The sequence below is a fragment of the Urocitellus parryii genome, assembly GCF_045843805.1.
Source record: "Urocitellus parryii isolate mUroPar1 chromosome 3 unlocalized genomic scaffold, mUroPar1.hap1 SUPER_3_unloc_2, whole genome shotgun sequence".
Classification (NCBI taxonomy): Eukaryota; Metazoa; Chordata; class Mammalia; order Rodentia; family Sciuridae; genus Urocitellus; species Urocitellus parryii.
Window position 1 is genome coordinate 188,531 of NW_027551783.1, and position 144,179 is coordinate 332,709.

At 54.5% G+C, this 144,179-nt stretch overlaps 1 pseudogene; it reads left to right on the top strand.

The window, feature by feature from the left end:
• Positions 1–18,732: 18,732 nt before the first annotated feature.
• Positions 18,733–83,330, top strand: LOC113176365 (DNA repair-scaffolding protein-like; annotated as a pseudogene).
• Positions 83,331–144,179: the final 60,849 nt, after the last annotated feature.

The window sequence follows — 144,179 nt, forward strand, 5'->3', positions numbered from 1 at the left end:
TGGTGGAGGAGGGGTGAGATGGACGTGTCCCATGAAACTCATTTGCTGACGGGCACAGGCACACAGTGCTGCGGACGCACCAGGGCCTGGGAAAGGCCGCTCCCAGCTGAAGGCGGTCCTCGTTCCTCTAAAAGCCACTCTTCTGGAAAGCCACGAGTCATCGATCGCGTTGCCCAGGCCACCAGCGGCCTGCCCCTCGAAGGCCCTTCTCCTGTAGCAGGAACACTGTGTCGGCTCCTCCCAGCTTTGTGGGAAAGTGCTACGGGCCTCCTGGGGTCTTCCTGTGGGTGGTGACGGCCCCACTGTTGCCTGACCCTCCTTGGTAGTCCACATGCACTCCTGCCCGGCCCAGGCCAGCTTCAAGATCATCTCCTCTTGTCTATAGATTTGCCCTCAGTTAGGTGAGGCCTGCCTTGCAGGTGGCCCTGGTGGCCAACACAGGAGGCATATCTAAAGGGTGGGCACACACATGGCTTCTGCAGAGCGCTGGGGGTGTTCCTTGTGGGAGGCTCCTGAGGTCTGGGCCTCCCAGGCTTCTGTGGTCCTGTAGGGCAGGGGGCAGAAAGGCTCAGCCGATGCCCCCGATGTCACAGGAAGCGTGGCAGGGTTGTGTCTGAATCATGTCTGGGTCTGAGTCCCCATAAGAACTGGAATCCACGCTTCCTTAGAGGTGATTTTGTCCCAGGAGACTGGGTAACCCTGGTCTGCAGGTGGGGAAACCGGGCACCGGCTCCCGAGTCAGCGGGGGTCTCACAGCTGAGCGTCAGCGCCAGGACTCTAACCCTCACACTAGACAGTGGCGCTTCACCGCTGCTGTGGAACCCCGGGCTACAGAGCACACACCCTTGCCCTAGGCCAAGGTGTCAGTAGGATCAAGAGGTTGCCGGGCAGGCCACCATGGCCATTCTGTCTCTTTAGGCTTGGCATCTCCCCTGGACCTGATAGTGCTGGGCTGGGCACTACCCTCTGCTGAGACTTTCTGCTGCCCCCTTCCCTGCCAGGGCCTGAGGGGGTCAGCAGGACCTTCTGGGAGACTACAGGGGCCTCTGGGTGTCCTGCTGGGTGTCCTGCTGGGGACCTGCTGAGGAACCGGCTGGGGGCCTGCAGGGTCTTGTGGGACTTGCTTTCTGTCTGTTCTGCCTCCAGGACAGCCGTCCAGGTCACAGGCCCATCAGGCACCAATGGACCTCCCCATACAGCATCCGTGTACCTCCACAAACCTGAACGGTGGTGAGGAGAAAGGGGAAATGAGGTGATAAAAGTGAAACTAAGTTATTATCTCAAAATGTTCCGGAAACCAAAATAGAAAAAATCCTGGAGGTATTTTGAAGCCAGATGAAAACTTTGTAGGTAGATTCTCGGGCTTCACGCCTCCTTCTCACCACAGTTAAACCCAGATTTTGCATGGAGAGGGTCTGGTGGGACTGCCCACACTCCCGCCTCCAGGGGAGAGTGGAGGGTCCCCCGTGGGGGCAACCCCCATCGTCCTCATCTGGTTCCTTGTCTGCCGCTCTAACAGAACAGCAGACTCGGGAATTCATAAGGAACAGATTGACTTCTCCTTGCTCGGAAGGCTAGAAAGTGCAAGGTTGAGGGCTGCGTCTGGTGGGGCCTTTGGTGGTGTCACCCCATGGCGGAAGGCGGAAAGGGGATGAAGGCACGAGGACAGGCTTGCCTTTATAATAAACCCACTTTCAATATGGGGGGGGCCACTCCTGTGATAACAGCAGCAATCCCCCTGTGAGGACAGCGGCACTGAGTCTGGAGTCTCCAGGATGGTCTCTCCCATGCGCTGGACACACTGGGCTGGCCCCACAGCTCCGGGCAGCCCTGCTCCTGTGGCTTGCTGGCTCAGCCCAAGGTGGCTCCCCCAGTGAGACCCACCTGCAGCTCTCTAGAGCTTGATGGCTCTGGTCTCACTGGTCCTGCCCCTGCACCCATGGCTCAAGCACTTTAGTCAGTTTTTGCATGACTGTGACAAAAAGTACCCACAAGAATGACCTGGACGAGTGAGAGTTCATTGGGGCTCACGGTTCTGACGTCTCAGTGCACACACTGCTGACTGCATTGCTCTAGGCCCAGGTTGGGGAAGGGGCCGCAGGGAAGATGCCCCCTTTCGGGGCAGCCCTCAGTGACCGTCTCCTCTAGCCACGCCCACCTGCCTACAGCTCCACCCAGCGCATCCACACACTCTAGATGGACTGATCGGCTCACAGCCCTCACAGTCTAGCCATCCCACGTCTGAACATTGCTTCACTAATAGGAGGCTTGGGGAACCTCAGATCCAAACAGGACAAGGAGGGAGTGCCCTGGGGGCACTCTCTGCCACACCGTGCTGTAGGTCTCTCTCTGGGTCCCAGGCTGTCCATGACATCCTCTGAAACCAGGTTGGTGCTGCCAGGCCCCTCAGCTCCCAGACTCTGCCTCTACAGAACGGGTGACACACAGGTGCCCCCGAGGCGTCATGCCCGTGTCTCCAGATCAGCCACCTGAGCTGTGCCTGGGTCCCCTTGGGCCGTGGCTGGGCAGCTGCGGAGCACAGCACCAGGCTGTGGAGAGTGGACCTTTAAGGACCACGGGGCAGTGAATGCTGAGGTCCTAGAGGGGCCTCGCTGCCACCCTGGCCCTGTGGTCCTGCTCTGGCCTGCGGTGGAGGGTCCGGCTCCTCCTGATGTCCTGGTAGCTAGCACTTGGCCCTTCTCCCCAGTGAGCCCTGTAGCCCAGGTCGCTCTGGCCCACCCGGGCGCTCTCTCCTGAGCACACCTTTCCTTCCTTGACGTGGGGTGTTAGGAGGTTTCCGTGGCTGTGACACCTGAATGGATCGGGTTTTCAAGGAGGAAAGATTTACCTTAAGCTCATGGGGGCCGAGGTTCTGGGGCACGGCCACTGGGTCTCCTGAGCGAGGTAGTAGCCATGGTGGGAGGGTGTGGGGGCACAGCTACTCTTCTCCTCTGGACCCGCTCCAGAATGGTCCCTGTGCCCTGCTCACAGCCACGGGGACTCCTCAGGACTCCTCCAGCCTCCACCCAGGGACAGAACCACAGTGCCTGCTCCTCAGGACGCACCTGTCACCAAGAACTGCCCGAGGGCAGCCCTCACAGCAGCAGCCCCACGCCTCGTCCTGGTCTCCTGTCTCAGTCTTCCTCCTGCTGCTGTCACAGATGGATGACTTGTAAAGACAGGGAACCTATTTCTGAGGGTTCTGGAGGCCAAGATCAAGGTGCCGGTCTCTGGAGAGGGCCTTCTGCTACAGCGGCCATGGGGGATGGGAGACCAGGTCATTCTCATGAGACACATGAGGGCAACACCCTGTGACCTCTGGCCTGTTCCAGGTCCCACCTGTCAGCACTGCGGCTTGAGGATTTGCCCCGCCCAGGACACGTTCCAACCACAGCCCCTTCCCTGGGACAGTCAACGCAGGAGGAGAGTGAGAGCTAGGGGCGGCCTCCGGGGCTCCTGGGGAGGGTCCCTGGTGCTGCAAGAGAGCCCAGAGGCTGCTCTCTGCGCTCTAAGTGTCCAGGCTGGGACAGCAGTGGCCCTCTTGCTCCTGAATAGGGTGCTGTGAGCCTGGCGGGCCTCAGCGTGGCGCCTGTAGAAGCCACATGGCACAGAGCCTCGCAGAGCTGGTGCAGCCAGGCCCAGCCTGGTGGGAGGCAGGAGGACACGCTTCTTGGTGACTGGTGACATGGTGGCACACTGCCTCTGCCAGGGCTGCCTCGGGCGGGCACCAGCCACAGGGCAGGGCCCAGGGTCTGGCTCCAGGGGGACTCGTAAGTGCCGTGGCCCTGGCCCTGCAGCCCGACTCCAGGGATGCTCCTGCCAGCCTGGGGGCTGCTCTTCCGGGGCCTCGTGTTCTGTCATGTGACTTGGGGACTCTCTTTCTGCCAGAGCTAGGGCTTGGGTTTGGTCGTCCACTTCTGAGCTCAGGGGAGGGGCTGGATGTGGGTTGTCACAGACTCCATCTGTCTGTGAAGTCGGCGTGCCACAAGTCACAGAGCTGGGACGGCCAGACGCCAGCCTCAGTGAGCCCGAGAGCACCCTGCACGTGAGCGGAACCCGCGTGGCCCACCTTCCCCCTGGAAGACGAGAAGCTTTAATCAGCCCGCTCCTGGTTATCAGCCACACCTCTCGGTCTGCGTGGGGCTTTCCTGCACGTTCGTTCCATCTGCCTGTTTCCTGGGAGTGTTTCTACATGGTGCTGGGGTTATCACCTGGAGCATCCTGGTGATCAGACACGGGAGCCCCCTGGGCACCCCCGTTTCTTCTTCATCCTGGACTAGGAGGAAGTCCCTGTGACGTTCTCAGGCACTGCATCGGGTGTGGGGACCGTCCCTTCCTCCTCACCTGAGCCATCTGTCACTCTTCCTAAGGAGCAAGACTTGCCTGCCTTCGACCTTTCCACCCTGACCCTCCCTGCTGTGGGTGGTCACTTCATCAGGAGGCCAGCATGGCTCTGAGATTGAGCACAGAGGTGGCCCCTGCCAGGCCTCCTGCTTCAGACATGAGCTTCCTGTCCTGGCTCCCTGGGGGTCTGCCGTGTCCCCGGGGTCTGCTTGGAGTCAGGGCTGCAGTCACTGTGCAGGGCCACCAGCTCCCTCGTCCCCTCTGACTTCTCCACCGTTCCCATGAGGGTGAGCAGGGAACCAAGTCCTCACCTGGTGCCGTGGGCCTGGTGACAGGTTCTCGGGAGCCGTGGGGGTGGGGGTGGAAGCAGTGGAGAGTTCAGCAATGATTGCTTTTATTTAAAATTCGTGCCCCACGTGACCCTTCTTTATTTAACACCCCAACACACATCAGAGCTATTGACAATTATGTGGAACTTAGACTCATCTAATTATTCCTTGGGATCTCTCAGTTTTAAGGTGAACTGAATGACCCTTTCAGAGACATATTATTTCCCTGCTTTTCTACATTCTCAGCCCTAATTGGCTAAATGAAGGGATTGCTAAGTGTAAACCAGGTTCCGTGGCTTGTGCAATCAGCAACAGTTTTCTTTCAAATGAATTCAAGTCGAACTTGGCAAAAGGTGAAAGGAAGCGTCAATAATTCAAGCTAGTTATGTTTTTCTTTCCTTATTAAAGCAGTTAGATGATCTTTGTTCTTCCAAGACAGCTCCGAGGCCCATTAGGCCATCTGCAGCTTTGCTCCCTCACCTGTGTGCGCGGGCGGCAGTCATCCCTGGCTGGGATCTCACCCTGTCCTAGAGCGAGGAGGGGACCTTACAGGACTTGCAGAATCTGGCTCAGCCTTCTGAAGTCAGAGACCCCAAATCAGGGTCCTGTGGGTATCAGAGGCCACAGGGCTGGTGTCGGGGCCGGAAGGAGGTCCAGGGCCAGCAGCTGTGCCCAGCAGCCCTGCCGGGCAGGTTCCCACGCGCTCTCGTGGTGCAGCCGCCGCGCTGGGTGGAGGAGGTGCTGGAATTCCCCTGCTGGAATCTCCCAATCCCGTCCATCCTCCAGGCCATCACCACACTCCTCCTTTCTGGTCATCCCAGAGGCTGGACACCCAACGTGGAGCCCCAGCTCTCCTGGCCCCTCAGCAACCTGAGTCTCCCCAGGCCCCAGAGGCAGCGGGTGCCACGCCAACTTCATAGACAAGGAAACTTCATAGACAAGGAGGTGAGATGAGCCACGCGACACCACTTGGGGACAGGGGTGAAGCCACGGTCAGGGCCCTGCCTGCAGGACCTCAGGGGGATGCTGACACCACCCGACACTCCCACGGGCTCACATTGTGCAGCTGTGGGTGGAGTCTTCGATCCAGTTCTCCAACGGGGAGCCCGCGAGTGCCCTGTACCTATCCCCATATCCTTGGCCTAGAGCACTGGCAGATTCTGGAGTCCCTGTGAGTGTGGGCACTGAGGGCACACAGTGAAGCTGAGGGCACTGTGCCCGATAAGGATGGTATGTGGAGCCACTGACAAGCCCACAGTGGGGTGCTGCCCGAGGGGTGGGTGTGCGCTCTTCTGGCCCTGGTGTGTTCCCCCGCCCAGGCCATCGCTGCCTGCTGGGCTTTCCTGCACTGCACATGTGCTCTCCGTGTCTTCTGAGATCCGACTTCTCCGATCTTCAGGCACAGCCAGAGGTTAAATCTGCTTCTAGGAAGAACTAGCACCAGGGGCAGCACCACCGTGAAAACAACGTGTGTGTGCACCTGTGTGTGCATCTGTGTGTGACAGCATGTGTGTCTGCCTGTGTGTGCATGCACTTGTGTCTGATGTACATATTTATGGGGTGTGTGTTGGTGTGTGTGTGTGTGTGTGTGTGTGTGTTTGCTTGAATGTGTGTGTCTGGGCCACCATGAGCGTGGGAGGTGGGCAGGAGGCCTGGAAGGGCCTGCTGGCGGTGGCCCTGGTGTTACTTGGGCTGGCTCTGTGCCTGAGCAGGTAGACCTGTGCCACCCCACCAGGTGAGGACATCCCAGCAGCAACGCTGGCTTAGGGACTGCGGGGGTAGTGGGTGGGCCCTGGCCTCTGAGCCGGAACGTGGCTGGCCTTGGCTGCAGGAATAGCAAGATCTGAGGAGGCCAGGGCCTGTTCAGCATCCAGCCAGAAGCTTGGGTCTGACAAGCCTGGCTCTCCCTGCCCTCCTCTGAAGCCACGTGAGATGTCACCTCCCACCTAGACACCTGTCCTCTGCCTGTAGGCATCTCTTCTAGAACCCACGTTCACCTGGACCCACCTGCACATGCTCCTTTCCTGACCAGCTGCCTGGCCTGCCTTGTCCTCATGTGACCCTCCAGAGGCCATCTGTGAGGCTGTCCTCCTGGCCTCCCTCCTCCCCTGACACCAGAGTGCCATCAACTCTGTGACACAGCTTCAACAGGCTCTGGACACAGGGGGTCCCTAGGTTCGGCCAAGATGCTGGCCCTCCCACAGTGGCCAGTCCCAGCTCTGGGTGACCACTCCAGGAGAGGACCCTGGAGTCTGCAGTGCTCTGCACAGGTGAGTGGGCCGTGGCCTCGGCTCAGAACTTCCACCTCCGTGGTTTGAACACCTGCTCAGGAGGCACCTCGAGGTCTGCAGGAGAGAGGAGCTCACGTGTGCAGCACTGAGCCTCTTCTGCCACATCCCCTCCCCTGATCCCTCCTTGCTGAATTCAAATCCCAAATTCCCCACAACGGCGACCCAGTTTCAGGGCTGACATTCTGTGCTATTTTCCCCCACTTAGAGATGGATTATTTCTTTGCCCCTTGGAATTGATGATAATAGGGTTTTGCTGTACATATTCATAATTCTCTGGGCAAGTCATTTGGCCATATGGATTTTATAGAGCAGCATTTCTCAGACTTTAATGTGCACAGGTATCACCTGGGAGTTCTGTTCAAATGAGCGTTCGGTGGGTAGGTCTGCAGTGAGGTCCAACAGAGGCATGAGGGACAAGCTCCCAGGCCCTTGGGTCCCACCTGCCAAGGGAAGTCTGTTGGGGGACCTGGAGCCCCACAGCTCCCTCACTTTGAGCTCTGGATAATTCTTCTCAATTGCAGAGCACCATCTCTCTCCAAAAGTGACAAAGGGACTCACTTGCAGACCAGAGGTCTGTGGAAGGCCATTTCTCTCTGGCCACTCCTCACGCTCATTTATGCCTGTATCCAGCTGTACCAGGTTCCTCACCCTGTGTGCGGCCACCTTGTGCGGATGGTGTCCAATCCCCTGTCACTGTGTGAGTGTGAGGGGCCCCCCACCAGCTGCTGAGAGGACAGCAGCCCTTCACCAGATCCAGGTGCTCCGATGGCGTCTCCCGAGCTCCGTGAGCTGGCTCAGCCTCTGCTGCTGAGCCTGGCTCTGTCCTCAGGTAGTGTTGTGTACTGTGGTGGGAACTCACGGTCAGACCTGGACAGTCCTTACAGAGGAGAGACAGATGGGCCTCACCAAGTCACCACATTAGTCTCTGAAATGACTAGCCACTTCTCTGCCCCAAGCCCACCTCTTGGCCCATCCACCCCTGCATCCAGGAGGCTGAGCCCCATCTACGGCCCTCCTGGGTCACAGGTCCACCTCTTGGCCCTACCAGAACATGAGAAGCTATTGCCACTTGGGATGGATTCCAGAAGTCAGGGTTCCACTCAGCCATGACCCCCTGCCCTGCCATGGTGGACCTTCGTGGGTCCCTGCTGGCCACCCAGGTGAGGCTGATGGCTTCGTGCACCCGAGTTTCACCAACTTAGTGACAACAGCTCTCTACTTCTCAGCCCACGGTTCTGTCTGGGCTGCACAGTGAAATCACCTGTGCCGACTCCCAAATGCCCAGGCCCCGCCCAGAGTCAGTGCTGGCAGCCCGGGCATAGAATTCCCTTAAGCTCCCCAGCTTGGAAAGTGTAGCCAAGATTAAAATCTCAGTGGAGACAAGGCTTGACGTGCCGGGGAATAAAGACTTCTGAAACCTGGGCTCCACGGGATCTCAGAGCCCTTCCGACTTTCACCCCTTCCTTTCATGGGTGAAGGAACTTGCCCAGAGCCATGTGGAAAGTGGTAAGTCTAGAACACCAGGCACCTAGTTTGCAGCTCTGTGTTCTTTTTATAACACCTGATTTCATACATGTCGAAAGGGAAGCTAAACATCACAAAGCCACACAGCCCAGGGCACAGAAAGCTCCCTGGCAATTCTGGAAAGGAAGAAAAAAATACTTTGAAAATATCAAGGTTATTACCAGATGTCAAATGAATGTCATGAAAGCGCTTCAAGTGTTTTCAACACACTGAGACTAATTTAATTTATTTAAATGTCTTTGTTAGTGTGAGGAAGTCTTAGCACTGTGCCTTGTTGTTTCACCCACCACTAGTCACCTAAAAGCGACCTCAGACTGAAGTCCCTGCAGGATCTGTTCTACTGCAGCTGACCAGGGTTCAAGACACTTGGTCCTTCACAGTGTGGGGGTCAGAGTTGTGGCTGCCCTCCAGGGAGGCGCTTCAGAGTCGGGGGTCCTGTTCACCGCGACTCTCAGATTGAAGTTCTCGCTGAAGACTTCCAAGCAGAGCAGCACGTGTGTGTGTAAGTGACCATGAGAGTGCACATGTGTGGGTGTGTGCATGTGAGCATGAGTGTGCACAAGTGTGCATGTATGTGGGTGTGTGAATGTGCATGTGAGCATGAGCAACTCTGTGCACATGGCGTATGAGTGCAGATGTGTGCCAGTGGGTGTGTGAGTAGGTGTGGGGTGAAGTCGGTGTGGGCTTTGGCCTGCTGTCTTAACCCAGACCCTGGCCTCCCTCGGCCAGCTGGCTGATGCCTTTGACGTCAGTGCTGCTGTCCTGCTGGTCTCCTGGCCCCAGCTGTGGCTCTTGGTGGAAATGCCAGAGCCCTCTGCTTTGTGGTCAGCTCACCTCCCCCTCTTCCTAAGGTGCCGCTGGACCCTGGGTGGACTTTGCTGGCCCTGCACTCCTCTGCGCCCCTGCCCCTGCACAGAGGTCTGGCCGGGGCGGGGGCAGAGGCACGGTACTGGTTCCAGGGGCGGGGTGCCCGGCTGCTTGTTAGGTGGAGTTTAAAACAACAGCAGTCCGGGAGGACAGCCCTGTCCTGAGAGGGCCCAGCTCTGAGTTCCAGTTGTGACGGTAACCCTGTGTCCCCAGCAGTGACAGGACTCAAGTGCTTTAAAGGAAGTGTCTAAAGTCCTCCTGCTCGTACGACACCAGTCAGGAACCCTTTCATGTCTGACTCACTTAAGCTGGAGCCGTGACTTAACATCACTGTGTGCCTTTATATTATTGAAGTTTAAAGGAATGCCTTTCAAAACCAATGTTTGGCTCGCGATGAAAGGGAGCGAGCAGCTTATTCTAAGATACATTCAATAATTACATAAGTAACCCTTTAAATACTAGATATGCAAATACTGCTCTATTCTTCCTATAATTACTCTGTGTACACGGTTTGATAAAATCCCAAGATTGTAATACATGTTTATGGAGAAGATTAGCAAATATGATTTCATTCTGAATGGAAGAAGTGAGCTAGGAATTTGAGGCTTCGCAGCTGCGGTGCGTGGCTGTGTGGGGACGTTCGCTGGGAAGGGATGGCAGAGCCGGTGGGGGCTCTGGGCCTGACCCTGGTGGAGGGGACCGTGGCCTCTGAGGATCCCAGGTCCCCGATGACACATGCTCCCATGGAGGGAACAGTTCTATCCATCCACTGGGTGGGAAGTAACTGTGGGGTTCAGAGACCTCGTCCCCACCTCACTTGGTGCAGGGTGGGGGATCTGTCACATGCCCCCTTCCTCACATTGTCCCCTAACCCTGTGAGGAGGAGGAGTACAAGTGACATGGGCTCAGATCAGCAGGCTTCCCTTCTCCTCCCCAGAACACTTTTAGAAAGAAGCATTTTTCAGCGTGATTCATGCTCACTGTAAAGATAACCAAGGAATGCTGAGGGTGATTGCCGTTCACCTTTCCTGACCCCATAGACCAGAGAGGACACTGTTGGCAGCTCTGCAGGTATCCACCCGCACACTCCACCTGCGTGTAGAGGCACGCGTGTGTGAGCCCCGCTGTGCCTTTGAACTTGGGAGTCACGTGAGGGGCTCTGCTTTGTAACTTGCTTCATTCATTCCTGTGGACTTTCTGGCTTTCAGCTTGTCACTTGGACTATCTCCTGTAACTATGACAAAATGCCCAACACTGAGTACTTCATAAAAACAAAAGGTTCATTTATCTCACGGTCCTGGAGATTGAAATGCACAGCACAGCGTCCTCCGGGCTCTGGCGGGGCTCTTCTGGCTACGTCACCTGTGATAGGCCGCATCTTGGTGGGGCCTGTGGGAGAGGGAGAGGCCAGGTGGAAAGCCAGGCAGGCTGTGGGACCCAGAGGCTGTGTCCCTCTTTAAAGCAACTCACTCCCTTGGGAGCTAAGTCCCACGAGAGCTACACCGGTGCCTCGAGTGGCCCACCCCGATGGCCCACCCACTTGCAGCAGCCCCACCCCACAAAGGTGCACCACCTCAGCATGGCACACGGGGCCTGAGCTTCCCACACACCAGCTTTGAGGACCCAGTCGAGCCACACCCCAGCCACAGCGCAGCTCACGCAGGCCTGGCTCATGCCCCGACTGGTGAGGGCGGCCCGTCAGGGTGGGACCCGGGGGACCCTCCCATCTTCACCTTCACCCACACACTTGGGGCCAACCGGCAGCCCCTGGAGCTCCAGCTCCAGGCCACGGGAGACCCCTGGCCAGCCACGTGTGCGACGGACCCCTGGGCGCTCACTCACCCCCACGAGGACTTATCAGTCCACTTATCAGTGTGTACCAGCTATGCCCCAGGACAGGCACTGCGGGCACAGGCTCACGCTCCTGGGGGCTGACACTGGGGCACGCCACGGGTGATGAGCCAACGCACGTGGAAAGCGAGCAATTACGTGGCGCCTGGTGGAAAGTGCGATGAGGGAAACGAGCAGGGGGGAGACGAGGTGCTGCTGCGTGTGGAGGGGGCAGCAGTAAGGGAGGTCCTGAGCAGACAGGTAGTGTGGTCCAGGTGGAGGTCACCGAAAGCCCTGGCTGGGAGCTGGAGGTTGGCAGGAAGCCGGAGCCCTGGAGTGGAGAGAGAGGAGCAGGGACGGTGAGGGCGGGGGGCGTTGCGGGGCATCTGGGCCCAGGCCAGCCCTGGGCTTTTAGGCTGCGTGGGTGTGGAGACTGGGGCGTCTGAGCAGAGGGCAGTACCAGGAAGACCCTGGGCCTGGCTCGGAGACGGACTGTGGGAAGCCCCTGAGAAGCTGAGCGGGGGCTGTCAGGGTACCAGCCCAGGCCACAGAGCAGGGAAGGCCAGGGAAAGCCAGGGAAGGCCAGGGAAGGCCAGGGAGGCCAGGGAAGGCCAGGGAAGGCCAGGGAAGGCCAGGGAAGGCCAGGGGAAGGCCAGGGAAGGCCAGGGAAGGCCAGGGAAGCAGGGAAGGCCAGGTGCAGTCGCAGAGAGGGCAGCCGGGCTCAGAACCCTGTGAAGGCGGAGCCGGCGGGATTCCTGGGCCCATCAGGGACAAGGAAGCCACTGTGGACTTAGGGGAGGAGAGTGCGGGAGAAGAAGGTGGATGGAGGGAGGGTGACCAGGAGGGTCTCCACTGAGCAGAGTTGGCTTCCGGACACACAGTGTGAGCTTGGAAGAAGACCCACTTCGGGTCTTCAGATCTGGGGAGTGCGGCTGAGGAACCGCAGCAAGGACAGATGAGGCCGAGTCCAGCCAGGCAAGACGGGCAGAAGGAGGTGAAAGGAGCGGGCAGCCCAACACGGGGCTTCCGAGCAGGGAGGACAGAGAGCTGTGCAGACCAGCGGCCGAGACCAGCTCTCTGCTCCCTCGAGCCCAGCCTGGGGAGGCGGGCAGTGCGGGTCCAGGGTGTGGCTCACTCTGGAAAGCTAGCCTCGCCTGTCGTGGGTGGGTGTGGGCCCGTGAAGGCGCTCCAGGATGTCCTCCTGGGGGGTGGTGTCTCGGGGAGGGACAGTGCCCGAGACCTGGCTGTCTCCAGAGGGTACAGCCTGGTTTGCAGTGTGAAGGGGAAGCATCTAGTGACCGGCTGTCTGACCTCCAGGAAAGGAAAGAGGACGGAGCTTCCGTTCCCTCATCTCCAGAGTGGGGATGGAAATGGCATCTGCCAGTTATGAGGAGCAGAGGCGGGAGGCGGCTGCTGGGAGCCAGGCAGCACGACGCTGAGATGTCACGCTGCCCGGCTCTCTACCCCAGCACTTCCCTCCTCGTGTTAGTGACGTTGGCACTTCTGCTTTCCCTGCGGCGGCAGGTCAGTCACACCGAAGCCTCCAGTCCCTGACGGACAGCGCCTGGAGACTTCGGGCCACGTAGACACGTGGACACCGCTGCCTTTGGCTTCCCCACGGCCCTCTCTTCTCGGTAGGTTGCCCCACGGGGATCTCTGCCTCCTCACAGGGACTCACATGTTCACTCTCTTCTGGAAGCCTGTGGGCTGGGCTGAGATGCCTTTCATCACGCCTGGGATGGGGACCCTTATCAGGAGCAACCGTGTCACTGTGAGTCATGTTCGACGCTCTCTTTCTTTCTACTTTCTACTTCTTTCTACACCCCCCACAAACCCCTACTCTGGATCTGTTGCCCTTGTCCCCAGGTCACACCAGCAGCTCTGTCTCTCCATGTTGCCCTTTGCTGTCCGAGTCTCTCAGCCAAGCACAGCCCTGGCTGTCGGAGCCGCAGGCCAGGGCACCCCGGCCTGTTAGTGGGAGCTGGTTAAAGACGGTTCCAGAGTGGTGAGCCGCCCGGCCCAGGCAGAGCGAGGCTGGACCCAGAGACCCCGAGACCCACCCACACTGGCTGCAGACCAAACAACCTGCCTTGACAGGAGACGGCGGGAGGTGGGGTGCTCTGAGGAGCCTCCTGTGGCCTTCAGCCTGTGGGGTCAGCCGGCTGCCAGGCCCGGGTGTGTCGTCGGCACCTACCAGGCCAGGGAGGGCGGTTGTGCGGTGGCCCTGGGGTGAACCCAAGGGCAGCGGCATCCAGACAGCGATTTGGGTGGGAAGGAACCCCTGCTGGGCCACCCGGGTCCCTCCATCGCCCACACAGTGACAGGCTCCCACTTATCACTTCTCTAGAGCCGATTTTGTCCATCTGCTGTGGACTGAATGTCCATTCCCCCAGTGGGATGGTGTGGACAGGGCCTTCGGGAGTGATCGGGTGAGGTCCCGAAGGAGGGGCCACAGCAGGATCAGCATCCAGGTGAGAAGAGGAAGAGGGCCAGCACTCCCCTCAGCACGTGGGGACAGGGCACAGGACGGCAGGCCAAGCCAGGAAGGGCCCACGCCTCAAACATGACCGGCCGCCCCGACTGGGACCATGATAAGGAAACCCTGCTGTCCAGCCCCTGTCCCTGCCACCTGTCTGGGAGCCCAGGTGGAGATGTTGGTCCTGTGCTGTGAACCGTGGCCAGGGTGACCGAGAAACTGAAAGTTCTGATTTGACTCAGTTTTAATTAATCTAAATGGGAGTTTAGATCGTCTCCTGGGACTCATGGCCACTGCATTGGGCAGCACGGGGGTGAGGGACACTGACTCACCTGCCTGGCCCAGCATCGAGGAGTGGGCTGCAGGACTGACACACCGGGGGAGGCCCCTCACTGTCACCGAGCCCCACGCCTCCCACGTGCTCCTGAGAGGCCGACAGACGCGCCTCTTTAAACGCTTCTCTGTGCCGTGGGGCCTGGTTCTGCTCCCACCACGGTGTCAACCTCCCTCACGGCCATCAGAAACCCAGGCCGTGGCAGCGCCCCCTCGTTGCCAGGACTGGTGAGACCTGGCCTCGGCCCCCAGAGTGCCACCTGCGGCTCTCTGTTGGTGTGTGTCCCCAGGGGGCTGATCAGGTTTCTGCGACTTCAAGGGAACAGCTGGGGACAGCCTCGTAACCCACCCACCAGACCCGCACTGAGGCCTGTCGTGCAGTGACTCAGAGAGAAAGTAAGGTCATTCCTCCCTGAGAGGCCCAGGGACAAAGACCCTGGACGCTGCTTCCTGAGTGGCCACCAGGAAGTCCGGCAGCTGTTCTTGTCCAGCTTGAGGTTTAACTAATTGAGGAAGCCCCACAGGCTGTGGGCCACCATGTGGCCAGGGCTGCCCAGGGCACTTATTTTGAGGTCGGGGCAGGAGGTCCAGCTATCAAGGCGCTGGGAAGTGTTGCAGGATTCTGAGGGTCTGCGCATCCCAGGAGAGGCCACGGTGGGCTAGGAGTCAGGAGCCGTGACCTCAGGATAACCTCCTTCCTCCCCGACTCCCTGCTGAGCGGGCCGACACCTCTCGGGTCCCCAGGGGAGGTCTGCACAGTGCGTGTGCTGGATGGAGAGCACAGGGGGCACCCCAGAGACCCTGCTACTCTTCTTCCTGCGGATTTCCTTGGCTCTGGCCACCTGGAACTTCAGAGGGTCGTCATGGGTCAGTGGAGAGGGGGCAGCCTCTCCAAGTCCATCTCCTTGTGGAACCTCCAGAGGACAATGGAGCTCACACCCCTGTGCTAACCGCCAGGGCGTTCCAAACCTGAGGGAGCTCCAGAGAAGGACCGTTTTAAACCAGTTTGGTTTTCATGGGTTAGAAGAGCTTTCTCTGAGAGTACCCTCTGTTCGCAGCTGCCTTCCCTCGCGCAGGGGCAGAGCATGCAGGTTCTCTGCCGAAGTCTGCGGAAGGAGGTAGAATTCACCTGATTGTAGGCCAAGGTCAGGCTCCGGCAGGAGTCTAGGAGGGCAGCAAGGGAAGCCAAGGGACACTTGTGAGTCAAAACCCAGAATTCAAAGTGCATTTCAAAAAGCAAAACTAGTAGCATGTCTCACTGTGTGCTTCTGAAATTTAAGCTTGCAAACTCAGGGAATAGTTGGAAACTTGCATCTATACATTTTAGTAAAATCACAGAATTGAAAACAAAATAAATTATACTCTGTGACCTATCAAAATCATACTTGTTTAGGGAGGAAGGACAGTCAAAGTGGGGGCCACCCAGGCAACCGCAAAGCAGGAGACGGTGATCACACACACCCTCCCCTGTCCCCTCCCCTGGAGTGACCGCTGCTCACTGGGTGAACCTGGCCTCTCTCCTAGCAGCGGAGTTGCTCTGGGAAGGATTCATCCATAAGACAAAGGAACTGGTAGCGAAGATGCCCTTGAGCCATGACTCACTGCGACTGGGCTCGGCCCCTCTTCTTAGGCAAGGATGCTGCAGCCCAGCTGGCAGAGTCACCTGCCTGACACCACACATACCTGGTGGCAGCCCCAGGAGGCAGCCCCAGCCTCCACCCCTCCAGCAGGCTGCCTGTCCTCCTCCAGAGAAGTCCATGTTTTACTGTGAACCTATGAGAACAAGGGTGAGGGTCTCCAAGAGGGTCCCAGACCTATGGAGAAGAAACCGGGTGCAGACGCTGGTGCCCAAGGAGAATCAGGAGCAGTTCGCACAGCGGGAGGCTAGGCTCAGCAGAGGCTTTTCATTTCAATTTTGGAGGCACCAAGGGTAGGCTGGAGTGTAATTTTCCAGGCTTGTGGTCGACTGCATTGATCCTCTGAAGCAGATGGAAAAAGAAATGGCTTCTATTCAGGTGAATGACAGTTTTTGTGGATGCTATCGACTGGCTGGGGTTCTGAACTAGAAGTTTCTGGTTGTGATGTGAGTGGTGTGGACGTGGCCAGAGCCTCAGCTGGCTTCTCTGTGCTGCATCTCCTCTTCCAAGTAGGGCTCTCCAGGGGCTGTCTGCAGCTTGTCCATGCAGGCACAGCTTGGACCTGGAGAAGCGGCTCGTCCTCAGGCAGAGGTGAGGATCCCGCCCAGCTCCATCTCAAGCCTCAGCACCCAAGTGCATTTGCAGTTCCTGACGTTTATTTGAAACAAGAGAGACATTTTGCACCTTTTGATTTTCATGTAATATTCCAGACTATAATTACCTGTGATTGACATAGGGATCTATTTCACCCCAAGCAAAAATAGAGCATGTGGATTCTGTCCCCGTGCCTGCACCTCTTTCTCCTGCCAGTGAGGAGGCCTGACGGTGCCTGGGATGTCCCTGCCTGTCTGAAGACCTTGCTTGGGAAGGGATGGAGATGTGGCCTCAGGAGGAGCTGAGTGCTAGGGCGATCGTCCTGGGTGGCGTGCGTGCCTCCCGGTGGCCCTGTGCCCACAGCCCTGCTGTGCCGTTGTTTCTGGGGACGGTGATGTCCTTCCACATCTTCCTGGTAGTGGTGGTAAAGGCAGGTTGAGCCTGGAGCAGCATCGCAGCTCTCAGGAACAACGGAGGCTGCTGCAGAGACACCCACCCACCTGGGCTCCCGTCCTCCTCCCCAGATTGCTGGCTTCTGGGAAGGGGGACTGTCCCATATTCCGCATCTAGGGGTGGTGGCAACCAGGGTCACTCTGCAGCCTGGGTGGACTTGTGCCGTGGAGGTCGAGGGTCCAGGAGGGCTGAGGGCTGCTTTCACCTGGACTTCAGGCTTGGTTTCACCCATCAGGCTTCGATGTCTGGCTTGTTTGTTGACTTTCAAGCCGGGGGCACAGGACAGAGTGAAAGTACTGAGTGGTACTAGGTTTGACGGATGCTTACTCCACAGTTCTGAAATGCAACCGGAGTCAGGGCTGTTGAGCCACCAACAGGTGACGTCCACCCTCGGGACAACCTGGAGGTGGGTAGAAACTGATGTGGAGGCCAAGAAGTGTAGAGGTGGGGGCTTCCTTGCAGCCTGAGCCGATGCTGGCCGGGCTGGTCGGGAGCCGCTCCAGGGGAGGACTGGCTCGCTGTGTGTTCTGCTTGCAATTGGGCCTGCGCATGCGCCTGATGGGGACCAGAGATGCCCCCCACTGCTTCCTGCTTGGACAGGCTGACGGTTCCCTTCCTCCTTCTCAACCCTCACCTCATCTTCACTACCACCTTCCCCTTCTCCACTACCAGCCCAAGGTCCACTAGGCCCCCAACCCCACTCTCCAGCTCTGACACCACTGCAGCTGCCTGCCCACCGGCCCACCAAGGGGGTGGTCTTCCAGGTCTGCACTCCAGCTCCACCACCAAGAGGCCCTTCCCCCGCCCGCGGCCACCCCCCAGGCCATCCCCACTGCACACCCCATGGCACTGACCACCATCCCAGGGCTGGCCTAGGAGTCGCCTCTTCTGTTGCCCAACTCCCCTGCTGGGCCACGACTCTTCCTCAGGGTCATCTTGCTGACCAGGACAGCAGGTCTGCCGCTGGCCTCTAGACCACAGAGACCAGCACTGCTCAGCAATCAGCTGTGCACAGGACGAACCCACAACACCACCAAGAACTGCGAGAGGCCAGCAGAGCTGAGGACCAAGCCCCGCTGCCCGGACAGACTCCGAGGGCCGCCATCTCCGCCCTTGATCTCTGGCACACTGGCGCTCAGCAAGCACTGGTCCAACATCGTTGCATAAAAGTCCTTCACCCACAGCAGCCTCCGCGTCTGTCACCACAGCAGTGGGTCCCTGACCTGTGGAGCTCGCATCACCAGCGGAGAGACCCTCAAGGAGGCGTGTCTGCCTCTCAGCCCCGCAGGAGTGCCGCCTGAACAGGGCTGGCTCCACGTTCGGAGCCTAGATCAAGGGCTTAGCAGGAGGTTTGGCCTCGTGGCGTTGTTTCTGTTAGGTGAAGTGCATCTCGTCATTTCAGCCCAGGACTTGCCCCAGTGTGTAGCACTGAGCACAAGGGGCAGGGAAAGCTGCATCGTTCCTCCAGCACTGAAATGCCCCGACTCAGGAATCGCCGATGAGGAACCTCTTATCACGGCTTCCAGGGAACTGTTCTCCTGTTTGTCCACAGCGATTTCAGAAAGAAGAAAACTGACTTAATGCCAAGGAGCCTCCTGCTGCTGAGATGGGAGACTGTGAGAGGAGCCAGGCCGAGAGGAGTGCTTCCTGGGAGCAGGCCTGTGAAGAAGGTGGGTTCCTCCCGAGCCACTGAGGGCACACAACATGGAAACCTGCAGCACACTTCTCGCCAGGGGACAGCCAGCCAGAGCTGAGGCCTTCTCCACAGTGCCCGCGCCTGTGGAATCTACTGGCGGACTGCCTTGGTCTCCCGAGGAATTTTAAGTCTTTATTATTTTATTTGCAGGAATTTTTAATGATGGGTTAGTTTATTTTTTCAGCTATATTGAGGGATAATTGATCAATAAAAATTGTACCTATTCAGGACATTAAACTACGGTTGTGAGATCATGACCACACATGAACGAGCATATTCATCACCTCACATAGTTATCTGTCTTGTATGGTAAGAATACTTCAGATCGCCTCCTTTAGTCAATTTCAAGATTACGAATATGGCATCATCCACTAGAGTCACCATGCTGTGTACTGGGTCTCCAGAACTTTTTGTATCCTTCGACCAGCAGGACCCCGTGACCCACCCCCAGCTCTCGCGACCACTGCTCTGCTCTGTTTCTGTGAGTCTGATTGATTAACTGCCACTCACAAGGGAGAATGAAGCAGCATGTCCCCGTCCTGGCTTGGTCCACTTAGCGTCCTGTTTTCCGTGTTCACGTGCAGTGTTGGAAACGACGGGATTTCCTTAGGTTTTGAGCTGAACAGTATGCCATTCGCACGTGTCCTACATTTTCTCCCCATTCACTTGGGGTGATTCTGTACCTTGGCTGTAACAGCAATGCAGTGGTGACCACAGGAGTCCTCACGTCCCTTCGGCTCACTGACATCAACTCCTCTGGGTCAGTACCCAGTGGTGGTTTGCTGACTGGACGGTGGATCTATGTTTGGTTTTTGAGAAGCCTCATACCATTTTCATAATGGCTGCCCCCATCCACATTCCCACCCCAGGAGGTCAGGGATCCTATTCTCCATGTCCTGCCAACATGGACCTCTCGTCTCCCTGATAATAGCCACCCTAAGGCACGAGGCAGGGGATGGCCTATTGTGGATCTGATTGGCGTTTCCAAAATAAAAGTGACGTTGGGCACCTTTAGGCACCTGTTGGCTCCATGTGCTCCATTTTTTAATTGGGTTATGGGTGGGATTTGCTATCTCTTTGAGTGAGCTCCTCCTAGGGTTGTTGACCCTTTGTTGGTATCCGGTTTGCCAATACTCTCTGCCATTCCGTGGGTCGCCTTTACTCTTTATTTTACATCTGCATGACTAATGGAAATTAGCCCCTTTCAGAAAGGAAATTTGTGAACTCAATTATAGCTGAGCATGCTTAATAGATGTTCGCAATTTCAGTTTTGGGATGATACTAAAGCAGGATCAATTAATTAATTAAAAGCTGACTCATTTGAGAAAGGATTGGAGGCAGCTGAGATGAGAGGCACATAATGTGAAATCAGCAGAGATTAAGGGGAAGGCAAGAGAAAGCTAAAATGAAGTCGGCACTGGAATTAATGCTCAGGAAGGTGGCGCAGCGCTCTGCACAGCTGTTCAAGATGAGTCCATCAGGGCTCCTCAGGGGTTTTGCTACAAAGCATGAGAAGATAAGGCCAATTACCAGGGTTAGAGTGGTCATGAATTAAAACATAGCAGTCAAGATTGAAATAATCAATAATATCAGAAGCCTTTGTGTCAAAGATCTAAAAGGAACTATGAAAATTAATCTGGGTTAAATTCAGAAAAAAAGTCTCCATGAATCTAATTACAAAATGAATTAAATCAATTTTCAACTTATACGTGGTTCCCGTGGCCACAGGAGTGAGGAGGTTGCTGGTTGTGGCTGCCCTTCCAAACTGCACTGGCCTTTCTTCTTTTGGGAAATGTCTGTCTAGGTCTTTTGTCCATTTATCGATTGGGCTATTTGGGGTTTTTTGGTGTTGAGTTTTTGAGTTCTTTATATATTCTGGATATTAATCCCCTGTCAGAAGAGATCTCCTCCCGTTCTGTAGGATCTTTTTTTCACATTTTAAATCATTTCCTTTACTGTGTAGAAGCTTTTCAATTTGGTGGCATCCCACTTATTGACTCTCACTTTACTTCTTGAGCTTTGGGGATCTTGCTGCGGGAGTCAGTGCCTGAGCCAGCGTGATGGAGGTTGGCACTTGGTGTCTCCGTCAGGTACAGCTGGGAGTCTAGGTGTTTGATCCGTGGACTTTGTGCATCGTAATAGAGAGGGGTCCAGTTCCATTTTTTACAAATGGCCAGTCAGTTTTTCAAGTACCATTTGTTTAATCGGCTGTCTTTTTCTCCATCTTGTTTTTTTGGCAGTTTTGTCAAAGATGGGATGACCGGTTGTCTGCATGGGCTCCTCTCTGTGTCCTCTATTCAATTCCATTGGTCTTCATGAATAAAAATGGCCAACAAATAGATGAAAAAAATGCTCGATGTAATTAGCATCAGGAAAATGTCAATAAAAACTACACTGTAATTTCATCTCACCTGTTAGAATGGCAATTTTCAAGAATACAAATGATAAATGCTGGTGAGGATGTAGGGAGGAAATACACTCATGTGTTGTTTGGTGGGACTGCAAATTAGCACAACCACTATGGAAAGCAGTATGGAGATTCCTCAGACCACCAGACCTGGGGACCCCACATGACCCAGCTATCCCACTCCTTGCTATTTGTCCAAAAAAACTAAGGTCATCACACTGTAGTGATATTTATAGCAGCACAATTCGCCGTAGCCAAGTTATGGAACCAGGCTAGGTACATGTCAACAGATGAATGGCTGAAGAAACACACACACACACACACACACACACACGCGCACGCGCACGCACTATGGAGTTCATCTCAGCCATAAAGGGAAATGAAATTGTCATTTGCTCTTAAGTGAATGAAATTGGAGATAAGCCAGTAAAATAAGTGGAGGGTTGACTATTTTCTCTCATATGTGGAAGCTAGAGAGAAAAAAAGGAAAATAAGGAGGGATCTTACAAAACAGAAGCACCATCATAGAGTAGAGGTAGGGGACCAAGGGGGAGGAAGGGAGGGAGGAAGGGGGAAAACTGGGGAAGACACTGACCAGCTAGCCCAGTGCTCATGTGGATAGACCACAGGGAATCCCACGTCTATTATAATCATATCAATGACAATATATGAAGTGTATATTTCACACATTTTTCATATATTGAAATATGTGTAATTTACCAGTAAAAAACATGCATGTGCAAACAGGTAGAAGACCAGAACAGAGGAGGTAAAGGGCAGAGGAAGGGGGTGGGGGAAGAGGAAGACTGGGAGGAAACGGAGTGAGTCCACGCTGTGCGTGCATGAATGTGCTACTGTGTCTAATTGCAATGCATTAATAAAACAGGAAAAGAAAACACTACGAATAAATAAATAGCAACAATAATGTCAGGCACTAAGTATCTCTGAGACACCAGAGAGTCTAGTAGATGTGCCAACGTCTGGGACTGACCAATTTACTTCTGTTTTGACGTCTTGTGCAAATGAGCTAGGAGATGCAGGTTTTCATTTCTAAACATTTAGACACCAAGATTCCAACAAAAGGGCCTAAGGAAACATTGGCGTCCTTATTCCCACTGACTTCCAATACTAAACTGAGGCACAAAGCCGTTATTGATTACCCAAGCCATTCTCCAATCATAAGACACAGGGCAAGTGTCACCGCGTGGCTTGTGTTCTGGGGTTCAGGTGTAGTACTATAAGGTAGATTGAACCATGTGTGCACCTGTGGAGGCGCCTGAGCGGTGCTGTCCAATATGGCAGCCACTGAGCCCTGGGAAGGCAGCCAGCCCGAATGGAGGATTGCCAAGGATGAAATGAGCCTGGGAGTTCAAAGACTCACTACAAAATAAGAATGCAAAGTATCTTATTCATAATTTAAAATATTATTGCATTTGAAAGGATTGTATTTAGACACATTGGATAACTAAAATAGATTATTAAAATTAATTTTATCTGTTTCTTTTTCTAAACATGAGTGTGTCTACCAAAACCAAAAAACTTCATCTGAGGTCCTGTGTTTTCTACTGGGCAGTGCTGGTCTGGAATTGGAGACAGAGTCTGAAGCAGATCCCTTGTGCAGGTGGTGACAGCTGTCTCAGGACTTCACTGAGTGACATGCTGACAAGGGGACTTCACAAAGAACGTGCACACCAGCCCACAGCCCCATCCAGTGAAGGTGACACTCTGGCGTCATTTGGAGCCGTGTGGCTTTTGTGTCTGTTGACAGACTTTCGATAAAGACATAGGTTCGCTGAGATCACGTCATGAGTTTCCCCCTCCCCCTGGCTACGAGTTTAAAGGCCACAGTTATCACAGTTGGGCATCCCAACAGGGGACCGTCACGACTCATTTAGGCCCGTTCCCACGGCTCGACAGTTAGACCACATTGTGCCAGTCCCTCCTAGAACACACGCTCCTGGGCGCACAGTGAGGGCCTCTCCTAAGAAGAAAACACACTGAGCACCCTGGCCTGGCCCAGGAGCCTGGAGCAGGGCGACATGAGACCCCTGCCGTCCCCTCCCCACCATGGGGCTGCCCCCACCAGGAGAGAGGACCGTTCCTGAGCCGGCCCAGGGAAGAGCGGGCACCCTCATTCCCGGGGCCTGTGGAGAGCAGAGCAGGCCTCACCACCCCGAGGGGAGACAGCCCTGAGGCAGCTGGGCCAGTTGTCTGCATGGGGGTTGGTGCTCCTCCTTGGTGCAGATCCGGGCCACTGGCTCAGAGGGGACACTCTCAAGGCACATGTGGCCAAACTTACCGGCCTGTGACCCAGGAGTACTGCGGTGGTCCTACTCAGGCACCCAGAGTGGCTCCACTGGACTAGGAGAACGTGGCTCCTCCGAGCTCTGTCTCCATGTCTTTCCTTACGGGATTGAGTTGTCTGTGTCAGTATTTTCCCTTTTCCTGATAAACTTTTTCTGTTCTTTTGGTTACTTTCTAGCGTTGTTGCCCATACACATCGATAGAACAGAATCAGTCAGTTATTGACTGTGTGATCATGTATCTTCCCATTCGTTGTGTGTTTCAATGTTTTGTTTTTTTTTTTCATGTTTTTATGTATATTTCTGTGCTGATCCTCCTGAGGCTCCTCCTCGGCTTTCTATAGCTCGTCTGTGTTTCAAGCCTGTTAAAGTTTTCACTTTTTACATTTAAATTCCACTTAGTCTGAAGTTGATTTTGGTGTGTGTCCTCAGGCAGTGGTGGGGGTCGAACGCCCGTCTCTCAGGGGGAAACCACCTGATTGGAACCCTGGCCACTTCCCAGGGTGCCAGTTCTCTGGCCGGCTGACTGCAGGCCATCACTGGGGACGGCGGGGAGGGAGGCCTGCCACCGGTGCTGGCTGCAGCCCCTGGTGGGGAAGGTGCGGATTTATCCCACACTGAATTTTCTCCGCATCTTTTGAGTATGACTTTACCCTTTTGCCACAGAATGCATTTGTATTTCTTGCAGTGACTTGTTCTGCTTCTTCCCTTTATTTAGTCTTAGAAGGTCATTGGCAGCTGTTGAGCGAGGTCTAGCCTTGGGTTTGTCTTGGGATCTGGAAGATCGGCGTTTTATTTTGTTTATATCAACCAAGATCTTGGTGGGACTCATACCCAGTGGCTTCTCTCACCATCTCGACTTCTGGGAAAATTTTATTTTACCTGCTTTTCTTGAAGGTGGATGTCAGAATCATTTTCCAAATAAAACTCTTACTAGAATTTGGCTTGATATTTTTACAAAATTCTGTCTTAACAGTGTGCTTCTTCTGTCTCCTGGCCATTTGTGAACCCTCTTTGTTTTCCAGACGCCCAGTGGCACGCTCTTTCCAGTGGGAAAGGAAGGATCGAAGGAGGCACATGGCAAAGGTACCCGAGGGGGACACAGTGGGTCAGTAGGGAGGGCTGCCATTGGGGCCGGGCTGGCCTAGCAGGTGACCTGCCAGGAGGTCACAACCATGAGCCTTTCTGAGCCCTGCAATGTACACATGGCTGTAGATTTGTCATTGTCAAAAGAAAGGCGTTGAATGACAAAGTGTTTACTGCTGTCCTTCCCTCTGCCCGCGTCCCCTCCATCCCCTTCCCTGGAACTCCGGGGTGTTGGAGCTGTCGCGGGTGTTTCTGGAGTCCCGTGAAGGCAAGGTCAGCAGGAAAGACAAGGATCGAGGTGGACGGGATATATACTGTGCTCCGCAGCCATCTTGGTCTAGGGCAGGTGCTGCCAGCCATCCTGGGGCAGGACAGGATCCCGGGAAGACTTCTCCTGCCTACAACTAACGTGTGTTGTGAGATGTCAGGGCCAGAGGGTCGCTGCTCGGGGCGTACGGCCCCGAATCTGCCCCCGCAGCCCTGCAGTGTAGGAGGAGCAGGTCCAGAGCACACACAGCCAGAGCTAGGCTGCGGGGATCCTTCCAGGGAGAGGTGCGTGCCCTGCGGGAGAGCTCCTGGGCTCACGGGGTGGGGGGGTGGGGGGGTGGGGGGGAGGGGGGGCTCTCTCTTCTTCCTAATGCAGCTTGAACAAATTAAAATGCAGCATGCACTCTTCCAACTATTTTGTAAACCCTGTGAAACAGATTTATCCAAATTCCCTAGGAGCTGTGGGTGGAGCTGACGTCTCTGTCATCCAACTTGTCATATGACATCCTCATAGCCACTTGGTCTTGTCTTGACCATTCCGTCTGCTCCCAACAAAACTGCATGGAAATTGCCCCCAACACAGTGAAACAACTTGAAGAAATAAGCATTCCGATGCCAAAAATCACAGACATACCATCAATGAGCCAATGAGACTTATAGCTGCTCAGTTAAATAACTCTACAGAGCATAGCAGTGATTTTGAAGTCCAAAATGCTCTTGCGTATGCCTCAGTTTCCTATAAGCTTCACATTTTTATATGGACCATAATAAAATTAGAGTACCAGGGGAGGTAGTGAGGCAGTGGGAGAAACCCTAGCGGAAAAACAGCAGAGTGGGCCTTCAAAATGGCCCAGCCCCTTCTTGGCTCCCGCAGTAGATTCTGAAGTCACAATAAGGAAGAATCTAGACGCTCAGAAAGTGAAGACAGTATAAATAACAATGAGAAAAACGATCGTAAGAATCTTCCTCAACAAGAGACAAAAATCAGAAGGTAAAAGTGATGCAAGGAAAACAACCCTTATTCCCCCTGTGAGGAACCAGTGCTGCCAACTGTCACGTGAGGAGATAACCACCCAGTTTGTGGCAAGAAATGATAGACAAAGTTTTATAAAGTTGTGTGACAGTGCAATAAAAATTCCATGATTTAAAGTTTTAAAAGCATTTCTTAGCTGAATTTCTCAGCTTTGAAGAACTCAAAGATCTGTTGTGGTTCCTTTTGCACTTCTTCCTGGGCTCCACGCACAGGTGTAGCCTCAGGGTCCCCTCCTCAAAGCCCTGGAGCCAGCCCTCACCTTCCTCTCCCTGGTCTTCTCAGCTCCGTGTGGAGAGGAGGTCTCCGCCCACCTAGAGCTTACTTCCCACCGAGGAACCCGGTTGGCAGGCTCCACGCTCCGGCCCAGCGTGCAAACGCATCCCAGGTTCCTCAACAGATGACCAGGTGATTCAGGGGCAGGGCCTCCCTTAAGAGGGACCAGAGGGGGACAGCAAGGCCCGGGCACAGAGTACAGCCTCAGGCCCAGGGTCAGATCTACACCGGCCTTCCCCTGCATCCACTGTGGACAGCACAGCAAACATCACGACACCAGGAGAGACCTCCCTACACGGCGCATGGGCCTTTGAAATGGCCCTGCACTGCCTTTGAAGCTGCTTCATGTGCCTAAGGATGTCTTAGCCTTCAGGGCCTTCTACTGGACAGCCATCATGGCCACCACCACATCATCACCACTATTATCATTATCACCACCATCACCACCACCACCATCACCACCAACAACATCGTCAACACCACCACCATCAACATCAACACCACCATCAACATCAGTACCACTGCCATCATCACCATCATCACCACCACCACCATCACCACACCAACAACATCATCAACACAACCACCATCAACATCAACACCACTGCCATCATCACCATCATCACCACCACCATCATCACCACCAACAAAAACATCAACACAACCACCATCAACATCAATACCACCGCCATCATCACCATCATCACTACCACCACCATCACCACACCAACAACATCATCAACACCACCATCATCAACATCAACACCACCATCCACATCAACACCACTGCCATCATCACCACCAACAAAAACATCAACACAACCCCCATCAACATCAACACCACCGCCATCATCTCCACCCCCTGACCATCAACACCGCCATCATCACCACCACCACCATCACTGTCTTACAGGAGGAAAACCCGAGGCATTCATGCCACTGGTCATTAGGGCTTTGGGTCCTGAATCGATTGCTCCCTTAGAAAGCAGGCGGGTTCCTTCAGCGTGACTTCCCTGTACAGACCCTGTGCAGACTGAGCCCCACCCCACCCCCACCCGTGTGCTGTGTGGTGACTCAGGTGCCCTAACGTGTTCCTTTGAACCAGGGCTCCAGTGGGCTGCTCCTGCCAAGCCCCCCTGGCTGTTCTGATGGCTCTATGACTCTAGACTGGGTTGCAGGCAGCCCGACTGGGGCAAAACCAGACTTCCGTGTGACCTCCCGGTCCTCTGGGTGGTCCCCGCCGCCCCTCTGAGCCTGTGCTGGGGTTGTGGGTGGGGCTCGCCCACAAGGGCAGTGGGGGGTCTGGAGCCACCTACAGGAGTCAGCAGGAGTCTGGCGTAGGAGTCAGAGCTGAGAGGCTGGGTCCCAGGTGGAGTGGCAGGTGGAACAGGCCCCGGTTACCGCAGGGACTGCTGGGGTTGGGGCAGGGCAGCCCGGATTGGGGACACATGGCTAGACAGGGAAGCTGCGGGTGTGGGATGACCTGGGACATGGGGTAAGAGACCTACATTGTGTTTTACAGGTGACAGGAAGCCTACTGAGGGTCCCTGACATTCCCTTGTTTATACTGATGCTTCTAAGGGTAAAAGTCACACAGCAACCCATGCTGGTGGCAGACCCCTGTGTCAGCGTCATCCAGGCACCTTGCCCCATCACTAGACAGAGGAGGACATGCTTCCCTTGCAGCCTCCCTTAAGGACACGCAAACATGGCCCAGTGGCAGCCGACAGACCCTGCGTGGAGAGGCAGAGAGGGGCCAGGCTGTGGCGGCTCAGACCCAGCTGGGGCCGGACAGCGGCGGGGAGCAGGCGGGAGCGTGGGTGAGACCACAGGCCCCGGGGGACTGAGGACACACTGTGGGTGTCAGGGCTTGGGCTCTCGCTCTGGCTTCTTGAGAAATGTGCTTTTGACCAAAAGAGAACAGATTTGCAAGGCATCAGGAGCCCAGAGAGAACTGGCCGCGTCTGAATCCGAGGCGTCTGTGGAAAATCCCCATTTGGACCTGGAGGAGGGACGGGCAGGCCAGGGAGCTCCAGGGCATCAGCTTGGGGTTGCCAGAGGAGAGGAGGAAGGCTGAGCCTGGCCTCCACTGACTCCTTTCTCCCGACTCCAAGACCCCTCCATTCTCTGCCTCCAGCCAACCTGCTCCCAGGGAAATCGGCGTCTGCCGACAGCATCAAAGTTAAAGAAAAACTGGCCACAGACTTAAAACCCAGTGCCCACAGGTAGCCCTTCCAAAGGGTCCCCACGTCCAAGGCGATCCAACCTGGCGGGACTCTGAGATCCGAGTTTGTCATCAGAGAAGGGCTCTCTCGGTGCCATAAACGTGAATCACTCACCTGTCGCCTCCTCTGCCTGAGACTGAGGCCACCCTTGAAAGGAACAGAGACATTAAAAGACATCAGATGGCCTCTAGAATCTCTGTTCTAGAATTCACTTTTGGCAACTCTACTGAGTTTATTCCCTGGCAGATTTTTGCCGCAGTAAAAGCACACACCATGGTTATTGTCTTAGGGTGACTCATGCAATTTCCAGGTTGAGTAGTCTTCTGGTGTATGACCCCAATTTGCAGGTTAGGAAGTAGAGATCCAAGGCGGAAAAGAAGCCAGAGGATCTTAGACGTGTGAAAGGGCTGAGGCCTAGGGTTTGGGTCTCTTCCTCCCTCCCTCCCTTCCTCCCCCCCTTCTTTCCTGTACCAGGAATTGAACTCAGGGGCACTCAACCACTGAGCCACGTCCTGGCCCTATTTTGTATTTTATTAGAGACAGGTTCTCACTGAGTTGCTTATGCCCTTGATGTTGCTGAAATGGCTTTGAACTCATGACCCTCCTGTCTCAGCTTCCTTCGGCTCTGGAGGATTACAGGTGTGTGCCACCATGCCTGGCTCAGTTCTCTTTCTATTATAGTAATTTTAATTTTAAGGGGTCGTGTATTATTCTATTGGGAGGAGTGGACAATTCTCCAACTCAATACCTGTTCTGCTATTTTCACTGAGAGAATTATAAGGAACAACAGGATGTTTTAGCTCAATGAGAATTTAAGGATGGCTTAGGCTTCAGAGCCTTCTACTGGACAGCTATCATCACCACCACTATCATCACCACCACCACCAACAACATCAACACCACCGCCATCACCACCATCATCACCCCCGACAACAACAACATCATCAACACAACCACCACCATCACCACCATCATCACCCCCGACAACAACAACATCATCAACACAACCACCACCATCACCACCATCATCACCCCCGACAACAACAACATCATCAACACAACCACCACCATCACCACCATCATCACCCCCGACAACAACAACATCATCAACACAACCACCACCATCACCACCATCATCACCCCTGACAACAACATCACCACCGCCATCACCACCACCATCATCATCAACATCGTCCACACAACCCCCATCAACATCAACACCACTGCCATCATCTCCACCCCCTGACCATCAACACCGCCATCGTCACCACCACTACCATCACTGTCTTACAGAAGAAAACCCCGAGGCATTCATGCCACTGGTCATTAGAAGTGCTGAGAGTGAAACAGGCGTCCCCCGCCCGCCCACACCTCTCTAATGCAGCACGTCACTGTTCTGTGTGAGTGCTGGTTTCTTTGGGGAGGTACAGACCCAGCGCACCTCATGGAAGGTTAGAAAGTTCCATGTGGCTTGGGGGTGGCTTGTGGCCTGCTGATGTTCCCTGAGTGAATCCGGCGAGTGGATCCTGAGTAGAATGAAAGCAGACTCCAGGGCCTGGGACCTTCTCAGCGAGTGCTTGAGAGCGGCCTGTCCTAGCCAAGCCAGAGCCCCGTGGCAGTCAGCCACAGGAGAGGCCAGTGGCCGAGTGCTACCTTAATTCTGGAGCAAACACGGGGTATTTTTTTTAGGATAATGTACAGGCAGAGAATGTGACTGCTAATTTCTTTTTGGAGACAACAGAGGGAAAGAAGAATAGAACAGAACTTATTTTGCCAACACTTCTTGATCTTCTTTTGACAGAGGAAGTTAAAGCCGTAATTCCCAGGTGCCAAGCCGGAGCCCGAGACAAGCTCCCGGAAGACCCATGAGGTCAGCAGGGAGGAGCCAAGGAGAAGCCCTCTGCACTGAGTCCCAGGGCCTGGGTTTGGTCAGAAAACCACGGAGATGGTTTCAGAAAAATGCTTCTGTTTCAAAAATATGAGAATTGTGTCAGTGTGGGACTGCAAGTGACAGTTCTGGCAGACAGTGAGATAAAGGGGGAAGAATCCTGGGGGAAAGGGGAGAGGTCGAGGCCTGGACTCTGGTGTCAGTCCTGCTACTTAGCTGCCCAGTGATGGAGGGTCCTGTTAGTCAATTACCTCGGATTAGTCATGGCTTTGAGGCTCTGGGATGTGATAACTGTTCTGGTTGATACTGGGGAATGTGTAGTCCCAAAAGATGCAGGATTTAAGTTAGAGAATGCACCCCAAGTCCAGGAAAGCCCTCTGAGAGCGGGTTTTGAATCTAAACTGCTTGCAGCACGTTTACTTTCCGTCAGGTAGAAGCCATCAGTCCTGTAAATCTGACCCCACAGGATGGAAGATGGAGCCACAGCTCTGGGGGACAGAACTTCTCCTTTAACTGCCTGCCTGCGCCGGGTGCGTGAGCTGCTGCCCTTGGTGATTACAGAACTCCAGGGAGCTCAAGCAAGACCCCGGGTCCCCGAGTGTCCCCACCGCCGCCGAGCTCCGTGGTGCTGGCCAGAGCACAGGGCTTCCCACACCAGCAGGCGCTACGTCACTGCCGCCAGCCCAGGATTCTATGCCCTGGAACAAGAAAATGAGCCCATCCCCTGGTTTTATTTCCCACGTGCTTTGTTCCCAGGGCCCTGGTGGCAGTCCTTCACCTCTGGGGGTACCAGAGATGGATGTCTGCCTCTGTCTCTCTGCCTCCCCGTCGTCTCTGTCCATCCCCCACGTAGTAGTCACCCATCAGGAGGCAGAGCCGAGGCCCTCAAGGCCCGAGTCCAGAGGGAGGCAGGAGGCTGCCCAGGGTCTCCTTGGTCCTGGGGCCCACCTACTGTGTGCTGAGGGCCCGATGCCACTCCGCGCAATCCCAGGAGGCACAATCCCAGCCACCACCCCACACAGCAGCAGGAAAGGTGCTCACGGCACCCTCCGCAGAGGGCAGCGGCCTGGACAGTCCCTGACACACCGGGGTCTTCCCTGCAGCTCAGGGAGGTGTAGCACCCGAACTGCATTCTGGGCAGGACTCTACAATCCAGGGGCCTCACCTTCTCCCCCGAGACAGGAGGGTCTGTGTCCGAGTCCTGGAGAGCCCCGAGGTGGGCCCGGGAACCTCCAGAGGCTCCTGGCTGTGCTGCCCCAGGTGGAGGGGAGAAGTCCCCGCAGCCTCTGCCCTGTCCTCATTCTGACTCCACCAAGCTAGCGAGTGGACGGCCTCAGGGGGCAGGCCAGGTCCTCAGGCCAGGGACCCCATTTCTGGAGGCTGCTCTGCAATGATCCAGTGCCAAGGGCGAAGGTCCCCCGACACGAAAGGAGGAACGCACAAGCTGAGACATAACGGACATCCAGGGGCCGTCCAGGGGCCGTCCTGCGGGTGCGTCTGTCTGAGCCTGGGGCGATGGATGGCAAGGGGACTCAGGGAGATGCCGGCAAGGACAATCTTCCCGAGGACCCGGCTCTCACTGCATGTTCACTCCGAGAGAACCACTAGGGTCTTCTTTCCATCAAGGGTCTTTCTAGATCATCTCAAAAGTCCTGTAACACACTCTGTTGGCTCTAAGAGGCCTTCATCTAAAAGGTTCAAAATGTTTCAGGTGACACTAAGGAAACAGGAACCCTGCCCGGCCCGTTTGTGTACCGGTGAGATGGATCCTGGTTTCAGAAATAAGAAAATGTGAACCAATGTGCCTCAGCATCCTGAGACGCAGCCATCCACACGGGAGCTGAGCGGAGCTCCACCGGGAGGGGACGTCAGGGGGGGACGGGGCGAGGGCCCTGCCATCCGCTGTCCTTTGTCCCCCTGGGGCCTGGTGCAGTGTGTGGACTCGAGCAGTGCCCAGTCACTGGGGCTTCTCAGGGGCTTCACGCCCCATTATTTCTTGATGTGGGACTGTGCTCTCCATGGGGGGGCGCTGCTGGCCAGCGGGGGCAGGCCAAGGACAGGTGCCTGACGTGGCCGAAGAGGCCAAAGAGGCCGGCAGAGCAGAAGGAAGAGAAGTCGGCGACTGGCAGGCACAGAGGGTGACCACCTCAGCAGCCTCGCGGGGTTCTGTGGGAGCCCCTCACAGAGAAACCCGTAACCACAGGGTACCAGGGTGCAGGGCCTCAGGCCTCTCTCCTTCCAGGGCAGAGGGCAGCAATTCAGCAGAACTAGACCCCGACTCCACGAGAGAGACCCCACCGTGGGCTCTGAGGTTGGTTAGCAGCACGATTTGGAGTTTCTGGCCTCCGCCCACAGTATCAGGGGCAGGAATCACGCAGCAACGTGGCTTGGCCTCAGCTCCCCTGGACAGCGCGGCTCCTCGGGTGGCAGCAGTGGGGGTCCTCCCTGTGTGGTGCACTGGGACCCAGGCTGTGGGCAGGTGCTTCCCAGGACCAGTCTGAAGAAGTCTGTCCTTACTGCAGTTAAATGACAGCTCTCCAACTGAGGTATGAACCCAAACCCAGCAATATATCACTGGCTAGCACGAAAACATGAAATGAAAAGATGCAGGAGCTGCGTTGGGCACCACGCTCTGCATAACTCACTGAGAGAACGAGGTGGTGACTTTCTATTGTAAAGGGAGCCATTCACAACAAAAGGATATAATTGCTGTGACCTTTTAAGCAGGGAAACACATTGTCTTTATAGAGGAAAATGAACGTCAGCAACTTAAGAGACATGGGCAGAAACCAAACGAAGTTGGAGACCCTGTCCAGTAGGTCCACCTGTCGTTGACAGGTCAGTGAGAAAATTGTACACAAAGGGAGAGAAGAAATGGACAGAGGAATTAAGAATGGTCTGAGGGAGGAAGCACCTTGGGAAATGGGACTTTTTCTCCATGTCCATGGGAGATGGGATAAAATGCACCAAGTGTTAGGCTATAAATAAAACCTCCAACTGGCAAGAGCAGAATGTATGTGGATTGTATTCTCAGACCACAGCACTCAGACACAGAAGAGAACAGGAGAGGAAGGAAGGGAGGGTGGAGAGAAGCTGCTCACATTTAAAAATTTTGACCTTTGAAAATTAAAATAAGAAAAACCTCTTTATAATCCTGAGTTTAAAACAAAGGGAAGGTCATAGGAGACCCATTGAGGTGGAAGGAGGACCAGGCCCCTGGGCCTAGCGCTTGGTTCTGGCCTTCTTTGCAGAGTGACGGTGTCACTTCCCCAGCCACAGTGGGGTCGGGTCCCCTCCCCTGGCGTTTGGACTGCGCTCTGATCCACCTGCTCCGAGGGAGCCCTGCAGCCAGGCCTCTGGAGATACCTGTGCAACCTCTGCTGCTTGGGAAGGGGGAGACCTGAGCTGGCCCTGGGGGTGCTCAACCCCAGGCGAGCAGCACACATCAGACGAAGCCCTTGGGACTTCCCAGCCGGGGTGGACTCCAGCCTCACCAGAGACCTGCCCACCACCACGGGGACAGAAGAACCACCAGCTAAGCCCTGCCTGACTGCTGACACAGCCGTCCTGCCAACCCCGAGTGTTTACGTGAACTGCTCTAGTCCTGCTTCTTCAGAGAGGAGAAGGAGCACACTGGGCAGTCCAGCTGCAGAACAGGAGCCGAGGTCATGGTTTTCTGTCCTGGAGAAACACCACACCCGGCCCTGGACTGCGACCCCTCAGCTAGTCGGCTGAGTGTCTTTGGCCACTCGCATCTGGTTTTTGTAGGGGCCACAATGATTAATTAATGTGAGTCTGAAGGAGTCTGCATTTTCTAAGTGTGGAAGGTGTTGCTGCCCTGCTGTCCCCCGGGGCTGTGCTGTCCACTCGGGCTGGGCAGAGTGAGGGCAACTTCATAGGCACACACTTGGCCTTTTATGCACTGACCCCATAACCAGAGGATTCTTCCAACTCCCAAGTCTGTCCACTCCACTCACATGTATTCCAGACAGCAGATCTGGGGGCTCCCCGTGAGCTGAAGAAAGGCTGCACCCCACTCCTCTCCAGCCAGCACGGGGTCCGTGATGCACCCTCGAGAGCCTGGGCTTCAGGGTCACAGCCTGTGTCCAGCAGCCCTCCGGGGTCTGGACACCTGCTTTTCCCTGAGGTATCACCCTCTCCAGGGAGCCCTGGAGAACCCCTGTGTCGGTGACACAGCGGAGACCCGGCCTCTGCTCAGTGGGGGAGCTCTGGGTCTGGGAAACTAGGCAAAGGAGGTAGCATTCTACTGGACTTCCTACCCCCTTCCTCCAAGTCCTGCCATTGATGTCTTCTGATTGTGTAGAATAAGCAGTTCCATCCCTGGCGGTCACTTCTCCATACCTAGGAACACCGTGTTCCATGGGCCATGTCCGTAGCTCCCTGGGGAAAGCACCTGGTTGGCAGCCCTTGGTGATGCTTTCTAGTGACACACCATCCTGCTACGGGACATGCTCCCTCCCAGCCTCGGTGTGAAATGTCCCCCATCACCACTGCCATCTGTGTGTCAGTTTGCAAAGGCCTGACCTGGTACCATCCCCTCCTATCCAGGGGGGACACTCCTGGTACATCCTATCCAGGGGGGACACTCCTGGTACCATCCTATCCAGGGGGGACACTCCTGGTACCATCCTATCCAGGGGAGACACTCCTGGTACATCCTATTCAGGGGAGACACAACTGGTACCATCCTATCCAGGGGGGACACTCCTGGTACCATCCTATACAGGGGAGACACTCCTGGTACCATCCTATCCAGGGGGGACACTCCTTGTATAATCCTATCCAGGGGAGACACTCCAGGTACATCCTATCCAGGGGAGACACTCCTGGTACCATCCTATCCAGGGGAGACACTCCTGGTACCATCATATCCAGGGGAGACACTCCTGGTACCATCCTATCCAGGGGGGACACTCCTGGTACCATCCTATCCAGGGGAGACACTCCTGGTACATCCTATCAAGGGAGGACACTCCTGGTACATCCTATCCAGGGGGGACACTCCTGGTACCATCCTATCCAGGGGGGACACTCCTGGTACCATCCGATCCAGGGGGGACACTCCTGGTACCATCCTATCCAGGGAGGACACTCCTGGTACCATCCTATCCAGGGGGGACACTCCTGGTACCATCCTATCCAGGGGGGACACTCCTGGTATCATCCTATCCAGGGGAGACACTCCTGGTACCATCCTATCCAGGGGAGACACTCCTGGTACCATCCTATCCAGGGGAGACACTCCTGGTACCATCCTATTCAGGGGGGACACTCCTGGTACCATCCTATGCAGGGGAGACACTCCTGGTACATCCTATCAAGGGAGGACACTCCTGGTACCATCCTATCCAGGGGGGACACTCCTGGTACCATCCTATCCAGGGGGGACACTCCTGGTACCATCCTATCCAGGGAGGACACTCCTGGTACCATCATATCCAGGGGGGACACTCCTGGTACCATCCTATCCAGGGGGGACACTCCTGGTATCATCCTATCCAGGGGGGACACTCCTGGTACCATCCTATCCAGGGGGGACACTCCTGGTACCATCCTATCCAGGGGAGACACTCCTGGTACCATCCCCTCCTATCCAGGGGGGACACTCCTGGTACCATACTATGCAGGGGAGACACTCCTGGTACCATCCTATCCAGGGGAGACACTCCTGGTACCATCCTATCCAGGGGGGACACTCCTGGTACCATCCTATCCAGGGAGGACACTCCTGGTACATCCTATCCAGGGGAGACACTCCTGGTACCATCCTATCCAAGGGGGACACTCCTGGTATCATCCTATCAAGGGGGGACACTCCTGGTACCATCGTATCCAGGGGAGACACTCCTGGTACCGTCCTATCCAGGGGAGACACTCCTGGTACATCCTATTCAGGGGGGACACTCCTGGTACCGTCCTATCGAGGGGAGACACTGCTGGTACATCATATCCAGGGGGGACACTCCTGGTACCATCCTATCCGGTGGGGACACTCCTGGTACCATCGTATCCAGGGGAGACACTCCTGGTATCATCCTATCCAGGGGGGACACTCCTGGTACCATCCTATCCAGGGGGGACACTCCTGGTACCGTCCTATCCAGGGGGGACAATCCTGGTACCATCCTATCCAGGGGAGACACTCCTGGTACATCCTATCCAGGGGAGACACTCCTGGTACCATCCTATCCAGGGGAGACACTCCTGGTACCATACTATCCAGGGGGGACACTCCTGGTATCATCCTATCCAGGGGAGACACTCCTGGTACATCCTATCCAGGGGAGACACTCCTGGTACATCCTATCCAGGGGAGACACTCCTGGTACCATCCTATCCAGGGGAGACACTCCTGGTACATCCTATCCAGGGGAGACACTCCTGGTACCATCCTATCCAGGGGAGACACTCCTGGTACATCCTATCCAAGGGGGACACTCCTGGTACCATCCTATCCAGGGGAGACACTCCTGGTACATCCTATCCAGGGAGACACTCCTGGTACCATCCTATCCAGGGGAGACACTCCTGGTACATCCTATCCAGGGGGGACACTCCTGGTACCATCCTATCCAGGGGAGACACTCCTGGTACATCCTATCCAGGGGGGACACTCCTGGTACATCCTATCCAGGGGGGACACTCCTGGTACCATCCTATCCAGGGGGGACACTCCTGGTACCATCCTATCCAGGGGGGACACTCCTGGTACCATCCCCTCATATCCAGGGGGGACACTCCTGGTATCATCCTATCCAGGGGAGACACTCCTGGTACCCTCCTATCCAGGGGGGACACTCCTGGTACCATCCCCTCCTATCCAGGGGGGAAACTCCTGGTACCATCCTATCCAGGGGGGACACTCCTGGTACCATCCTATCCAGGGGAGACACTCCTGGTACCATCCTATCCAGGGGTACACTCCTGGTAACATCCTATCCAGGGGGGACACTCCTGGTATCATCCTATCCAGGGGGGACACTCCTGGTACCATCCTATCCAGGGGAAACACTCCTGGTACCAACCTATCCAGGGGGGACACTCCTGGTACCATCCTATCCAGGGGGGACACTCCTGGTACCATCCTATTCAGGGGGGACACTCCTGGTACCATCCTATCCAGGGGGGACACTCCTGGTACCATCCTATCGAGGGGGGACACTCCTGGTACCATCCCCTCATATCCAGGGGGGACACTCCTGGTACCATCCTATCGAGGGGAGACACTCCTGGTACCATCCTATCCAGGGGGGACACTCCTGGTACCATCCTATCCAGGGGGGACACTCCTGGTACATCCTGTTCAGGGGGGACACTCCTGGTACCATCCTATCCAGGGGGGACACTCCTGGTACCATCCTATCCAGGGGGGACACTCCTGGTACCATCCTATCCAGGGGGGACACTCCTGGTACCATCCTATCCAGGGGGGACACGCCTGGTACCATCCCCTCATATCCAGGGGGGACACTCCTGGTATCATCCTATCCAGGGGAGACACTCCTGGTACCATCCTATCCAGGGGGGACACTCCTGGTACCATCCCCTCCTATCCAGGGGGGACACTCCTGGTACCATCCTATCCAGGGGAGACACTCCTGGTACCATCCCATCCAGGGGGGACACTCCTGGTACCATCCTATCCAGGGGAGACACTCCTGGTACCATCCTATCCAGGGGGACACTCCTGGTACCATCCTATCCAGGGGAGACACTCCTGGTACCATTGTATCCAGGGGGGACACTCCTGGTACCATCCTATCCAGGGGAGACACCCCTGGTATCATCCTATCCAGGGGGAACACTCCTGGTACCATCGTATCCAGGGGAGACACTCCTGGTATCATACTATCCAGGGGGGACACTCCTGGTACCATCCTATCCAGGGGGGACACTCCTGTACCATCCTATCCAGGGGGGACACTCCTGGTACCATCCTATCCAGGGGAGACACTCCTGGTACATCCTATCCAGCGGGGACACTCCTGGTACATCCTATCCAGGGGGGACACTCCTGGTACCATCCTATCCAGGGGGGACACTCCTGGTACCATCCTATCCAGGGGGGACACTCCTGGTACCATCCTATCCAGGGGAGACACTCCTGGTACATCCTATCCAGGGGGGACACTCCTGGTACATCCTATCCAGCGGAGACACTCCTGGTACCATCGTATCCAGGGGGGACACTCCTGGTACCATCCTATCCAGGGGAGACACCCCTGGTATCATCCTATCCAGGGGGAACACTCCTGGTACCATCGTATCCAGGGGAGACACTCCTGGTATCATCCTATCCAGGGGGGACACTCCTGGTACCATCCTATCCAGGGGGGACACTCCTGGTACCATCCTATTCAGGGGGGACACTCCTGGTACCATCCTATCAAGGGGAGACACTCCTGGTACATCCTATCCAGGGGGGACACTCCTGGTACCATCCTATCCAGGGGGGACACTCCTGGTACCATCCAATCCAGGGGGGACACTCCTGGTACCATCCTATCCAGGGGGGACACTCCTGGTACCATCCTATCCAGGGGGGACACTCCTGGTACCATCCTATCCAGTGGGGACACTCCTGGTACCATCGTATCCAGTTGAGACACTCCTGGTACCATCCTATCCAGGGGGGACACTCCTGGTACCATCCTATCCAGGGGGACACTCCTGGTACCATCCTATCCAGGGGGGACACTCCTGGTACGATCGTATCCAGTTGAGACACTCCTGGTACCATCCTATACAGGGGGGACACTCCTGGTACCATCCTATCCAGGGGGGACACTACTGGTACCATGCTATTCAGGGGGGACACTCCTGGTACCATCCAATCCAGGGGGGACACTCCTGGTAACATCCTATCCAGGGGGGACACTCCTGGTACCATCCTATCCAGGGGGGACACTCCTGGTACCATCGATTCCAGTTGAGACACTCCTGGTACCATCCTATCCAGGGGGGACACTCCTGGTACCATCCTATCCAGGGGGGACACTACTGGTTCCATCCTATTCAGGGGGGACACTCCTGGTACCATCCAGTCCAGGGGGGACACTCCTGGTACCATCCTATCCAGGGGAGACACTCCTGGTATCATCCTATCCAGGGGGAACACTCCTGGTACCATCGTATCCAGGGGAGACACTCCTGGTATCATCCTATCCAGGGGGGACACTCCTGGTACCATCCTATCCAGGGGGGACACTCCTGGTACCATCCTATCCAGGGGGGACACTCCTGGTACCATCCTATCAAGGGGAGACACTCCTGGTACATCCTATCCAGGGGGGAAACTCCTGGTACATCCTATCCAGGGGGGACACTCCTGGTACCATCCTATCCAGGGGGGACACTCCTGGTACATCCTATCCAGCGGAGACACTCCTGGTACCATCGTATCCAGGGGGGACACTCCTGGTACCATCCTATCCAGGGGAGACACCCCTGGTATCATCCTATCCAGGGGGAACACTCCTGGTACCATCGTATCCAGGGGAGACACTCCTGGTATCATCCTATCCAGGGGGGACACTCCTGGTACCATCCTATTCAGGGGGGACACTCCTGGTACCATCCTATCCAGGGGGTACACTCCTGGTACCATCCTATCAAGGGGAGACACTCCTGGTACATCCTATCCAGGGGGGAAACTCCTGGTACATCCTATCCAGGGGGGACACTCCTGGTACCATCCAATCCAGGGGGGACACTCCTGGTACCATCCTATCCAGGGGGGACACTCCTGGTACCATCCTATCCAGGGGGGACACTCCTGGTACCATCCTATCCAGTGGGGACACTCCTGGTACCATCGTATCCAGTTGAGACACTCCTGGTACCATCCTATCCAGGGGGGACACTCCTGGTACCATCCTATCCAGGGGGGACACTCCTGGTACCATCCTATCCAGGGGGGACACTCCTGGTACCATCGTATCCAGTTGAGACACTCCTGGTACCATCCTATCCAGGGGGGACACTCCTGGTACCATCCTATCCAGGGGGGACACTACTGGTACCATCCTATTCAGGGGGGACACTCCTGGTACCATCCAATCCAGGGGGGACACTCCTGGTAACATCCTATCCAGGGGGGACACTCCTGGTACCATCCTATCCAGGGGGGACATTACTGGTACCATCCTATTCAGGGGGGACACTCCTGGTACCATCCAATCCAGGGGGGACACTCCTGGTACCATCCAATCCAGGGGGGACACTCCTGGTACCATCCTATCCAGTGGGGACACTCCTGGTACCATCCTATCCAGGGGGGACACTCCTGATACCATCCAATCCAGGGGGGAAACTCCTGGTACCATCCTATCCAGGGGGGACACTCCTGGTACCATCCTATACAGGGGAGACACTCCTGGTACCATCCTATCCAGGGGGGACACTCCTGGTACCATCCTATCCAGGGGGGACACTCCTGGTACCATCCTATCCAGGGGGGACACTCCTGGTACCATCGTATCCAGTTGAGACACTCCTGGTACCATCCTATCCAGGGGGGACACTCCTGGTACCATCCTATCCAGGGGGGACACTACTGGTACCATCATATTCAGGGGGGACACTCCTGGTACCATCCAATCCAGGGGGGACACTCCTGGTACCATCCCCTCATATCCAGGGGGGACACTCCTGGTACCATCCCCTCATATCCAGGGGGGACACTCCTGGTACAATCCTATCCAGGGGAGACACTCCTGGTACCATCCTATCCAGGGGGGACACTCCTGGTACCATCCTATCCAGGGGGGACACTCCTGGTACCATCCTATCAAGGGGAGACACTCCTGGTACATCCTATCCAGGGGGGAAACTCCTGGTACATCCTATCCAGGGGGGACACTCCTGGTACCATCCAATCCAGGGGGGACACTCCTGGTACCATCCTATCCAGGGGGGACACTCCTGGTACCATCCTATCCAGTGGGGACACTCCTGGTACCATCGTATCCAGTTGAGACACTCCTGGTAACATCCTATCCAGGGGGGACACTCCTGGTACCATCCTATCCAGGGGGGACACTCCTGGTACCATCCTATCCAGGGGGGACACTCCTGGTACCATCGTATCCAGTTGAGACACTCCTGGTACCATCCTATCCAGGGGGGACACTCCTGGTACCATCCTATCCAGGGGGGACACTACTGGTACCATCCAATTCAGGGGGGACACTCCTGGTACCATCCAATCCAGGGGGGACACTCCTGGTAACATCCTATCCAGGGGGGACACTCCTGGTAACATCCTATCCAGGGGGGACACTACTGGTACCATCCTATTCAGGGGGGACACTCCTGGTACCATCCAATCCAGGGGGGACACTCCTGGTACCATCCAATCCAGGGGGGACACTCCTGGTACCATCCTATCCAGTGGGGACACTCCTGGTACCATCCTATCCAGGGGGGACACTCCTGATACCATCCAATCCAGGGGGGAAACTCCTGGTACCATCCTATCCAGGGGGGACACTCCTGGTACCATCCTATCCAGGGGAGACACTCCTGGTACCATCCTATCCAGGGGGGACACTCCTGGTACCATCCTATCCAGGGGGGACACTCCTGGTACCATCCTATCCAGGGGGGACACTCCTGGTACCATCGTATCCAGTTGAGACACTCCTGGTACCATCCTATCCAGGGGGGACACTCCTGGTACCATCCTATCCAGGGGGGACACTACGGGTACCATCCTATTCAGGGGGGACACTCCTGGTACCATCCAATCCAGGGGGGACACTCCTGGTAACATCCTATCCAGGGGGGACACTCCTGGTACCATCCCCTCATATCCAGGGGGGACACTCCTGGTACAATCCTATCCAGGGGAGACACTCCTGGTACCATCCTATCCAGGGGGGACACTCCTGGTACCATCCCCTCATATCCAGGGGGGACACTCCTGGTATCATCCTATCCAGGGGAGACACTCCTGGTACCATCCTATCCATGGGGGACACTCCTGGTACCATCCTATCCAGGGGAGACACTCCTGGTACCATCCTATCCTGGGGGGACACTCCTGGTACCATCCTATCCAGGGGGGACACTCCTGTACCATCTTATCCAGGGGGGACACTCCTGGTACCATCCTATCCAGGGGAGACACTCCTGGTACATCCTATCCAGGGGGGACACTCCTGGTACATCCTATCCAGGGGGGACACTCCTGGTACCATCCTATCCAGGGGGGACACTCCGGGTACCATCCTATCCAGGGGGGACACTCCTGGTACCATCCTATCCAGGGGAGACACTCCTGGTACATCCTATCCAGGGGGGACACTCCTGGTACATCCTATCCAGCGGAGACACTCCTGGTACCATCGTATCCAGGGGGGACACTCCTGGTACCATCCTATCCAGGGGAGACACCCCTGGTATCATCCTATCCAGGGGGAACACTCCTGGTACCATCGTATCCAGGGGAGACACTCCTGGTATCATCCTATCCAGGGGGGACACTCCTGGTACCATCCTATCCAGGGGGACACTCCTGGTACCATCCTATCCAGGGGGGACACTCCTGGTACCATCCTATCAAGGGGAGACACTCCTGGTACATCCTATCCAGGGGGGAAACTCCTGGTACATCCTATCCAGGGGGGACACTCCTGGTACCATCCAATCCAGGGGGGACACTCCTGGTACCATCCTATCCAGGGGGGACACTCCTGGTACCATCCTATCCAGGGGGGACACTCCTGGTACCATCCTATCCAGTGGGGACACTCCTGGTACCATCGTATCCAGTTGAGACACTCCTGGTACCATCCTATCCAGGGGGGACACTCCTGGTACCATCCTATCCAGGGGGGACACTCCTGGTACCATCCTATCAAGGGGGGACACTCCTGGTACCATCGTATCCAGTTGAGACACTCCTGGTACCATCCTATCCAGGTGGGACACTACTGGTACCATCCTATTCAGGGGGGACACTCCTGGTACCATCCAATCCAGGGGGGACACTCCTGGTACCATCCAATCCAGGGGGGACACTCCTGGTACCATCCTATCCAGTGGGGACACTCCTGGTACCATCCTATCCAGGGGGGACACTCCTGATACCATCCAATCCAGGGGGGAAACTCCTGGTACCATCCTATCCAGGGGGGACACTCCTGGTACCATCCTATCCAGGGGAGACACTCCTGGTACCATCCTATCCAGGGGGGACACTCCTGGTACCATCCTATCCAGGGGGGACACTCCTGGTACCATCCTATCCAGGGGGGACACTCCTGGTACCATCGTATCCAGTTGAGACACTCCTGGTACCATCCTATCCAGGGGGGACACTCCTGGTACCATCCTATCCAGGGGGGACACTACTGGTACCATCCTATTCAGGGGGGACACTCCTGGTACCATCCAATCCAGGGGGGACACTCCTGGTAACATCCTATCCAGGGGGGACACTCCTGGTACCATCCCTTCATATCCAGGGGGGACACTCCTGGTACAATCCTATCCAGGGGAGACACTCCTGGTACCATCCTATCCAGGGGGGACACTCCTGGTACCATCCCCTCATATCCAGGGGGGACACTCCTGGTATCATCCTATCCAGGGGAGACACTCCTGGTACCATCCAATCCAGGGGGGACACTCCTGGTACCATCCTATCCAGGGGAGACACTCCTGGTACCATCCTATCCAGGGGGGACACTCCTGGTACCATCCAATCCAGGGGGGACACTCCTGGTAACATCCTATCCAGGGGGGACACTCCTGGTACCATCCTATCCAGGGGGGACACTCCTGGTACCATCGTATCCAATTGAGACACTCCTGGTACCATCCTATCCAGGGGGGACACTCCTGGTACCATCCTATCCAGGGGGGACACTCCTGGTACCATCCTATCCAGGGGGGACACTCCTGGTACCATCGTATCCAGTTGAGACACTCCTGGTACCATCCTATCCAGGGGGGACACTCCTGGTACCATCCTATCCAGGGGGGACACTACTGGTACCATCCTATTCAGGGGGGACACTCCTGGTACCATCCAATCCAGGGGGGACACTCCTGGTAACATCCTATCCAGGGGAGACACTCCTGGTATCATCCTATCCAGGGGGAACACTCCTGGTACCATCGTATCCAGGGGAGACACTCCTAGTATCATCCTATCCAGGGGGGACACTCCTGGTACCATCCTATCCAGGGGGGACACTCCTGGTACCATCCTATCCAGGGGGGACACTCCTGGTACCATCCTATCAAGGGGAGACACTCCTGGTACATCCTATCCAGGGGGGAAACTCCTGGTACATCCTATCCAGGGGGGACACTCCTGGTACCATCCTATCCAGGGGGGACACTCCTGGTACATCCTATCCAGCGGAGACACTCCTGGTACCATCGTATCCAGGGGGGACACTCCTGGTACCATCCTATCCAGGGGAGACACCCCTGGTATCATCCTATCCAGGGGGAACACTCCTGGTACCATCGTATCCAGGGGAGACACTCCTGGTATCATCCTATCCAGGGGGGACACTCCTGGTACCATCCTATCCAGGGGGGACACTCCTGGTACCATCCTATCCAGGGGGGACACTCTTGGTACCATCCTATCAAGGGGAGACACTCCTGGTACATCCTATCCAGGGGGGAAACTCCTGGTACATCCTATCCAGGGGGGACACTCCTGGTACCATCCAATCCAGGGGGGACACTCCTGGTACCATCCTATCCAGGGGGGACACTCCTCGTACCATCCTATCCAGGGGGGACATTCCTGGTACCATCCTATCCAGTGGGGACACTCCTGGTACCATCGTATCCAGTTGAGACACTCCTGGTACCATCCTATCCAGGGGGGACACTCCTGGTACCATCCTATCCAGGGGGGACACTCCTGGTACCATCCTATCCAGGGGGGACACTCCTGGTACCATCGTATCCAGTTGAGACACTCCTGGTACCATCCTATCCAGGGGGGACACTCCTGGTACCATCCTATCCAGGGGGGACACTACTGGTACCATCCTATTCAGGGGGGATACTCCTGGTACCATCCAATCCAGGGGGGACACTCGTGGTAACATCCTATCCAGGGGGGACACTCCTGGTACCATCCTATCCAGGGGGGACACTACTGGTACCATCCTATTCAGGGGGGACACTCCTGGTACCATCCAATCCAGGGGGGACACTCCTGGTACCATCCAATCCAGGGGGGACACTCCTGGTACCATCCTATCCAGTGGGGACACTCCTGGTACCATCCTATCCAGGGGGGACACTCCTGATACCATCCAATCCAGGGGGGAAACTCCTGGTACCATCCTATCCAGGGGGGACACTCCTGGTACCATCCTATCCAGGGGAGACTCTCCTGGTACCATCCTATCCAGGGGGGACACTCCTGGTACCATCCTATCCAGGGGGGACACTCCTGGTACCATCCTATCCAGGGGGGACACTCCTGGTACCATCGTATCCAGTTGAGACACTCCTCGTACCATCCTATCCATGGGGGACACTCCTGGTACCATCCTATCCAGGGGCGACACTACTGGTACCATCCTATTCAGGGGGGACACTCCTGGTACCATCCAATCCAGGGGGGACACTCCTGGTAACATCCTATCCAGGGGGGACACTCCTGGTACCATCCCCTCATATCCAGGGGGGACACTCCTGGTACAATCCTATCCAGGGGAGACACTCCTGGTACCATCCTATCCAGGGGGGACACTCCTGGTACAATCCTATCCAGGGGGGACACTCCTGGTACCATCCTATCAAGGGGAGACACTCCTGGTACATCCTATCCAGGGGGGAAACTCCTGGTACATCCTATCCAGGGGGGACACTCCTGGTACCATCCAATCCTGGGGGGACACTCCAGGTACCATCCTATCCAGGGCGGACACTCCTGGTACCATCCTATCCAGGGGGGACACTCCTGGTACCATCCTATCCAGTGGGGACACTCCTGGTACCATCGTATCCAGTTGAGACACTCCTGGTACCATCCTATCCAGGGGGGACACTCCTGGTACCATCCTATCCAGGGGGACACTCCTGGTACCATCCTATCCAGGGGGGACACTCCTGGTACCATCATATCCAGTTGAGACACTCCTGGTACCATCCTATCCAGGGGGGACACTCCTGGTACCATCCTATCCAGGGGGGACACTACTGGTACCATCCTATTCAGGGGGGACACTCCTGGTACCATCCAATCCAGGGGGGACACTCCTGGTAACATCCTATCCAGGGGGGACACTCCTGGTACCATCCTATCCAGGGGGGACACTACTGGTACCATCCTATTCAGGGGGGACACTCCTGGTACCATCCAATCCAGGGGGGACACTCCTGGTACCATCCAATCCAGGGGGGACACTCCTGGTACCATCCTATCCAGTGGGGACACTCCTGGTATCATCCTATCCAGGGGGGACACTCCTGATACCATCCAATCCAGGGGGGAAACTCCTGGTACCATCCTATCCAGGGGGGACACTCCTGGTACCATCCTATCCAGGGGAGACACTCCTGGTACCATCCTATCCAGGGGGGACACTCCTGGTACCATCCTATCCAGGGGGGACACTCCTGGTACCATCCTATCCAGGGGGGACACTCCTGGTACCATCGTATCCAGTTGAGACACTCCTGGTACCATCCTATCCAGGGGGGACACTCCTGGTACCATCCTATCCAGGGGGGACACTACTGGTACCATCCTATTCAGGGGGGACACTCCTGGTACCATCCAATCCAGGGGGGACACTCCTGGTAACATCCTATCCAGCGGAGACACTCCTGGTACCATCCCCTCATATCCAGGGGGGACACTCCTGGTACAATCCTATCCAGGGGAGACACTCCTGGTACCATCCTATCCAGGGGGGACACTCCTGGTACCATCCCCTCATATCCAGGGGGGACACTCCTGGTATCATCCTATCCAGCGGAGACACTCCTGGTACCATCCTATCCAGGGGGGACACTCCTGGTACCATCCTATCCAGGGGAGACACTCCTGGTACCATCCTATCCAGGGGGGACACTCCTGGTACCATCCGATCCAGGGGGGACACTCCTGTACCATCCTATCCAGGGGGGACAATCCTGGTACCATCCTATCCAGGGGAGACACTCCTGGTACATCCTATCCAGGGGGGACACTCCTGGTACATCCTATCCAGGGGGGACACTCCTGGTACCATCCTATCCAGGGGGGACACTCCTGGTACCATCCTATCCAGGGGGGACACTCCTGGTACCATCCTATCCAGGGGAGACACTCCTGGTACATCCTATCCAGGGGGGACACTCCTGGTACATCCTATCCAGCGGAGACACTCCTGGTACCATCGTATCCAGGGGGGACACTCCTGGTACCATCCTATCCAGGGGAGACACCCCTGGTATCATCCTATCCAGGGGGAACACTCCTGGTACCATCGTATCCAGGGGAGACACTCCTGGTATCATCCTATCCAGGGGGGACACTCCTGGTACCATCCTATCCAGGGGGGACACTCCTGGTACCATCCTATCCAGGGGGGACACTCCTGGTACCATCCTATCAAGGGGAGACACTCCTGGTACATCCTATCCAGGGGGGAAACTCCTGGTACATCCTATCCAGGGGGGACACTCCTGGTACCATCCAATCCAGGGGGGATACTCCTGGTACCATCCTATCCAGGGGGGACACTCCTGGTACCATCCTATCCAGGGGGGACACTCCTGGTACCATCCTACCCAGTGGGGACACTCCTGGTACCATCGTATCCAGTTGAGACACTCCTGGTACCATCCTATCCAGGGGGGACACTCCTGGTACCATCCTATCCAGGGGGGACACTCCTGGTACCATCCTATCCAGGGGGGACACTCCTGGTACCATCGTATCCAGTTGAGACACTCCTGGTACCATCCTATCCAGGGGGGACACTCCTGGTACCATCCTATCCAGGGGGGACACTACTGGTACCATCCTATCCAGGGGGGACACTCCTCGTACCATCCTATCCAGGGGGGACATTCCTGGTACCATCCTATCCAGTGGGGACACTCCTGGTACCATCGTATCCAGTTGAGACACTCCTGGTACCATCCTATCCAGGGGGGACACTCCTGGTACCATCCTATCCAGGGGGGACACTCCTGGTACCATCCTATCCAGGGGGGACACTCCTGGTACCATCGTATCCAGTTGAGACACTCCTGGTACCATCCTATCCAGGGGGGACACTCCTGGTACCATCCTATCCAGGGGGGACACTACTGGTACCATCCTATTCAGGGGGGATACTCCTGGTACCATCCAATCCAGGGGGGACACTCGTGGTAACATCCTATCCAGGGGGGACACTCCTGGTACCATCCTATCCAGGGGGGACACTACTGGTACCATCCTATTCAGGGGGGACACTCCTGGTACCATCCAATCCAGGGGGGACACTCCTGGTACCATCCAATCCAGGGGGGACACTCCTGGTACCATCCTATCCAGTGGGGACACTCCTGGTACCATCCTATCCAGGGGGGACACTCCTGATACCATCCAATCCAGGGGGGAAACTCCTGGTACCATCCTATCCAGGGGGGACACTCCTGGTACCATCCTATCCAGGGGAGACTCTCCTGGTACCATCCTATCCAGGGGGGACACTCCTGGTACCATCCTATCCAGGGGGGACACTCCTGGTACCATCCTATCCAGGGGGGACACTCCTGGTACCATCGTATCCAGTTGAGACACTCCTCGTACCATCCTATCCATGGGGGACACTCCTGGTACCATCCTATCCAGGGGCGACACTACTGGTACCATCCTATTCAGGGGGGACACTCCTGGTACCATCCAATCCAGGGGGGACACTCCTGGTAACATCCTATCCAGGGGGGACACTCCTGGTACCATCCCCTCATATCCAGGGGGGACACTCCTGGTACAATCCTATCCAGGGGAGACACTCCTGGTACCATCCTATCCAGGGGGGACACTCCTGGTACAATCCTATCCAGGGGGGACACTCCTGGTACCATCCTATCAAGGGGAGACACTCCTGGTACATCCTATCCAGGGGGGAAACTCCTGGTACATCCTATCCAGGGGGGACACTCCTGGTACCATCCAATCCTGGGGGGACACTCCAGGTACCATCCTATCCAGGGCGGACACTCCTGGTACCATCCTATCCAGGGGGGACACTCCTGGTACCATCCTATCCAGTGGGGACACTCCTGGTACCATCGTATCCAGTTGAGACACTCCTGGTACCATCCTATCCAGGGGGGACACTCCTGGTACCATCCTATCCAGGGGGACACTCCTGGTACCATCCTATCCAGGGGGGACACTCCTGGTACCATCATATCCAGTTGAGACACTCCTGGTACCATCCTATCCAGGGGGGACACTCCTGGTACCATCCTATCCAGGGGGGACACTACTGGTACCATCCTATTCAGGGGGGACACTCCTGGTACCATCCAATCCAGGGGGGACACTCCTGGTAACATCCTATCCAGGGGGGACACTCCTGGTACCATCCTATCCAGGGGGGACACTACTGGTACCATCCTATTCAGGGGGGACACTCCTGGTACCATCCAATCCAGGGGGGACACTCCTGGTACCATCCAATCCAGGGGGGACACTCCTGGTACCATCCTATCCAGTGGGGACACTCCTGGTATCATCCTATCCAGGGGGGACACTCCTGATACCATCCAATCCAGGGGGGAAACTCCTGGTACCATCCTATCCAGGGGGGACACTCCTGGTACCATCCTATCCAGGGGAGACACTCCTGGTACCATCCTATCCAGGGGGGACACTCCTGGTACCATCCTATCCAGGGGGGACACTCCTGGTACCATCCTATCCAGGGGGGACACTCCTGGTACCATCGTATCCAGTTGAGACACTCCTGGTACCATCCTATCCAGGGGGGACACTCCTGGTACCATCCTATCCAGGGGGGACACTACTGGTACCATCCTATTCAGGGGGGACACTCCTGGTACCATCCAATCCAGGGGGGACACTCCTGGTAACATCCTATCCAGCGGAGACACTCCTGGTACCATCCCCTCATATCCAGGGGGGACACTCCTGGTACAATCCTATCCAGGGGAGACACTCCTGGTACCATCCTATCCAGGGGGGACACTCCTGGTACCATCCCCTCATATCCAGGGGGGACACTCCTGGTATCATCCTATCCAGCGGAGACACTCCTGGTACCATCCTATCCAGGGGGGACACTCCTGGTACCATCCTATCCAGGGGAGACACTCCTGGTACCATCCTATCCAGGGGGGACACTCCTGGTACCATCCGATCCAGGGGGGACACTCCTGTACCATCCTATCCAGGGGGGACAATCCTGGTACCATCCTATCCAGGGGAGACACTCCTGGTACATCCTATCCAGGGGGGACACTCCTGGTACATCCTATCCAGGGGGGACACTCCTGGTACCATCCTATCCAGGGGGGACACTCCTGGTACCATCCTATCCAGGGGGGACACTCCTGGTACCATCCTATCCAGGGGAGACACTCCTGGTACATCCTATCCAGGGGGGACACTCCTGGTACATCCTATCCAGCGGAGACACTCCTGGTACCATCGTATCCAGGGGGGACACTCCTGGTACCATCCTATCCAGGGGAGACACCCCTGGTATCATCCTATCCAGGGGGAACACTCCTGGTACCATCGTATCCAGGGGAGACACTCCTGGTATCATCCTATCCAGGGGGGACACTCCTGGTACCATCCTATCCAGGGGGGACACTCCTGGTACCATCCTATCCAGGGGGGACACTCCTGGTACCATCCTATCAAGGGGAGACACTCCTGGTACATCCTATCCAGGGGGGAAACTCCTGGTACATCCTATCCAGGGGGGACACTCCTGGTACCATCCAATCCAGGGGGGATACTCCTGGTACCATCCTATCCAGGGGGGACACTCCTGGTACCATCCTATCCAGGGGGGACACTCCTGGTACCATCCTACCCAGTGGGGACACTCCTGGTACCATCGTATCCAGTTGAGACACTCCTGGTACCATCCTATCCAGGGGGGACACTCCTGGTACCATCCTATCCAGGGGGGACACTCCTGGTACCATCCTATCCAGGGGGGACACTCCTGGTACCATCGTATCCAGTTGAGACACTCCTGGTACCATCCTATCCAGGGGGGACACTCCTGGTACCATCCTATCCAGGGGGGACACTACTGGTACCATCCTATTCAGGGGGGACACTCCTGGTACCATCCAATCCAGGGGGGACACTCCTGGTAACATCCTATCCAGGGGGGACACTCATGGTACCATCCTATCCAGGGGGGACACTACTGGTACCATCCTATTCAGGGGGGACACTCCTGGTACCATCCAATCCAGGGGGGACACTCCTGGTACCATCCAATCCAGGGGGGACACTCCTGGTACCATCCTATCCAGTGGGGACACTCCTGGTACCATCCTATCCAGGGGGGACACTCCTGATACCATCCAATCCAGGGGGGAAACTCCTGGTACCATCCTATCCAGGGGGGACACTCCTGGTACCATCCTATCCAGGGGAGACACTCCTGGTACCATCCTATCCAGGGGGGACACTCCTGGTACCATCCTATCCAGGGGGGACACTCCTGGTACCATCCTATCCAGGGGGGACACTCCTGGTACCATCGTATCCAGTTGAGACACTCCTGGTACCATCCTATCCAGGGGGGACACTCCTGGTACCATCCTATCCAGGGGGGACACTACTGGTACCATCCTATTCAGGGGGGACACTCCTGGTACCATCCAATCCAGGGGGGACACTCCTGGTAACATCCTATCCAGGGGGGACACTCCTGGTACCATCCCCTCATATCCAGGGGGGACACTCCTGGTACAATCCTATCCAGGGGAGACACTCCTGGTACCATCCTATCCAGGGGGGACACTCCTGGTACCATCCCCTCATATCCAGGGGGGACACTCCTGGTATCATCCTATCCAGGGGAGACACTCCTGGTACCATCCTATCCAGGGGGGACACTCCTGGTACCATCCTATCCCTGGGAGACACTCCTGGTACCATCCTATCCAGGGGGGACACTCCTGGTACCATCCTATCCAGGGGAGACACTCCTGGTACCATCGTATCCAGGGGGGACATTCCTGGTACAATCCTATCCAGGGGAGACACCCCTGGTATCATCCTATCCAGGGGGGACACTCCTGGTACCATCGTATCCAGGGGAGACACTCCTGGTATCATAATATCCAGGGGGGACACTCCTGGTACCATCCTATCCAGGGGGGACACTCCTGTACCATCCTATCCAGGGGGGACACTCCTGGTACCATCCTATCCAGGGGAGACACTCCTGGTACATCCTATCCAGGGGGGACACTCCTGGTACATCCTATCCAGGGGGGACACTCCTGGTACCATCCTATCCAGGGGGGACACTCCTGGTACCATCCTATCCAGGGGGGACACTCCTGGTACCATCCTATCCAGGGGAGACACTCCTGGTACATCCTATCCAGGGGGGACACTCCTGGTACATCCTCTCCAGCGGAGACACTCCTGGTACCATCGTATCCAGGGGGGACACTCCTGGTACCATCCTATCCAGGGGAGACACCCCTGGTATCATCCTATCCAGGGGGAACACTCCTGGTACCATCGTATCCAGGGGAGACACTCCTGGTATCATCCTATCCAGGGGGGACCCTCCTGGTACCATCCTATCCAGGGGGGACACTCCTGGTACCATCCTATCCAGGGGGGACACTCCTGGTAGCATCCTATCAAGGGGAGACACTCCTGGTACATCCTATCCAGGGGGGAAACTCCTGGTACATCCTATCCAGGGGGGACACTCCTGGTACCATCCAATCCAGGGGGGACACTCCTGGTACCATCCTATCCAGGGGGGACACTCCTGGTACCATCCTATCCAGGGGGGACACTCCTGGTACCATCCTATCCAGGGGGGACACTCCTGGTACCATCCTATCAAGGGGAGACACTCCTGGTACATCCTATTCAGGGGGGAAACTCCTGGTACATCCTATCCAGGGGGGACACTCCTGGTACCATCCTATCCAGGGGGGACACTACTGGTATCATCCTATCCAGGGGGAACACTCCTGGTACCATCGTATCCAGGGGAGACACTCCTGGTATCATCCTATCCAGGGGGGACACTCCTGGTACCATCCTATCCAGGGGGGACACTCCTGGTACCATCCTATCCAGGGGGGACACTCCTGGTACCATCCTATCAAGGGGGGACACTCCTGGTACATCCTATCCAGGGGGGAAACTCCTGGTACATCCTATCCAGGGGGGACACTCCTGGTACCATCCAATCCAGGGGGGACACTCCTGGTACCATCCTATCCAGGGGAGACACTCCTGGTACCATCCTATCCAGGGGGGACACTCCTGGTACCATCCTATCCAGGGGGGACACTCCTGGTACCATCCTATCAAGGGGAGACACTCCTGGTACATCCTATCCAGGGGGGAAACTCCTGGTACATCCTATCCAGGGGGGACACTCCTGGTACCATCCTATCCAGGGGGGACACTACTGGTACCATCCTATTCAGGGGGGACACTCCTGGTACCATCCAATTCAGGGGGGACACTCCTGGTAACATCCTATCCAGGGGGGACACTCCTGGTACCATCCCCTCATATCCAGGGGGGACACTCCTGGTACAATCCGATCCAGGGGAGACACTCCTGGTACCATCCTATCCAGGGGGGACACTCCTGGTACCATCCCCTCATATCCAGGGGGGACACTCCTGGTATCATCCTATCCAGGGGATACACTCCTGGTACCATCATATCCAGGGGGGACACTCCTGGTACCATCCTATCCAGGGGAGACACTCCTGGTACCATCCTATCAAGGGGGGACACTCCTGGTACCATCCTATCCAGGGGAGACACTCCTGGTACCATCCTATCCAGGGGAGACACTCCTGGTACCATCCTATCCAGGGGGGACACTCCTGGTACCATCCTATCCAGGGGGGACACTCCTGGTACCATCCTATCCAGGGGGGACACTCCTGGTACCATCGTATCCAGTTGAGACACTCCTGGTACCATCCTATCCAGGGGGGACACTCCTGGTACCATCCAATCCAGGGGGGACACTCCTGGTACCATCCTATCCAGGGGAGACACCCCTGGTATCATCCTATCCAGGGGGAACACTCCTGGTACCATCGTATCCAGGGGAGACACTCCTGGTATCATCCTATCCAGGGGGGACACTCCTGGTACCATCCTATCCAGGGGGGACACTCCTGGTACCATCCTATCCAGGGGGGACACTCCTGGTACCATCCTATCAAGGGGAGAGACTCCTGGTACATCCTATCCACGGGGGAAACTCCTGGTACATCCTATCCAGGGGGGACACTCCTGGTACCATCCTATCCAGGGGGGACACTCCTGGTACCATCCAATCCAGGGGGGACACTCCTGGTACCATCCTATCCAGGGGGGACACTCCTGGTACCATCCTATCCAGGGGGGACACTCCTGGTACCATCCTATCCAGGGTGGACACTCCTGGTACCATCCTATCCAGGGCGGGACACTCCTGGTATCATCCTATCCAGGGGAGACACTCCTGGTACCATCCTATCCAGTGGGGACACTCCTGGTATCATCCTATCCAGGGGAGACACTCCTGGTACCATCCTATCCAGAGGGGACACTCCTGGTATCATCCCATCCAGGGGAGACACTCCTGGTACCATCCTATCCAGGGGGGACACTCCTGGTACTATCCTATCCTGGGGGGACACTCCTGGTACCATCCTATCCAGGGGGGACACTCCTGGTACCATCCTATCCAGGGGAGACACTTCTGGTACCATCCTTTCCAGGGGGGACACTCCTGGTACCATCCTATCCAGGGGGGACACTCCTGGTACCATCCTATCCAGGGGGGATACTCCTGGTACCATCCTATCCAGGGGAGACACTCCTGGTACCATCCTATCCAGGGGGGACACTCCTGGTACCATCCTATCCAGGGGAGACACTCCTGGTACCATCCTATCCAGCGGGGACACTCTGGTACCATCCTATCCAGGGGACACACTCCTGTTACCATCCTATCCAGGGGGGACACTCCTGGTACCATCCTATCCAGGGGGGACACTCCTGGTACCATCCTATCCAGGGGGGACACTCCTGTTACCATCCTATCCAGGGGGGACACTCTGGTACCATCCTATCCATGGGAGACACTCCTGGTACCATCCTATCCAGGGGGGACACTCCTGGTACCATCCTATCCAGGGGGGACACTCCTGGTACCATCCTATCCAGGGGGGACACTCTGGTACCATCCTATCAAGGGGGGACACTCCTGGTACCATCCTATCCAGCGGGGACACTCCTGGCACCATCCTATCCAGGGGGGACACTCCTGGTACCATCCTATCCAGGGGAGACACTCCTGTTAACATCCTATCCAGGGGGGACACTCCTGGTACCATCCTATCCAGGTGGGACACTCCTGGTACCATCCTATCCAGGGGGGACACTCCTGGTACCATCCTATCCAGGGGGGACACTCCTGGTACCATCCCCTCCTATCCAGGGGGGACACTCCTGGTACCATCCTATCCAGGGGAGACACTCCTGGTACCATCCTATCCAGGGGAGACACTCCTGGTACCATCCTATCAAGGGGGGACACTCCTGGTACCATCGTATCCAGGGGGGACACTCCTGGTACCATCCTATCCAGGGGGGACACTCCTGGTACCATCCCCTCCTATCCAGGGGGGACACTCCTGGTACCATCCTATCCAGGGGAGACACTCCTGGTACCATCCTATCCAGGGGGGACACTCCTGGTACCATCCTATCCAGGCGGGACACTCCTGGTACCATCCCCTCCTATCCAGGGGGGACACTCCTGGTACCATCCTATCCATGGGAGACACTCCTGGTACCATCCTATCCAGGGGGGACACTCCTGGTACCATCCTATCCAGGGGAGACACTCCTGGTACCATCCTATCCAGGGGGGACACTCCTGGTACCATCCTATCCAGGGGGGACACTACTAGTACCATCCTATCCAGGGGGGACACTCCTGGTACCATCCTATCCAGGGGAGACACTCCTGGTACATCCTATCCAGGGGGGACACTCCTGGTACATCCTATCCAGGGGGGACACGCCTGGTACCATCCAATCCAGGATGGACACTCCTGGTACCATCCTATTCAGGGGGGACACTCCTGATACCATCCAATCCAGGGGGGACACTCCTGGTACCATCCTATCCAGGTGGGACACTCCTGGTACCATCCTATCCAGGGGGGACACTCCTGGTACCATCCAATCCAGGGGGGACACTCCTGGTACCATCCTATCCAGGGTGGACACTCCTGGTACCATCCTATCCAGGGGAGACACTCCTGCTACATCCTATCCAGGGGGGACACTCCTGGTACCATCCTATCCAGGGGGGACACTCCTGGTACCATCCTATCCAGGGGAGACACTCCTGGTACCATCGTATCCAGGGGAGACACTCCTGGTATCATCCTATCCAGGGGGGACACTCCTGGTACCATCCTATCCAGGGTGGACACTCCTGCTACATCCTATCCAGGGCGACACTCCTGGTACCATCCTATCCAGGGGGGACACTCCTGGTACCATCCTATCCAGGGGAGACACTCCTGGTACCATCCTATCCAGGGGAGACACTCCTGGTACCATCCTATCCAGGGGGGACACTCCTGGTACCATCCTATCCAGGGGAGACACTCCTGCTACATCCTATCCAGGGGAGACACTCCTGGTACCATCCTATCCAGGGGAGACACTCCTGGTACCATCCTATCCAGGGGAGACACTCCTGGTATCATCCTATCCAGGGGGGACACTCCTGGTACCATCCTATCCAGGGGGGACACTCCTGGTACATCCTATCCAGGGGGGACACTCCGGGTACCATCCTATCCAGGGGGGACACCTGATACCATCCTATCCAGGGGCGACACTCCTGGTACCATCCTATCCAGGGGAGACACTCCTGGTACCATCCTATCCAGCGGGGACACTCCTGGTACCATCCTATCCAGGGGAGACACTCCTGGTACCATCCTATCCAGGGGAGACACTCCTGGTACCATCGTATCCAGGGGGGACACTCCTGGTACCATCCTATCCAGGGGGGACACTCCTGGTACCATCCTATCCAGGGGAGACACTCCTGGTACCATCCTATCCAGGGGAGACACTCCTGGTACCATCCTATCCAGGGGGGACACTCCTGGTACCATCCCCTCCTATCCAGGGGGGACACTCCTGGTACCATCCTATCCAGGGGAGACACTCCTGGTACCATCCTATCCAGGGGGGACACTCCTGGTACCATCCTATCCAGGGGAGACACTCCTGGTACCATCCTATCCAGGGGGGACACTCCTGGTACCATCCTATCCCTGGGAGACACTCCTGGTACCATCCTATCCAGGGGGGACACTCCTGGTACCATCCTATCCAGGGGAGACACCCCTGGTATCATCCTATCCGGGGGGACACTCCTGGTACATCCTATCCAGGGGGGACACTCCTGGTATCATCCTATCCAGGGGGGACACTCCTGGTACCATCCTATCCAGGGGGGACACTCCTGGTACCATCCTATCCAGGGGAGACACTCCTGGTACCATCCTATCCAGGGGGGACACTCCTGGTACCATCCTATCCAGGGGAGACACTCCTGGTACCATCCTATCCAGGGGAGACACTCCTGGTATCATCCTATCCAGGGGGGACACTCCTGGTACCATCCTATCCAGGGGAGACACTCCTGGTACCATCCTATCCCTGGGAGACACTCCTGGTACCATCCTATCCAGGGGGGACACTCCTGGTACCATCCTATCCAGGGGAGACACTCCTGGTACCATCCTATCCCTGGGAGACACTCCTGGTACCATCCTATCCAGGGGGGACACTCCTGGTACCATCCTATCCAGGGGGGACACTCCTGGTACCATCCTATCCAGGGGAGACACTCCTGGTACCATCCTATCCAGTGGAGACACTTCTGGTACCATCCTATCCAGGGGAGACACTCCTGGTACCATCCTATCCAGGGGGGACACTCCTGGTACCATCCTATCCAGGGGGGACACTCCTGGTACCATCCTATCCAGGGGGGACACTCCTGGTACCATCCTATCCAGGGGAGACACTCCTGGTACCATCCTATCCAGGGGGGACACTCCTGGTACCATCCTATCCAGGGGAGACACTCCTGGTACCATCCTATCCAGGGGGGACACTCCTGGTATCATCCTATCCAGGGGGGACACTCCTGGTACCATCGTATCCAGGGGAGACACTCCTGGTACCATGCTATCCAGGGGGGACACTCCTGGTACCATCCTATCCAGGGGGGACACTCCTGGTACATCCTATTCAGGGGGGACATTCCTGGTACCATCCTATCCAGGGGGGACACTCCTGGTACCATCCTATCCAGGGGGGACACTCCTGGTACCATCCTATCCATGGGAGACACTCCTGGTACCATCCTATCCAGGGGGGACACTCCTAGTACCATCCTATCCAGGGGGGACACTCCTGGTACCATCCTATCCAGGGGGGACACTCCTGGTACCATCCTATCAAGGGGAGACACTCCTGGTACCATCCTATCCAGGGGGGACACTCCTGGCACCATCCTATCCAGGGGAGACACTCCTGGTACATCCTATCCAGGGGGGACACTCCTGGTACATCCTATCCAGGGGAGACACTCCTGGTACCATCCTATCCAGGGGGGACACTCCTGGCACCATCCTATCCAGGGGAGACACTCCTGGTACCATCCTATCCAGGGGGGACACTCCTGGTACCATCCTATCCAGGGGGGACACTCCTGGTACCATCCTATCCAGGGTGGACACTCCTGCTACATCCTATCCAGGGCGACACTCCTGGTACCATCCAATCCAGGGGGGACACTCCTGGTACCATCCTATCCAGGGGAGACACTCCTGGTACCATCCTATCCAGCGGGGACACTCCTGGTACCATCCTATCCAGGGGGCCACTCCTGGTACCATCCCCTCCTATCCAGGGGAGACACTCCTGGTACCATCCTATCCAGGGGGGACACTCCTGGTACATCCTATCCAGGGGGGACACTCCTGGTACCATCCTATCCAGGGGGGACACTCCTGGTACCATCCTATCCAGGGCGGACACTCCTGGTACCATCCCCTCCTATCCAGGGGAGACACTCCTGGTACCATCCTATCCTGGGCGGACACTCCTGGTACATCCTATCCAGGGGGGACACTCCTGGTACATCCTATCCAGGGGGGACACTCCTGGTACCATCCTATCCAGGGGGGACACTCCTGGTACCATCCTATCCAGGGGGGACACTCCTGGTACCATCCTATCCAGGGGGGACACTCCTGGTACATCCTATCCAGGGGGGACACTCCTGGTACCATCCTATCCAGGGGAGACACTCCTGGTACCATCCTATCCAGGGGGGACACTCCTGGTACCATCCTATCCAGGGGGGACACTCCTGGTACCATCCTATCCAGGGGAGACACTCCTGGTACCATCCTATCCAGGGGAGACACTCCTGGTACCATCCTATCCAGGGGGGACACTCCTGGTACCATCCTATCCAGGGGGGACACTCCTGGTACCATCCTATCCAGGGTGGACACTCCTGCTACATCCTATCCAGGGCGACACTCCTGGTACCATCGTATCCATGGGGGACACTCCTGGTACCATCCTATCCAGGGGAGACACTTCTGGTACATCCTATCCAGGGGGGACACTCCTGGTATCATCCTATCCAGGGGAGACACTCCTGGTACCATCCTATCCAGGGGGGACACTCCTGGTACCATCCTATCCAGGGGGGACACTCCTGGTACCATCCTGTCCAGGGGGGACACTCGCCCCCTTCCAAGGCAAGTCACCAAGGCTCTCTGCTCGGAGGGGTCCTGGAGCTGACACCTGCCCTAAGCTGGTGACCCATCGCCCTCAGCCCTTCAGCGTCTTTCTCCAGAACCACGGCTGCCCTCCACCCAGTGCCGCCACCTGCTTCATGATCACAATCCACACTCGCCTCTCCAAACATCCGGAGATCGCACCGGCTCTGATGCTTCCTGGCAGGCGGGGAGGTCGGTCGTGACAGCTCCCCGAGTGCCTCTGGAGAGTGGCTTCATCCTCCTCCTACACAGGAGGGCGAGGACGGTCCTCACTTAGTAAAGCATTATGAAAATTAAGTACCATGATGCATTTAATATCGCTTAGCCCATTTCTTGGTATACAGGAAAGGCTTGAAAAAATTAACTCTAGAAAGCACATACACTGCGTCCTACAAGTCAGTTTTACTTATCAATATAGAGGCAATCAATTTGAGAAAAACACTGTAAATATTTATTTGGCATTATATGGAAAAATGCATCACATAAATCCCAACTGACATTTTTATTCATGATATTAGTTGTAGTTTAAGTTGTGTGTTACTATAATTTAACATAGATCAAAAATTAATCATAAACTCTGCGGATATTGGAAATACATTAACTAAAAACTTCATTGCTGGTTAAAATGAAAAGAAAAACTCTTAATTGATTAGGAATATATCTCTGTCAGATGGAATAGATTTCTCTCTGTCTCTCCATCCCTCTCTCCCTCTCTCTCTCAGTACTGGGGATTGAACCCAGGATTTGGGATGCTTTCCCACTGAACCACATCCCCAGCTCTTTTTATTTTGGGACAGGTCTCCCTAAGTTGCTTAGGGCCTTGCTAAGTTACCCTGGCTGGCTTCAAACTTGCTACCCTCCCGAGTCTCCAGAATCTATCTTTCTCAAAGCAATAGCTAATATCACACTTTATACTGAATCAGACCCATTAATTCCCCAAATAATACAATGATTGCTATGATAACAAGATAAAATGATGAAACAAAAAGTCAATTGAAGTTAGAAGTCGAAAGTAGTCTAGGTTTGACGATATCACCCCCAAATTGAAATCCCCAACCCATACCTCAGACAGTGACCTCATTTGGAGATCTTTGCAAATGATCAATTTAAGATGAGTCAAGGGGTCCCTGATCAATCTGATCTGTGTCACTTATGGATGGGAGACTGGACACAGAGCCACTCAGGGAGAGCACCGCAAGAAGATGGCAACAGAGACGGGATGCAGCTCCCTCAGGCCACACAGCGCCCAGAGGCCAGAAGAGAGTCTCCTGCCGGCCACAGAAGGAACTTCCCTGCTGACCTCTGCTCTGGACCCTGCCTCCAGGACTCTGTGTCAGCGGGTCAGGCTACCCGGCTGGCAGTCCCTGGTCCTGGGAACACGGAAGGAACGAAGTCAGAGAGCAAGAGGCTTGGAATGAGTAGCTAAGGTCGGCCTCCACATAAAGTGGGTTCGCTGCAAATACAATAAGTCTACAGAACAGCCAGCCCACGTGAAGTTGAAGATGACTGATTCAAGTGCGTAACAGGGGAGAGATCCCATTTCCAGGAGAAACATGTCGTGAAGTCAGACGCCGGGGCCTTCCCAGGGCCTGAGCAGATGCCCAGGGGAGTGTTTTTGAGCATCGAGAGCCAAGGCACAGGGAAGGGACAAAGGAGGTGTCACCACGCAGCTCTGGGTGGGAAGGCCGAGGAGGTGTCTTCTGACACACCGACCGCCGTGCCGAAACAGGTGCCCAGCGGCAGGGCATCTGCTCCAGGAAGCGGGAATGGGTCAAAAGATGGACAGGGGCAAGTCCAACAGGAGGAGCCCACGAGAAGCGGCAGGAGCGTGGCCGTGACTTGAAGGATGTGCTCAGCTGGACCTTGCTCTTGAGGGAAACCTATGCAGCGTCTGGTTTCCCGTGTAGCAAACCCCACCAAACCCTAATCGTGTGCACGTCATCGACAGGGCTGCCGAGTCTTGGAAAAGCATTGCATCTGGGTTAAAAAAGAGAAAACAGGTCACACTGAGGGTCCCAGGTGACCTTGCTGATGTGGCAGGTAGAGTGAAGCCCCCACCAAGAAGTCCCAGTCCCCAGGCCTGAGGCTGTGTCGCCTCACATGGAAAAAGGGGTTTTGCAGGTGTGACTGAGGCTCTCAAGACAGAGGATGGTCCTGGATCTCTGGACGCGGCCTCTTTGTGATCACATCCGTGTTCATAAAAGGGGCAGACGTGTCAGAGAGAGGAGATTGATGATGGAAGTAGAAAGCACAGAGAGGGTGGGATACTCAACAGTGCCACACAGCTGCTCTGAGACGGAGGAAGAAACCAGAGCTGGCCAGCCCAGGCAGCCTGGGGGACAGGGAGCACCAGCTTCCAGAAGGACACAGTCCTGCCAGCACCCGAGGGCTGCTGACACCAGAGCCACCTGCTGATGTCTTTTCTTTGGCAATTTATTTGCTTTGGAAGATAATTAAACATCCAGACTGAAGAACGTGAGGAGCAGCAGGGACAGGGGCACATGGCAGGTGCAGCATTTGGGAAGAGGTTCAGTAGAATGCATCAAAATTCAAGACCAACCTCCTAAAGTCAATCTACTTCTGATCTCCTATATCATAGTATCTGTAGGTTACCAGGAAAATATGCACAAAAATATATCTTCAAAGTGTGAGATATCACCGAGAGCTGCAAACAAAAGTCCAACAGTAAGAAACGAGTCTGTGACTCAGCACAGGCCGGAGTCGTGGGTGGTGATCCAGACGGGTGACACGGGTCTTGGCCACGAGATCTGTGATACAGGCGCCAGAGCATAAAGTGCACGTTTTACACAACAAAATATGCACAATGATGCCTTGTCAATCACTCCGGTTCCCACTGAGGTACCCGGAAAATATTCACAGAAGTGTTACTAGTGTTGGGTGTGTGTGTGTGTGTGTGTGTGTGTGCATGATGTAAGGTGATTTTGGGTTAAAGACTGGTCATTTTTCCCCTTCTTATAACTATGTTTATATGGACAATTTTTATGGTTTGTGGAGATGATATTGGAGAAGGAACCACAGCAGGCAAAACAGGATAAGTGCTGGGATATACAGATGGCCAAGGATAAAGAGCCTTCACATGTAATGGACACTGTGGGTCACTAAGAAGAACTGAAATATATAAAAAGAACGATTCACAAAAAAAGAAATACACAGCCAAGAAAGACCCCCACCAAAATCTTAATTCTCACGATAAATCTTAATTCTCTCAATAAATGCAATGAGAGAGTGAATTTGAACATTTCTGTCACGTGGGTAAGGGAAAAAATGACCACTGAGTTACAACTCCTGACTGATTCTAAAAGTCCAATCTGTTATCGCAAGTTGATTCAATGCCGGCGAGGCCGCTTTTTAATCTGGAACACACTCAGATGGTGTCATTAAGACTGCACAGTTTCTTGCGGGTTGCTGGGGTCCCGCCTGGGGGCAGTTTCTGGGGCTGAGTGGCCCGGGTGAGCAGAGTGGCGGCAGCCCCAGTCCCCAGCAAGGAGAGCCTCGGCACTCTGCCATCTGAAGGCCAGCATCCTGTCCACCGCTTGGATAGAATCCCACTGAAAGCTTTCTCAAGACTATTTTAATTTGATTAATTTCTCCAATTTATAAAGCTGGGAAGTTTTTTTGAAAGCACAATTGCATTATCTCATGGAGACTTTATAGATTTGAACCACCAACGTGCATTAAAATAGCTGCAGTTATAGGAAACGCCAGGTCTCTGTTGGTGGGGTGTCTGCTCTCCAGCTTGGGAGCCGCTATCTGAACACTTTATCTTTGGTGGTGGGACAGAATGTTCTGATCATTCAAACACATCCATTCATCAAAGCCAAGATGAAACTCAGCTTCAAAAACTGACCTTGTCGTTGGAGCTGGATTCTCTGCCAGCAGGAAACAGAGAGCTTCGCCTGAACGCGCGCGGGGAGGTTTATGGGAGTCCCTGACACAGATCTGCAAGAGAGCGGCATGGTTTCAGGGACATGCACCGCCATCCTCCACCCTGAAACAGATTTCTCTACTTTCTGCTCTTTGTTGCCTGAATTTATCCAACTGAGCCTTCTTTATCACCAAAGGCTCACAATTGCTCTAAAGCAGGGAACACAATTCATACCCAGAATGGTCCAAATGACCGACATCAGGCCTCTTCCAGGACAGAAGGGGACGGTGGCGTGCTGGACGTCAGCCTGCAGGAGGAAGAGGTGACAGAGACCGTAGGGATGGAGGATCAATACCGCAGTTTGCCCTGTCCCACAGTAGTTGACGCTATGGCCAGTGTGTACGCTAGGTAGCAAAGTGGTCACCACTATCCATTTGTCTGTTTTGATGCCCATAGATTATGACATCCATCCTTGAAATTAAAGATGAATGCTTGCATACTGAGCAGAAATCCCATTAGTGAGAAACCAATAAACCCAAGCAACTGGTTAAAAAGGTCTCTCCATTTTTCTCGTGCTCTCCCTTAAATAAAAGGTAAATGGCAAATGTTGAAAGGCAAATAAGAAAAATATTCTGGACTTTCATCTTTATGCATATCTTTAAAGCACTAATTTTAAAAAATCAGTAGAAGGAAGACGGTGGAGTAGAGGACGGGATGGGGTGGGAGGAGGGGCGGGAAGGAGTAACACTGGGCCTGGAAGTGGAGCAATCCATACTCCACGCTTGCGAGATGGGGTCAGAGCGAGCCCCACTCCTGTGCGTAACCCTAACACATCATGAAAACCCCAGGAGAGGAGGAGAGGAGGGTTCTGAAAGAGGCACTTATATCACTCCTCAATCCTGTCCCCACAGCAGTCTTGGGCCAGAGGTGCCCATATCACAGGCTCGGACATGTTGAACTTCTAAAGCAAGGGAATGTGCGGCTCCTTATGTGAGCTTCCAGCACGGGCTTATTAGAAAAATGTGACGAAAAAGAAAAACCCTGAGCTCTGGGAAGCCGTCAGGCCCAGCAGTCATTTTGACATTCCAAGGAGACTGAATGTGACACTGAAAAATCACAGGACACCAGGGTGCTGCTATTTAAAACCGAGAAAGGGTGACCACCATGACTTTGAGTTTGCAAAGATCCCTCTGGAGCTGAGCCCTGTTTTGGAAGGCCACGGTCACCTCCAGCCCTGCAGATGGGTGGGAGGCTGAGCCGCAGCGCGCCCCTCTGCCAGGCGGCCCCAGCACTCCGTTCTGTGTCGGAGGCGGGCGGTGCTGGGGGACCCTCTAGCCGTGAGCACCCAGGCCTGGTGAGACCCAGACGCCCTCCGGACAGCTCTGCCTGGAATCTTGTAATTCCATTTCTAGGCAGCGCCAGCTGCTGGGAAATCCTTCTGCTGAGTCTCTGCTGCTTCACCTAGAGCCGGGTCTGGTCTGGGCAGGCCCAGCTCGCCCCTCCCTGCTGCTCCAAGATGGCCTTCAGTGTCTCTCAGCACACTGTGTTTTCCTCCAGGCGTGGAATCCGTCCCTCACCCTTGGCGAGGTTGGCCATGACACTTGTCCATCGCTGCAGTGTCCAGAGCTGAGGGTTACAGCACAGACACGTCTGTCCACCCCGGGCAGCACAGCCGTGAGCACCACGGGCCTTGTCTGTCCAGGCTGCCCGTCTGCTTCTCCCAGCACCTCACCCCAGTGCTGCCCTGGGCAGATGCGCCGAGCCTGCAGTGGGGTCCTGGAGTCCTTGATGAGGGCCAGGCTGGGAAGGCAGTGGGACTGCTTCCACCCGCCTCTCCTGGAGGGACTCTGCTTCTCACGCTGCCACCACCAAGGTCCTTGGAAATGCGTGAGGAAGAGGTCAAGGACTGACCCAGAGGCCTCTTTAGCCCAGGCTCGGGGGGGTCAAACTGTCCACTGCTCAAGGGAGCAGAGGTCTGTTGACAGGGCCTTTCCACCCACAGACCCCAAAGCCCTGACCAGAAGCCCCAGGACTGCACACCTGCCCTCAGCAGACGAAGGTCCACCTCGGGGAGGTGGGGGAAGGAGGCAGGGAGGATCGGCAGAGCCCTGCGTTCAGGGGCGATGGTGGCAGGGAAGTTCAGGGTAGCAAGCGTTTCTCCATTTGTCCCATCTGTCCTTTCCCCTTGGACAGACTCTGGCCACAGGCTGCAACACAGACATCCATACTCCAGGCATCTGCACTGCACACCGAGACAGTGAGGCAGAGAGACAGTGAGCAGAGAGACAGTGAGGCAGAGAGACAGTGAGCAGAGAGACAGTGAGGCAGAGAGACAGTGAGGCAGAGAGACAGTGAGGCAGAGAGACAGTGAGGGAGAGAGACAGTGAGGCAGACAGACAGTGAGCAGAGAGACAGTGAGGGAGAGAGACAGTGAGCAGAGAGACAGTGAGGCAGACAGACAGTGAGCAGAGAGACAGTGAGGGAGAGAGACAGTGAGCAGAGAGACAGTGAGCAGAGAGACAGTGAGGCAGACAGACAGTGAGGCAGACAGACAGTGAGCAGAGAGACAGTGAGGCAGAGAGACAGTGAGGTAGAGAGACAGTGAGCAGAGAGACAGTGAGGCAGACAGACAGTGAGCAGAGAGACAGTGAGGCAGAGAGACAGTGAGGCAGAGAGACATTGAGCAGAGAGACAGTGAGGCAGAGAGAGAGTGAGGCAGAGAGACAGTGAGACAGACAGACAGTGAGGCAGAGAGACAGTGAGCAGAGAGACAGTGAGGCAGAGAGACAGTGAGGCAGACAGACATTGAGCAGAGAGACAGTGAGGCAGAGAGACAGTGAGGCAGAGAGACAGTGAGGCAGAGAGAGAGTGAGCAGAGAGACAGTGAGGCAGAGAGACAGTGAGCAGAGAGACAGTGAGGCAGACAGACAGTGAGGCAGACAGACATTGAGGCAGAGAGACAGTGAGGCAGAGAGACAGCGAGGCAGACAGACAGTGAGGTAGAGAGACAGTGAGGCAGAGAGACAGTGAGGCAGAGAGACAGTGAGCAGAGAGACAGTGAGGCAGAGAGACAGTGAGGCAGACAGACATTGAGCAGAGAGACAGTGAGGCAGAGAGACAGTGAGGCAGAGAGACAGTGAGGCAGAGAGAGAGTGAGCAGAGAGACAGTGAGGCAGAGAGACAGTGAGGCAGACAGACAGTGAGGCAGAGAGAGAGTGAGGCAGAGAGACAGTGAGGCAGAGAGACAGTGAGGCAGAGAGACAGTGAGGCAGACAGACAGTGAGGCAGAGAGACAGTGAGGCAGAGAGACAGTGAGGCAGAGAGACAGTGAGGCAGAGAGACAGTGAGGCAGAGAGACAGTGAGGCAGAGAGAGAGTGAGGCAGAGAGAGAGTGAGGCAGAGAGAGAGTGAGGCAGAGAGAGAGAGTGAGGCAGAGAGAGACAGTGAGCAGAGAGACAGTGAGGCAGAGAGAGAGTGAGGCAGAGAGACAGTGAGGCAGAGAGAGAGTGAGGCAGAGAGAGAGTGAGGCAGACAGACAGTGAGGCAGAGAGACAGTGAGGCAGAGAGACAGTGAGGCAGAGAGACAGTGAGGCAGAGAGACAGTGAGGCAGAGAGAGTGAGGCAGAGAGACAGTGAGGCAGAGAGAGAGTGAGGCAGAGAGACAGTGAGGCAGAGAGAGACAGTGAGCAGAGAGACAGTGAGGCAGAGAGAGAGTGAGGCAGAGAGAGAGTGAGGCAGAGAGACAGTGAGGCGAGAGACAGTGAGGCAGAGAGACAGTGAGGCAGAGAGACAGTGAGGCAGACAGACAGTGAGGCAGAGAGACAGTGAGCAGAGAGACAGTGAGGCAGACAGACAGTGAGGCAGACAGACAGTGAGGCAGACAGACAGTGAGCAGAGAGACAGTGAGCAGAGACACAGTGAGCAGAGAGACAGAGAGGCAGAGAGACAGTGAGCAGAGAGGGCGCTACGCTCAGAACAATCTCGCAGGCGAAAGCCAGGGAGCTCAGGAAACCATGAACTTTAAGGTTTCCCACGGTGCCTGGCAAGCAGAAACCTGGGAAACTCTGGAATACTCCTCAGATCTGCAGGCACTGGAGCGACAGGCAAGGGGTCCCTGGCCAGCAGAGGATCTCATGCGGTTCCACACAGAGGCCCTGAAGGAAGGCCTTGGGCACAGGTCATGGGCCAGAAGGAGCCGTCCTGAAATCCTGGTCAAGGTGGGCAAAGTGGGTCAGGGAGGCCAGCAGGGGCTCTGTCCTGCTGGAAGCCCCTGAGAAGCGTTTACTGTCGTTCTGCCATGGACCCGTGAGGGCCAGGGAGCTGGGGTGGGTGTGCATTCCAGCTGTCCTTGGTGGTTCCCCGGGAGAGTGGAGTCCCCAGCACCTTCAGCTGCTGCTCAGACTGAGCGAGTGCCACGGGCTCTCAAATGTTGCAGCAAGGCCAGCAGTGTGCAGGGGACTGTCCACCCAGCCACACATGAACTGGAGAAGGCCCGCAGGGACATGGCAGGATGCCACCTGCCTCTGCTGTGGAAGAGCTGCTGAGCAGCACGGTGAGGCTGGAGCAGAAGGCAGCTGCTCTGATGGGTGTGGAGCTGGCCAGCTGTGGCCCTTCTCCTGCCAGGGACCTGCCCAGGGGGTGAGTGGAACCTGAGACAGGACAGGAAGGGAGGCTGCATGCTCTGGCCCATGGCACTGCCTGAAGGGTTGTTCCCAGGCAGCAGTGGCTGTGTAAACCCAGGTCCCCATCCCCAGGGCTTCCTTCCTCCAGGGCCTCTCGGGTCCCTGGGGCTTCAGGCCCCTGCTCTGCTGGGTCATTTCCTGTATGCGTCAGTTCTTGCATTAACTCTTCTGTTAAAATCGGTGTGGGCGCTCTCCCCCCTGGACCCCAACCATTGTCCTCAGGAAGCTAGAGGTGGGGGCTCCTGGAGGCTGTTGGGCAGGTGGGTCACTGTTGCAAAACCAGAGGTCAGGCCAGAGGCAAACCAAGGTCACCCAGAGTCAGTGAGTTGTGGGGGACACCTGAGGTGTGGGAATGGCAGTGTGGCCAGAGGCCCAGTGAGAGATCCTCCTGTCCACCTTCCCATGTCGGAACCTGGCTAGAAAATTCTCTCTTGGTCCAGAGTCTTGAAGATAGTGCCAAAGAGAACTCCAAATGAAGAGACAGCCGGGGTGCCGGGCTGGAGCCGAGAGGGCTCAAGGCCAGGGTCAGGTGGGGTCATCCTCTCCTACCCCAATGCCAAATGAAGAGGATGCGCTGACCATGCCTCCTGGTCTGAATGGGTCCCCAAATCCATGCACTGGGAACTGTCCCCCAACACAACTGCTGGCAGGTGGGGCCCTGGAGAGGTGATCATCCCGAGGGCTCTGCCCTGACGAGTGAATCGGTGTCACCATGGAGGTGGTTGCTGCAGACATGAGCTGGGCTTCCTCCCCCGGCTCCTGCTTCTTGCCCTCGCTGTACCACTGTGAGATGCCCTCTCCGTGCCCTTGAACTTCCCTCCGTGTGGTCCATATGCCCTGCTTCTCCAGACAGATACAGGGCACCCTGGGAAGGTCCCAGTACCATCAGGACCCAGGGAGGGCTCACCCCAAGGCACTCCTGCTCTGGGGGATGGGCGAGCACCCGAGGGGAGGACCTGAGGCTGGGTTGGATGCGGGTGAGCTAAGGTGTCCGGGGAGATGGGCCTTTCACAGTCAGCAGAGCGACCTCAGGACTCAAAGACCCCACAAGCCCTGCTCAGACCACCCGGGGTGGGGGCAGCTATACAGAGGAGCCCGGGCCAGCGGGGGTCTGGCCATGTGCTGACTGGAGTCTGACCACGACCCCCTTCCCTCACAGCTGCACCTGGATGCCAGCTGCAGGTCTGCATTCACTCAGGACATGGCCCTGCTTTGCGGTGGCCAGGGCAGCTCTGCCCCTCCCACCAGGGCCTCCTTCTCCAGCTCACTCACCCCACAGCCGGGCTTCTGGCCACAGAAGGCCCAGACATGGGAAAAGAACATGGGTGCCCGCTCCTGCCTGGGCAGTCACTTAGCCATGGGGCCTGGCGGGACCACGCCTCCCCTGTCCCCAACAGCCTCACCCTCAGCTGGACCTCAGGCAGCAGGCAGGACCGGTGCTGGGGAGGGAGGCCTGGTACCTGGGGGCCGGCCCACCTGCAATGGCTGCCAGACATTTCCTCCTTGGTGGCTGAAGCCCCCCCTGAGCTCTCAGGCTTGTAATTTTCATAGAAGAAACAGGAAAACCCTGTGGGTGAGCCCAGCCTCCTCGCCCTGCCTTCCAGGAGTGGTGCCATGGAAACCAAGGGCCTTGGGTACCATGGCAACGGAGCTGCAGGTCAGAGGCAGGTGTGTCCCTCAGGGAGAGCCCTCGGGGCTGCGTCCGCAGGTCTTCCCCGTACCCGCCTCAGTGGGCTCTCCTGTGGGGCGCAGAGTGGGCGACCGCAGGGCAGCGGGTGGGTACCAGAAGCGAGTCCCCCAAGCTCTCTTCCCTCCCCATGGGTGGTCTCTGGGAGCAGCCCAAGGTGGAAATGGCTGCATCTGATGATGTCTTAGTGCCGTGGCTCTCAGGGAGGAAACTTGCTACTGATTCTGAAGAATCCTAACCACACAGTATGCTGGCCGCTGGCCGGGAGGCGGCCACTCTGGAGTCAGCAGCCTCTTCTGTCCTCCCTCCCCAGCACTGGTGAGGCCCGGGTGAGGACTGAGTGGCTGGAAGACACAGAGAGAAGCCCCTCAGCTCTGCTCCTGATGTCAGTCGTGTCCACAGGAAGAGCCAGCCGTGCTGCTGCCCAGGAGGGAGTCTCTGTGGAGCTGACCGCAGGATCTGCGGGGCTCTGTCCCCTCTGCCGGGGTCCCCACCACACCACATGGCTTCATGGTTTCTCCTGAGTGGGGAGTTCCCTGGTGGGATCCAGGATGGCCCTCTGACATCCCACAGGGAGATGAACCAGAGTCCCGTCCACTCATGGGCAGAGTCTCGCCAACAAGTAACTTGTGAAAGGGCGTCTTACCCGTTGCCCTGTCGGTAACCCTGCCCAGCTGCCCCGGAGCTTCAGTCAGCGCTGAGGACATGTCTATGGGTGCCATGTGACACCTCCACACACCCTGACCCTCTCACTCCTTCCTGGTCAGCTCGCTTCCTGGGGCAGCGTGAGGATCTGGGAAGGGAGGGCCCCTCTCTGCCCTGGTGTTGGAGGAAGAGTCAGGAAGAAGCCTGCCCCGCAGCAGGCTTTCCCTCCCTGGGAAAACCGAGCAAGGCCACTGGGCCTCAGGAGGCAAAGGCCCCGTCCATGGCCAGTTTTCCCACAAACAGGCATGGCTAGCGCTGGCACTCACACGGCTCCTGATGTCTCCTGATCCTCTGGTGTCCCCTAGTCCCTGTGCTGCCTCAAGTCCCTCACTGAGGTTCTGAGTCTGGGTGCTGTCAGTGTCCACTGGTGGCCACGTCCTCTCTGCTGACACCTCTTCACATCCAGACACTCAGCCTCACATCTGTCACACACTCGTCTGGCCCCTGGGGCCTGGCACCTGACAGTCACCCAGAGAAGCCCGTGTTCCTGCCTGTTCGTGGGATCCGAGGTTGTGTCGGGACCTGCAGGGTGACCCCCACCATGCTGGAACACAGGCCTGCCCACGGACACCCACGACAAGGGCTGCCCCCACAGGCCACGTCCAGGCTTCTCACCCAGACCCAAGCTCTGCTCCCAGCCCTACGCAGCAGCCTCTGCACACAGGTCTCCCCCCCCTCGGGTGCTGCAGGACGCCTGGAGTAAGGCCCAGGAGGGCTGCAGCTAGCTCAAAGCTTCCAGCGGGAACCGAGGGCTCTCCTCGTGCAGAGACCCTGCAGCTTTCTCTATTTCAGATCCGTGGGGTCAGAAGATGCTCTGGGAACACTTTCTCAGCTGTTAGGCCTCAGTTGGTGACTTGAGATGGCAGGTGAGTCAGCATGGACCAAGGTGGACACGGTGCCCAGGGCCGAGGGCATGCTACTGTCTGGTACCAGCTGTCAAAGTCCTGGCCGGAGGGAGGGAGGGAGCTGTCCAAGGTCAGGGCTGACTGACGGCCGAGCTTACAGGGTGGGGGCCGCTACTCGAGTGACAGCTTGGAGACAGGGGAGAACAGGGTCTTCACCGGGTGGCTCAGGAGCAGTGTGTGACTCCTGGGTGGGGCCAGGGCCTGGCTGAGAGCCACCTCTCCCCAGTCACCTCTGTGGCAGGACTCCGCCAGGTGCCCCTGGTCACAGAGGGCTCGGCTGCAAAACAGGAGGTGCCTCTGGTGGGAGAGTGGCCTGGTCCCACCCGCAGGCGGCAGGGACAGCATCTCTAGCCCCAGGCCCTGCAGGCTGAGCCTCTGCCTGTTGAGTGCTCAAGGTGCCCCAGCTGGTCTCCCAACACTTCTCTTTTCAGCTGGACTGTTGGTGGCATATGGTTCAAAATGTCCACTTCCCAGAAACTCTGCTTCTTTCAAATTGGGTGGTGGGTGAAGGGTCCTCTCTCGTTCACCTCCTCGCCCACCCTCATCTCCAGATGGGGCCAAGACAATTCTAGGAAGCCTCTGGGGTGGCATTTCTGGTCTTGGGCTTTGGTGGGAAATCCTGGCAATGGGGAGCAGGTGCACACAGACACCCAGAGCTGGTCTCTAGCAGGGAATTCCCATCCTCAAAATCACCGTGTCGCAGACGTGGCTGCACCACGTCCAGCTGACGTGGCTGGTTTTCATTCAGATAGGGGCAGTGGGAGGTGGGTTGCAACTGGTTTGGCGCAGTGCAGGAAAGAGAATGATTTAAACCCTGGTGAAGGGCTGGGTGACCTTGGGCAGGCCCCGGCCTCTGGGCCAGTCTTTCTCATTTGGAAATCAGGACAGGAATACCTGCCCAAGGACCTCTCAGCATGGGGAAGGACAGGAGAGGACAGGAGAGGCCACAGAGCAGCTGTCGGGAACAGGGCTCATGCCAGGCGTTCTAATAAGGGTGTCATCTCCAGTCAGGCTGAGCTGGCTTCCCAGGGCAGCCCTGGGGACGGGGTGGGCCACTACAGAGGTGGGACTGGCCAGAGCTCGGTGTTGCTAGGACAGCAGGGAAAACCCTGTCCAATTTGCAGACAGAGATGGAATGATGAGAAGAGGGACCGGTCTGGTGGCTGCGGGAATGGAGCCTGCTCTCACGTGAGCAGTTCGACAGACCTTCTTGTTCAGGAGAGGCCACGTTTTCCACGTCGGCAAGAGCTGCAGGAGCTGGTGCACTGTGGGAAAGCGGGCTTCCTTGGGAAGCTCAGCCAAACTTGTGCACGTGGAGGGTGGTGGGAAAGGGGCCTCTCCCCTCCTGACCTCCACCCCCATGTCCCGGAGCCTCATCTGTGGTGATACAGCCTGTGGAGGTCTTGCTTTTGCTCCACGTTCTCTCTCAAAATGAAGCTGTCCTTGGGGTTGGTGACGTGAGTCGGCCAGGCTTGGGTTAAGAAGGAACCCTCCGTCAAGCTGGAGCCGGGATCAGGGGTGAGGACTCCCAAGGGGCAGGAGTGGGCTGATGGAAGAAGGGGAGAGAGGAGAGAAGCCAAGACCAACGGGAAGAGGCCACAGGTGGGCAGGGGACATGGAGAGGGAGTAGAGATGAGAAAGACACGTTTAAACCTTCACTGGGACGCAGGAGGCCCTCACGCCAGACCCCTTCCAGGCCCCAGGCCGCCCTACTTGGGCTGCTTCAGTTTGGCTTCACCTTCGTGGTCTCCCTCGGAGGTGTCTCCTGGAGGGTCACCTCCCCAGCTGGGGACTTGGGCCTGGGGGTCCCCCATTTTCAGCCCAGGTCTGGCCCTGAGATTACACAGTAAATGTGACCTGGGGCCACCAGCAGTGGCTCAGCCCCACAGAGCAGGTGCAGGGTGGGAGTCCAAAGTGCTGGGCAGGAACAAGGGGCCTGGGGTGGGAGAGCTGGCCCCTGTGGGCCCAGGAGAGTTAGAAGTCAGACCACAGTGAGTGTCTTGGTGCCCAGGGTGGGAGCCTGTGTCTCTGTCCTCCTGGATTCAAGGTACAGAGACCCCTGGCCTCCAAGCTGCCTTCTTGATATTTCCGCACAGGCATCGGGGCCGAGGGCTGGAGCCCCTGCACCCCCACACATTGCAGGCATGAGGAGAGGTGCCCACTTGCTCTCAGATCGTCTTCCTCAGAGCTCTGCAGCTGGGAAATGGTGCCAAGCCAAAGCATATTTATTTTTAAGCAATAGTAACTATTAATGATGATTAGTGACAAACTTTTTTCTGTTCAGGTTTGGGGAAAGGAATTGTTTTTATTCTTTGCATCCGTTCAACATTGTGAACAAAATTGTTCCACCAATCTCCAAATCTATTAGATTCCAAATGATTATTTGCCCGTTGGTGGTTTGCAGGTTGGGAAAACACCCCTTCTGGCCAGGTTCTCGGGCTAGCTCACCCAGGCGGCTCAGCTCACCAGGATGGGGAGTTTTATGTTTGAAGTTTACCTTTAAGAAGTCTTCAGATGAGATGGAGAAATGACTAAATATAGAAACAAACAGAAATGAAACAGTTCAGCTCTCTCTCCGCGTCAGAGGTATCTGTGCCTGGGTAGCCCCAAGCCTGACTCCTGTGTAAACAGCTTCTGGGGCTCCGGGTGGGGGGAGTGCTCTTCCCGCTGCCTCAAGGAGGGTGCTGTGGGACAGCCTGCAGCACAGTGGGGAAGGTTCTGCCGTGTCGTGTTCACGCAGGCCTCAGGTCGTCAGCCTTTTCCACAGGAAAACTGGTCCTAGGATGGTTTAGCACCTCCAATAATGATGATGATTTTGATGGACTTAAATTTAGATTCTGAGCATGAGGCCTGTGTTGAGTAACTGCCCAGTGACCTATCGGTGCAGGCACGGAGGGCCCCGGCACGTCACCTGCCCCTCGCCCTCCCCACCCACACTCCTCCCCTTTCCTTCTGCAGCCTGCGTTCCCCGTGGCTGGCTTCACACCCCACGGAGGCTGCCCCCGTCTCGGGGGGCTTTCCGCATTTCCAGAAATCAGTGCACAGGGCTGAAGGTTCATCGCCAGCACTTGAACACCCTAAAACCAGCGTGCCTCCCTGAGTTCCCAACTGGGGCCCCGGGTGGTCTCCTGCTCAACTCCAGGTTTCAATAGCAGATGAGGAGAAACCAGGCTGCCCAGGAAACCCACCCAGGGAACAGGAGCAGCACCCAGAAAACTGGACTCCAGCAGGTCCTCTGTGCTCAGGATGCGTGGGCCGGCGCTGCTCAGAGTCCTCACAACGCCTCCGAGGAAGACCCTGACAGCCGCACTCTCCTCACTCTCCACCACCTGATGGGGACAGCCATGGCCGCTGCCTCCAAGCCCGAGCCCCGAGCTGGCACAGCCCCCACTGCAGGGAGCTGAAGGTGCGTTGCCACCTTGCACTTCAGAAGACAAGCGCACTGACCGCCTGTGCCTACAACCCAGATGGCTCCCAGGAACTCGGGGGCCAGGATGCTGATCCAGGGGTGGGAACAGCCAGCCAGGCACCCAGGGCCTGGCCCTCACACTGCATGGCTCACATCACCCAAGGACACCCCAAGGATGCCCCAGCAGGTGTTCCCAGGGCCAGGGGGCACCCCCATCAAGGAGGGGAGCTTGCTGGGGTTGACCCGTCTGGAGCCTGCCTGTTCCAACTCAGTGGGCAGCTGCCGCCCACCACAGACGTTCCAGTACCACGTTCTTGGTGGGGAGCTTCTTTGCTCAGCGTGGGCTCTGCATGCTGGGCATGCTAGTCACTGCTGATGCTTTGCCGTTTCAGTAAGATGCATCAGATGTGTCGTCTTGCTTTGAGCTTCTTTGTTTTCAAGGTGAGAACTAAGATCGTCTTTTAATTCTGGAGAGTTTGCAGCCATTCATTCCGCAAATGCGGCTTCTCCACCGTTTGTTCTTCTCTTTCCGATCTCCCCTTTGGCCTTGCCCACGGTGCTCTCCTGGGTCCACATGCTGGGTCTGTGGGTCTCTGTTCTGACTGACGCCCCTGCATCCCCTGACCTCCTCCTGGCGCTGCAGAATTCCAGCTGTGGTGTGATTTCTTAGTGGTGATATGGCATATTTCCAAGATTTCTTCCCAACCTCTTTTCACGCCTACCTGTTCCTACCTCATCTCACCTGTCATGCTTGGCAGACACCAGGACTTCTGGGTGTTCCGTCTTCTGTTTTTTCTGGGGTGACTGTGTTGGGCCACTCTTCTTCTTCGTGTCGGTTTTATTTGGGCTCAGGTGGAGGGAGGCGCTCTTTTTGCCCTCTGTACCCCTCCTCATCTCTGTGCCTTTCTGGTTGCCCCCGTCCAGGCTCCCTGGGTCCCTAGTTCAGAACCAGCTCATGGAAGGGCAGTTTAGAGCTCCTGCCCTGGGTGGCACTGAGGACACCCCAAAATTATTGCCAGCAGTGTCAGGGGCTCGTCCCAGTTTCTGACCCACCATGGCCTGCATTTCCTCTCTTCACCTGCAGCTTCCTGCACCAATGCCCACGTGGTGCATACCAGGAGTTTGGTTTTGGCCCTGAGCACTAGCCCCAGGCCCATGCTTTTAGGGGGACCCCAGGTGTGGCCCATGACTCCACGGAGCCAGCGCACCTTGGCTGCAGTGCTGTGCTGGGCAGCCTCCATCTTAATGAAAGCCTCTGCTGGACACCCTGGGGTTCTTGTGCAGATGACGTGGTGCCGTCCCGGGTGCACTGCACCCAGCTTCGTGACTTCATGCAGAGCTGGAACACAAGACGACTCATGACCCAGAGCAGCTACATCACAACAAGGGTCCCTGGGCTGACCTTCAGAGCTGAACTGCATGCTGACCGCCACCTTCTCCTCCCCTGGCGAGGGCTCACCTGATCTGTTCCTGCTGCAAGGCTGGAATCCGTCATGAAGAGGTGAGTACCGAGGGCATCAGACAGAGCAGCCATGTCACGGGGTCCGCACCTCCATGCAGCATCTTTCCCTAAGACTCATCGGATCCTGGTGTGTGAACAGCGGGCTCCTCTCCACTGCAGCGACCCACGGTCTGGATGGAGTGGGTTTATCCACTCACCTACTGAAGTTCATCTGGGTCACTTCCCCTTGGGACTGTAATGAATAAGCTGCCGTAAATGTCTGTGTACAAGGTTTATGTGCACAGACGTGGTCACTTCCTTGTGATAAATGTCCAGAGGTACCATTACTGGGTTCCAGGGTGGCCACATGATCAGTAAGAAACCTCCAACTGTTTCCACGTGGCTGAACAACTTCCCCTTCCGTCAGCAGCGCAGGAGTGAGCCACCTCCTGGTGTCCTTCCAGCGCCCTCCTCAGTCCTGTTGTTCCAATAGCGCGAGGTGCTTTAGCTTGCATTCCCTGATGGCCAGCGGGCTGGGCTCAGGGAGACGTCTCTTCATTTCCTTCACCCATTTTCTATTGTTTTTATTATGTGTTTACACACCCACACCCACACCCACACACACCCACACCCACACACACCCACACACACACACACACACACTCACACACGCACACTCACACACACACACCCACACCCACACACCCACACACACACCCACACACCCACACACACACACCCACACACTCACACCCACACACACACCCACACACTCACACAAGCACACTCACACACACCCACACACACCCACACACACACACCCGCACACTCACACACGCACACCCACACACTCACACACGCACACCCCCCCCACACACACACCCACACACACACGCACACCCACACACACACACCCCCACACACACACACCCACACACACACCCACACACACACACACACACACTCACACAAGCACACTCGCACACACCCACACACACCCACACACACCCACACACACACACACGCACACTCACACACGCACACCCACACACTCACACACGCACACACACACGCACACCCACACACACACACCCACACACACACACCCACACACACACACCCACACACACCCACACACACACACCCACACACTCACACAAGCACACTCACACACACCCACACACACCCACACACACACACCCACACACACACACCCACACACACCCACACACGCACACCCACACACTCACACACGCACACCCCCCCCACACACACACACCCACACACACACCCACACCCACACACACACCCACACACACACCCCACACACACACACTCACACACACACACACACACCCACACACTCACACAAGCACACTCACACACACCCACACACACCCACACACACACCCACACACACACCCACACACTCACACAAGCACACTCACACACACCCACACACACACACCTGCACACACCCGCACGCTCACACACACACATCCACACCCACACCCACACACACACTCACACCCACACACCCACACACACCTACACCCACACCCACACACACACACCTATACCCACACACACACACACACACACTCACACACCCACACACACACACACACACACACACACCCACACACACCCCCACACACACACCCCTCACACACACTTTCTAGATGTGAGTCCTTTTTCAGATGTGGTTTGCAAATATCTTCTCCTGTGTGAAGACAGTCCTTTCTTTTTCTTGCCAGGGTTGTTCCTTTCCATGAAGTCTGGTTCATCGGTATTTTTCCTTTCTGGATTGTGCTCTTGGTGTGACGTGTAGGAGCCCTTGCTTGCCGAGGCCGACCTCCTGAAGCCATTTAATAATTTTTTCTAAAGTTTTCTGGTTTTGCAGTTTGAATTTTAAGTCCTCAATTCCTTTGGCCGTGGACAGGAGCACCGCATTGAAGTGGTCCCTGCTCCGTGTGTGGGGACGTCCTCTTTCCTCCATTCAGCTGCCTTTGTCCCTTTCCAAGGACCAGCTGGGATGTCCCTGTGGGTCTGCTTCTGGGCTCTGGTCCTGTTTCATTGATCGGTGTCTCTCTCTCCTAGAACCACCTGTCCTTGGTTACCAGCTAGATAAATCTTGAGATCAGCAGCCCAATTCTTCCCACTTTAGTCTGCTTCAAAATTGTTTCAGCTAGTCTACCTCATTTGCATTTCTATTTAAGTTTAGAATAATTTGTATCCACAAAAAAAGTGTAAAGCCTTCTATCAGTATGGGGAACTGACGTCCTTTCCATCCTAAGCCCTGCTGCCCAGGAAAATGGTCTGCCTGCCGTTTCTGTCATGCTCACCCTGTGCTGTGATAGCGAGTACCTGAGGACCGCGTAAATTAAAGGAATAGAGATGTCTTTAGCTGGGTTCTGGAGGCTGGGAAGTCCCAGGTCAAGGGCTATCTCAGCCCATGGTGGAAGGAGACAGAGCCAAAGGTCACACGTGGAGAGGGTGCTAACCCTGCTTTTAAACCAAACCCACTGTACAACCCAGATCTTGAATGGCCCCAAGGCACATGTGCCAAAGGCTGGAGAGACCACGTGGCACTACCCAGAGGTGGCAGAACCTGCAGTGGTGGGCCTCGTGGGAGGGGGTCAGGTGGTGGGATGTGGGGACTCTGGCTCCGTCTCCCTTTCCTGTTGGGTCCCGGCTGCTGTGAGGGGACAGGCCTCCTCTGTCACCTGCTCCCTCTGTGATGTACTGTGTGGCCACAGGCCCAAAGCAATGTGTTAACAGGTGATTATGGGGCAAAACCTCTGAAACCAAGACAGAACGAGCCTTTCTTCCTTACAGTGAGTTATCTGAGGCTTTTTGCCCCAGCAACAGGAAATGGACTAACAGCAGAGCCTGCCTGGACTGATGGCCTCTAAGGTACTGTCTCCCAGCACAGTCACACTGGACACAGTTCCCAGCACACAGACTCTGGGGCACACACGGAGCTGTCGGACCACACAAGTGCTGCACGTTTGGATAGATTTACTCATAAGTGACTCTGTGGACAGTTGTGACACTATATTTTAACATTGGTATCTATGCATTCATTACTACTATATAATTTATTTTGACTGTTTATCTTGTATTCTGTGAACTCGCTGAACTCACTAATTCTAGAGGGTTTTTGGCAGGTTTTGAAAAGATTTCATGCACATGAACATGCCATCAGTAAACAGGCGTTACCTTACCTCTTCCTTCCCAATCTGTTTTCCTTTAATTTCCTTCCCTGGCATACTGTAATGGCCACACTTCCAGCACTATTCTGAATAAGGGTGGTGAACACAGACATGCTTAGTTGCCTTAGATTTTAGGAGGAATACAGCCAGTCTTTTACCATTAAATAGAATACTAGCTGTAGATATTTGCAGACACCCTTTATCAAATTGAGGAAGTTCTCTATTCCTACCAGGAGTAGGTACTGAATTTTTTCAAATAATTTCCTCCATTAAGTAAAATGTTCATGTGAATTTTCGTCAACCTGTTAACACGTTAGGATTACAATGACTGATTTTCAAATATTGAACCATCCTTGCATTCCTGGGATGTATCCAGGTGGCCACAGAATATAATTTTTCATAAATACACTATTTGCAAATGTTTTAGGATAGTTTTACCTATATTTCATGCTTTTAGAGATTGAAATTGACTATCTTTTCAGGTTGTCTCTTTCTACTTTTATCTATAATTGCTCCACGTTTGGATCACAGAAAGGTATCTCAAAGGTAAAGGCATCAAGAGTGAAGGCTACAGTACTTCATCTTTAGAAATTAAGGAGATGAAATACTTGGATAGAAATATAAAGCCACAGTAGTGTGAAATTCTGTTGAGCGTGAACTGTTGGTGCCCCAATCATTCCTCCTCAGACTTGCAACTGCAGTGCCTCCCACTCCCACTCCAAATGCCAGCTCTTGGGTCTCTTTCTGAACGCTTTCTTTGATGGCAGAATCCCGCCCTACCAGTGCACATGGCAGAGCAGAAGTGCCCAGGGAGCCACTTGCAGCCTGTGCCTGCAGAAGTTGGAGACGTGCCCTAGCCCACCTCCACAGGGTTCTCTGGAGTTGCCCTGCAGAATCAACTCCCACTTGCCCACACGATTGTCTGCTTGATAGGAATCCTTCATGGCTGCCTCCTTCCAGTAGTATTTCCTGGGATCCAGTTCCAAATAAATAGCTTCACAGAAAGTCCTCACTTAGTGTCCTTTTAAAGAGAAACTCAAATTAAGATTAACAAAAAATGAGCCTAGCTCAACCAAGGAAGGTGTTTTTGCTTGAAGATAAAGACCTTTACCCACATAGGTAGCTCATAGTTCCTAGACTGAGATGTGTTCAGCACAGAGGAGGCAGAGCACTGTGGTCAAAATTAGACTGTAGTCAGTTTTTTTTTTTTTATTGACATTTATTCTTCAAAATTAGAGTGTAGGGCTGGGGATGTGGCTCAAGCGGTAGCGCGCTCGCCTGGCATGCGTGCGGCCTGGGTTCGATCCTCAGCACCACATACCAACAAAGATGTTGTGTCCGCCGAGAACTAAAAAATAAATATTAAAAAAAATTCTCTCTCTCTCTCTCTCTCTCTCTCTCTCTCTCTCTCTCTCTCCTCTCTCACTCTCTCTTTAAAAAAAATTAGAGTGTAAATAAAAGTCAAAATCCACGTTCTTGAAGGTTTTGCTTAATTAGAGGTTAAAGTATAAAATGTCTTATACAAGCTATATTCTTCATTTTGCATGGATGTTGTTATGTCCTAAAATCACTGAAGACAGTATTTTAAAAATATTAACCAAATGTCATTTATTTTTTATTTTTTATGTTTTTTATATGACAAGACTGTAGTCAGTTTTGCATCTAATCTCACTGCCGCCTACTGATGGCTGTTGAGCAAGTCACTCTTCTCTGCCCCAGTTTCCTCAACATGAGCACAGTGACCGTGCTCACCCGTGGGACTGCCCCAGGATTCCACAAGTGCAGGTGGGGACCTGGCACAGCTGGATCTAGCTTTGGCATGTGCCAATGCTTAGTAAAAGATGGCGATCATTTTTTATGCTCAGAAACTTACTTGAAAGAATGAAATGAAACTTATGGAGAGGCCTCGCGGTGGCCAGCCTTACAGTCACAAGTTCTGGAGGATGAGAAGTCCAAAATCAAGGTGCCAGCCACTTGGTGTTTGGTGAGGACCCATTTCCTTATTTACAGATGACCGCCTTCAAATCCTCATGTGGTAGAAGAGACACAACTGCAAAGGTGACTCTTACAGAAAAGGACCTTGAATTATCTTCAAAACCAAAGAAAGAAACTACCCCGTCTAAGAATACCAGGGAGCTGACAGGTATAACGTGGAGTTCCAGCGGAAGTGGTCCGTCAGATGAAGACAAAACACTTCCTAAATCGCGGGAGAGAATGATCATGGCTCTGTGATGGACAGGCTCCAGAACAGGGATATCTTATGGCCCGTGCAGGTGAATCACAGTTTATTGACTGGGAGATCCACAGTGACGGGGAAGGTGCTGGTGAGTGTCATGAATGGGAAGATGGGAAGGGTGCCATCTCAGACGGGACCTCTGGTGCAAGGGGTCATTCTTTGACAAGTGACGAGAGACTATCTGAGCTTCCTGACCCAATTCCTGCAGAAATTTTGGAGTATTCATCAGCAACAAAGAAGATGACTCAGAAAATGTCCTAGTCATTGATTCAGAACCCCTCACAAACACCGCCTGGAATAGGGTTCTGAGGCCAGACAAGTTCTGGACAGCTGACCAACACAAGAGTGAAACCCCAGAGCGTCTGCGTACACCCCAAAGCCGACAGCCAAGGTTCCCAGGACTCAGAAAGCTCATCCAAGAGCCGAGAGAGATCTGCCATTTCTTTGTGGAGACATGATTGTGTTTCTTACCCAAAGGCAGTTTCAGGTGGAAAACCTGGTGTGCTAACTGTGAGAATTCTAGAGCTTCACGAGGAACGCACCCTGCAGGCTGCCATGTGTGAACAGTCAGTGGGGTCGACCGCTGCTGTCCCTTCCAGGGATGTGGCTGCTGGGCCAGCCTGAAACTTCTCTTACTCGGGAGACTGCGGGTTACCTCGGGGATGTCCCCAGGAGGTTACCCACATCTTTCCTCCCTGGCAAAAACTTATTACCCCAAATGGAGTTTGCCCTGTTATTCTGAATACTCATTTCTGTCAGAAAGAAGGTGCAGAAACAGCTCACAAACTATATGTCATGACATGCTCCTTCCAAGAGGAAACATCCCTTTGGCCCAGATGTTTAAAATCAAGGATCTACCCAATAATTCACCTGAGAGTCGGATGTGTCTAGTGACCTGGCCACCACAGGCACAGACTGGACCCACCGGCACGAAAAGGCAAAGCAGTGCTTCACAGCTGAATCCCCCCTTGGGGACTCTCTCCTGGACGGGGTGGAAAGCCAGGAGCTGCCCATGGTCAGGAGTGGGGTCCAAGTAGAGGTGCAGAGAGTTCACCCACTGCCTGGCAGAGGCGGCATCGAAGCCAGCAGGAGAGCAGCTCAGGGCATGCAGACCTACCTGGGCCCCGGTACAGCTCTGGAGTGGGCTCTGCTGAGACGCCAGCAGGGAGAAGAGCCACAGGAGACCGCACGGGGCCTGGCACTATCTGCAGGGTGGCCAAATGAAGCCACAGCCTCTGTGGCCAAGAAGTCAAACAGCACGAGATGAAGTCTGACCTAAGGTTCTGGAGGGCTTGAGCCAGGTGAGCTCCGTCTCCACAGAAAGAGGAATCAGACAGATGGTCCCAAGCAAGACTTCGAACAGACCCCCTCCTTCCTGAGAGACTGCGGTGTGTGAGGAGGTACTTCTTCCTGACCTGCTGCCTGGCTGTGATATTACACATATTCTGTGTCTCCCCACTGACTTGAATAAATGCAAAAGAAGGTGACAGATACGAGGACATCTACATGGGTGCTCGGTCTTAGAGTGAGACTAATGAGCAGACAGGGTACACAGTTCTGATAACTTGTGAGTGCCTTTAGAATGATCCCACGTGAGTCCTCTTTATTTCCCTCTTCCCATTTAACTGCAGATAAACCCTCGGAGATCAGGGACTATGATTCATCTGGTTTGGGTTCAGGACAGTGGACACTTAACAAGAGTACCTGCCACTGGGGTAAACAGTGCTGTGTGAGCAGCTGAGTAAGTGGGGTGAGGTTGTGGGTCCCCTTCTCTTTTCAGAACTGATCACACCGTGGAGCTGCCTACCAATGCTGTCACGGGGGAGCAGCCAGGTGGAGATGACCAGGGGTACTCTGCTTTAGGACCAAAGTGAACTCTAGAGTGCTCCAGTCACATAGAGGAGAGACCCTGGGACCAGAGCTCCTGAGGGTGTTCAGTCAACGTAAAGGAGCAGGCAGGGGGGCAGTAAGGAGGGTCCCGTAGGTCAGGGACAAAGGGGGACAGGACAGCTCTTCAGCGAGGAACTTTTCCATATTACTATATTGGTGCCACATAATCGCACATAAGCTGGATTTGTGGTCACATATTCCTTCACGCACACAGTCTAGCAATACAATTTGGCCAAGGTCGTTCCTCAGTGTCTCCCCTCCCCCTCCCCCTCCCTCCCTCTGCCCCTGTCCCCTCAGTTGTTGATCCCTGGGGTTTTCATGCGATGCCCCCACCTCTCTTCTCCCTTTTCCTCTCCAGCTTCCACCTGTGAAAGGATGCAGACGACGCTGGACCCTCTGAGCTCTGCTTATTTCACTTCATATCATGCCCTCAGGCTCTCTCCATTTTCCTGCAGATTGTATGAATTCATTCCTCTTTATAACTGAATAAAAATACACTGTGTAGATAGACCACATTCTCTTTATCCTTCATCCATGATAGATCCCTAGGCTTGTCCCCAGATTGGGCTATTGTGAATTGGGTGTGCCCCTGTCACTAGAGCAGGCTGACTCTGAGTCTCTAGGGTAAATACCAAGGCGTTGTAGAGCTAGATCACATGGTGGTTCCTTTGCCAGCCTTTTGAGAAATCTCCATACCGATTTCCAAGGTGGTTGTACTAATTTACACTACCACCATCAGCGTGGAAGGGCTCCTTTTCCTCCACATCCTCTCTAGCATTTATTATTGTTCGTATTCTTAATGGCTGCCATTCTGACAGAAGTGAGATGTAGATTTGGTTTTCATTTTCCAATTCCTAAAGATGTTGAACACTTTTTCATATATTTGTTAGCCATTTGTATTTCTTCTTTTGAGATGTATCTGTTAAATTCATTTGCCCATTTATTAATTGGGTATTAATAAATTTTTCACTATTAAAAAAAGAAACTTATAAGGCATAAATCACAAGACTACAGTGAACTATTAATGAACCAGGTAAACTGGTGAGTGCTGCAAAATCTCAGCCTTTTTATTTTTTTATTTTTTTTAAATTTTTTTTAATTTTTAATATTTTTTTATTGGTTGTTCACAACATTACAAAGCTCTTGACATATCATATTTCATACATTAGATTCAAGTGGGTTATGAACTCCCAATTTTACCCCAGATGCAGATTGCAGAATCACATCGGTTACACATCCACAATTTTACATAATGCCCTATTAGTAACTGTTGTATTCTGAATCTCAGCCTTTCTAGAACAACCCTCGTGGATGTGCCAGCAAAGATCATCCTGCCCTTCGCAGGCGCAGGCAGGGTGGCAGTTCAGAATGAGCTCCTGCACGAGGAGATCCCACCAAAGCCTGCCTGGGACACCCACCGATGTGGCCAAAGTGATGCTGCTGAAGAGGGAAAGCAAGCCATGCCCTTCTTGAATTCCCAAATAATTAGGGAGAACGTTTTTTAAAAGAGAACTAACTTGGTCATATTTTACCAGTTTGGAAAGCTTTTAGCTGCAGCTAAAATTCCAGGAGCAGTCGTGTGCGCAAGGCAACCCTTCAGTTTCCTCCCATATCGGAGGTCGGGCTGTCCAGCGCCTCGGCTGCCGGGACCCACATCCCCTGCCCAGTCCCGACGTACCATTCACCGCTGCACGATGGCCCCACAGCAGGACAGACTGGAGTTCCGGCTGCCCCTGCCTTCTCAGTGCCCATGTGCAAAATGCAGGGGCTCCCCAGACGCCTGCCTGCAGGCTCCTCTACGGGCCCCTGACCAGAACGGGAGGGCAAGTCTACACTCGCCTACGGGAGAGGGACAGTGCCAGCCTGCAGCGCTGATGACCAGAGGGAAGGGCAGCTGTGGCACTTCAGCCCCCGGGGTATGGAGCCCTGGGAACACTCATCTGAGCCCAGACCAGCCCACAGAAGAGTGAAACCAGAAACGGCCCCATTTCAAGTGGCCAAGATGCACTTGCTGAGATGAACAAGCTGTGCCCTCTCTGTCCTCATCAACCCACCCCAGTGCCAAAGTCTGCTGTCGGGTGGGGCTGCGGCTTCTGGGGCTTCATTCCTGAAGGGCCTGTGGCTGTGGGAGTCCGTGTTCGGCTGAGCACCCATGGTTGGCACCCACGGCTGATGGTGTTAGCAGCTTCTTTCTGAGCTGCAGCTCATGTGGAGCCGGGGATCTGCCACGCCAGCCCACGGCCCTCACGTTTGCCCTCTGCGTGGCACCCAGCACACGCTCAGCCACCCTGCAGGGCTGGGACGACAGTCTTCACAAACAAAACTCTCCACAATGATTAGCCACAGACAGCGTTTGAGAGCCCAGGTGAGGGGGTCAGAGACATCTGCCACCTCCCGGTACCCACGGGGTCAGCCCCACATGGCACCATGGCAGCAAGGGTGGGGACTGTTCTGCAGGCAGGCGACCCCAGGGAGGATGCCCAGCTCTGACGCTGCCCATGTGGAGGTCCTGTGCGGCTCCCTGTGCACTGTCTCCCAGGGTCTCAGCGCAGCATCCGCAGTTGTCATCAGTCTGCTCAGGCCATCGGAGCCGGGAAGCGCTGCGGGTGGGTGTGGTCCTGCACTGGGACTTGGGCTTAGCTGGGATCCCCAGCGGGGCCCGCGCAGGCCTTCACTGGAGTGCTGGTGGCAGCATGTGGCCACAGGGCAGCTGAGATGATGCTGGAGGGTTTCTAGAGGAGGTCCTGACAGCGTCACCTGTCCTAAGTGACATCCAGCCCACAGACAGCGAATTCTACGGCTGATGTTCTTCACAAGCAGTCTCCTCTTCTCCAGCCCAAGACCACAGGCCGCCATGGGTTCCGCCAGTGAAACACAAGGCGAGGGGCCCATCCCTAGAGTGTCCCCCAGGTGGACCTCAGAGGAAGTTACAGCTCAGGGTTGTCTCTGCCTCCATGGATCCAAGTGGGTCTCTGTCCCTGAGCCTCCACACCAGAAAATGGCAATCGCTTGACTTCCCACAGCTCTGCCAAGAGACAGGGAGGGTTATTCCCAGGGATCCCCAGAGAAGAGTGAGCTCGGAGCAGTGGCTTCCCACCTGACCTTCCTGCCCTCAGGCTCCCTGGAAGAATGTGGACCACGTTTCCAAAAGCAAAGTTAATAATTATTCCTTGGTATTTTCCTACCATGGTTTGAAAAAAATGAATTCGAATTATGAACCAGAGAGAGAATATTTCTTTTAAAAGTTTAATCGCAGGCACAGTGACGAAACCACAAAGAGCGTATTCAGCCTGCTGAAATCTCTGCTCATCTCACGTCAATGTGGCTTTGACGGCCACTTCTAATTTGTGTTGGGAGGGTCAGGTTTTCCTGTGAGCAGGAAAAAAGTACTTAATTTGTCACCAAAGCGTGATTCCTTTTTTCCTCCTGCACATAAATCCTGTCAATTAGGTTAATAATAGAAGCAAACTTCATCATGAAACAAAATCTCCCTCAACATTTAAGACTGTGTCGTGGCTTCTTTGCCTAATTGTATTAATAAAATTTTTAGCAACATAGTTTTGGGGATCAATGCAATGGGCCCTGCCAATCAAAGACTTTTCTGCTTACTGAAAAGGTGCTCGACTCCTTGGTTTCTTTGTGACAGACTAAGGAAAGGCTGCGTTGCCCCCAGAAGATTAAATCTTTAATTTCACATTATTTCCAGCCATCTCTATAGAACAAAGTGGGCTTTACCTGTTGAATATGGGCTTACGCCACGTGAAGGGCTCTCGAGGCCTTAAGAGGCGGCCGAGAACGCTCTCTGAGATTTAAACCGAGGGGAATTCTAAAGGGATTACCACCGCATTTTCCATAAAACGAGAAATAAAAACAGACTTAAGCAATGCATGATCGTAAATGCATTCCTGCGGCGACCGCGGGTCCATTCCCACTGCTGCTCTGGGGCCCAGGCAGGAAGCGCTCAAAAGCCCCCACACTTGTGCGGATTTGTGTGAGTCCACTCATAATGAAGTTAGGGCTGAATACTTTAGACAGATTGGCTACTTAAAAAAAAAAGAGAGAGAGAGAGAGACTCTTCCCTTTTCTCTGGTGCCAAGGTAGGAAATGTGCACTCTGTTTTGACATCATTAAGATGTCTTTTGTACAGAGCCGTAACCTGCTTGACCGGGACTGGGCGACTCTCTCCACCCGAGAGCAGGAACAAAACGATCGATTCCTGGGAAGATTTTCACCACCGATTAATTGTGTGGGTTGAAAAAACCTGATGTCTCCAAAGACTAAAAGAAAACGGGGACCCCAATTAAAATCCCATCCTTCTGACTAATCAGCTTAAGAAACTCGGCTAAAACAAAAGTCCTATTAAGAATGTAGCGGTCTTCCAGGGTGTGTGCTGATTATCTTGCTTTGAAAGTCCATGATTGAAACAGTGAAAGAAAATTTGAATAGACGTCACATACTTGGAATGACATGATGCAAAAAGCTGAATTTTTATTTTTAAGTCTAGATTCAAAAATAACAATTTTCTGAATTGGGGAGGAGAGTTTGGATAATAACAAGTAAAGAAGAAATACCCACCTTAGTTCATTCATGAAATTTAAACAATGAATGAAACAGAGATTCACTAATAAAAATCTAAAATTGTGTAAAACGTCACCTCTCCCTCTTTCTATAAAATGGAAGCTTTCTGGTGATGGGTTTCATGATGGATTCTTCCAACCCTTGGCCTCGACTGCTCTCAGTATGATATCATGTTCCCCAACAACACAAATGTGGAGAAATGGGGCTGACTCTTCAGAGCTGGAGGGCCTCCAGAGGGGAGCCTGCAGGGATTCCAAGGCCAGGGCCTGACCTGCTGGGGTCACAGCTCTGGTCTGCGGAGGTCCAGCCCAAGACTCCCGCCATCTTCCCCTGCTGGGCCATCTCATTGCCTCCTCCTCACTGTCATCCTGTGACGCCGGCTTCCCTCAGACTTCCCATCCCAGCTCCCCTGAGTGTGGACAGTTGCTGGACCCAAGCACAGCCCTGCCCAGCCAGCTGCCTCTTCAGTGGGGTCTCAGAGACCCGGAGGGGGCTGCGTCTGCCACCTGGTCACCCTCAGTTCCTTTCCAACGTCGGCCAGCTAGACTTCAGGCAGCATGGCTGACAAGGTGGGAGATGCCGGGTGTTCTGAAGCTCACTGGGACACCCAGCTCCACTTCGGGAAGGGGGTGCACTGTGTGCACCTTCAGCTCCACACCTTCCCGGTCGCTGACTACTGTGTCCAGGTGTTCAGGGGTCCCACGCCTCACTCAGTAGCTCAAGCCCTTGACCCGAAGGAAGGTCCGGCAGGAGCTGCCTCCTGGGACTTGCAGAGGGGCTGAGGGAGGGAGAGACCGGAGAGAGGGGCACACGGGAGAGAGCAGGAGACATGTTTGGCCTCTTTGTCCAACCCAACCCAGCAGGAACGAGACCCCTGATGATGGACGACCTCTTGGCCTTGATGTTGACCTGCTGGGAGTGGACCTCCCAGGAGGTGGGCGTCTAGAGGGAAGCAAGTCCCACCTGCATCCTCAAAGCTCTCTCCTGGGCTGCTCTGGGGTGGGGAAGGCCCAGGGGATCCGTCCCGCATGGGACCCTCACCACCTCCTGGTTCAGTGCTCACCTGAATACTGCTCAGTCTCCGGGAGAGTTTGACCTCCTGAAGTCCTCACCAAGTGCTAAAACTCTCTCCTCTCCTCCATCACTTCTCTCCAGGGAGCCTGGCACTGGAGCTCCAGCTCTGGAGGCACAGCGGGCAGTCTGCAGGACAGCTGATGAACCGTCTGTTTCACTTCAGGACGTCACCTTGGGGCATGTCCATAGGGGCACTTCCACAACCCGCCCCTGGGAGCATCCCAGTTTATCAAGAATCTCAGCACGTGACACCCGACACTGAATGCAGCCCCAGGAACAGCTGAGGCAGGGCTGCGGTGACCTTCTCCCCCTGGGCAGGGCTGAGTGTCCACCTTCTCCTCCTGGGTACTCCCAAGCCAGTCTCCCCCATTTTGTATGAATGATTTCGATTTTCTGACCTCATGATCTTGGGGGTTGGTGCTTCCTCTTCATTTAATGTTTAAAACTCTCCCACTTTAGGACATGTCCACTTTGAAGAGGGCCACTTGTTACATTTTGGATATGAGGTGTGCTCCATAGCTCTGGAGCTAATGCACGAGGTAAAAAATTAGATCGTGAAAGCTGTGATTAACTCAGGCTATTAATCCACTTGATGGACTAATGATTTGAGTGGACTAACTGGGTGGTAGCTGCAAGCAGGCCTGCGTGGCTGGAGGAGGTGGGCAGGTGCCCGGAGGCTCTGCCTTTTCCCGGGCTCCCCCCACGCTCTCTCTGCTCCTCCTGGGCAGGGCTGAGGTGTCCACCTGAGCTGAGCAGCCTCCTCCCGCCATGCCCATCCCCCATGCTGTGCCTCCTTGTGCTGGTCCTGGAGCCGTGGAGCCGACTGACCGTGGACTGAGATGTCAGGAGCCATGAGACCCAACTAAGCTTTCCCTCCTACAGGTTGCTCCTGTCGGGATTTTTAGTCACAGTGACAAAAAATTGACAAACACATAACACAAAAATATTTAACATTTTACTTCCATTACTTCAAGCCCAGGGTTGGCCTCCTGTTTACTCCGGGGGCCTCACGGCTGCCTTTCAGTCACCAAGGGAGAAGCGGCACTGTGAGCACAGGACCCGCAGGGTCAAGGGAGGAAAGCCAGGTGCAGCGAACCTGCAGGATCTGAATTCTCTCATCTGAGGTCATGGAAGGAGAGCGTCCCTAACGAATTAGCATCCTTATAAAAAGGGAGACTGGCTCTGTCCTCTGGGTGAGGGTGTCTGGAGACAGCCACCTGCACACTGGAGTCCTTCACACACCTGCCAACCCTCCGCCCTCAGACCTGCCTCCTCCAGAGCCGTGAGAAGCCCTGGAGCGTCATTTCAGCCACCCTGTCTGTGCCATTCTGTTTTAGGATTCTGGGTGGATTCAGACACAATTCAGGCTCAGGGTCACGTCCACGGGCCAGCTGACCCATGGGCAGAGAGATCAGGGACGAGAATAGTGTGGATGGAAAGATCAGGGAGCTCTGGAGGGGGAAGAGGGAGATGGGTGGCCCTGGAGGGATGAATGAGACTTGGAGAAGCCGGAGAGGGGAGCAGGGCCAGCTGGGATCCGCTCATGTGGCAGAGGTCGGGAGAGCCGGCCGGTTTCACAGACGTCTGTTGAAGGCCATGAGTCCTTGGACACACTGGTGGGTGGGAGAGGAGGGGTGGGACAGGCAGACGGCTCTTCCTCTCTGTCCACTGCTCTGAGGTGGATGCGGCATGGACACGTGTGCCCAGGACAGGCAGGCGGCACATGGAAGGGGCCAGTTACCCTCACCAAGCCATTCAGAGTTGGGGTGTCCCAGTGGCTCTGGGTGGTAGGTGCCTCTGGGGCTTGCTGGAGCCTTGTCCCCAGCCAAGTTCTCAAACAACAAGCCACAGAAGGAAGACAGGAGGAAAACGGGGGCCACACCACCAATGTGATCAGCAAGCGTTTCAAAGACCAAAGAAAATGCTATTTCACGCCTTTCTGCAGGTCGCACACTGACCCCTCCATGAACACGGGCTCCTCCTCAGCTCCATGGACGTGGGGAGTGAATGTGTGCTCACTCCTGGGAGGAGCTGCTCAACCCCCGTCAAACCCACATCTTCATCCTTCTCTTGTGGTTGAACTTCAGCCCGGCACCTGCCCGGCCTTCAGAGAATCATGGAAAAGAAGCTGCAAAAGGACACGGAAGTTTAAACACCCTCCACGAAGCCTCACCTAGGAAGGTGGCAATACGCTCCACACACCCTCCGCGGACTCCAAGCACAGGCGCCAGGGCGTGCCCGTGGGACACAAACCAGACAGGGCATGGGTGGGACTGGCACCCCAGCTGCTCCAAACACACAGGAACCATCCCGATGGGCCACTAGGTGGAAGGACTGCAGGGACCTGACGGGAGCTCTTTCCACCCCCCGCAGAGAGCAGGAGGCTCACCTGAGTCAGGGCTCCTGAGCTAGGCTGGGTCTGGGCCACGGGTCACAAATCCCAAAGGCACTTTCATCTGAGCACAGTGACTCAGCGACCTCAGGTTGCTGCAGGAGTCAGCCCAGCCAGAACCTGGTCTGCAGAAAAGTCATTTATAGGAAGCCCCAACTGAAATGAGGAAGAAGCTGGTGGATACAGAGTATCTGTCCAAGTGAAAGGACACCATGCTGGTTTCTAGACTCATCCATCCCCTCTTCTCTGCCCCTGGAACAACCCGTGACTCCGAGGGTCCTATGGATCCCAGGTGAGGGTGAACCTCCAGTCCTCATGCAAGATGAGCCATTCATTCACCAGCACTCTGAGAGTGGAACTATAAACGGTGGGTCCTCAGGTACAGCCATCGTTAGTTGGAATTGTGAAATTCCCACAGATAGCCAACAACAGGGGTTCTAAACTGTTCAGTCTAAGGATTCGATTTTAGATAAGAAGACATTTTGCGAGGAGGAGGGGAGGAGATTCTGACGTTTCGGGTTTATCCCCAGCGGAAGCGCCTGAGCTCCTCAGCCTGGGGCCTCCTGCAGCAGCTGTACCTGGGGCTCGGGTGGGCAGCCAGGTGAAGCTGAGGGTCACAGCCGAGCACAGCGGGGGTCCAGGCGGCTCCCGGGTGAGGTGTCTGCCCCTGAAGCACCCAGCCATTGCCAGGGTTGGAGTCATGAGAGGGGCGAGAGGGGACAGTGTCCCTGTAGGGTGCCCTTCTTCTCTACGAGGCTGGCAGGGGTGCAGACAACAGGTCTCCCAGCTCTCCCATGGTGGAGCCTGGGCTGCGGCCACCTCCTCAGGGGTCTGCACCTGCGGTCCCATCCTGGGGCACTTGGCAGCCTGCCCACCCTGAGGACCACTCCTCTGCCATTTGCTGTGCCTGAACATTTTTGAAAACCTTAATTCCTTTATGTTAAAACTCTCCTGTTAAAAGTTACATCCCCGGGAAGGTGATAATATCATAAAACTGTTCACAGTATCACATTTTTTTATAGAAAAGGATTTGGAAGGGATTAGAATTTAATGTTCCTAGGAGGGAAGCCGAGGGCTGGGAGTTGCAGAGGATAAAAAGAGATGATATCAGAGCGAGTTCCAGACAGAGCTGCTGAGGGTCGCCCCCCAAGGATGCGGTGGGCTCCCACTCTGCACACAGCTGGAGACGGTCCTCTGGCCCGTGGGCGGCTCACCTCACCTTTCCTCTGGCTTTGGATCCGTCTTCCTGGGGCTGCTACCAGCCAAGGCCACGGTGACTCATCGTGGAGTGGTGCATGTTTGCTGTGATCCCTCTGAGTTCCTGCCAGGCTTTCTGGGGTGCAGAATTGGGCTGGGTTGCTTTTGCATGGAGACATTGCCGTCCTGGCTGAAGGTGAGGACCGTCTTGGGGGCTGATGACTTCCTCCCTGTCCCTTTTCATTGACTCTCCCCACGCCCTCAGCATCCTAGAGCAGGGGTGTGGGAGTGCAGGTCAGCCTCAGGGCTCCACAGCCTGGGAGCGTGAGGATCTTTTTATGCATGATGGATTCCATGTAGGTCTCACCTTCTGCAGAACATGTTCAGGCACATTATCGTACCTGGCCCTTGACTTCCACAGATGGGGCCTGACTCCCCAGCGAGCTGGTGGAGCAGGAGGAGGAGCTCTGCAAGTCCTTCCTGACACTGAAGGTCGTCCCTTCACCTGGTGAAGTACAGGCAGCGCTCCTAGCCCAACGCGGGGGGACCACACAAGCCCACTCAGAGGCTTTGGCTCACTTTCTCCTGGGCCTCTTGCCTCGTATCCTGTGCCTGTATTGGTTTTGATTTCCTGGTTCTTTTAAGAAAAGAACATGACTTTGAATTTTCCTAATTGGTCCTCCTTCCAAGCAGCGCTTGGTACCAACCTTTTCTCTCGAGAGTCATCTAAGAAATCCCAGAACAAATGAAAATTCCCACTTAAGGTGCAATCTCTCTTATTTTGTAATTGCTCCCATAATCTATGGCTCCTGACTCTAGCTTCACAATAATAAAAACTTGGGGCTTTTGAAAAGTGCTTGGACTCGATGCCTCCCAGGCCTATAAGAACTGAATGTTTTGACCTGGTCGAGGCCCAAGCCTTGGTAACGTCACAGATTTCTCCAGATGGTTCTAAATGCAAATGGGAACAAAACCCACCAAACCAGAGACACTCAGTGTCTTCACATGTCCAGGGCTGGCTTCACCAACATCTCTGCATGGCAGCTGGGTGACACTGGCCATGTACAGGCCATGCAGGGACAGTTGCTGCTGCATGTTGAGCTTCCCACACGAGCCGCGTGGCTGGCCCAGAGGTCTACACGGGATCTCACCAGTCCCTGCCAACTGCCAGTCATGGCTGCTCTGTGTATTGTTCAGGTGAGGGAAAGGGCCAGTGCATCTCCAATCCTGCTGCTCCTGTTCAGCAGAGCTGACCCCAGCTGTCCACAGGAGCTGGAGGCCTGTGGTCTCCAGCAGGTCCTGGGCCTTGTGCTGGCTTCAGATCAGATGGTCTCAGCCAAGGGAGGAGGGCAGGGGCCCTCCAAGGGACATTGCTAAGGGTCCAGGGGGACCTCTCAGTCCACGTGTCCTCATGTCCCCCGCCCATTAAGAAGGCCTGACCTGGCCTGGGGGAGGAGAGCTGCGGGTGGGTAGAGCCTCAGATCCGTGAGACGCAGTGCTCCATGAGCACACTCAATGTGGACGTGAAGCATGGCTCAGGTGGTGTTTTACATACTTTTTACCACAATAGAATTATTTTAAAGGTTTCCTGACATGAGTCACCTCAGCTTTGGGGTGTCTTTGCATGTGTCTTAGCATGAGATGTATTGCAGCCAGAGAAGGGTTAGAAACACAGCCCCCGAAGCCCTGCAGAATGCCTGACGGCAGAGTTGCCCTGGCAGTCGGAAGCAGGCAGATTCGCAGTGCGTCTGTCTGCAGGAGAGTCCACCTTTCATTCAGATGAACTAACAGAAGTCTCAGCGTGTCCTGTACCTCTGGAAACCGTGGGAAACCTCGGAGCTCCTGCCTGGAGCCCTGGAGAATGAGGACCTGAGCCCGTCCCTGCCCAGCCAGGCGAGCGCCCTGTGCTCCATGTCCCGCTCCCGTGGTGTGGCCTGCGTCCTCCACAGGCCAAGTCCCCTGCAAGCAGCAGCTGCGTGGCTGCCCTGCTTTCCACAGGTGGACATGGTCAGCGCGCACCCATGGGACGGTGGCCAGACCCTGGGGGGAGGAGCGGGGCGTGTGGGACCGCTGACTTGGGTTTTGAATGGCAGAGGAGGACTCGCTCAGATTTCCCAATTGCAAGTGTTCTTTGTCTCTGTCTGTCTGTCTGACTTCAAGGCAGTGACTGACGAACAAACATACCTCAACTTAGAAACATGGCGTATCTGTTGGCTTTTCCCCCAAGAAGGAGTCATGCTGTCACATCTGTCATTGTCACAGATCATGAGTGTCCTCTGTGCTGAGGGGAGAGGGGCAGTGGTTGTGGAGGACCCACTAGAGAGCCAGGGTCCCACTCCGCCAGCCGCCTCAGCTGGTAGACGTCCCAGCAACGACTGCTCTACTGTGCGGCAGATGATCTCAGGTGATTAAATGTTTTTACAGATTAAAGACATTTTTGTCATTTTTAATGTCTTACTACTGGTACTTTATAAAAAGTATTTGAGGTTATATTGACATACATTTTATAGCAAGAATAGCTTCAGTGGCATTTAATGGATGACTTATTACTCAGAAGGAATTCTTCAGGGCTGCTCGACCTCTTGATTCGTGGCACTATCTATGAGCATGTTCGCTGCACACAGGGCAGAATGAGCAAGGCTGGGACCCGTCACAATCAGAGGGTCTGTTTTGCTGATTGATAGGGAAGCCGCTGGAGAAACCCTGTTGAGAACAAGAAAGGTGTTACTTTTCACCAAGGCAGAAACAGAACTTGGTTTTCAAGGTGTCTCCTCCAGCTAGCTGCAGGGAAAGCAAGCTGACCCTTCTGCACTGTGGATAAGATGCCGCACTCAGATCAGAGTAGAACTGCAGTCAGAAATGCTCTCACCACCTGGAGGAAACACCTCAGATTTTAGGAAAATGGTACCTGAAATTTAGTCCAATTTACTCTCAAATGCCTTTGAAGACAAGCCTGTTCTTCCCCACTCCTGACAGCCCTGCTCTGGGGATGGGGATCCGCGAGGGAGGGAGGTGCTTCTTCAGCCCGTATCTTCCTGACGGGGGCCTAAGTCAATAAGTGGTACAAATGCCCATAAAGGACAATGAATCACGGGTCTCAGTGGAACTCAGTGGGGAGAGATGTCTGCATCGCTGCTCTCTCCCACCCTCCCACCTGGGGCTGTCAGGAAAAAGAACAGAGCTTCCAGTTCAATTTGAACTTCAGATCAGTGATAAGCAGGTTTTTAGATCAATCTGTCCAAATTATTACATGGGGCAAGATCACACTAAAAAAGCATTTCTTGTTGATCTGGATCTAAGATTGAACTGGCTGTCCTCGGTTTGTCTTTGCAAAATCTAGCACATTTTTTGGTTTCAGAGCAGACCCACAGATTCCTGGTAAATCGCTATCCCCTTCAGTTTCTAGGGCCAGTGGACACCCTCTGAACCGCAGGACCTTGTGCTGGGAGCCTAGAAGGGCCTCTGCTTTCTGCTGTGGGGAGCAGGGGAGGGCGGGGGATGGGGACGGGGAGGCAGGGGGGGAGCGAGGGGGGTGAGGGTGGCTATGGGTTCCCTGACACTGAGGAAGGACCTTCTTTGTGCCTAATTCTTACTCTGGTGCCAGAAACGGGTATTTTTATCCCCACCTGGGACTCAGTGGAACAGCAATGGGGACAACCTCTGAGCCCTGTCCTCCCTCCTCTGCCTCCAGAGAAGCCTCCTGGACAGGACAGGGAGGAGCAAAGACAGATGAAGCCCAGAGCAAATGCAGGACTTCAGGAGAGAGGCTCCCTGCTGTGTGCAGCTGTGGGGTGGCTCCAGGCCCCTGCTGCAGGAAGCTGGGACATCATGTCCCTGGAGACAGGAAGAGGCGTCCCTGTCCCCTCTCCACACCACTGTGGCTCAGGGAAGGGGTCTTCCCTCGCTGCGCCGCGGGGCCATGTTGGAGAAGGCGCAGGGGTGCACACCGACTCTCCCATCTGAGCTCCCCAGAGCCCAGGCGGTGAAGTGCCCCGGATTAGGACGCAGATGAGTGGCTGCTGGGCAGAAAGCCAGGCGGGAGGCTCGCGGGGAGAGGGGTGGATTGCCGTTTGTGGGTGTCTCTGATTGACTCAAACAGAGGCCAAATCAACTGATTTCTTGAGAGCAGAAAACATAATGGCTGCTTTAATTTAGGCTCACTGCGAAGCAATTTGCTCTGGGGCTCCAGGCTGTCCTGGCCACCCTGGGGGCTGGGGCGTCCTCTCTGGCTCCTCCCTCCTCCTGGGGTGCCTACCACTGTCCCCTTTGGCCCACAGCTGCGCCCGGCTGGGCTCCTTCGGGGGCAGTACCCCTGCTGGTTCTCCAGTTCTCCCTGCAGGTGCCCCAGACCCTGGCTCTGCCGCTGGGCAGATGAATCCATTTCTACTCCCAGCTCCTGAAGCCCAGGGAACAGCTTCCTTCCATCAGAGGATTTACATGGCCTTGACCCAGAGGCTGAGGCCCACACAGAGACTCCGCCCCCAAGATAAGGCCATTGTGCCTCTGTTCCCCAGATGTCTCAGACACAGAGGGGTGGCTCCAGGGTCACATGTCCCCATAACAGGCGAGTGAGGAGGATGGCAGACCAGCGCCGCAGCACCCCAGCTGCCTAGGGCTCAGGGAGGCCAGGTACAGGCCTGAGAGCAAAGGCCTGGCTGCAGGAGGAGACCTGCTGGGGACCCTGGAGGGGGTTCTCGGGCCCTCGGGAAGGACACCTGTTTTCTCAGGTGATGCAACTTGAAGGGCCGCTGGCAGGAATGGACAGTAAGCTCCTCGTCCTCAGAAGAAATGCTGGGGTGAGGAGTGTCTGGAACCCACTGCTCTTTACAGCCTCTGAGAAGCTCCTGAGGGTGCAGCCAGTGAGTTCCCAGCAGCCAGTGGGGAGAGGGTGGAGGGAAGCGTCCCAGGCTGCAGGAAGGCCTGGGCGTGCTGGACAGAGGAGCAAGCTCGGGGCTGCCCTTGGGAAGGCCACGTGGGCGGGCAGGAGGGGCGGGCACCGGGGGAGAGGCACCCACCCAGGTTGGGAGTCCTGCCCGGCACTGGGCTCTGCCTGGCTGGCTAGACAAGAGGGGCTGCTGGTCCTGTGACCAGTGCAGGCCCTGTGCAGCACCACTTGTCTGCCTGTGACCCACAGGTGTTTCCAGACACACTCCCAGCAGCCCCGGGCTCCCCGTCACAGGGGATGGCATGAATGGCGCAGGAAGAGGACATGTTTGCAAACTCTCTGGCCCTGGTGGAGCACCGGCCTCAGCACCTCTTCATGTCGGTGCTGCAGCTCAGACACAGCCACACCAAGTGGCCCTTCCTAGATGTACGTCACGGTCAGGAAGGGACTTTGGCAGGGCCTGGCCCTGCAGAGTCCCAGATGGGTGGCCTTTGGCACAGATGGCCTCTGCAGTGCCAGCCCTGACTTCCAGGTCCTGGTGGGTTGTGATCCATTGAAGTGTCCAGTCCCCAGACCGTGCCTCCCTCTGCTCTGAGAGCCAGAGATGCAGCACAGGACACAGAGCCTGGGGAGAAGTGCCAAGGGACAGTGGCTCGGCCCAGCACCAGACCTGGGTGTGAGTCCTCACCCCAGCCCCAAGCCCCCCCCCCACCCTGGGAGTCCCCTGCTTCCCAGCGTCCCACCCCAGGATGAACTGGAGGGGGCAGCTCTGGTCATCGGCTCACCCCCTCATCCGACACTTTTGTGGAGCCCCACTATGCATGAGGCCACCCCTGGGTCCTGAATGGCTGCTGCCCTTGAGGCTTTGAAGGACTGCACATTGGGGGTCCGGAGCCAGGATGGGCAGGACAGTGACCTGCCTTCCCACTGTCCTGGGAACAGGGGTGAGGGGACCTTCCTCTCCTCCTCCTGTGGTTTCACCCCTCGGCTCCGTCGTCAGGGAAAGGGCTCTGCCGTTGCCTGTCTTGTGTGCACGAGTGACTTGGGTTGTTAGGATTCATTCAGCCCCACAAGGAAGATGTTATGCTGCTTCAGACCCTCATCTGCCTAAGGGGAGGGGGCTTAGCCTGGCTCTGAGAGCCCCCTCCCACACCTGTGGGGTCTGTGGTGTCACCGCGGTCCCAGCACACATACAGCAGGCCACCAGGCCTCGCGAGATGCAGGGCCACTCCACGGTGGCCAGAACACCGTCTCCAGCCAGCTTGTCCCCTGGCTCCAGAGCATGGCTTGGGGGGAGGGAGACAGGCCCACGTCAGCACGGGGGCTGGACGCAGGAGCTCCACTCATCTGCAGGCACCGTGGGGCTCCCCAGGACGTGGTGATCCAGGGCACATGCAGAGCCACAGCAGGGCGAGGACCAAGGTCCCAGCCAGAGGGCCGTGCTCTGAGGTCACGGGTCCTTTCAGACAGTGCAGAGGGACACGGTGTTGGGCACTGTGTGTCCAGGTGTTTCCCTGGCCACTGAGCCTCACTGCCGTCTGACCACCAGGGAAGAATGAGATTGTGTGAGTGGAGTCATTTTGATCAATAAAACAACCCAGAACGCAGCATTCGACTTTGAAATAGCCTTTAATGTCATTAGTCTGCGTGATTTTTTTCATTTACTTGTTCTTTTTGGTGAAGCCTGGCAGTAGACTGTATTTGGACGTATCACACATACATGGAGTAGGACTTCCCACTCCTGTGGTTGTACGTGATGCAGAGTTTCACTGGTCATGTGTTCATATATGAACTTAGGAAAGGTAGGTACCATTTATTCTACTGTTTTTTCTATTCCCACCCCCTCTCCTTACCCCCATCCCCCATTCATTTCTGTGAAACCCCACACACACCTATTGTGAGTCAGCATCCACATATCAGAGAGAACATTCAGGCTTTGTTTTGAGGGGATTGGCTTATTTCACTTAGCATGATAGTTCAGTTCCATCCATTTATTGGCAAATGCCACAATTTCATTCTTCTTTATGGCTGAGTTATATTCCATTGTGTGTGTATACCAACCACATTTTTAAATCCATTCATCTGTTGAAGGGCACTTAGGTTGGTTCCATAGCTTAGCTATTGTGAGTTGAGCTGCTGTAAACACCGACGTGGGTGCGTCACTGTAGTATGCTGATTTTAAGTCCTTTGGGTATAAAATGAGGAGTGGGATAAATAGTGGTTCCATTCCAATTTTTCTGAGGAATCTCCATATTGCTTCCCAGCATACTTACACCAATTTGAAATCCCACCAGCAGTGTATGAGTGTCCTTTTCCCCCCACATGCTCGCCAACATTTATTGTTGCTTGTATTCTTGATGATTGCCATTCTGACTGGAGTGAGAAGGAATCTCAGTGTAGTTTTAATTTGCATTTCTCTAATCGCTAGAGAGGTTGAACATTTTTTCATATATTTGTTGGCCATTTATATTTCTTCTTCTGTGAAGTGCATGATTTTGCCCACTTATTAATTATTGATGTTAAGCACTTGAGTCCTTTATATCCTGGGTGTCAATGCTCTATTTGAGGTACAAGTGGCAAAGATGCTCTCCCATTCTGTAGGCTCTTTCTTCATGTTACTGAATGTTTCCTTTCCTGTGAAGAAGGATTCTAGTTTGAATCCATCCCATCTTTGATTCTTGATTTTACTTCTTGTGCTTTAGGAGTCTTGTTGAGGAATTTGTTTCCTAAGCCACATGATAAAGGGTTGGGCCTACGTTTTCTTCTAGCAGGTGCAGGGTCTCTATCTAATGCCACTTTGAGTTCAGTTTTGTGGAGGGTTAGAGGTAGGTGTTCAATTTCATTCTACTACCTATGGATTTCCAGTTTTCCCAGCACCATTTGTTGAAGAGGCTCTCTTTTCTCCAGTGAATGTTTTTGGCACCTTGGTCTACCATGAGATAACTGTATTTATGTGGGGGTGTCTCTGTGCCTTCTATTCAACACCAGTGGTCTATGCATCTGCTTTGGTGCCAATACCATGCCATTTTTGTCACTATATCTCTGTAGCATAATTTAAGTCCTGGTATTGTGAAGCCCATCACTCTTCTTGCTAAGGATTGCTTTGGCTATTCTGGGCCTCTTATTTTTCCAAATGAATTCTATGGCTGCTTTTTCTATTTCCATGAAAAACATCATCAGAATCTTATTAGGAATTGCATTCGATCTGTATAGTGCTTCTGGCAGTATGGTCATTTTGTCAATATTAATTCTGCCTATCCAAGAACACAGGAGATCTTGCCATCTTCTAAGGCCTTCTTCCTTTCTTTAGTGTTCTGTAGTTTTCATTGTAGAGGTCTTTCACCTCTTTTGTTAGATTGATTCCCAAATATTTTATTTTTCTGAGGCTATTGGGAATGGGATAGTTTTCTGAATTTCTTTCAGTCAATTCCTCATTGGTGTATAGGAATGCTCTTGGTTTATGGGTGTTAATTTTATATTCTGTTACTTTGCTGAATTCATTTATGAGTTCTATGAGTTTTCTGGTGGACTTCTTGGGGTCTTCTAAGTATAGAATCATGTTGTCAGCAAATAGTGAGAGTCTGAGTTAATATTTTTTCTATTTATAAACATTTAACTTCTTTCTTCTAATTGCTCTGGCTAGAGTTTCAAGGACGACACTGAACAGAAATGGTGAAAGAGGGCATCCCTGTCCTGCTCCAGTTTTTAGAGGGAAGGCTTCATTGTTTTCTCCATTTAGGATGATGCTGGCCGTAAGTTTAGCACATACAGCTTTTACAGTGTTGAGCTTGGTTCCTACTATCCTGAGTTTTTCTAGTGTTTTGAACATGAAGGGATGCTGAATTTTCTCAAAATTTTCTCCATCTATTGAGATGATCATGTAATTCTTGTCTTCAAGTCTATTGATGTGATGGATTATATTTATTGATTTCCATATGTTGAAACAACCTTTCATCCCTGGAATGAACGCCATTTGGTCATGGTGCACTACCTTTTTAATATGATTTTATATGTGATTTGCCAGAATTTTATTAAGAATTTTTGTATCTATGTTCATGAGGAATATTGATCTGAAGTTTTCTTTCCTTGATGTGTCTTTGTCTGGTCTTGGTATCAGAGTGATACTAGCTTTATAGAATGAGTTTGGAAGGGTTCCCTCTTTTTCTATTTCATGGAATAATTTGAGGAGGATTGGTGTTAGTTCTTTCTAGTTAGGTCTGGTAGAGCTCAGCTGAGAATCCATCTGGTTCTGGGCTTTTCTTTGTTGGTAGGTTTTTTTGATGGTATCTTCTATTTCATTGTTTGAAGTTGATCTGTTTAAATTTTCAATGTCCTTCTGATTCAATTTGGGTCATATGTCTCTAGAAATTTGTTGATATCTTCAAGATTTTATATTTTATTACATCATAAATTTTCAAAATAATTTCTGATTATCATCTATACTTCAGTAGTATCCTTTGCGATATTTCCTTTTTCATAATGAATTTTAGTAATTTGAGTTTTTTTAAAAAATCTTATTAGCTTGGCTGAGGATTTATCAATTTTATTTATTTTTTCAAAGAACCAACTTTTTGATTTTGTTGATTTGTTGGATTGTTTCTTTTGATTTCAATTCCTTTGACTTCAGCTCTGATTTTAATTATTTCCTGTCTTCTACTGCTGTTGGTGTTGATTGTTCTTCTTTTTCCAGGGTTTTAAGATGTAGTGAAAGGTGATTTATTTGTTGACTTTCTATTCTTTTAATGAGTGAGCTCAATGCAATGACCTTTCCTCTTAGCACTGTCTTCCTGGTGTCCCAGAGATTCTGATGTGTTTATCGGTATTCTCATTTACCTCTAAGTGTTTTTATACTTCATCCCTGATTTTTTTGTGCTATCCATTGGTCATTCAGTAGTGTATTATTTAGTGTCCAGGTGTTAGAGCAGCTTCTGTTTTTTTATTTTATTATTGATTTCTAATTTCATTCCATTATGATCTGATAGAATCAAGCTATTATCTATACTTTTTATATTTGTGGCCTAAGATATGGACTATTTTAGAGACGGATTCACGTGCTACTGAGAAAAAGTGTATTCAGTCCTTGTGATGGATAAAATGTTCTCTCTCTATATATCTGTTAAGACTAAATTGTTAATTGTGTTTTTAGTTCTATATATTCTTTATTTAGTTTTAATTTGGAGGATCTATCCACTGGTGAGAGAGGTGTGTTAAAGTCACCTCGTATTATTGTGTTGTGGTCTATTTGATTCTTTAAATTGAGAAGAGTTTGTTTGATGTGCATAGATGCTCCATTGTTTGGGCCATAAATATATTTGTTACGTCTTATTGATGTATAATTCCATTAAACAGTATAAATGACCTTCTTTGTCCCTTCTGATTAACTTTTGCTTGTTGACGAGATCCATGTGCATGATATGTTTTTTTACCATCCTTTTATCTTCAGTCTGTGGATGTCTTTGCCTATAAGGTGAGTCTCTTGGAGACAGATTATTGTTGGGTCTTGTTTTTTAATTCAATCTGCTAGTCTATGTCTTTTGATTGGTGACTTTAGGCCATTTACATTCAATGTTATTATTGAAATATGATTTTTATTCCTAGTTATTTTGATTTATTTCTGGGTTTTAATTTGAATTAGTTTCTCTTTTATTGCTTATTCCTTTAGTGTAGTTCCTCCTTTTGCTGGTTTTCACTTTTATTTTTCATTTCTTTTTTTTAAGAGAGGGGGAGAGAGAGAGAGAGAGAATTTTTATTTATTTTTTAGTTCTCGGTGGACACAACATCTTTGTTGGTATGTGGTGCTGAGGATTGAACCTGGGCCGCACGCATGCCAGGTGAGCACGCTACCACTTGAGCCACATCCCCAGCCTCTTCATTTCTTCTTCATGAAATATTTTATTGAGTGTGTTTTGTAGAGCAGACTTTCTAGCTGTGAATTCTTTGAACTTTTGTTTATCATGGAAGGTTTTTATTTCGTCATCAATTCTGAAGCTTTTGCTGGGTATAGTATTCTTGGCAGGCATCCATTTTCTTCCAGAGTTTGATATATTTTGTTCCAAGACCTCCTAGCTTTGAGGGTCTGGGTTGAGAAATCATCTGAGATCCAGATTAGTGTCCCTCTAAATGTGACTTGTTGTTTATCTCTGTCAGTCCTTAAAATTCTATCCTCATTCTGTATGTTGGACATTTTCATAATAATGTGCCTTGGTGTGGGTCTGTTGTTATTTTGTATATTTGGGGTCCTATAAGCCTCCTGTATCTGATTTTCCATTTCATTCTTTAGATGTTGGGAATTTTCTGATATTATTGCATTGAAAAGATTGTGCATTCCTTTGGTTTATATCTCTGAGCCTTCATGTATTCCAATAAATCTTAAATTTGGTCTTTTCAGGTTATCCCCTACTGCTTGGAAGTTCTGTTCTTGGTCTCTTAATGTCTTTTCTCCATGGTCAACCCTATTTTCAAGATTATACATTCTATCTTCATTGCTGAAAACTCTATCTCCAAGTGGTCTAGTCTGTTGGTGGTGCTTTCCATTAAAGTTTTTATTTGGTTTATTCATTCCTTCATTTTGAGGATTTCTGCTTGATTTTTTTTCAGAATCTCTTTTTATTAAAGTGGTCTTTCTCTTCCTGTATTTTCTCTCTGATATCACTCCTTACGTTGTCCTTTACCTTGCAGATTGGCTTACTATGTACATTCTAAACTCCTTCTCTGATATTTCTTCCACAGTGGCAGCAATGAACTCTGTTATAGTAGTACCTTGGTTTGTTCAGGGAAATTTGTTGCCCTGTTTTTTCATGTTGTTTGTGGGTCTACCCATCTAACATATGGATGTGAGGCCGTAGAGTTTCTACCCTGTAGATGTATGGTGTTGCTGTAGGTTTCCAGTATCTTAACGTTTGGGAGAAGACAACTAATAACAACTAATGGGAACAATATACAGCTTAGACCAAAATGTTCTTGTTATGAGGTCTACACTGTTATCAAGAATAAATAGAAATGATGTGGTCAGTTATGGCCCACAAGTAACAACAGTAAGTTTCCAATTTCGAATGGTGGACAGGAAGAGAAGAGAAGTGATGTAGGATGTGATGATCATGAGCTAGGAGGAGAGAGGATAGAAGTAAAAAGTGGAAGAGTGAAAGAGAGAACAATAGAGATTGGCTGTAAGCAGAAGAAAAGAGAGAAAGAGATTTCAGAGAAACATGTAAGTATGAGAAACAATATGTGAAGTGAAAATCTTAAAAATTAAAAATAAAACATTACAGAACAAAACTGCACCCTGGGTCCTCCCCTGGGCTCCACTCTGGTGCAGGAGCCAATTCTCTGTCCACCATGGCACCTGTGGACCCCGGGTTTCCCGGTCTCGAGTTCAGTCTCCAAACTCGGTCCCTCCCACCCTTCGGCATTCCCGGCCAGGCCCGTCTCTCCCAGCCGTCCTGCCAGCACCCGGAGGAGAAGGGGAGGGGAGAGCCCGTGGGTTTCCGAGACCAGCTGCCCGCTGTGTGAACCTCTCTCCATCTGACTTCCTCCTGGTCACTTGGGCACACTCTTTGTCATGCCGTGTGGGTTGGCAGGACTCAGCTGCTCTCCGAGCTCTGCCTGGAAAATGGTTCCTTCCCCATACAAGGCTGCTGTGCAGGGCGCCTTTCTGTGGGGCCGGCGTGTCCTTGACCTCTAGGCTCTCCATGCCCCGCCAGGCCTCAGTCCTCCTGTGGACGTGGGTTCCCCTAGTTCCCTTCCTCCCCCCTGTGCTTGCGGAGGGGCCGCTCTGTCTGGTGGAGATCTCTCCTTTACTTTTCATATCCAACCTCCTTACTCCCCGTCGCCTCCGATGCCCGGTGCTAAGTGCCACAGAGCCCCCTTCATTTCCATTCCTGCCTCCTTGCTGCGAAGCTGCCGGGGTGCACGGGAAAGACCCCTCTGATTGCCATCCTGGAAACTCGTCTGGGCTGACTTCTGTGACAGTCCCGAGGAAGGAGAGAGCCCTTTGGGAAAGCAGGCACAGTGGGGGGCTGTCCTGCTGCGAGGACACCCAGCAGCCTGCTCGGCCCTCTCCGGATGCTCAGGACAGACGCGGGCCCCAGCTGATGCTGGCGGACAGCAGGCAAGCTCTCCCGAGTCTGGGTGGTCGCACACTCCTGGAACTCACTCTCCCCGGGTGTGTGGGTTGGGGATGAGCCTTTGGGAAGCACTCCTGGCGGCGGAGCAGGATGCCCATGAGGGCACAGACGTGCCTGGGGCCTCCCCACAGACTCAGACCTGTAGCCAGTGGTTTGCCCTCACTCCACCTTTGTGGCTAAGGATCTCCTTTTCCCAGGGAATCCCCCACTGTGAGGCGGCTTGTACCTTTGCTGGACGCAGAGTGGGAGGACAGCTCAGTCCTGGAGCCGTCCAGAGGACAGAGATACCCGGGGGAGAAGTGCAGGGGAGCAGGGCGGAGGAGCTTGACCATCGGCGTCCGCCACCCCACAAGTCACGAAGCTCGGTTTTGCCCAGACTCTGGGATTTCTGCGTTTTCTCAGTAAACAAAGCTCCTTTCCTGAGGAAGAGTGTACCCCTCTAGGACTCAGCCCAGCTCTGGAGGGGGTCCCACTGTGGCCCACAGCTCGGAGGAACAGGAGGGACCCCATGCTGTTTAGTCCTGGCCCGCTCTCGGCTGTCCTGCAAACAGGGCCTGCCCGACCCTGACTGTGGGTTCCACACGACCAAGACCAGGAGCAGCAGCCCCCACCCCCCCCCCGAGGGGGGTGCAGTCAGGGGCAGGGTGCCGGGCGCATCAGGGCCTCTCACGCCACTCACACACACCTCCCTCCCACGAGCCTCCTTCACTCCGTGGACTTCTAGCACCTCAGGGTGCTCCTGGGCATCTTCAGCAGCATTCAAACAGCACTCTGCATCAACTAGATCCCACGGCAATCAGCCTCGGGCCACAGGATTCCTGAAGACCAGCTCTGGGTGCCCTGTTCAAAAGCACACAAGAGGACAGGAGGCCACCCCCTGCTCAATCCAGCCCGGCCTTCTTCCAGCCTCAGCAGGGAGGTCCTGCCTGTCCGGGCCTCTCCTGACTGGCACAGCCACGCCCCCTGGCTTTGCCCGGGCTTTTCATCTTCCAGCTCAGCTGTAGGCCCTCCCCAGGGGTCAATGCTGCTGGTGTCCTTCCCTCACTGTGCAGAGGGCCGTGTGCACAGGGCAGGACACAGGGAGGACACAGGGGGGACACAGGGCAGGGCCCAGGTGGGCCCAGGGCAGGGACTGGATGAAGGCAGTTCAGCAGGTCCTTGATCTTGACCTCAGAGAGTCTCTCTGGGGGTAAGTGAGACCTGGGGAGGACACAGCCACTGCCTCCAGTCCCCAGGACCACTGGACAAGGTGAGCTCAGGGAGGGGGCTGGCCCCTCGTGGAGCAGCCTTGGAGAGCATGGCTGCAGGCCGTAGGTGGTAGGTTCCCGTCCTGGAGGCCCGTGTCCACAGCGTAAGTTGGTTTTTGGTCCTTGTTGCCTAGTCAGATCCCCTCCCTTCCTCACCCCGACTTACCTCGTGGCCCCCATCTGCTTCCTCACAGCTCTCCACCCCCGGGAGCATCCCGGGTCTGACCCTCAGGACGGAGCATGTCCAATACCCCCCTCCTCATGCAACACAGTGTTTCAGAAAATCCTCACCTCACCTATTTCCTTAATTTGTTCCTTAAAGTCAAACATTTTGCGCAGAATACATTTAGTTTTAAAGATGTTACTCAAAGTCAGCAACACGTTTTGTGCATAAATGATCTGCACTTTCCAAACAGCATTGCCACCTACTGTGTTGGACAAGTGTCCCCATGGGTTGAAGGTGTGGCCCTGCCTGTGGCACAGGTGGGAGGTGCTGGAACCTTGGGGCAGCGGGCCTGCTGGGAGGAGGTCACGGGGACAAGCTCCGGGGGACTGCTGGGTCCCCAGCTCCTCCCTCTGTCTGCTTCCTGCACACCGTGGGGTGGACAGGCCTTCGCCATTCGCTTCCACCATGATGGACGGTGGCGTGGGCTTGGGGCAGCCCGGTCCACACAAGTACAGGCGGCAGCCTCGGAAACACTGAGCCAAGTCACACCTGCGCTCCTTGTAAGTTGGTCATCTCAGGTATTTTTGTCACAGTGACAAAAACCTGATTAGCACATTATGTCTATTTTAAACAAAAATGCAGATTAGAAGCTCCAAAGGGCCACATGAAAATGAAGAAACCCCTGAACCGAGTCTTCATCTTCTGACCAGTATGCTGTGTAAATGCAGGCACTGGAGACGTGGACTCCACCCACAGCGGCTCCAGGAGAAACTGTCCTGCAGGGTCAGGAGCCGCATCCTAACAGATTAACTTCCACTCAAATAAGAAGCTCAGTAAAAGCTGAGCCATGAGAATGTGCTCCTTTGAAGCCGGTGTGCGTGTGGTTGAAAGTCAGCAACAGCCACAGTGACGGTTCAGAAGGCCTCGTGGTGCGGTGGGGGCCGAGTCCTGCTCTTCTCCGAAGAGCGGGTGAGAACGGGGCAGAGTCTGAGGCTGGTGCGCATCAGCCTTTTGAATTCTCCACAAACCGCACAGTATTTCCTGCACCGAGGCCTCGCACACGCTGCCGCCCACGTCCACTGTCCCGGGACCTGATCCACATTCCCCCTGGGCCCCATCTCCTAGTTCTCAACGACCACAGTGGACCTGTCCCTGCCACGTCGTGTCCAGCCCTTGCAGCTCAGTGAGGGCCTTCCAGCCGACAGCCCCACGCCTGGCCTCTGCTGCTGCCTGCCCCAAACTCCCGCCCTCAGCCTTCACCTTGGCTTCTCTGCACACACCACCCCACTCTGCTTTGCCTTCCTGCCCCAATGCCACCGTGTCTTTGGCCCATCTCTGCCCTTGCCCTGTGGCTCTGCCTTCCTGCTTTGTGACATAGCTTTGGTAAGTGACCACCACAGGACAGAGCCATGGGTGTTTATTTTGGATGGCCCATAACGAGACAGGTCTAGGCACCAAGAGATGCTTAGAGGAGTTTAATAGAAATACCTGGAGCCAAAGACTCAGGAAAGCAGAGAGCTGGGGGATGTCAGCTCTCATTTGATTTCTCCTGAATGCTCCTTCTCAGAGCACCTGACCTCTTAGAACCTCAGTTTCCCACTCACGAAGCTGACATGAGAGCGTTTCTTTCCCATGGCTTAATTAGTGTTTGCAAGACCCTTTGATACTGAGATGAAAGGCTGCAGAGCTGGCAAGGCACAGCCAAGCCCTGGGCGTAGACGGGGGGGGGGATTGCCGCAGCCCCACGAGGTGCCATCATCTCCAGCAGCGTTACGGCCTCCAGGGGATGCAGGAGCTTTGCCCTCTGAGCCTCTGGCCAGAGGGAATGGCAGCCTCCTTCCAGTCCCCTGTGTCCACCCTGGACGTGCCTGGAGCTGTGCAAGGAGAGAGGAGCACCTTCACGTGTGCTGCAGGATGTTAGGACTCTGAACACGTCACCAGGTCCCTCTCTTCCTCAGCCAGGCGTCTTCAGTGGTTCCACAGCCAGGTCCAAGAGAAGCCCGCCAGGGCCAGGCCCTTGGGTCAGTCCAGGCTGGTCCCACCTCCCGCGGTTCTTCCCTGGCTCCTGAGGAGTCTCCTGGAGCTGGGACTCAGTCTACTCATCGGTAACAGGTCTGATGGTGCCCACCTTGAAGGGGGCGTGGGGACCTGCAGCCCAGGCAGATCACATAGTAGATTGTACCTTAAAGAAAAAGACACAGCCCATGCAAACCCTGGAGCACATGGGCATGCCCTCTGGGTCTGAATCCTGGCTTGGCACTTTTAGATGAGCGGCCACGGGTTAGCTCTTGGACCTTGTTCCACCTGGAAAGTAGGAATCGTGAAAGCCCCAGTCTGGTGGTGGTCAGTGCACAGAGACGCTTCTGATGGGACTGCAACATGGTCCTAGAAACCTTGCTGGATTACCATTACCCATCTCCACGGGCCCCGCCAGGGCCACACAGCCGAGCACCAGCAGCAGAGACGCTGTCAAAGAGCATCTGGAGTCAGTAGTACCGAGCTGTCTTGATGGCGCTCTGTGATACGCCCCCAGGGGAGGCAGCGTGTGCCCCAGGAGTGCTCCTGTGGGTCTGGAGGTATTTGGGGATTGCTTTTCCTACTTCTGTGAGTGGAATTTCGACGGGGATTGTGAATCTGAATCCATGGGGGTAGTGTGGACATCTTAACACAGTCCCTCTTCCCATCCACAGGACAGCGGTGACTTTCCTCTGTGTGCTCCTAGTTGTTCTCATCAAACTTCCAGAATTGTCAGTGTGCTGGTCTTTTACCTCCTTTGCTAAACTTTTTCCTAAATATTTTATTTTTTTTTGCAGCTATTCTGAATGAGAATGTTTCTTGGTTCATTTTTCCTAGAGTTCACGGTTAGGGTAGGGAAATGCTGCTGGTTTTGTGTGTTGACTCTGTGTCTTGTGACTTCATGGTATCTGCTTATGAGTGCCAACGGCTTTTGGGTGGCACCTGGAGGGTTTTCTGCATTTATGACAATGTTATCGGCCAACAGCAACAATTTGTTTCTTCCTCTCTTAGCTGGGTGCCTTTCATTTCTTTCTCCTACCCGGTGGCCCTGGCAAGGGCTCCCAGAGGGCACCAAGCAGTGGTTGTGAGGGTGGGCGACCCGTCCCTTTCTGGCCTGGGAGGAACCACTTCCAGATTTTCACCCCGGAGCTTGTGTTAGCTGAGGGCCTGTCACAGGGGCCAACTGTTCTGGTGTTTTCCTGCTACTTAAAAATGACATGTTGGGGGCTGGGGATGTGGCTCAAGCGGTAGCGCGCTCGCCTGGCATGCGTGCGGCCCGGGTTCGATCCTCAGCACCACATACCAACAAAGATGTTGTGTCCGCCGAGAACTAAAAAATAAATATTTTTTAAAAAAAATTCTCTCTCTCTCTCTCTCTCTCTCTCTCTCTCACTCTCTCTTTAAAAAAAAATGACATGTCGGCCCACAGACAGAACCGAGAGGCCCCAGAGAACCCACACACTTACAGTCTGTTGACCTTGAACCATGATGCCAGGCACGCAGGCACACGGTGGGAAGGCAGCCCTTCATAGAGGTACTGGAAGACTGGGTGTGCAGGGCACGAGGACCTGCTCCCCCACAGAAGAGGCACTTAAAATGGGCCGCAGACCTGAATTCAGATCTGAAACAACCGATAGGAAAACCAGGCAAGAAGCCCGATGGCACTGGTCTGGTTAATGTTAGTTTGGATTTTGATCCAGAAGCTCAAGGGACAAAATGAAAACAGAGGAGTGGGGTGACATCCAGCTGAAAACCTCTACAGCAAAGGAAACAAGTGACGGTGGACAGGTGACCTGGCACGGGGGACCTTGGCAAGTCCTGTGTTCCATGAGGGATCAGTGTCCAACAGACACCAAGAACCCGAGCCACAGCAAGAATCCGATGGAAAATGGGCTTCAGTCGATACTTCTCAAAGACCCACAGATGGCCAACACACAGGTGGAGGCATGACCCACATCATGATCGTTAGGAGACACAGTAAGACCACACAGGACGCCAGTCTCCCACCTGTCAGGGAGGTGGTCATCAAAAAGACAGAGATGTCAGGAGCTGGTGAGGGCCCAGAGGAAAGGGCACAATGACACACTGCTCCTGGGATGTAAGTGGGTACAGAAAACTGTGGAGACTCCCCAGAAGGCTGAAGCTAGGCTGGGCCAGGTGTGCACCCCTGAATCCCAGCGGCTTGGGAGGCTGAGGCTGGAGGATTGCGAGTTCAGATCCAGCCCCAGCAACTTAGCAATGCTCTGAGCAACTCAGCAAGACCCTGTCTCTACATAAAATATAAAGGGCTGGGGATGTGTCTCAGAGGATTGAGCACTCCTGGGCTCAATCCCTGGTACCAAAAGCAAAAAAAAAAAAAAAAAGATTAGATCTAGCATGTGATCTAGCAATCCCACTACTAGGTATACATCCAAAGGCATTGAAACCAGGTGCCAGAGGAAGATCTGAACCCCTGTGTTCCTTGCCACACTATTCTCAAAGCCAAGAGAGGAAATCAACCTAACTGTCCATCAGTGGATGAGTGGACAGACACTGTGATATACACAATGGAATTGCATTCACCTTTAAAAAGAGAAAAGTTGTGCTGTGACAATGTGCATGAACCCAGAGGACATTAGCTAAGAGGAATCAGCCAGGCACAGAAAGGCAGATGCTGCACAATCTCACTTGTACACAGAAACTAAAGCAATGGACTCACGTAAGCAGGAGCAGAGTGGTGGTGACCAGAGAGCTGGTGTGGGCACGAGAGGTGCTGGTAGCCGGGTGCTTCAGCCAGAGAGGAGCGCTAGTGGTGTCTGAGGCGATGGAGGCGTCAACTAGCTCCATTGAATCATGCTAATTGCATACACAGCATCTCTGTGTACCCCCAACTATGAGCAAGTGTACCCCCATCTCTGTGTACCCCCTAACTATGAACAAGTAGAGTTCATCCCTGTCCAGTAAAAACCAACATGTAGATAAAACCACACCTGCACAAAGTCAACTGTCCCCAATCCTCAACTTGGGATTCTATAATGTGGGCACAGACAGTAGCTGCTCGGGGCTAACATCCTGTGCCCAGCCTTGTGAGTGAGTGACCATAGCATGTTCCAGTCTGTGAAGCTGCAGGGGTGAGCTGCAAAGACCTTTGCCCCTGGCCTCCACTGTCCCTGGCTGTGCTCTGAGCAGCCACTTGTTTCACACCCCACAGAGTCCAACGTCTTCCCAGCCTCCGTCACGCTCCCCCGATGGCCCGAGGCCCCTTCCTGCCCCTCCAGGTACTCATCCCCACCTTCAGGCCAGGTCTCCTTAAATCCCGTCTGCATGCCGCTTCCCTGCCCTGAGTGCCCAGGACACTCGCGGCTCTCCCACTCGGGCACCCCATTGCCTGCTGGCAGGTTCCCACCACGGCCTGGCCCAGCTCTGCACCTGGCTGACCAGTCCAGGGAGCTGCTGACCGCTGACCTCCCCAGCCTGAGCAAGGGACTCCGGGAGCCACAGAGGGACCAGCATGTGCTCCTGCCCACGACTGGATCCACTCTTTCTGTCTACCTGGAAAGGCCACTTCTTCTCCCAAGACCCTTCAGTCTCCCTTTCCTCTGGCTCCTTCCCGCTTCCAGCAGAGCGGTGAGCCCGCTCACTATGTGACCACACCACTCTTTCTCTGGGCTTCTCTGGGCCACTCGGGACCAATGGTCACGTCCCACCATTTCTCCTGTGTCACTACCTGCCACCCCTAGAGAGGGCAGAGGGAGAATGGAGTAGAGTTTACTTCAGACCAGGAGCTGGGACACTGTGGACGCCCAGCGTCACCTCTGGTGTCACCTCTCTCTCACATGTGTTCCTCGGCTGGCTCTCCTGCATGCAGCTCACTCAGTCGAGGGGCACAGACGGAGTCTGCGTCCCCTTCCCGCTGCGTCCACACCGTGTTCAGTGACACTGACAGGCGGTGGCTGAGATGGGGTCAGGCTCCCTCAGGTGACCGCACTGGTGGGGAAGAGACTTTCTTTAATAGCTTTTGGAACCCCTTTGGGGAAAGAGCCTACAGTTCCTTGCCGAGTGTCATTTGCTCATGGACCAAGAACAGCAGACGTTGCCATCACTGGTAACAGTCTGACTTAGAATCCCAGGCCTGGGCTCAGGTTGCAGAGCCTTCTAGAAGTTTCCCCTAGGATCCATCACTTCTCAGGCAAGGAGAAGAACTGCTGCTGGCCTGGATTTGCCCAGGTCACACTGGAAGCTGGTTTCCTGTGGAGCTGGGTCACGCCCCTTTCTCAAGCTCCAGGTACCTGCTCTTATTGGCAGCTCCACGGATGCAGTGTCGCACCTTGCTGGAGCCAGAACATGTCCCGTGACTAGGCCAGGGCTCCCTGTCAAGCTTCCACGAGATCTGAGCCACCTGGTGGAACCCCTTGCATTTGTTGCCAGTGAAAATGCCAACTTCCAGTTCCGCATTTACAGAAAGCACTCATCGGAGAAGAAGTGTGCATCTTAGAAAGGTAATGCTGAGCTTCCGAAAACTGTTTGGCTTAAAAAGAACAATGCCATTCCAGAGCCTTTGCACTCCCTGGGGTGGATGGCATCACTACCCACTGCTGGAAGGGGCAGCCAGAGAGGAAGGACTGGCAGAGGGAGCAGGCGGAGTGAGCCGGGTCCACACTGAGCGCTGGTTCAAAGCTCCTCTTCTGCCGAAGCTCTCTCCAGACCAAGCTCAGCTCGTGCTCTGACCGCCTCCTTCAAGGGCTCGCTGCCCCGCCTCTGCCCCTGCCCCAGGCCCTTGGCATGGGAAGCATGAGTCTCACCGCAGGCTCGGGCTTGTCCAGGCTGTGCTTCCCAGCTGCGGGATTCTGATGTGTCCCTGCCTTCCTGGCCTTCTCTCCCCACATGGAAAGTGGAGCAAACCATCGCTGTTTCCAACGCCCACTGGGCGGTCCCTGGAGTCACACACCCAGGGCAGAACCTGCACCTTGAAGGAACTCGGCGATGCTCTCGATAATACTATTTAGTAACCGCAGCGACAGACCCAGCCACCTGACCTGTCGTCCTCCGAGTCCTGCCAGCGGCCAGCCTCTCCTTTCCCTGCCAGAGGGCAGGACCCCGGGCGGTGCCCTTCAGGGAGTCCCACTGGTCACACTGTCCTGGTTCTGTCCCTGAGTGCTGAGGGTGCAACTCCTGGGTGAACCTAGGATGCTGGGTGATGGTGACAGTGACACACGGGTCCCCAAAGCCAGGCAGGCTGGTCCGTCCTCCGAGAGCGGGAGGCATGGAGGGTAGTGAGTCTGGGAGCACGCGTGTCCCCGTCTGTCCCGGGTGGACAGAGGCAGGGCTGAGGAGAGCCATCAGAGGCCTTCCCGGGACTCAGCCGCTTCACGGCCACAAAGGGAGGGAGTGACAAAGGAGTGAGAATGAGATTGGAAGGTCCACGTGACTTGAACTCACCTGGTCAGCCTAAGTCCCCGTGCAGTCAGCGTGGTCATCTCACGCGTCACATGTCACCTGCACCACCTAAACGGGGTCTGCCACCAGGCTCCCGGTATTCCCTCTCCCAAGTCCTGGGGTACCTCTCGTGTCCTTCAGGGTGTGCCCACCTGCCCCTGTGGACACCGTGTGCCCATCCGTACTCTAGGGGGCGCTGTCCAGTAGCCATGGAGGGGGGTGACAGTGCAAAGTGCGTGTTACTTGTGTGTTTTCTAGTAGCCTCGTTTATAAAAGTGTAAAGAAACGGGTGCGATGAGCTGAATACTGTCTATTTTAACCACCTGGTTCCGTCTCAATGACACGGTTTACGTCTCTTTTTTAGACGGAGTCTTCAGAATCCATCAAGCTCCTCTCAGTTTGGGGGGTTCACCTTTCCCGGGCTCAGTGGCCCCAGGAGGGCCCACCTGGAGGGGCAGCTCCAGGCTAGACTGCTATGGGGACGAGTCTCTCGGAAGCCTGGCAGGGCAGGTCCTGGAGGCACATTTTCTAAGTGTCATGGGACACTTGTTGAGCAGTCGTTACGGACCTGTTGTGATCTGTGCCACTTCCGACATTGTACTCTCCGGAACTGATTTTTCAGGGAGGCTACTAAATTCAAGGGCCCAGCCAGCCCCTGGGCCTGCCCTTCTGCCTCGGAGAGCCGCTAGCCAGCTGCACCGCCTTTTTGCGGGCCTTCCCTAGGCTGCCGGTGACGACAGTTCCTTCGTTCCCAGGACACCTGGGCTGGCCCCAAACTGCCCCATGTGATCTGGGATGGAAACCTGGGCAGCTCGTGCGCTTACCTCACCCCAGAGCCCGTAGGAGCCAACCCGACACTGCTCATGTCACCAGCCTGCATGTCATTTCCAAGTGGCAGGACCCCTGGGCTCTGCTGGAAGCTTTGGGATGACTGTCAGCGAAGGAGCGGAGCAGGGTGGGCTGTGAGGGGACAGAGACGCTCTGCTGCGGCAGCACCGGGGCCTCACCTCCGTGTGCCCCAGCTCCCAGGTAGCTGATTTTGAGACTTGAAGCAAGACATCACAGACTGGATTAAGTCTCCCGGGGGGGGGGGGGGGGGATTTCAAAGGCAAAACCCCCCTCGTGGTGTCGACAAGCTCCTTCAGTGGGCACCTTTGGCTTCAGCTCTTTGGTCACGTGTTTAGAAACACAGAGGCCTTCTGCAACCATGTGCTTGATTGCTGTCTGAAGGCTCATGGCATTTTATAATGAAAGAGTTCTGATTCCAGAAATCCCCCAAATTATAAAGAGCACCACGCCTCTGCCCTGGCCTGTGAGACAGCGCCTCGCCCCCACGTACCCCCAGGAGTAACCCCAGTCGGCAGGTGGCCCGCAGCCAGCCACGGTGAAGGGAGAGTCACAGGCTAAGGTGGACACCAGGAAGTTGTGCTCCACCCAGAGGGACGGCTCGCAGGCCTCCCAATCTGTCGGAAACAGCCCTGATGCCTCCTGGGCCTGTTCCTACGCCTTGGAGACCAATTAGCCCAGATGTGGCCTGTGCTGGAAGGGGACATGCTGCCTTCCTTGTGGGTCCTGGAACTGGCTCTCGGCTTCTTAGAGCCCATCAGTCCCTGGCAGGCGGGCCCTCTGGGTGGGCGGGTGGAGGAGTTTCGGGGTGTGTGCTGGTGAGAGCACGGGCCCTGAGCATGGCCTGGAGCTTCTCTCACTTCTCTTGCCCGGCTGGGCCTCCTGCTGTCTCAGTCTGACGAGTCCACTCCTCTGCCCTGGAGATGAGATGTCCGAGAAGCCCAGAGCAGGACCCTCTCTGCCCCTGCCCCTCTGGCCCAGCCAGACCTGGGGGAATGACCATGACTGAACGGACTCCTACAAAGGACAGAGGGGACAGTTGCAGCAGGTGGCACTCTGCCCACCAGGGCCACACGCATCTCCAGGGCAGGGCAGGGCAGGGTTTTGTCTGTCCATAAGACACACAAGTCACCAGAACAGACAGGTGGGGAGTGTCTGGTACAGCTCTGGGTCACAGGGGGTGGATGGGGGGGGGGCTGGGGGCAGCAGGACACTTCCAGAGGCAGGGTCAGCCCCAGCGCCTGCACACAGGAGGGGGGTGTGGAGTCCATCTGGGGCAAATTGCCGAAGCCGGGTCCCATCCAGCCCTGGGTCAATGTCGACTGTGGCACAGGCTACAGAAGAGCGTTCCTTAAGGTAGAAAGAGAAGGGTGTCCGGACCATTTAGGGGGACACGGGAGAGAACCCAGGAGGCAGAACGACCGGCCAGGCTGACCCTCCTGCAGGTCATCAACTGCGTTTTGCAGCAGGGTCATGAGTTGATCCTCCCTGCCGTCTTCACCTCGCACTCGCAGCAGGTGCCTCTGGGGAGGGAGGAAGTCATCAGCGACTCCACGCCCCGAGAGCCCTCCCAGCAGCCCCCCAGCACAGCACAAGTCGCCACCCGCTCCCAGGGAGCAGCTCTGAAGGGCCCCTCACGGCTCGAGGTGACTGCCTGGATTGGAGGGCTGGGGTCGATTTTCTTTGACATGTTTCAGAGAGAAGGAATGAGAATCAGAAGTGAAGGCAAGAAGCCATCAGAGTCGGCGCCTACCAAGTCACCTCCTGTGCTGAGCCACACCGGTTGCTTCTGCCCCCACTGCTCTGCCCTCGTGCTGAAGGCCTGAGCCTGGGATCAGCTTGCCTGGCCCCATTGCTCCTGGCTCGGCCGCTCTGGCCAGCGTGTGCACCCAGACACGGTGCCCTCCGGGGATGTTGTGCATGGAGGGTCGGCCTGGCTGCGTCTGCAGAGGGACAGGCCCCTTCTGCCCCTCTCTCTAGACCCCTGGTGGGCTTCCTCTTGGCGTTTCCCATGGACATGCTCATTTGCACACACGCGTGCTCAGGCACACCTGGGCAGCGGGCACACCTGTGTGGCGGCCCCTTCCTCACTGTTGAGACTCTCCACAGCCGGCGCTCAGTGCTTACCTCTGAGCCGGGGCTCTAGGGGCTCGGTGGCCCCAGGTGACACACGCCTTCTTTGAGGCACTGGACTCCAGGGCCTTTCACAGGCCAGGCAGGTGCTCCTGAACCTCACTGGACCATGGTGACCATGTGGATCAGCTCACCCTGGGGCACTCTCCACCCGGCCTTCCTTCCTGCTCCAGGACACCGGCTCTGTGCCCAGCATTCCCGAGGACACCAGGCAGCGGGACCTGCGGCCGCATCCACAGTACATCCTGTTGAGACTCGGGCTCCCACCCCGGGTGGCTGAGGGGGCAGCTGGAGAAACTCCCCGAGGGCTGCGTCCAGGGGTCCTCCCACCAGGGCTGCCCAGCTCCGGCTCTGGGTCCTGACCACCAGTCTCTGGTCCCAGGAGGTCTGCTACAGGCAGCACCGTGACAAGGCCAGAGAGAGCCAGCAGCAGGGACCACGGGGCCACAGCCAGGGCTTCATGTCCAGGCACAGCAGGGGTCCAGCTGACCCAACTGGTCAGCGCCGAGTGGGGACAGAGCCCAGGCCTGCTGAGTGGTGACCAAGGGTGCAGAGAAACGGAGGACACCAGGGACACCAGGAGGCGCAGCCCAGCCTGGTCCCAGAGGCAGCAGGAGCACACCATGCTGTCAGGCCAGACAGGCTGCCCTGTCCATCACAGAGTGGTCAGTGCCCTTTTCTTAGCCTTGAAGGGAAAAATCATCCTTCCAACCGCCGTGACATCTAGAAGGCCTGAGGCACTCCAGAAGCTCCTTCCCCAAGGCGAGCAGACTGCAGGGAAGTGCAGCGAGCAGGGAAAGGTTCCCCTCGGTGCTCCTGGACAGCTCCGCTGGCTGTGCTCCCGGGCCCTGGGCGGGCAGTGTGGTGGGGGGCAGAGTGCCAACACAGCTGACCCGTCCCCTCCCGGCTCACTGGGCCAGTCTTGTCCTGCTGTCCGTGTTGTGCACACACTCTGCACAGGCACAAGGAGCAGGACTGAACACAGGCCGGAGCTCATCAGGACGCGGGGAGGGGCTGCTAACTGCGTGGCAGAGCTGTACAGGCTGCTGGAGGCCCTGATCATCCTCTTGTGAGTCTGTGGGAACTGAGCCCTAGAGCAGTGGGCTCAGGTCACTGAGGCAAACGGACACACTTTAGAGCTTGGGTACACCTACCCCACCTGCTGCTGGGGTCACCAGGCAGCAGAGCACCCTCAGAGGTTTACAGTCACCCCCATCCTCTGGCCACAGGAAGGTCACTCTGTCCAAGTCCTGGGTGGTCTTAATAGGTGGTCCATCTCCCATAGGGTGTCCCATGGTGTGTGCGTGACCCCTGCTGGGAGTCAGTACCACTGCTGACACCCGTCACCCTTGGTCACGCTCATCGGTTCGCTCATCTTGGGCCCAGGAGGGAGAGCACACTGGTTGGGCATGGCCAGGTAGACTCAGGGGCCCAAGGGGAGAGTCTCTCACAAGACAGTCATGGAGAGGTGGGTCGGAGGATGGGCCGCACGGGGCCATGTCCTGCAGAGGTCCTGGGTAAGCGTGGGTCTAAGCCTTAGCCATTGCTCTTCAGGTCCAGGACACAGGTCTCCAAGCACATCAGGGTTTGATGGAAACCAGACTTTGGCCCCCAGCCTCCCCATAACTGGCCAGGTGGGTGCACACAGAGCAGTGCAGACAAGCGGGAGCTCCGGAGGTAGCACATGCAGTGCCCTTAGGGCTGTGCCAGCTCATGGGGGCTCTGGACAGTTCAGCCCAGGCCAGGCTGAGCCTCCAGTCTGAGTGCCCACAGCCCTCCAGTGTACAGAGTGGCCGAGCGTGGCGTCAGCCCTACTGAGGCTGATGGAGGGGGGCTCTCCATCCTCAATGGCTCAGGCCTGGGAGGAGAGGTGGATCTCACTGCATCCACGCAGTCCATGCACAACAGCAAGGGGCCAGCACTGGTCTTGGGAGTGGGGTCCTTGCCACGGGAAAAGGGAGTAAGGCTGGAGGCTGGCACCAGAGCAGGGCTGCGGTGCATGTGGGCTGCAGTATGGGTGGGCTGTGGTGCATGTGGGCTGCAGTGCAGGTGGCCTGCGGTGCATGTGGGCTGCAGCACCGGTGGGCTGCAGCGTGGGTGGGCTGCAGTGCTGGTGGGCTGCAGTGCTGGTGGGCTGCAGTGCAGGTGGGCTGCAGTCGTGGGTGGGTGGGTGGGCTATAGTTTAGGTAGGCTGTAGCACGGGTGGATTGCAGAGCATGTGGGCTGCAGCACAAGTGGGCTGTAGTGCATGTGGGTTGCAGTGCATGTGGGCTGCATGTGGTGGGCTGCAGTGCGGGTGGGCTGCAGTGCATGTTGGCTGCTGTGCGGGTGGGCTACAGTGCAGTGGGCTGTGGTGTGGGTGCACTGCGGTGCATGTGGGCTGCAGTGCGGGTGCACTGCAGTGTGGGTGGGCTGCAGTACATGTGGGCTGTGGTGCATGTGGGTTGTGGTGCAGGTGGGCTGCAGTGGGGGGACTGCAGAGCATGTGGGCTACTATGAAGGAGGGTTGTAATTCATGTGGGTTGTAGTGCATGTGTGCTGCAGTGCGGGTGGGCTGCAGTGCTTGTGGGCTACAGTGCAGGTGGGCTATAATGCGGGTGGGCTGCAGTGCATGTGGGTTGTGGTGCGGGTGGGCTGCAGGAGGTGAAGCTTTGCCCACACGCATAACTCAGGTAAGGAAACTCTGGGGCGCGCTGTTCCTCACAGGGTGCAGAACTCGTGCAGTGGGGGTGGGGAACCCGCTGCAGCTGCACCCCACACTCACGGACCCTCGGCAGCCTCTGTGAGCTCCCGCGTGCTCTCCTGCCCTCGGTGCCTCCACCAACTCACTGTGGGGGGCTGGCCCTTATGGACACCAGAAGGCCTGGGCCCTTGATGGTCCCTCCCCCCTCCTCCCACTGTCCTTCCCCAGGGTATAGCTGTGGAACCAGGCCCTAAGTGGAATATTAACTCCATTCAGCAATTTCTTGATTTGCTAATTTTATAATTAAGAAAAGAAGATTCATTTATTAATTCCTTTTTAAAATTTTAATTTGTTCATGAAATTAAAAAGGGTAGTTTTACTATTGGTGTTTGGGGCTGTTAATGCTTCTGTATTCGCATCTAGTTCTGTTCCAGCCCTTGGCTTGCAGCAAGCAGGAAGCTGTGGGACAGTGGGCAGAGTGTGCCGTCCCTGCGTCCCCAGCTGTCTGCTCCCACTCCTGGCACTCTCCGTAGCAGGGACAGCAGCAGCTCCTTCTCCTCCAAGCAGGTGCGTGTCCTTCAGTGGCTTCATTCCTACTCCACCAGGTGGACAGGAAGGGACTGCACACGCCCAGAGTCTCTGGGCGCCTTTGGTGGCCCCAGGGTCCCCTTCGGTCTCACCTTTCACCTGCCCAGACTCAAAACAAGTGTTGCAGGTGGTGGCCAATGAGGAGCATCCCACCAAGACTTAGGAAGGTCCATCTGGAGGCCTGCGCCCACCTGGCGAAACCCTGCCACGGAGATAGGGATGCTCTGGCCGAGGGCTGCAGGCCTCTCTCAGAGAAGAGCCAGGTGGCCCAGGCTCCAGGCTCTGCGGCCACCCCGTCTGCACAACACCCCCAGCTCAGCAGCGTACAGCAAGATCTGGCTGAGGTTCAATCACCTGATCTGCAAAGACAGGGGCCCGGAGGTGGCCCCAGCTACAGCCAGCCTGAGTCTGCTCCTGCCCCTCTCTGGTCCACATGGGGCAGGAGGGGATCCCTGAGGTCCCCATCCCCACCCCTTTCCTCAGAGACAGAGACGAAGCCATTTTCTCCAAGGCATCAAACAAGCTGATAATACCTGAACTGGGTCTGATCCCCCTCCAGGGATCGGCACGGAATGTGTCTGTTAGATCCACTCGGTGTGAGAGCAGGCCATGGCCAGTGGTCCTCGCTGTGTCCCAGTGACCGGTGCCACCCTGGGGCAGATGGCACCTGAGCCCTGGCAGGAAGCCTACTGCGTCACGCAGCTCCATGGGCCCGGCCTGCACAGGAGTGGGGTTGTTTCTCCAAGACTCACCATGGGGAAGCCTCTACCCCCCAGGACCTTGGGCTGTGACAGTGCTTAGAGATCCACCTGGGGCCTGATCCAGTCTGGTCCTGGTAAGAGATGAGGACACAGCACAGAGGGACGGTCACATGAGGACACCGGGAGCCAGGGAAAGGAAGTAGCACTGGGCCCCTCAACCTTAGATCCCCGCCCCCAGGACCACAAGGTGGTCCATTTCTGTGACTGACCCCAGCCCTCTGTGGTGCTCTGTAGTGGCCACTCTGACCTCGTGACTGGGCTGAGAGGAGGTGAGGGCTCTTGCTCTTTCCCAGGAGGCAAATTCTCCATTCCCTGCTCTGTGTGTGGCTCTGACAAGCATGTCCAGGGATGGGCTCAGGAACAGGGGTCCTGGACAGGATTGGGGACAGGAGGCCCAAGGCCAGTAGCTGTGCTTGGGAACCCTGGGATGTCTCTGGCAGGAAGGACTGAGTATCTGGGGTGGGGCACCTTCACCCATGGGAGTCAGGGGAGTGCACCAGGCTGGGTGGCTGTGGGTCCTCCCCAGGTCAGACCCTCATGAGACAGGAGACTTAGCGTGTGGATGCACAGAGTCTTGGCCCTCCAACGGCAATGACTCTGCAGAACGTGGCAGGAGTCTCTAGGCCTTCTGGAGGGGAGCCACTACATTAAAGCCAGTGGCCAGAATGTCCTTGAAGACGTTCATCGTCCTAATTTTTTCCTTATATCTCATAAGACTGTTTTCATTTGGAAATGAATAGGGAGTGACACACAGTTGGCAGCAATTTCTTTTCCTCTCTACCCTGAAAGACACAGACCCGGCTGACCACATCTCCTTAAGCCTCTAGATCGACATTCTACCCTTGTGGTTTTCAAAATAAAAACATGTGATCGGTTCTTTTCCTAAAAAAAGAAAAAGAAAAAAAGAAACGAGACATCTTTTTACAAAGAGTAGGAAATATTGTACTCTACTGGTTCTGTCTCTGCACGGAATCGGAAAAGAAATGGTGAAACGAATTATTTTCCTGTGCAGAAAAAGAGTCACCAGAGGGAAAGAAAGGAAGCAGTTTGACAGGTGCAAAGAGCCCGGAGGTGTGGGCTGCTGCGGCCGTCCCTCGGGACACATTGCAGACCTGAAAATGAATAAAAGTGTTTCCCAAACACTCCAAGATGTTCTGGGCGCGCGTCAGAGAGACAATGCGGACAGGCTGGGGGAGCGTCTGCAACGTGGCCCCGTGCCAGCCTCGGGACAGCTGTGTGGTGCACGAGAATCACAGCAGCTGTATTTAAACTAGAAATTAAATCTCCTTTTATTTAATGTGCACAGTCTTTTTAGTTATCAAAAAGGAAACATTAGCAATTAGGGAGTGTGTATTCCAGGGACGGCGCTGGATTCGCCGTTTTTGTTCGGGAAGTCTGTGATCTCTGATTCTAAGACAGGGCGCGGCCAGGTCCCCCAGCCCGGGCTCCTCACCACCTTTCCCTTTGTTAGCACACGGGCGACTCAGACACGCCCTTGTCCCCACGGAGCTGGGAAATGGAGCAAGTTTATTCTTTGCTGTGTTTGGTTTAGATTTGGAAATGCTGAGGTGGGGGAGAGGCGAGGAAGGGGAGAGGAGCAGAGGGAAGGGAAAGGGGAGGAAAGAGGAGCGAGAGACCAGCTCCCAGGCCCAGGCACACACGGGCCCAGAGGATGGCCCTGTGGGGACCAGGAGGGCTGGGCGCCCAGGTGTCAGTGGGTGGCTGGATGTGGAGGTGTCGCTGCCTACTGCACTCCAAGGCAGCAGAGGGGACACAGCCGGTGTGCTCTGTGATCCCAGCACTTCCTCTGGGCAAAGGAGGAGGTGAGAGATTAAGGCCCAGGAGGGAGGGGAGGAGGGAGGGGAGGAGGGAGGGGAGGAAGGAAGGCCGGAGACGGCTGGACAGGCATCATGGAGAAGCAGGCCCAGCGTGGTGAATTCTCCAAAGGACACAGAGGTACGGCTCTGCCTTCCTCCTTCTCTGTTGGCAAATGCTCCCTGGCAGTGCCCAGTGGCAAGCAGGAGCCCTGGTAGGCCCCAGGCAGCCACAAGGTCTTTCTTGATCACAAATTGAAATAACAATAGCGTCTCCTTCTGTGCTAGCCTTCTCTGCAAAGCGCGTCTGTGTCCCTTGGTCTGCAGGCCTCCACAACCCTGTGAGCAGGACAAGCAGGAGCCCAACCCAGGCCCACTCTGGAAGACCCATGTGGGCAGCTGCTTACGAAGCCAGTGTAAGTGCCAAGAAGGGGAGCGGCAGGGGGAGCCCCCTGAGTTGCCAACAGAGGCCCCTGTGCCCCTGAGGCTGGAGGAAGGACAGAGGAGGCAACCTCATCACAGCCCAGTCTGGGGGCATCGAGCACCGCGGAGGACCCCAGGGCCACGGGGAGTGGGCAGACAGGCCTCTGCCCTCCCTCCCCTCCCACTCCCCAGCTACATCTCCTGTCGGGGTCTGTGCAGAGGCCGAGGGCCCACTCACTGGCAAAGCATGTTGTCGGGGCAGGCTGCCGCACGGGGTGCGGGGCCTGGGAGCCGTGGAGGCTGGCTGGCAGAAGCCCTGGGTGAGTGACATCACCGGAAGCTGCTGGCAAAGCCAGGTCTGCTGGCCCCTCTGAGCTCCTCTGGCCTCCGCAGCCTTCTCGGGTGGCCCTCTGAGGATGGCCTTTGCAAGGCTGTGTCCATGGAGCCTGGCTGGCGATCAATGGCCCGATCCTGTACCCACAGGATATGTCACCATGTCGGAGTGAGCAGGGGCAGCAGGAGGTCAGCCTCTGGACTGCCCTCTCTCTGCTGCAGTGGAACACGCAGGGTGCCTGAACAAAGCCCCGGAGCCCCAGGGTGTCACCACTCTCCCCAGAGATGGAGAGATCTGGCCAAAGGGGACAGCAAAGTCGAGGATAGTTCCAACCCCTAAATACAGATCTTAAAAAACGTAGAGCGTCCTAGACGCTATTAACTGATTTCAATTATGTTCTCATTGGAAGCAAGACCTTCAGAATTGTCTTTTAGGATTATGAGGGACACAGTTCATAGCCACATCCAGTGTTTAACCCAAACAGTCACTGAGCTCATTTCCCAGTAAAATTCATAGCACTGTCCTTTAATGAGTTCTCACTCTTTCCAAAAATCAAAGTTAGACTTCAAGGATCGATGGGCTGCTGTGCAGGGCTTCAGTGGGCATGCTGGCACCCTGGGGCTGTGCAGGAGGTCCAGGTGAGTCATGAGCAGATGCAGCGGCACCTGGCCAGGGCAGCAGCTTCTCCTGCAGGTGCTGCTGACCCTCTGGTCCCGCCTTGTGTGGCAGAGTTGTGGGACGGGCCACGCCGACTGTGGGAGCATCTTGGGAGCAGGACAGCTGAGCTTGGCTTTGGAAGATCTCACACAGTGAAGACATGGAGCAGGGGTGGAGGGAAGTGTGGAGCAGAGGCAGGGAGACCAGGCAGCTTCTGTCCAGGAGGGAGTGAGCATCTTGGGAGCAGAGGCAGGACTGGAGCCGAGCGGGGGAGGTGGAGGCCCTCGGGAAGAAGCGCCCGACGGCATCGGGGTCCTGAGAAGGGGCTCCGCGCAGCCAGTTCTTCCAGAACTCCCTGGCCTCTGCTCCCTGCTTTGCCCTGGGACCCTGTATGATGCCCAGGCTTGGAGACGGGTGGAGTTTGACCTCTCTTTATATGCGAATAGACTGCTTCTGTGAGCAAGTCGCACTGCAGGTGACACATTTTATACTTGAACCCAGCACGGGCTGAAAGGTCCACTGCTGGTCACTGAAGTCCTTCCAACTGGGATCTCTGTTGTCAGCCAAAGTCAGAACTGATGGGCACAGCACATTGTAGGCACAGTGGGTTCCCCTGGCCCTCAGACAGCCCTGTCACCCCTCTCCAGGCCAGGGAGGCAGGGCCATCACCTCCTGGTGTGGGAAACCCAACCCCTGAGCCCAGGAGCTAGGCTTGGCCTGTTCACAGGAGGGCCTAATGATGGCCACCTCTCCATTTAGCCAGTGCTGGGGAGACCAGTGTGTCACTCAACTTGAGTGGACAAGCAGGCTTGCTCAGTGGACGCTTGCCCATAAATTTTGTAAACAGAAGGAGTAATTTTTCATTTGAAATAGAATGAAATATTTTCCTATGGCCTTACAAATTTATGGAAAATTCCAACTTTGATTCTCCAAAGTTGCCCGATCAGCACGGACAGGAGCCGGATCTCACTGCCCTCACATGGCTGCACAACCCTGTGCTCAGTGGCAGCTCTGCAGGGTCCTGAGCCTGGTCTTCTGGAGCTCGGTGCTGCCCTGGGCGGGCATGGGAGGAGGGGCCCAGCCCCCACTCCTCTTCTGAGGGCTGGAGGGGAGAATTGTGGTGGTTTTGTCCCTCTGTTTTGATCATCTCTGAGTACATGTACCTCTGGAACCCAACCTTAGGGTGTGTTTGCTGTTTCTACCTTGCTGTGAATAGAGAGACTGAAAAAAATGAAGTGGAATTGCTGTTTGTTTTGTGAGTGGCAAGGGAGCATCAGGAGTGTTGGGGTGGCTGGGAAGGGTCCCCCATGGACCTGAAAATGCCAGGACCCCTGTGGCTGGGCAGGTTTGTGTGTCACTGAAGTCCAGGGGTCGTGGAGAGCAGGGAGGCAGCCTCTCTCCAGCAGTGACAGACTGGGCTGGCACAGTCCCTCTCCGCAGCCTGCCTGCTCCCAAGACCCCACAATAGGAGAGCCCTCCTGCACCAGGGCGTGGGTATTTCCAGATCTTTCTATGAGCATAGGATCTCCAGTCAGGGAGCACAGTGGGCCCCCTGTGAATTGTTTTATCAGAAATCGGCAAGCTGGTTTCCTACAAAAACTTGAGCCACATAGAGGTCAGTCTGCACATGAACAAGGACGGTGACAAGGCTCATGGAACGTGGGCCTGAGTGCTGCAAGGCCAGGACCACGCAGTGGTTGGGGACGAGGCTGAAACCGGAGGGTGGAGTGTGAGGTGTCAACAGAAGTCCCTCCAGTACCACAGCCGGCTCCCTGCCCCAGGAGAGGGCAGGGCCCACAGCGCAGGCCACTCCGTTGGCGTCATTGAAAGGCAGTGTGCTGAGGTCTGCACAGGTGGCTGCAGACTGCTTGGCAGGAGGCTGAGATGGACAGGAGTCAAGTGCATTGTAAGGTGAGCGCGGAGATAGCCCTGGTTAAAGCCCACGCGGCCGTGGGACATCTCCATAAAGCCACCGCTACAGAGCTGCCTGCAGACGGGCAATCGCCTTGAGAAACCGCAGACACTGGACGTAAAGGGGACACAGAGATGCCCTCTGTCCTTTTCCCCAGTCTCCTCCACCTGACCAACAAATACTGGCCATATAACACCCCCGTAGAGAGGGCAAGGGCGTGTGACCAGGGAGGTGCTCGGTCCTCACGGTGCTCCTGGGACAGCAGGAAGGACCTGGGAGATGAGTGTCCCAGCCCCAGGCTTGCTGGAGTTCAGATCCCAGGGCAGCTGGCTCTCACCTCCTCATCACTGCTCGGGCCCCACCGTGGGTACCTGCGCTAGGTCTGGGGCCAAGGCCCAGCACACGCCCTCAGGGCACAGGGCAGCCTAGCCATCAGCCTCCGGCTTCAGACAGGCGCCCGTCCCAGCACCCGTCCCCAGCCCGCCACACACACACACACACACACACACACACACACACACACACACGCAGTGCTCTAAGAAGGGGTGTGTGAAGGTGCCGGTGACAGCCTCCTATCACAGAACTCGGGCACACCTCGGGACAGAGGGCATCGGACTACTTCTCTGGCCAGATGATTACAGATCTGTCTTAAACCAGTCACAAATGAGGAAATGACAATAAATCAGCACATAGAGTTGAACTAAGGGGCTGGCTGGGCTCGGTACAGAGCGCTCGCCGCTGGCCTGGCACATGGGAGGCCTCAAGCCTCAGCACCACGTAAAAATAAATAAATAGATAAAAATGAAGGTCTTGTGTTCATTCACAACTAGGAAAAGTTTTAAAGAAAGAGTTGAATAAAGATTTGACATATGTGCAATATTATGTTATGTAAATTATTTCAGGACATAAAAATTCATTTTACTAAGGTCACGTGACTTTTAATAAAAATCTAATAGGACAATATAAAAATTATAAACTGATCTCACTTAAAATATAAGTACCAAAATTATAAATAAAATGTCAACATTGTGTTAGGAGAATGACACATCATGACCAAGCAGACAAGAACAGATCAGTACAAAGTGAAAGTTGGGATATTAATATAGTCCATTACCTCAACACATCAATCACATAAACAGATATTTAAAAGGTATTTGAAATCACAGCAGTAATTGCTACAGAAAATTTTATGCAAAACAGAAGAAAAACAAACATAGATTATTTATCAAAACCCATACAAAATGTTAAAATACTAAATCCTAAATGCCAAACGATTTAAATAATTGAAATTAAAGTCAAGAACTGGGAAAACTTGGCCCTTAATTGACTCTGGGCTACTATAACATTGTACTTTAACATTGTCTCTTAGACTTTAATGAATTCAGTGAGACAAGAAAGGAACCAGCTTGTGTAAACACTGGGAAGAAACAGAAATGAGAGCTACAAAGCTGCTGAGGATCAGTTGTGAACTGTGAGTCCAAAGAACCTGTACCAATACAAAAAGCTGCTCTAAGCAATTTACAAACTTAGTAGGCTGTCACATATGCGTTAAAATACAGAAATGAATAGCTTTTCTCAACTCAGAAAGATACTTAGGAGTAAGTATTAAGAAAGAAAGGCACAGTATTCATAAGAAAGATCTGTTGACGCTTCCGGAAGGACGTGAAGAATTTAGACCAATGAACTCACAGTCGTATTCTTGGATGAGAAGACTTAAAATGGCCAACCCAGAAATTCAGCTAATGCAAATGTGAAGTTGTTCCCAGCCGAACCCCAAGTTGCCTGTGACCTTAGAGCTGTCATAGGAGAACAAGCCCATGGTCAGCCAGGGAAATGATGGGAACAAGGGCAGCGAGAGGCTCTGTCTTGCGGGAGGCCAGAACAGCATGTGGTGGTGGGAGCATCCCTGAGCAGCTGGGAAACAGGCGGACAGTGCACAGTGGGACCCAGGCTGACCCAGAGCCCACCCCAGCAGGCGGGGCAGCTCCATGGGGGACAGGGTGGGTACCTGCAGCAGAGGATGACTGCGGCTGCTCATAATGATGGAGACACATCCAGTCACCCAAGTGAGAGAACGGGCCCCCAGCGTCCTCCACGGAAGTCAGACACCATGGAAATCAATCAAGGAAGGGTGGGAAATAGAATGCTTTCCAGGAAAGTTAAGCTGCAACGTAAAATCTAGGGCTGGGGTTCTAGAAAGACTTTGGAAAGGCTGAAAACTCAGAATCGAGCAGAATTCATCAGACACTAGAATGGCAATATGTAAATCAATGGAAATGTAACTGATGTAACTGATGTGATTCAGCAATCTGTATACGGGGTAAAAATGGGAGTTCATAACCCTTTTGAATCAAACTGTGAAATATATCAAAATAGATGTAATGTTTTGAACTACCAACAATAAAAAAAAAGAAAGAAAGAAAATATAGGCATATATATATATATATATATATATATATATATATATATATATATTAAAAAGCTCAAGATTTATCATACTTTGTAGATGAATAATGCACTTGAAAATATATCTGCATTTCAGATGACAATGGATTAATATCCATACTATAAAAGGAACTGTGGTATGTAATTATATAAAAATCAATTTCAAAAGACAAGCCAATAGAAAAATATTTTAAAATATGAATAAACAACTCACAGAGCTGCATATTGAAGTAGCCAGGGAATATGCAAAGATATCCAAATTATCAATGGTGATAAAATGCTAATTAAAATAATAAAGATTCCTTTACTCTCACCTGAAAAGCAAAGACTTCTAAATATTTAATGAAATGGACCAAATTGTTTTATGTGAATGTACAAATATATTTCAGTGAGTTCCACTTTAAGTACTATAATAATAATGCACCAATAAAAATACTAATTAAAAAAGAAGTCATGTGGGTAAAGACTCATGCATGTTAGAGGACTCATAAGGTGTTACAAATTGTATGGGTTAGGGGGAGAAGGACAATATGGCAACTTACATTAAAGTTAAAAGGGAATCCTCCCGAGGACCTCTCATAGAGTAACATCTTCGGCATGTTAGGAAACACATTCTAGATTATTAAAGAATTCTTCAGAGTAAGAAGACATCTAGGAAAAGGAGCATACCCATCAACAGAGAGGTGGTTAAACGAGGGGCAATGCCCAGCACGAGGAACATACAGCAGACATTAAACATAAGAGACTGACCGAGTAGGGCCACGTGGTGGGGCTGGTGGCTGAGTGAAGCAGAAAAGTGTATAAAACATAGTCCAATCTCTGCAAACCTGGGGTGGGAGCTCAAAACAAAAGAAGTAGAGGTGCGCACCTGATGTGACAAGTTTCCCAAGCATGATATGGTTGGGCAGAAGGGACCAGGAACAAACTCTAAAAGGAAAGGAAAAGGGTGACTCTGATAAAGGAATAGATAAGATCTTCACATGTTTTTAATTTACAAAAAGCACACATTGCACATATGTGCACATATGTGTAATGAAGAGAAGTTAACTCACGTGAAAACAATAACAAGATCTAAATAGAAGTCCATCTCCACTTGGAAGACTAAGTGATTTCCTTGAAATAAAGTAGGTCAAATACAGAATCTTTTACTTTGCTCACAGACCTATTCTTTCTCAAGTTACCACCCTTTTGGTAAAAGGTACTGCCAGTTCATCACTGTCTGAAGCCGGAACTCCAGGAGTCATCCAGAATCCCACCCCTTCCCTCACACCCCACATCCAGCAGGCTGTGAACTGTCCTGCAAACTTGCCAGATACCTTTCCTTTTTGATTTTATACTCGCCCTGTGTTACCAAAGGAGACTCATAAATGGTTTAGAGTGTCTAAGTGCCCCCTTTATAAGCCATTCTCCATGTGTGAACCAGAACGGTCTGAACCTGTAAATAAGATTATGTTTTTTGTTTGCTTTACCACTGAATACAATCACATTATTCAGGGGTTTTTGTTTGGTTTTTGCATATTTTTATTGAAGTATCACATATGTTCACTAAAGCACACGAATTTTAAATATGCAACTCAGTAAAGTTTTACCATGTTATCAGATCTGGGTACCTGCCACTGAGATCAAAATACAGGACATCATTTTAGTGTGTGTGTGTGTATGCACGCGTGCACATGTGTGTGTTCAATATCCCACTTTCAAGCTGCCATTTCATTGATTCCATCATTGCGATTGCGATGTCAACGATCATCTTCATATTGATTGCTTGGAGATAATGGTCATGTTCTCTGCCTTCAGCCCAGATAGACCCCAGTACAGTAATACTAGGTGATTTCAACGCCTCTTTCACCATTAGACAAATCATCCAGAAATAAACTTAGTGAAGACTCTTAGACCTGAAAAATGTTATAAATCAAATGAGCCTAACAAACATCTATAGAATACGTCATCCAACAACAGCTGAATATAGTTCCCTCTCAGCAGTTCATGGAACCTTCTCCAAAATAGACAATATTTTAGGCCACAAAGCAACTCTTGGCAAGAAAAAAAAATTGATATTGTTCCTTGCACCTTATCAGATCACAGTAGAATGAAATTAGAAATCAATACCAAAAAAACTACAGAAACTATATAAATAGAGATTGAACAGTGATTTTTGAATGATAAATGGGTGATAAAAGAATCAAGAGAGAAATTTTTAAAAAATCTTAGAATTGAATGAAAATAGTGATACAACATATCAGAACCTCGGGACACTATGAAAGCAAATAATCTAAGAGGAAAGTTTATAGCTTTGAGTGCCTACATAAGAAAACCAAAAAGATCCCAATAAACAATCTAATGATGCATCTCAATGCATCATTGGTTTATTCTTGAAAAAAGAATAAACCAATTCAAGGAAGAAAATAGTTGAGATCCGAGCCAATATCAACAAACCTGAGAATAAGCCATACAAAGGATTGATGAAACAAAGAACTGGTGCTTTGAAAAGAGAAATGAGATTGATAAGCCCTTAGCCAAACTAAACAAAAGAAAAAGGTAAAAAAAATTAATAAAAATTGAGATGAAAAGGAGAAATCACCACAGACATCTCTGCCTTCAGTGAAGGTTTATTTTTGTTCCCATTTTTTAGAAGTTTGACTATGATTTACTAGGCATGGTCTTTGCTCTTTCCTTCTAAATTTTTGTAGGACTTCAAGATTCTGTGGCTTGTTACCTTCCATGGGGTTTTGGAAATTCTTGGACAGTATCTATTTAGAGATAGTTGCTGTCCCCACCCTCTCTTTCCTATCCTTCCGGGACTCCCATGCTTACACACCATGTCCTCTCACCCAACTTTCATGCAGCCATGGAGACCTTCCTTCATAAAAGTACTTGCCACTTACCCACAACGAGTGTGTTTGACTCGCAGCCCACAAGGTCCAGCTTTCATCTGCTGTGGCCTGGCCATTTCTGCCTGATGCAGGGTCCCTCTGCTGGGCAGTCTCCCTTGGATGTCCACTCTTGGCTTAGTCATGACTTGTCAGCTCTGTAGATTCCTGGCTCTGCCTGTCTGCATCATTTTTCCTTTTCCATTTTCTTTCAGATACACATCATTCTTCCCCCTTCTTATATATTTATAGAGATTATCATAAAAAATTTCTTGTGCTCCCAATTCAATTTCCACGTTTCCTTCCTGAAGGGCCTGATACAATTGTTCATGCTTTGGATCCAGCATTAGCAGATTTGCTGAGAAATGCTGGTGAGAAATGAAGGGCTTCCCCCAATTTATTTTGCTTCTTTGAGGATCCTGGTTCCTTAACTTTGGCTTCCATCATTACCCCGGTGCCTGCCCACAGATTTTTTGGCGTGAATATTCTATAGTTGTCTTTAACAGGCTTGTAGGTCTACAACCAGCTGTTTACCATAGAGAGAAGAAGAAAACCTCTCATTAATCGCCTCTTATTAACATTCCGTGAACATGTGGAGAGACGGTCTTGGGACATTCCTCAGCACTCTTCATTTGCAGGAGGGACTTTTAAAAGGGGCTATGCCTGCACTTCAGGGTGTTGAAGAAATCTTCATATAGAATTTAGGCCTCCACAAAAGGAAGACTTGGATCTATAGAGATGCAGGGTACCTACTTACCATGGTCAACTTCACCATTTTTCAACCTTACAGTGCTGCTAAAGCAGACTCACACACCATTCCTTTTTCACTTTCAGGACAGTATCCCATAAACGACATGAGACATTTGAGACTGTTATAGAATAGGCTTTGTCTTAGATGACATTTCCCCGCAGGAGGCTAATGTAATGTTCTGAGCGCACTGAAGTGGGCAGGGCCAGGCTGTGGTGTTGGTGGGTCAGCTGTATCCACCGCATTTTTGAGTTGAGATGCCTTCGACTTACACGGAACATCTCAGGACGCGATCCCCATGTAGGTTGAGGAGCACCCATTTGTCTATTTAAAGCTCTTATGCTTTTTATGAGGCTGCTCTCTAAGTCACAGGGAACTCTTTTTTTTTTATTGTTGGTTGTTCAAAACATTACATAGTTCTTGATATATCATATCATATTTTACATTTTGATTCAAGTGGGTTATGAACTCCCATTTTACCCCGTACACAGGGAACTCTTGATCCCCTGAACTTTCACTCCTTGAGGCCCTTCACTAGGTGCTATGATGGGAATTTTTCCCCTAAATTCACATGTTGAAACCTGATCCCCAAATGTGATCGAATTCAAAGGTGGCGAGCTGAGAGGTGCTCAGGCCAGAGTGGCAGCCTTCATGAATAGAATCAGCACTTCACAGGCCTGAGAGACTGAGTCTCCCTTCCACTATGCAGGACACAGACAAGGAGCCATCCAGGAGTCGGGAAGCAGCCTTCACCAGGCACCAAACCCACCTTGACCTTGGACTTCTAGCCTCTAGGACTGTGAGAGGTTAATTTCTGCTGTTTATAAACCACTGGTTTGTGGTACCTTGTTACAGCTGCCTGAATGAACCGAGCCTCTTCCCTGGCCAGGTCCTTCCCTGCGGGTCCCGGCCTCCAGGAGCCCACAGTCTAGGGAGGGAAATGCAAGGGTTCACAAGCTGATGTCCCCCACGCAGTGAGAGCTGGAGGGGCAGTGTCACCAGCATCCTACACTGCTGCCGTGGACCAGCGGGGGACTGGGGAAACCGTGCACACTGAAGCTACCATACTCGCTGCTGCCCCGGGCGGGTTGGTGGCAAATAGTATTCACTATACACATTCCACACATCCACCGGGGACCACAGCGGTCACACCCTGCACTGCCTACAGCAGACCAGCCGGCGCGTCACAGTGCAGCCCCCTGGCTTCTGTGTGTGTGAGCCAGCTGCCCCCCACTGCCACCGTGTTGGGCAGGCCGAGCCTTGCACAATGTCCTGTTGCTCAAATCAGGCTTTTACTCTTAATAGACAAGGCCCCATGCATATAAAATAACTCCATTGCCAGGTAGTTTTTATCAGTAATTATTAATTAGTAGTGGTTATTACTTCAACAATACCCGCAGCTTTCAGGAGAGCACCGCTTCTTGTTCATAATAAGAATAATGGTCTTAATAGTGCAGCCATAAATCAGAGCTTACCATGTGCCAGGTGCTGTCCTAACTGCTGAGTCATAACAACCTAATAACAACCTAATAACTAGGCTCTGGGCAGCAGCGGCCTGGTCTGTGGGTTGCCTCCTGCGGCACCAGGGATGTGTTCACAGTGGTGCAGCCCCCAGGGGACGCTGGACTTCCACAGGGTCACACAGCAACATCTGAAGCTCAGTCTGCGTGGAACACGTTCTCTGGCTCACAACTCCCTTGTGGAGACACAGAGAGGTGGGCTAGGGAGACGGCACAGCAGGCCTTCACCTGGCACGGCACCTTCTTCAGGTAGAGACGGCGGAGCCCTGCATGGCTGGCCGTGGGCAGCGAGGTGACTGTGAGTGGAGATGGATTCTAGCTCCACCCCCTCCTGGCCCCTGGCTCTGGGCACATGACTGGACTCTGGTGCCTTGTATCCTTGATAGAGCTTACCTGACCCAGAGAGCGGCCGTGGCCAGGTTAGGAGGTGATTAGGACTTGGCAGTTAGGATGGCCCCCTGTGGACTGTCAGCTCTGAGTAACGGCTGCAGCCGCTGGCACTGCATCCCCAGGAGGAGCGTGGTGTGCTTCACGGCTGCTGGTGCCACTGAGATGACAACTGCTACTCATCCATGATCCCTGATGGAAAGTATTCAGCAGTGGCAAGACTTTAAGATGATTTAAATGCATGCACTTAAATGTCTTATCTATTAAAAATTTTAGAAGTCTGATTTGCCAAGTGGGGCATTGTGCAAGTCGAAGACTGCCTGGCAGACAGTGTAAATGTCTCCCCTGGGCCACCCCTGGCAGGTGGGGTCTGCTGCTGGAGCTCTGCAGGGCCACAGGTTCAGGACGTGGCTTCAGGAGGACAACTGCCCATAATGCCCAGTGGTGCTGTGACATCCTCAGAGTTTGGTGGCATCATGTAAGTCACTGAAAAGCTTCTGGAAGGAGTGCTGAGGGGTCTCCTTGTGACAGAGTCTCCAGAACACTTAGACCAAAGGTGCTCTGCTCCTGTCCCAAGCCCCAGCAGGGGCGGGAGTTCCATCCTCAGGCCCTGAGGAAATCCCAAGAGACCTGTCCTTGGAGAACCCCTGGGGGACCTTCCGAGGCGCTTCCACCCGTGAGTGGGCTGTGGCAGAGTCTCAGGGTGAGCGGGAGTGAGACATGTCAGTCCTGCCTGGTAACCTCCCACCATGACGTCAGGCTCTTCCCACTTGCAGAGGCAGGTTGGAGCCCGAGGTGGTCATGAGTTTGTCGAGTGCTGCTCTACAGAAGGTCCTGGAGGCATCGATCGAGTCCTGAGGTCACCAGCAGGTGCTGCCTAACTTTCAGTGAGCAGCATGGCTGTATCCTCAAAGGTGCAGTGTTAACGATGCTGACAATTGTCAATGTGTGGTCAGCAGCCTGGGAGGAAGGAGCTGCCTGGCCAGGCTTGCACCACAGTGTCCAGTCCTGTCCCTTGGTCAGTCCTTGGCTGCCATCAGCCCTGGAGAGTGAATTCACATGCAGGTTGTGTCCAGGAGGGGACACAGGGCAGGAGGCTGTCCAGGGGGTGTTCTGAGTCTCCTCAGAACAGAGCCTAGGGCCAGAAATTCTCTGATCAGTTGTCTGGCTAGTATCAGGGTCATTAACTGGAAGTCTGCCTTCTGTGAACAGAAGACCCCCTCAGCTCGAATCATGGGTGATGAGACAGGTTCATGAAGAGATCTGGCCGTGGAGCTGCTGCAGACACCCAGCGAGTCCCCTTGCTGAGCAGGCTCAGGTGGGCATCCACCAGGGGCCAGATCCACCTGGGCTCTCACGTTCTCAGGTGGCCACCGCTGCACTGTCCTTCGCCATCAGAGCTGGACAGAGTGCCCGAGGTGCTGCATGAGCCATCACACGCCAATCACACCGTCAGGAAGCAGATGGCCCTGGGAAGGGCCCTGTGGCCCCAGCCTTGCTGGGTGGACACTGGTGCCGTGTTCTTAGTGGAGCAGATCCTCTCCCCCCTGTGGGCTGGAAAGCCGACCTCTCACCTGGAACACGGGCCCTTCCAGGCAAGGGGATTGCTGCCCCTTCCCGTGTGAGGGCTTCAGGGCTGGGCTGGGGGTGAGAGACGCTTGCTTTTCTGGCCACTCTCTGTGGCCCAGGCCCCTGGGCTGCCCCTGCAAACTGGCTGCTCCTAACAAGAATTGCCTGGCGCAGGCCTGTGATCCCAGCGGCTAGGGAGGCTGAGACGGGAGGATGGCGAGTTCAAAACCAGCCTCAGCAAAAAGTGAGGCTCCAGGCAACTCAGTGAGACCCTGTTGCTAAATCAAATACAAAATAGGGCTGGGAGGCGGCTCAGTGGTCAAGGGCCCCTGGATTCAATCCCTGGTACCCCCCCCAAAATAGTCTGAGCCCACTTTGGGGTGACAGCGCTCCCCCAGCAGGTCTCGTCCAGGGGCTGCTGTTTCTGTCAGCAGCTGTAGTTCTGCAGGGCCTTCTTGTCAGCACTGGCCGGCCATGGAGGGCCACCGACAGATCCCTCGGGGACTTTGCTGCCCTCCCCCCGAATATCCCTTACAGGACACGGTGCGTTTCCGAGGTTGGTCGTGTCTGCCATCTGGTGGTCCTAGTGCGTGTGTTGGCATCAGGGGCCCCCGACACGGCATCACCCTGCTCATCCCGGGCCTGTGGCTGGCGCCTGCGGTGCTGGGAGGCGGTCAGCCCACATCTGGGCAGTGCTGACGTCCCACCTGGCCACCGGCCGCTCTGACCACGAGCCACTCTTTCATGTAGAGATGACCCTCGTTTAATTCCTGGTGATCTATGTTTTGCTCTCATTTTCTTGATCAGCAGAGCTATGGCTTTTAATGCTGTTTATCTTTTCAAAAACCCTACTGTTATTCCCTTTGTTAATTTTTTCTGTGTGATTCATTGTGTCGAGTGAGGCTTTTTACTGTTTCTTTCCTTCCACTGTGTCGACTTTATTTTATTCATCATTTTTACCGAGTTTATCAATTCCCATAGTTGCTTTTGACCTTTCTTCTCTTACCTCAGCTGTGATCGGTCCTCCACGAACCACTGTCGCTGGACCCTGTCTGGCTTTCGCCTGATCCCGGCTCCTCCTGGTACAGGGACGGAGTCAGACAGGCTGTGGGGCTCTGGTCCTGGAGGGAGGCCAGGAGCATCCGCAGAGCTCGGGAGGACTCCGACCCACGCCCCTCAGCTCTCCCCGGAGGGGGCGCAGAAGGCCTTGCCCGGGGTGTTTTGGGTTATGCTCATCTGCTGACGCAGGGCGACCGTGACCCACACAGCCTCTGCAGCAAAGCCACCGTGGGTCGGGCTCTTAGCCACCGGCTTGCACAGTGCCCAGACAGGTGACCTCCATAGAAATGGGCTGGCTTCCATCTGTAGGTCCTTTGGAGCAGCCTGGGTTCACCCCATCCACTTCCAGCAGGATCGCCTGTGATTTATCTCTTCACTGGGGTGAGGGACAATTTTGCCACTTCCATTTGGGGTCCTCCCCACAGCCATGACCTTTCCCCTAGATCAAGAAACCCACATCTGGATTCCGCCAAACACCAACTGCATCCACTTCACCATGAATTTGGGGACCAGAAAAATACCAAGTGGATCCAATGCTTCAGAGGTCCCACTGTGTGCTCTGCCTTGACCCTGCATGTGGAGCTCTGAAGTGGCCCCACTGTGTGCTCTGCCTTGACCCTGCGTGTGGAGCTCTGAAGTGGCCCCACTGCGTGCTCTACCTTGACCCTGCATGTGGAGCTCTGAAGTGGCCCCACTGCGTGCTCTGCCTTGACCTTGTGTGTGGAGCTCTGAAGTGGCCCCACTGCGTGCTCTACCTTGACCCTGCGTGTGGAGCTCTGAAGTGGCCCCACTGCGTGCTCTGCCTTGACCCTGCGTGTGGAGCTCTGAAGTGGCCCCACTGCGTGCTCTACCTTGACCCTGCATGTGGAGCTCTGAAGTGGCCCCACTGCGTGCTCTGCCTTGACCTTGTGTGTGGAGCTCTGAAGTGACCCCACTGCGTGCTCTACCTTGACCCTGCATGTGGAGCTCTGAAGTGGCCCCACTGCGTGCTCTACCTTGACCCTGCATGTGGAGCTCTGAAGTGGCCCCACTGCGTGCTCTACCTTGACCTTGTGTGTGGAGCTCTGAAGTGGCCCCACTGCGTGCTCTACCTTGACCCTGCATGTGGAGCTCTGAAGTGGCCCCACTGCGTGCTCTACCTTGACCCTGCATGTGGAGCTCTGAAGTGGCCCCACTGCGTGCTCTGCCTTGACCTTGTGTGTGGACTTCTAAAGGGGTGTCGTGATGGTGCTTTGTCCTTGAGATCAAAACGTCAGGATGGCCCCTGGGCCCTGGGCAATTCCCAGGCAAACGACTCTGGTCTTTCTGGGGAAGGTAAGAAACCACCTCATGATCCTTCCTCCTATGACCCCCGACTCTCCTTTCGTCACTGGGCTGTGGTGCACTTGCTCAGGTCTGGAGAGGGAGTCACAGTCGTTTCCGGACATCACGACTTTTTATTCGGGTGCCTGATTCCTTTGGGTTTATAAATTCAGCAACGCTGTGTGGCTGCCCATCCATCTTGCTTTGGGAACACAGTTCTGTGAACCATTTCCACAGCTCTCTGAGGGTCATGTCATCTGCACCACCATCCTGTCCCTGACACGCCTAAGAACTCTGCCTGCCTTGGTTCTGATGCTCACTCCGCACTCTCAGCTGCCTCCTGTGGGTCATGGTGAAATCACGACCAACGCCCTGAGGACGCCAAATTCCATAACCGCCTTCTGCTGCCAGCCCAGGCCACAGAGGAGCAGGCCATCACTTGTTAGGGTCTGTAAACCAGTCAAGACGGCGCCTGGCATTTTGCAGAGGGAGTGGTTTGTGAAGTAGCCAGTGAGCCATTAAGGGTGGAGATTCCTGATTGGTTGACTGCTGTATCGAGTTTATGTTAATTAAGATCAGCTGTGTGGAAGGTATGTATCCCCCTCCTGTCCTACCATAAACGGCTCCCACTCCTGCTGCATCAATGTGCACAAGTTGCTCATCACCCCCCCCCCCGTTAGTTTGCTGCAGCCGGACTGCGGCGATCACTGAGCCCCCCAACGGCACTGACGTCCCTGGTGCCCCCGGCCTCCACAGAGCTCCAGCAATGCTGATGGCCTGACCCTCGAGTGGACATGGTCAGAGTGGGCTCTCTGGCTCAGGGGCGGCTGGTCTGGCATGACGACTCCCTGGCTTTCTCCTTCTCCCTGGATGTCCACCTGGCAGGCCGGGCTTCGCGCTCACTCAGTATGACCTGTCATGTTTTCAAGCTTCCCTGAGCCGCCCTGGCCACACATCAGCATGGTCCCTGATGCCGCAGGACCGCTCACCTCTGCTCAACCACTTCATGTTCTGTACCTTCCTTTTGGTGGGCACCCTCGGGCCTGGGTCCACAGGTCCCTTCCAGCCTCTGCTGGAGGAGCCCCTGCTCAGTTTTTGGTGGCACGGGGTGCAACTCCTCCCGGGGGTTTATGCTGGGACAGGATCCTAGCAATGACCTGGTGTCTAGGGGTGGTTCCTAGGAGTGTGGAACAACTAGAGGGTCATAAAGGAGTCTCTGTGCTCCCAGGAGAGCTTCACGCTGCACTTTAAATTGCTGACTATTCCCCTCGGGCCTCTCCTTATCTTTCTCCACAGTCTCTGCATCTCCGCACAGAAGCCACCAAACCCGCGATTCAATGACTCCTTGTCCAGGGCCTCTCCAAGGCCTGAGATGCACCCCATGGTGCCCCCCACTGGCCAGCCCAGCTCACGCAGAGTTTTACCAAACCACCCCACGGCATGTGGGCACCAGTATTTCACCCGCCGCTGTGGGCAAACTTCTCATTTCCCTCTGGACTTCTGGGGATCTAACTCCAAAATCCCTTTGTAGAGTCTGTGTCCTGTGATCCCTTGCATCACCACTAAATCAGGTCCCCAGGAAGCGGACTCTGAGCTGGAACGGAAGCAGAACTGGGCAGAGCTGGGCTGGGCTGCGGAGTCTTCCCGTGTCGAGGCAGAGACAGGCTTCTGCACCTCCATCAGCTGGACAGCAGGTGTGGGTGGGTGTGGGTGTACCCAGGATGGGTCCTCACAGTGGGGTGCCTGCTGGAGGGGTGAGCTTTCAGGACTAGCACTCTTCCTGCCAGCTGTGGTGAGGGCACCCAGAGGACACCACGGCGTGGGCCACCGGATCTGGGGGACCTCCTCCAGAGGCTGGAGTGCCAACACAGAGGTCCAGTGCGCTGGTTCACCTCTTGTCCATGCTTGTGTGATCTTCCTCATCGTCTCCCCTATCCAACGTGGATGGAGACCCTGAGTCACAGTGTGTCGACGCTGGTGCCTGCAGATCCTCCCTGCTGGCTGACACCTGGTAGGAGCCGCTGGGTGGGAGCTTCTCTCTGAGCCCCCGACAGGGGTGTTGGTCACTGCATCCTGTGTGCCGTCCTTAGACGTGCAGGGGCACCCAGAAATCCTACAGGCTGCTCCCTACCCATTCCCCGGCTCTGATCTTGTCACAGAAGTGCCTCCCGGACATGCTGTTTGGGGGCCTCTGCAGGGGGCTGGGTCTCACCCAGACCCCGGCCTCAGCAACCCGCTGCTCGGAGCTCCATCCAGGCTCCCTGCTCCGTGTCCCCACCTCTGCGGCCACCCTTCCTGCCTCAGGCACCTCTGGCATCTCTGATCCACGAGGTTCTGGGCAGCCCGAGAGGAGGCCACTGCCGGCTGTGGACAGGGTGGTGAGGAGGCAGAGAGGCACCAGGCCACAGCATCCAGAGCCGCTTTCCCCCAGCAGAGCCGAGGGAGGACACTGTTCAGAGCGTGCCGCCATCAAAGCCCTTCCCTGCTCCCAGGAGCTGTTTCCATCTGGCAGCTCTCCCCTTTGGGGCAAGTGGAATCTCCCCCACTTTTCTCTGTACAAATACTCCGCTTCAGCCTCATCAGAGTCAACTCGGCAGAACCAATTTATTTTCGCTAGTTTTACCACCAGGATATTAGCAGGAAGACCCCAGTAGGAATCTCCTAACGGATGGATGGCAGATCACTGCGCGGCTGTTGAAGAGAGGAATTAGGTCACTCAGTAAATACTCCTTACCACTGCGAGCGCACGGCGGCTGGCCACCAGGAGGAGACCTGTGGGGACAAGGAGCAGGGTGTCTACCCTCAACGCAAGGGACACAGAGATGGGGGACTCTTGTTATTCCAGAAAAGCCAAGTGTTTCCATCAGGTACCCTTAAATTAAGACATTCCAAATCTGACTGTCCCGATTCACAGGAGAGTAACAGCCCTGCTTTTCAAAGTTGGTTGAATGTCCAAATTAAGTGGAAGCTAATCCGCCCCCCGAAGGCCAGCAAGCATCAGACCACGACAGGTCTGCATAAGAAGTCCTTTGTGCCAGGAAATATGAATTAAACTGTTTAAAAGCAATAATGTTTAGGTAAGTAAAGGAAGAAAGGCTTCCTACTGAGAGCTATTTTCTGAACAAAATTAAATATTATAAAACCATATTATTAAATTCTGTCAAAAAGGTATGAACCTCGTTACTTTGGCATGGACTGTGGCTCTCCGTGATTAAGGATCGGCTGCGGACTTAACCTTTTCTGTTATGTTGCAGCCAACATGGACACGGGCCTGGAAGGAGCAGACCCAGGGAGAAGCCAGGGGACGGTTTCCAGGTGCTGTGAGTGGGCCGTACCCAGATCTGACCCTCACGTGGGCTGGGGAGCCCTGTCTTAAGGCACCTTGGACACCAGTCTAGGAGAGCACGCCACACACCGGGCACCATGTTGTGGTTTTTGTTTCTTTTCATCTGAAACGTGTTCAGAGGGTATGTCAAGAGCGTGGCCCTTTCCCGGGCTGGAGTGTGTGCGTGTCTCCTGTTTAGCCTGGTGGCCTCTGTCTGGCATGAGGGTCTGCTTTGCGGGAGTCTCTCAGTGGCACAACCCACCAAGGTTTAATGTCACCAGAGCCCAGGATCTTCAGAAGCCAGCAGTGACTGACCAGTCCCATGCACACACACATGTCCCTGGTGGTACGGGGCACAGTCAATCCTCAGGACAGGACTCAGAGGCACAGATGTCACCACTCTGCTTCACAGAGGAGGAAACTGGGGCCTGAGTGGTTGTTTGAGGTCTCAGTCCAGTGCCAGGAGCTGCACTCAAGGCCGCACACCATGAGCTCAGCCCCAGCCCATAGCCCTTCACCTAAGGCTGAGACCCCCTCCTGTGGTAACTGAAGCTCAGGGAGCAGGAGGTTTCCTTCTCACTTGTTTTCACCTCAAATAATGTCCACTCCACGTAACCTCCACGAGGCCCCCAATTCTGCGTGTTCCCGCTATTTACCCAGCCTTCATGTTACTCTTGGAGGGGGCACGGTGTACAGGAAATCAAAGGAGCACTGGGAACATACAAAAGGTCATCGAAAGTGACTCCCTCCCTGTTGAAAACTGACGTGTGCACTAGTGTCTGATGGCTGCTATCACTGACGGCTGTGCACTTAGGGGCTTAAAACAGTACCAACTCTCCCAGTCCTGGAAGCCGGAGGCTGCGGTGGGTCATCAGGGCTAGTCCAGAACAGGCCTAGGGGCTCCAGGGAGAGCATCCTCCTGCCACTCCCACCTCTGGAGGCCACCTGTCTGCTCCAGCTTCCTCCCAGAGCCTCTCCAAGTGCTACTTCCAGTCATGCACTGGTGGTCGCTGCCCGTCGCCCACATCTTGCCGTTACCAACCTCGCCATTAAGATGTGCCAACTGTGGGGCTGGGATGTGGCTCAAGCGGTAGTGCGCTCGCCTGGCATGCGTGTGGCCTGGGTTCTATCCTCAGCACCACATACAAACAAAGATTTGTGTCCACCGAAAACTAAAAAATAAATATTAAAAACTCTTTCTCTCTCTCTCTCTCTCTCTCTCTCTCTCTCTCTCTCTTTCTCTCTCTCTCTCTCTTAAAAAAAAAAAGAAGAGTAATTCTTAAAAAAAAATAAAGATGTGCCAACTGATTGGCAGGACAGAGAGCTGGGCTCCAAACGCACGTCCCGTGGACTCAGTCATCAGGCTCCCTCTCTCTGTAGGCTGCGGATGTAGGTAGGGGTCAAGACTTTAAGTCTTCTGACTTAGAATACAGTTGACAGGATACTCGGAAAAGACACAGAAAAGACACAGCAACACTAGATTGCAAATGCTCAGTGCCACGTCAGCGTCCCGCAAGTGAGACAGGAATCGGATCTGGCCTGAGCCAACTCGGCCACCAGGATCAGGCCACCAGGAAAGGTCCGTCTCACACACGCCTGTGAGTTGGCCTTCCAGTCTCCAGGCAGGAGGGTGGCACAGAGGGTGGGGACACCACTTCACACGTGCACCTGGCTTGGTCCTCCTGCGTGTGAACTGGGATGAGGAAGCTGGTGG